The sequence below is a fragment of the Lepidochelys kempii genome, chromosome 9 (genome assembly GCF_965140285.1).
Source record: "Lepidochelys kempii isolate rLepKem1 chromosome 9, rLepKem1.hap1, whole genome shotgun sequence".
NCBI classification, from domain to species: Eukaryota; Metazoa; Chordata; order Testudines; family Cheloniidae; genus Lepidochelys; species Lepidochelys kempii.
In genome coordinates this window covers 62,447,931-62,585,729 of record NC_136388.1, presented here as the reverse complement: position 1 = coordinate 62,585,729, position 137,799 = coordinate 62,447,931, and the positions used below count along the sequence as shown (strand labels likewise).

Sequence of the window (137,799 nt, the reverse complement as noted above, 5' to 3'; positions counted from 1 at the left end):
CAGGGGAGTTTGAGTGGGAGTTGAAAGCGGAGTTTGTCTTGTGGTGCTTGTGTGGGGTTTGGTTTTGCTGTGGGTGGTGGTGTTTTGGTGTGGTTTGTGTTTCCCAGATTAACAGGATTTAGGTGGGAAGGCTATGACAGATTCAGAGGTGGCAGTGGGAGTGACCCATGCAGCAGATGACACAATGAAGATGACTGGATGTGGAAGCTGTGGTATGTACATGATCCTGGAGGGGGCACCTGGTAAGAGTTTTGTCTGCATGAAATGCCGTCTGATAGAGCTGATGGAGGAAAAGATCAGAGGTTTGGAGATGCAGGTGGAAAGTCTGGTAGAGTTTAGGAAGGGGTTTGAGCAGATTATGGAGCAAAGACATGAGGTATCTGAAGGGAAAAGCTCAGACTTGCAGATGGAAGCAGGACTAGGGAATTTTGAGGGGAGACTGGGTGAGGAAAGTGGTCAGTGGAAGCATGTGACTAAAAGAACTAGGCAGAGGAAAAGACGGGCTAGTGAAGGAGAAATAGAGCTTCAGAATAGGTTTGCAGAGTTGGAAAATGAAGAAGGGGCTCAGCAGGTAGTCACTGAAGGTGACAGGGCAAGGAAGAAGAGAAGAGCGGTTAGTCCTATAGGAAAAGGGGAAGAGTTAATGGAGATTACACCAAATATGAGCCCCAGGAGGATACAGGATGGGTTAAAAAGGATTACAAGGGAGAATGGGAATGGAAAAAACTTGCAGCCAGAGGGAACAGGGGATAGACTGGAGAATAGCACCGTCACTAGGAAAAGGCAGGTCTATGTGATTGGGGACTCTTTATTGAGAAGAATAGATAGGCCTGTAACCAGAGCTGATCCAGAAAATAGGAGGGTGTGCTGTCTTCCAGGTGCTAAGATACGGGATGTAGACCTGAGGTTAAAAAGGATTCTAAAGGGAGCGGGAAAGAATCCCCTAATTATCCTTCATGTGGGAACAAATGATACGGCTAGATTCTCACTGGAAAGTATTAAGGGAGACTATGTTAGGCTGGGGAGGACGCTTAAGGAAATTGAGGCTCAGGTGATCTTTAGTGGGATTTTGCCTGTTCCTAGAGAAGGGCAACAAAGGTGTGACAAGATTATGACTATCAATAGATGGCTTAGGCAGTGGTGCTATAAGGAGGGCTTTGGGATGTATGGCCATTGGGAGGCATTCATGGATAGAGGACAGTTCTCTCGGGATGGACTTCATCTGAGTAGGGAAGGAAATAGACTTCTAGGATGGAGGCTGGCACAACTGATTAAGAGAGCTTTAAACTAGGAATTTGGGGGAGATGGTTGGGAGATGTCCAGGTAATCTCCACGCCAGAATTTAGCATAGAGTGGAAAGAAAATGAAGTAAGAGTGGATACAGCTGTAGGTAGGAGGAAGGGCAGTGTAGATACAAGTCTAATAGGTTATACTGGTAGTAAAATAACCGTGCCTAATAGGGTACAGAATGTGAGTGAGGCCAAACAGCAAAAATTAAGATGTTTGTACACTAATGCAAGGAGCCTAGGTAACAAAATGGAGGAACTAGAGTTACTGGTGCAGGAAGTGAAACCAGATATTATAGGTATAACAGAGACCTGGTGGAATAGTAGTCATGATTGGGCTACAGGTATTGAAGGGTATGTGCTGTTTAGGAAAGACCGAAATAAAGGTAAAGGTGGTGGAGTAGCACTGTATATCAATGATGAGATAGAATGTAAAGAAATAAGAAGCGATGAAATGGATATGACTGAGTCTGTCTGGGCAATAATTAAATTGGGGAAGAAAACTATTAGAGCCTCCCCTAGGATAGTGCTTGGGGTGTGCTATAGACCACCGGGATCTAATTTGGATATGGATAGAGCCCTTTTTAATGTTTTTAATAAAGTAAATACTAATGGAAACTGTGTGATCATGGGAGACTTTAACTTCCCAGATATAGACTGGAGGATGAGTGCTAGTAATAATAATAGGGCTCAGATTTTCCTAGATGCGATAGCTGATGGATTCCTTCAACAAGTAGTTGCTGAACCGACTAGAGGGGATGCCATTTTAGATCTGGTCTTGGCGAGTAATGAGGATCTCATAGAGGAAATGGTTGTAGGGGATAATCTTGGCTCAAGTGATCATGAGCTAATTCAGTTCAAATTGAATGGAAGGATTAACAAAAATAAATCTGCAACTAGGGTTTTTGATTTCAAAAGGGCTGACTTTCAAAAATTAAGGAAATTAGTTAGGGAAGTGGATTGGACTGAAGAATTTATGGGTTTAAAGGTAGAGGAGGCCTGGGATTATTTTAAATTAAAGCTGCAGAAGCTATCGGAAGCCTGCATCCCAAGAAAGGGGAAAAAATTCATAGGCAGGAGTTGTAGACCAAGCTGGATGAGCAAGCATCTTAGAGAGGTAATTAAGAAAAAGCAGAAAGCATATAGGGAGTGGAAGAAGGGAGGGATCAGTAAGGAAAGCTACCTTATTGAGGTCAGAATATGTAGGGATAAAGTGAGACAGGCTAAAAGTCAAGTAGAGTTGGACCTTGCAAAGGGAATTAAAACCAATAGTAAAAGGTTCTATAGTCATATAAATAGGAAAAAAACAAAGAAAGAAGAAGTGGGACCGCTAAAAACTGAGGATGGAGTGGAGGTCAAGGATAATCTAGGCATGGCCCAATATCTAAACAAATACTTTGCCTCAGTCTTTAATAAGACTAAAGAGGATCTTAGGGATAATGGTAGCATGATAAATGGGAATGAGGATATGGAGGTAGACATCACCATATCTGAGGTAGAAGCGAAACTCAAACAGCTTAATGGGGCTAAATCGGGGGGCCCAGATAATCTTCATCCAAGAATATTAAAAGAATTGGCACAAGAAATTGCAAGCCCATTAGCAAGAATTTTTAATGAATCTGTAAATTCAGGGGTTGTACCATATGATTGGAGAATTGCTAACATAGTTCCTATTTTTAAGAAAGGGAAAAAAAGTGATCCAAGTAATTATAGGCCTGTTAGTTTGACATCTGTAGTATGCAAGGTCTTGGAAAAAATTTTGAAGGAGAAGGTAGTTAAGGACATTGAAGTCAATGGTAAATGGGACAAAATACAACATGGTTTTACAAAAGGTAGATCGTGCCAAACCAACCTGATTTCCTTCTTTGAGAGAGTAACAGATTTTTTAGATAAAGGAAACGCAGTGGATCTAATTTATTTAGATTTTAGTAAGGCGTTTGATACTGTGCCACATGGGGAATTATTAGTTAAATTGGATAAGATGGGCATCAATAGGAAAATTGAAAGGTGGATAGGGAATTGGTTAAAGGGGAGACTACAACGGGTCCTACTGAAAGGTGAACTGTCAAGTTGGAGGGAGGTTACCAGTGGAGTTCCTCAAGGATCAGTTTTGGGACCAATCTTATTTAATCTTTTTTACTGACCTGGGCACAAAAAGTGGGAGTGTGCTAATAAAGTTTGCAGATGATACAAAGCTGGGAGGTATTGCTAATTTAGAGAAGGACAGGGATACCCTACAGGAGGATCTGGATGACCTTGTAAACTGGAGTAATAGGAATAGGATGAAATTTAATAGTGAGAAGTGTAAGGTCATGCATTTAGGGATTAATAACAAGAATTTTAGTTATAAGCTAGGGACGCATCAACTAGAAGTAACGGAGGAGGAAAAGGACCTTGGAGTATTGGTTGATCATAGGTTGACTATGAGCTGCCAATGTGATATGGCTGTGAAAAAAGCTAATGTCGTCTTGGGATGCATCAGGAGAGGTATTTCCAGTAGGGATAAGGAGGTTTTAGTACCGTTATATAAGGCACTGGTGAGACCTCACCTGGAATACTGTGTGCAGTTCTGGTCTCCCATGTTTAAGAAGGATGAATTCAAACTGGAACAGGTACAGAGAAGGGCTACTAGGATGATCCGAGGAATGGAAAACTTGTCTTATGAAAGGAGACTCAGGGAGCTTGGCTTGTTTAGCCTAACTAAAAGAAGGTTGAGGGGAGATATGATTGCTCTCTATAAATATATCAGAGGGATAAATACCAGAGAGGGAGAGGAATTATTTAAACTCAATACCAATGTGGACACAAGAACAAATGGATATAAACTGGCCACTAGGAAATTTAGATTAGAAATTAGACGAAGGTTTCTAACCATCAGAGGAGTGAAGTTTTGGAATAGCCTTCCGAGGGAAGTAGTGGGGGCAAAAGATCTATCTTGCTTTAAGATTAAACTCGATAAGTTTATGGAGGAGATGGTATGATGGGATAACATGGTTTTGGTAATTAAATATTCATGGTAAATAGGCCCAATGGCCTGTGATGGGTTTTTAGATGGGGTAAGATCCAAGTTACCCGGGAAAGAATTTTCTGTAGTATCTGGCTGATGAATCTTGCCCATATGCTCAGGGTTTAGCTGATCGCCATATTTGGGGTCGGGAAGGAATTTTCCTCCAGGGCAGATTGGAAGGCCCTGGAGGTTTTTCGCCTTCCTCTGTAGCATGGGGCACGGGTCACTTGCTGGAGGATTCTCTGCTCCTTGAGGTCTTCAAACTACAATTTGAGGACTTCAATAGCACAGATATAGGTGTGAGGTCTTTTTTAGGAGTGGTGGGTGAAATTCTGTGGCCTGCATTGTGCAGGAGGTCAGACTAGATGATCATAATGGTCCCTTCTGACCTAAATATCTATGAATCTATGAATCTATGAACACTGATAGAGATATATGCACAACTGTTTGCTCCCCCAGGTATTAATCACTGACTCTGGTTTCGTTAATAAACAAAAGTGATTTTATTAAGTATAAAAAGTAGGATTTAAGTGGTTTCAAGTAATAACAGACAGAACAAAGTAAGTTACCAAGCAAAATAAAACAAAAACAAGCAAGTCTAAGCCTAATACGTTAAGAAACTGTTTACAGGTAAAATCTCACCCTCAGAGATTTTCCAATAAGTTTCTTTCACAGACTAGACTCCTTCCTAGTCTGGGCCCAATCCTTTCCCCTTGTACAGTCCTTGTTAGCAGATATCTTAGGTGGAAACTAGGGGTTTTCTCATGACTGGGAGCCGCTTTGTTCTGTTCCACCCCCTTTTACAGCTTTGGCACAAGGCAGGAATTTTTTGTCTCTCTGGATCCCTACCCCTCCTTCTAAATGGAAAAGCACCAGGTTTAAGATGGATTCCAGTATCAGATGACATGATCACATGTCCTGTGAGACCGCAGCCTCCATTCTTCCAGGGCTGACCGGCTCGCACCCAGGAAGGTTTGCAAGTAAACAGACCATTTACAACCGGTTGTCCTAGTCAATGGGCGCCATCAAGCTTCCAAACCGCCATTAATGGCCCACACTTTGCATAATTACAATAGGACCTCAGAGTTATACTTCATATTTCTAGCTTCAGATACAAGAATGATACATACATACAAATAGGAGGAGTAGATTCAGTAGATTATAAGCTTTGGAATGATACCTTAAAAGAGACCTTTTGCATAAAGTATATTCCAGTTACATCATATTCATACTTATAAGCATATTTCCATAAAACATATGGAGTGCAACGTCACAGTAGGTACCTAGGGAGATAGCCATTGCCATGCTGACCAGCTGTGACCATATTGCCATGCTGACCAGCTGTGACCACATCCCAAATGGGTAGGACTGGTTACAGAGGCTATACTAACTCCAAGCCCTACCTAACAGCACTCCCAGTCCCTCTGACAACAGGACCCTGGAGCAATGCAGCAGGTAAAACCATGCTGGATCTTCTGCAGGAGGAGACGACAAATGCAGTTGGTCGTGGAACATGGAATCAATATAATTGGATTTAAAAATACCCCTAATTATACAACAGGCTTCCACTGTGCAGCTGTGATTAAACTGGACGGGGAGACAGAAGTCACTTTTGGGAGATCAAGTCAATCTCTGCTGGGGATTCCCCCGAGCTAGGGGATTTTCCATCCCAGCGGCATTGGCTCAAGCAATGGCATCATTTTTAAAGCCTCTTCCAGATGCATGAAAAATACTGAAGTAGATTAGACAGAAATCATAGGGATGGAACCTCATCAGACCAATGCGGTCTGGTATCTAGTCAGACCAGGGGGCCATCCAATCTGGAATTCCACATCTCACAGTGGTGCTGATACCTTTGGCACAAAACCGCCCAAGTTCCCAACCAGGCCTCTGGGGTGCTGTGCACTGCTCTGCTGGGGGGACTGGCAAGGGGGTTGGACATTCCTTCCTGACCCCCACCCTCGAGTTGATCAGCTGATAATGCCCTGAAGCATCAGGCTCGTTCATCCCGTTCTTAACATGAATATCTACAATGTTCTTTTTTTTTAAAAAAAATCCAGACACAGTATATGGCTCTGTCACTTCCTCCGAATGAGCCAGATGCTCTTACTGCCTCTGGCCTTGTCTGTATTGGGAATTACCAGCAATCAATGGCCAGCGCTAATATAGCTACACCTGTGTCTCTCCAAGCACAGACAAAAAAAAACTGCGATTTGAACTGGCGGAGTTTCCTTCTGCTTGGAGCAGAAACAGTCTCTCACTATGAGTCTGTAGAGAGTCTCATGCAATGCAGCCCTAATGTCAGTTAATAAAAGGAGGATGCACTGATGCAGCTATGTCAGTTGCCGGTCACTGATTGCTGGACTCAGAGCAAGTTCCCAGTGTAGACAAGGCACCTGCTGAGTACGTTCTGCCTGTAGGAGCATGTCCTTGGATTTCTTCTTACTGGTGGTGGATTTTATTATGGGAAACCCTCTCCCTCCCCACCAGGCAGCTTGGCCAAGGATGCAGCAGAGAGAGCGTCCTGAGGGTGGCTTGTTCTTGGTAAGGACTGAACAGATTATTAAGCCAAAGGAAAGGCTGGAAAATTAGTTCTGAATTAAATGGTTACATGATGTTAAAAAAACAGACTCCACAAGGGGAGGGTTAAAGCAAAAACCCCAGTTGTGGGGCATATGTTTGACTGGGGCAGAAGGTAAACTGAGGCAGTATATGCTTCTGATGCCAAACTGAGTAAACAGTAATGCCCATAACACTCACTGAGGAGTCTGTTACGGAGACAGTACCCCCCACCCTTGGTGATGTACAAGTGAAGTCTGCACAGCCCAGTACAGATGGGCACGGCTGAATGTCTATTGGCACTAGATCAGCATGTCATCTAGAAGGCAAACAAGTCTTGTCTTGCATTAATCACTTTAAAGAAGACAACCTATGAGTGGGTTTGCTTATAGGGATAAAAGTAGGGACCTCTGGATCTAAAAGCATGACTCTATTTCTTGTGCTGAAAACTCAGACCCCTTAGCTTGGAGACAGACTTGGGGCTTGTCTAAATGGGACAGGAAAATTAATCTGAATTAAATTTTAAAGTGGATTAGTTAAATTGTATTAAACCACTGTGTGGACACTTTTATTCAGAATTTAAATGGCCATGATTCAGTTTAGCTGTATTCACTGAAATAAACTTATCTTGATAAGTTTATGGAGAAGATGGTATGATGGGATAATATGATTTTGGCAATTAATTGATCTTTAAATATTCATGGTAAATAAGCCCAATGGCCTGTGATGGGATGTTAGGTGGGGTGGAATCTGAGTTACTACAGAGAATTCTTTCCTGGGTATCTGGCTGGTGAATCTTGCCCATATGCCCAGGGTTCAGCTGATTGCCATATTTGGGGTCAGGAAGGAATTTTCCTCCAGGGCAGATAGAAAGAGGCCCTGGGGGTTTTTCGCCTTCCTTTGTAGCATGGGGCACGGGTCACTTGCTGGAGGATTCTCTGCTTCTTGAAGTCTTTAAACCATGATTTGAGGACTTCAATAGCTCAGACATAGGTGAGAGGTTTATCGCAGGAGAGGGTAGGTGAGATTCTGTGGCCTGCATTGTGCAGGAGGTCAGACTAGATGATCATAATGGTCCCTTCTGACCTTAATATCTATGAATCTATGAAAAAAGGCCACTTTAATTCTGAAAAAGAGTGTCCACACAGGTGTAATGTGATTTAACAAATCCACTTAAATTTACACCTTTAGTTAATTTGGATTAATTTTCCTGAGTATCTCTGTGTAGACAAGTGTTTATAAACCTCTTTATGAAGTCCAGCCACTAAAGTGGGACAAAGACCCACATTGGTGAACAGGGGTCAGATGCTGGAATGCAGAGTCTCCCAAGGACCCCCCCCAACACCCATACCTGCTGTCGTCTATGCATGGAGGAGCAAGTGTGCCTCTCAAAGCTCCCATGAGCAGCTTTAGCTGATTCCCTTTTCACACAGCTCTTGGAAGTGATCTACCAAGTAAGTTGTTTAGCTCTGACCATTTCTCCTTCCTGGGAACCCACTCCCACTTCTTGAATTGTGCCCCTGAAAGGTGAGCCAGCAAATGTCTCCCTCTTTGTTCCCCTGAGACAATGTAGTAGCAGCACTTTGGGTGTAACTTACACCCTGTTGAGATGATCAGAGGTACCCTTGTTTGTCCAGCATGCTCCAACAGGGTGTAGATGAGCTGTGTCAGATCCATCCATCCACCCAAGTAGCCCTTTGTGGCCAGCCCCACCCCCATCTCAAACACCAGCTTTTTCTTTTTGAAATCTCTAATTCTGAGTGGTTGCCGGTGATGACTGCAAATCTGTGTTGTCCGAGCTCAGCAGAATGTTCCCAGTAACGCTCAGTCTCTGGGCTCGCCATTGGAGGTCCAGCTCACACCACATGTTGGATGATGTCACTCCTTCCTCCACCATCCTAATTAAAATCACAATTCACAGAACAGAGGAAATGCCTGTCATAGCTGGTGGTGTGTGACATTTCCCTGACTGTTATCTGGAGCAGTGATCTGCTAGGTCACTCCAATCCTTGACTCTGGGAGCCAGCCTTACCCTGCTCTGCTGTGAGAACCCCCACTCCTGGGCTGTTCATTTACAGCCGCTGGAATGTAAGCTGCTTGGATTGTGCAACTGAATGACACTAGCCAATATCTCCGGTCCCAGACACAACCCTAGGAACCTCCGTCCTGCAGTGTCCAGTTATGACCGCTGGACTCTGCAAGCTTATATGAGTTTGTCAATTTAACAAAGAAATTGATATTCACCAGGCTTGTTATCCCAAGGGGAGTCTCTGAAACACTTCAAACCAAACGCACTGCTTCAGGTAGAATAAACAAACAAATTTATTAACTACAAAAGATAGATTTTAAGTGATTATAAGTCAAAGCACAACAAGTCGGATTTCATCAAATGAAGTAAAAGCAAAATGCATTCTAAGCTGATCTTAACGCTTTTAGTGCCCTTACAAACTTAGATGCTTCTCACCTCAGGCTGGCTGGTTGCCCTTCAGCCAGGCTCTCTCCTTCAATCAGCACTTCAGTCGCTTGGTGGTGATGTCTGTAGATGGAGGTGAAAGAGAGAGAGAGAGAGCCAGCATTGCAAACGTCTCCCTTTTATCATGTTCTTTCTTCCCTCTTGGCTTTGCGCCCCCCCCCCCCTTCAGGGTCAGGTGAGCATTACCTCATCGTAGTCCCTGTCTGACCAAGGGAAGGGGGGTGACTCACTTGAGAGTCCAACAGATCCTTTGTTGCTGTCTAGGCCAGTGTCCTTTGTTCCTGTGAGGCTGGGCTAGGTTTGTCCCATACATGCCCTGATGAGGTGTAAACTGTCCCTCTGTTCCTGGAGAGTTTTGCCTGGGCTTGTTTTAAGGCATGAGGACACATTTTCAGCCTCATGACTATATACATGAAATTACAACCTATAACATTACTATAACAACAATGCTCAGTGCATCATGCGCCTTCCGAAGACACCCGACATGACAAACTTTGCATTGGATACCACACAATCATATTATAAGGATGAACATGGGGGTTCAGGGGGTTCCCCCAAAATACAGAGTGTCACAGGGTGTATGCGTCCATGTGGGTACATTCAGGATATTCTGGGCACTGGGACTGTGACATTTGGCTCTGCCTGTGTTGTTGAAACAACGTTCTGACCTGGGGCTCTTCTCCGGTCCCTGCTTTCCTCACCCTTCCTCCTTTGCTTTTGGCCAATGAAGCCTGTACAGATGTGGTTGCTGCATCCTTCCTACCTGTTTGCTCTAGCACTGTCTCCTCTCCCCAAGGTATCGGTTGCCACCCTTACTGCCAATCCATATCGCGGGTCTGTGGGGAAACTATTTCTGCTCCAGCTGAAACATCCGTTACCAAGGAAACGACTTGCTCTGGGTGCTCCTTTCTCAGGAAATATATCCCCGCCAAGCTCTCTGGTTAATTATTGGCCTCAGGAAAAGAAATAGCATCTGCCCAGCTCCAGCTCAGATGCAGACCCTTAGAGAAGGGGTGCAATTCTGAATTCCTCTGGTACCTGCCCTGTTTGGGAGGCCATGTTGTCTACTGGTGGCAGCCAGGTGGCCAGCTATCAGGACTCCTGGGTTCCATTCCCACTGACTCACCAGGTGATTTTGGGCAAATCACTCCACCTCTCTGTACCTCAGTGAGCTCATTGGCAGAATTAATAATTTTATTAAGATGATTTTGAAGTAAAAAGAAAACGGTACAGAGTTTAAGCATAGAAGTTTCTGGTTATCAGGGAATAAGGTACAGATTATCAAGGGGTGCAAAATTCGGTTTAGGAACAGGTGGTGTAAGGAATACATAATCTGCAATCTCCCCAATTGGGGGTAAAAGGTTAACGGGTCAAAGTACAGACATTGAGATATGGGGGTATGTTGTTCATATAATGGCTATGTTCAGGTATGGAGTATAATGAGTGGATATGATGATGAGGATGGATTTACTCTCATTTGGTGAGATTTAATGTTCAGTGAGTTTATGGTTCCAGTTCACATGGTCCAATGGAAAAAGTCTCTCAGTCCCTTTCCCATAGTTGATGCACGATGTCGTTCCGGCTCACACCTCCTGGTACTGTCGGTGGCCGGTGAGGTGTTCGATGTAGATGTCCCTGGACCATCGGATGGTGGCCGAGACCATGAGGCGCCGCATGAGCCGTGCGTAGTGTCGACCGATCCCACAGGTCTGCAGCACACGCTCGTTGCAGGGGTCCCAAGCGCCCAGGGCTCCGACAATCAGGGCATCCATCTGCACCTTGTAGCCCTTCGCTCTCAGGGTATCGCCCATGGTGGCGTATTTTTCCAGCTTATGAGCTCGGGCTTCGCGGAAGGCCAGGGTCCTGTTCCCAAAGGAGACCGTGACATCGATGAGGATGATCTTTTTCTGGGCGTCATCGGTGACTACCACGTCAGGTTGCAACTGGCTGTCGGTACTGGGGATGGCGCAGTTCACGGTGACCTCCCCCAGGCGCGGTGCGATGGCTTTCACCAGGCGGTTCTGGATGGCATTGTGGCGCAGCTGCCAGGCTCTGGAGCGGGGCTTGCAGCTGCACAGGACGTGGGGCAGGGTCTCGTTGGAGTAGCCGCACTTCCTGCAATGCTTATCTTGGTTCCCGTGGCGGACGACTCCGTTGAGCGGAACGCAGTTGAGCCGGGCACGGTGGATGAACCGCCAGTCGGCGAAACGGGTGAAGCTGCCCCCAGCAAGGAAGTGGCTGCTGGCGTCCCACTTGCTGGTCAGTTTGAAGGCTTTACCCTGGTCCGGTTTACGCTTCAGGGTTTCCATGTACAGTCAGTGGATGGCTGCCTTCAGGGTCCTCTCCAGCATGCCGCTGGCGCTTGGGGTGACGATGGTGTTGTCGTCAGACCTGATCTGTGGCACCAGGACTCCCAGCTCATGCTGCTCCCCACACCACTCCCAGCGGCAGCCGATGCACTTCCCCAGGCAATGCATGGCATTGCGAGCGCAGGACCACAGTGAAGCGATGTCGTGCCCGTCCTGTCCGAATTCGCCATCCAGGGAACCGCTCAGGAAGCTGGCGATGTCTTGGTTGGAGAGGGCTCTGCCAATCTGCTTCTTTGTCGCGTCATGGAGGGCGTTTGCTGCGATGTTCCTTACCATGGCGTCGGGACGTGTCAGCAGGCGGAAGGTGTGAGTGATCACCACGATGTCACACAGGTCGCACATGCGGGAGACATTGGCACTGACATTGGTCTGTGGACGATGTAGACCAGCTCGTTGCTGGCTCTCTGGGGAAGGAACAGCCACTTCTTCACCAGCTGCCGGACGATCTTGTCTGCCTTGTTGAGGGGTACCTTCGCCACGGCGGAACCCCTTCGGATGAACAAGATGCGGGGGATCAGGAAGGTGTTCAGGATGTTTATCTTCTGCCACGGTGCTAGCAGGGAGGGGTCAATTTTGGCGGCGTACTGCAAGATCTCCTGGATGGTGTCCTCGGGTGTCTGCCGGACACAGAAACCCGTCGGCATGCCAAGGTGCTGGTACGCCTGCCCCTCTGCCAGGGGCATGACGGGCTCGCCCTGGATCTGGAACCCCGTCGTCTGCACCGAGTCCCTTTTGCTGCTGTCAATGTGAAAAGTTGCGCACTTCTTTGCATTGAAGCGGAGCCCCATCCAGTTAGCAGCTCGACTGGTGGCATCTAGCATACGTTGGAGGTTCTCTGGGTCGTCCGCGGTCAGGACCAGGTCATCCGCATGAGCCAGGATGCTCACCTCTCACCGTGGAGGTTGAAGCCATCTGTGCCATTGGAGATCGCTCGCAGCAACGACTCCATGGCGAGGTTAAAGGTGATGGGGCTGAGTAGCAATTGGACACACTCAATACAGTAATGCTAACACTGCAGAGGGAATTTAAACACCCACAGTCGCTTTTCAGCCTTATGGACAGTGGGATCTCCTCGCTAGCCCAGTGGCATCCTGGACTCCCTGATGTTCTGAACGACTCTGGTGCCCCCCTGAGAATGGGAGGGCATTGTCGGGGTGGTGGGGGATGCCCTTGTGGAATGCCCTGTTACCACTGATTCCAGGCCAGCATATGGCACATATCCTCCAGCAAGGGTGGACTGCTGGGATCTCCAAGCACAGTTCCAGGTGTATCATGGGCATTGGCATCGCCTCAGAAACATCCACTGTTGGAGACAGGAGACCAGACTAGAAGAACCACTGCCCTGCTCCAGAACAGCTGTGTGCCTATGCCCACCCTAGGTAAATCTATGTGGTTCAGATGCTAAAGCCAAGGAGGTAAGTCAGTAGCTGAGGACTGGGATACCCTATGTCATTGCATTGCACGTGGTCTCTGCTAGGCCTGAGGTTACTCTCCTGGGATACAGTGTCTGGGATATAGTTTCATGCACTTCTAAAGGTAAACTGAAACCCAAACACATGGTCTTACCCTGCCTGGGCCAGACTCCAGCTCTAGTGTAGGAGGTTGCTGAAAAGCTACACCAGGCTGGCTCTGTTCTTGAAGTTGTGCTGCTCTCTAGTGGCCATGAGCATTAACAGCAGCAGGAGACCTCCTCTGTGTGGAGATGGTTTGGTTAAGGAGAAGGAAAGAAGCTAAGGACGCGATGTGCCTTGGTCAGCCATTCCCAGCAGGCACAGGGCGTTGCCATGTCTAGCAGCAGAGCTTGCACATCGTGACCCATCACCATTCCTGGCGTAGGGAAGGGTCCAAACACCAGATTGCAATCCCCCTCCCCCGAATGTTGGGGAAATCCAGACCTGGATCCAGAACTAGATCTGACCTTTGCATTTCTGGCCATTTGAGCTCCGCCGGGTCCAGATCTGCACTCCTTGACTAAGGGACCATTGGTCCAAGCAAGCACGTCTTCAGGAGCTATTGCACAGAGGTGTGTGCAGGGCCTTTTCTAGGTAGAATATTCCTGCCCTCCCCTGGAACTGGCAGGTAGCCCAATGGAACCTGGGGTGAGCTCTGGGTGATGAAGGGTAGAACCCCTGACACCCAGTGCTGAATGGTTGTGCTGTTTTTGAGGAATAACACCCCCCCACCCCACTCATTGTGCTGTAGAATGCAAAGGGCCCGGGAGACAGGTTATAAACTTGCATGGCTAGATGCTTGGGCTCAGGTGTGCCACTGGTCACATGTGGCTCTCAGTCACTTCCTTTATCCTCACAGAACCACCCCCTAGTTTATCACAGCTGCTGCTCTGTGCTCTGGACAGGTTTGCTGGGGCAGCCAGGCAGAAGGCAAAGCCTGGAAGAGCAGGGTGGAGGCTCCCTCAGCCATTCAGCCGCAGAGCTGGGGCAGGCAGGAAACTGAGAAGGGGGAGGGGAGTGCAGGGGCGGCTCACCGCGGCACATGCAGCTTCTGAACTGCACCTGGGATATATGGGGATGGTGTGGCCTTCTAGGGGGAAGATAGCAGGGCAGAAGGTCTTAAAGGGGAGCCCAAGGGAGGAAGCTGGAGTTACCCTAGGAAGGGGCGTGAGTTTGGACTCTAGGTCAGGGTCTTGGCTCCGCTGAGGATGGGTAAGTACTCGGGCCCAAATCCTCAATGGTATTGAGGTGCTTAATTCCCCTTGATTTCAATCTTTGAGGAGCAGGGCCTCAGTTTGCTCTGCAGGCCATCAAGCTGCAAGATGGAGCCTTTCATGTGCTTGTGAGCTGCGTGTGAACCTCCGCCTTTGCTGCTTCCTAGTCCATGGCCCTCCACCCCCGGGATCCTGCAGTGAGGTGGCAGCGCTGAACTTGTAAGGGCACAACCATTTCCATGGCAACACCAGATACAATTGGAGCTCTCTGATTGGCTGTCAGTGACGTCACCTATGTGCAGTGCATGCATCTCCACGTTTAGAGGGAGGTTTTCCCAAGTTGGCGCAACACACCCGGCTTCTGCGTGGCACGCGCTGATCTGCCCGGGTGTCTGCAGCCCAGTGTGGGTCTCTGTCTCTGGGATGCACAGAGCAGAGGAGGGCATTAGGAGGTGGGAATAGAGACAGTGTGGCAGAAGGAGGCCACAGACCCCTGTACAGAGATGGGAATGAACCAGCACCCGGATCCAAACCCACTGGAACCTCAGGGAAATTCAGACCTGCATGCGAACTGGGCAGTTCTGATTTCTGGGGCTGCTGAAGTGGGTACCTGGGGTCTTGAGAAAAACTCCATGGGCTGAGCCCAACTCATGTACTGTGATGGGTAGGGATGGGTGAAATGGATCAGCAAAAATAGTGCATGCCCCAAAGGGGCCCCTTCTAGATAACAGAGCCTGCAAACACAGGGAGGGGGGCATGTGGCCTAAGAATTACACAGGGAGTTCCTGGGGGTTTGTTAGCCCTGAGCCATGGTTACCTTTATTCTCTCCTGGCTAATAACCACAGATGCATTCTCACATTCATTGAATCATAGAATCATAGAATATCATGGTTGGAAGGGACCTCAGGAGGTCATCTAGTCCAACCCCCTGCTCAAAACAGGACCAATCCCCAACTAAATCATTCAGGACTAGTTTCCTACAGGGCGGAGCATTAAAGGAGCTGATGTGCCGATCTGGTCCCCATCACAATAGCATGACTTCACAGTCACCAATGAATTTATCCTTGCAACACTCCCGCCCCATGCTGCGCTATTATCCCCATCTTACAGACGGGCAACAGAGAGACTAAGGGACTCATCAAGGGCAGAGTAGGGAATTGAACCCAGGTCAGCACCCAAACCACTCGGCCATCCTTCCTCTCTACCTCCCTGGCCAGGCGAGACCAGCATGCTGCTATACCCATGCAGAACCCACAGCTGCAGGGTGCAGAAAGACGGAGAGCCTCTGAAATTCCTGCAGGAAATATACAGTCTGTTTCCCAAGTATAAAGTGGGGAAATGGGACCTCAGCCCAGGGGTGCTGGAACAGGGAGCCAGGGGGCCATGCCTCCCACACTTTTTATGGGTGGAAGAGCAAGTGACGAGCAGAAAGGGGTGGAGAGGAGCAAGCAGAGGTGGGGTCTTGGGGGAAGAGGCAGTGAGGGAGCGGGTCCTTGGGGGAAGGGGTGGTGTGGGGACAGAGTCTTGGGGGAAGCGGTGGTGTGGGGGCTCAGGGAGAAGGCGTGGTGTGGAAGCAGGGGTGGGGCCGCGGTTCAGGCACCTGTGGGCCCCCCCACACACACACTTTTAGGGCGCTTCCGCCTCTCCTCCCTCAGCCCTTCCCCTGGGGATATTAAGAGGGCACAGGGACCGGCTCATCCTATATATCTGTGATGCCCTTAGAGTGGGGAAGGCACAATTGCTGAAACTGAATATTCCTGGCAAGACTATTGACTTTAAAATTGACTCAGGAGCTGAAGTCACAGGACCATCACCTTGAACCCCTCCCAGAGCTGAAGTCATGTGACCCAGCTCTGACGAGCCCTGGAAGTATTCTGAGCTGCTTGGGCCAGTGTGCCACAGAAACAACGTACAAACACTTTGCATTCAGCTGTGCATCCAGACTGCTGGAGGATGGAAAACTGGGTTTCTGGCAAAGGGTGGATTTTGACAGAAGGGGTCTGCTTGCCTGGAAACCTTCGGCCTTTTGAGGAAACCTTTCCAACAAAAAGCTGACAGTTTCCCCTGGTGAAACCCCCACATTTTCTGATCAGCCCTCTTTAGCAGTAATGAATTGCACGCTGATCTGATGGCATGGAGATGGGTGCTTTCGGGTTCCTGAGGGAGATCAGGGGCTGGCTCCTCGGCTGGTGTAAGACAGGGTAGCTCCATGGGCCCTCCATGGGTGGAATTCAACAGCACTTCTCTCTAGATCTGTTTTCCTCATCTGCTGAGCTGATTGGATTTCCCACCCGGTGCCCTCCCTGCAGAAGGCAGAGGCTAGGACTCTCCATGGGGGTTCCCTGAGGGCATGGAGGCTTGGTCACTTGTGCTAAAGCTTACTCACTCAAGCCTCCAGATCCCATCAACCCTGTCAGCTAAGGCAACTTTATGGGATCCCTGAGTCATCTCCATCAGGGTCCTGGGTGGAGATGATGCCCATCCAGCTCTGCTGTAGCACATCAGAAATGGAAAGAATCCCGGGGAGCCACCAGTGTTTCCCCTACTGGTCAGGCTTCTTAAGAGAAGAGATGAAGCATCTTCACCCAGCCCGGATACTGGAGTCCATTCTCCTTGTTTGCCTCTCCCCTCCATTTTGGATCCCGCCCCCGCCACTCCTCCTCCTTTGCCTCCTTGCTGTCCCACTCTTTGCCTTCAACCCAGAGCTCAACAGCCCCTGTGCTCCCTGGCCCTGGTGTAAATCAGGAGTGACTCCCGCTGGTGTAAATGGTAGAGTGAGAGCCCCTCAGCAGGGGAAGACTGTCTTGCAGTCCCACCTCTCTTCCCCATTTCCCATGTATTCAGATCGCCAGTAGATTTGTGCCCTTTACCTTTTAAACTCTCCTCCCTCACCCGGCCCCAGGGCATTTGCACACTACTGTGTTTCTCTTGCGCTATCAGATCATTAGCAAAAAGAATTTATAGCAACTGAGCAATGCCAGGTGCTCTCTCTGCCCCTCCCTGCCCCACCCTTGCCCTTTCTCCAACCCCACAGCACAGACTAATCTCCCCCTCACCCAGGACATGGCGAGCTTGCTAGATAGCACCAGCCCCCGGAGCTGCTGCACCAGACTCAAGGCTAAGCGGCTACAACAGGCTGGGCGTGGCATTGTCACAGCCACCAGGGGCATGGGGCTAGCATCAGAAGCCTGCCCTTCAAGGACAAATGGCAAACCAGGTGGTAAGGGGAGGAGACGGCAGTCAGAACAATTTTACCCCGCCCTAGGTGGCACAGGCGTGGACTTCTGTTTTTGCTGGTGGGTGCTCCTCTCTGCTGTCTCCCCCACCCATGTGAGTCAGGGGGGAGAGGCCAAGTTGGGGGGGGGCGCGGAGCAGAGCATGGGTGGAGCCTCAGGGAAAGAGGCTGAGTGGGGGGGGCCTTTGGGGGGAAGAGGCTGAGTGGGAGGCGGGGCAGGGCCTCGGGGGAAGAGGATGAGCGGGGGTGGGGTGGAGTGCGGGTGGCGCCTCGGGAGTAAGGTGGCCAGGTGTCCGGTTTTCGACCCGAACACCCGGTTGAAAAGGGACCCTGGCAGCTCCAGTCAACACTACTGATCGGGTCATTAAAAATCCAGTTGGCGGCGCAAGCAGGCTCCCTACCCAACTCCGCGTGACTCCTGGGAAACTGCCAGCATCACCCTTTGGCTCCTAGGCGGAGAGACGGCCACGGGAGCTCTGTGTGCTGCCCCAGCCCACAGCGCCAGCTCAACAGCTCCCATTGGCCAGGAACCACGGCCAATGGGAGCTGAGGGGCGGCGCCTGCAGGCATGGGCAGCGCACATAGCCATGTGGTCGCACCTCCGCCTAGGAGCCGGTGGGAGATGTCACTGCTTCCCAGGAGCCACATGACATAAGTGCTGCCTGGAGCCTGCACCCTTCACCCCCTCCTGCACCCCAGCTCCCTGCACCAGCCCAGATCCCTCTCCTGCACCCTGAACCCCTCATTTCTGACCCCACCCTGGAGCCCACACTCCCAGCCCAGAGCCCGTACTCCCTCCCGCACCTCAACTCCCTGCCTCAGCCCTGCCCCAGCCCGGCACCCCCTCCCACATCTGAATGTCTCATCTCCAGCCCCACCCAAGAGCCCGCACCCCCAAGCCAGAGCCCTCACCTCCTCCCGCACCCCGAACCCCTGCCCCAGCCTGGTGAAAATGAGTGAGTGAATGACGGTTGGGCAGAGTGAGCGACAGACGGAGGGGGGATGGAGTGAGCGGGGGGCGTGGCCTGTGAGAAGGGGCGGTGCAGGGAGCGGGACAAGGGTGTTCAGTTTTCTGCAATTAGAAAGTTGACAACCCTACTTGGGGGAAGAGGCTGAGTGGGGGCAGGGAAGAGCCTGGGTGGGGCCTCGGGGGGAAGATGTTGAGTGGGGGTGGGGCACAGCGCGAGCAGGGCCACGGAGGGGGTGTGGTGGGGGAAGATGCTGAACAGAGGCAGAGTATGGACAGGGCCTTGTGGGGAAGAGGCTGAGTGGAGGTGTAGGCTCAGGAGAGAACGTGGGCAGGGTCTCGGGGAGGAAGAGGCTGAGCAGGGCCGGGGCCTCAGGTCAGAGCTTGGGCGGGGGGGGGGGGGCAGAGCCATGGTCCATGTGCTGGGGCCCACAAAAGATTAATGCGGCCTTCCAGGTGCTGAGCACCCCCTAATCTTTTTCGGTGCGTGCATGAGCCCCAGGGCACTCATGGAGTCGGTGCCTATGCTAGGTGGTACATTCCAATAGGGTGGGGTAAGGGACCAATCTTACAACATTCCTCAGCAGATCAATGGTCCAATTCACCTGGTTTCCTGGCTCTGCCATTGAGCAGCATTGGAGGCTTCAGGGCCAGGTGTATTATTTGTATTTCCATAGCGCTGAGCAGCCCTAGTCATGGAGCAAGATTCCCTTGCGTTAGGCGCTGTACAGACATAGAACAAAAAGACAGTCCCTGCCCCCAAAGAGCTTCTAAGCTGTGTATAAGATAAGCGGCAACAGATGGATCCAGACAGACAGACTGGAGAGTACAAGGGAACCCTGAGACAAACTTGGTCAGCATGACAGGCAGTGAGCTCAGCACGTCTGCAGCCTTGCTGTTGTCAAGCTTTCTCTAGGCGTCACAGCAAAGACAAGTTCTAAGGAGGGGCTTGAAGGGATGATGAGGCAGCTTTGCAGAAGCGTATGAGGCGCTCCTCCCACACACAAAGGGACCTGTTTGGAAATTTAACAAGCAGGCAATGGAGGCTGCCATCAGGGCCCATTGGAGGTAAGCGCTGAGTGCACGAAGCCCTCTTCCCACTGCACCTGAGTGCAAAGCTGTCCCCAGGGGTGCCTCCCTCCTGAGCCATGGCTGAGATTGATACCATTGGCTCCTGCCCTGGAGCACGAGGAGTGGGTCTCTGAGCCCAGCTGACCATGAATGCAGAAGCTGCTCTTGTGAGTGACAGGTTCTTTCCAGAATAAGCCCAAGCTATTGGTATCAATGACTCCCTGCAGCAGGCAGTGCCCCAGGTGAATGCCATGCTCCTGAACATGTGGAGGGGTGTGGGTCTCTTCACATCCTCACTGAACAACCCCTCCCCAATGTCCACAGCCCCTGTTGTTGGGACATGGAGAGACCTGCAGTGAAGCGCTGGTCCCCTGCAAAGTGGTTCTGAGCACACAGTTACACAGTTCCTGGGGACTTTCACAGGCCATGATGTTGAAGATACGGTGTCCTAGGCTTTGTGGGAACTCCACAAATCTGTGACTTGAGTCGTGAGCTTTATTAATCATGGCTATCCCCACAGCATGGACCCCCCAAATCCCATATCAGCCTACACGAGGCTCAGTGTAAAACCTGGGATGGCTTCACTAAGGGCCAAGATCTTCTTCGGTTGTTCCCAGTCAGGAATCTGGATGTGACATCTCCTGCTGCTAGGATGCTTCCCTCATAAACACGGCTGGATCAGCAGGCCAAGAACACATGATAGATGAGGTCTGGAGGGACAGGCTGGAAGGAAAGGGGAGTCTCTCACTCCAGACCCATGTTTGATCAACCTGCAAATATCATGCACTTGCCTTTCTGTTATGGCTGCATGGGGGGATTTGGAAGGTAGCACAGATTACAGAGGCCCACCCAAGAGCATCAGAGGAACTTTCCTCCTTCAGAGCCGCCTGCTGCAGGCCTCTGTAGGCCCATCCTGAGCTGGCCTGCCTTTGTCAAACACACATGCCCAAAGAGGGGAGCCATCGGATTAGCAGGCAACAGATGAACACAGGACCCCACAATCAGGGAGTCGGGAGGCATGGGAGGCAAGCAGGGAGTGCACTAAATGGAACCTCCCAACTAAAGCCTTCAGCCATGCCCCCTGTGACTGTCATCTCAATAGACCCCAGGGCACTTTTCATAAGCCTGTGGTGTAGCTAATCCCATTGTCCTGCCTGGACTCTCTGTATGATTATTACTTCTGTTGAGCGGAGATTCCCCCTTCAGTTTTACCTGGAGGACTTTTTATTTACTTCCCTTCCTGAAAATCATGGCGTGTCATTGCTGTGCTGCTATGCTCCACCCCCAGAAGTGGCTGCAGTTCAGTGGTTCATGCCTCAAGTGACTCCCTTTTGCACACTGAAGGGGAGATCTTCTGGCCAGTTATTGCTCAGTCTTATTGTCCTGACAGACAAAGTCCGCATCAGTGGAGATCTGGGTGAATGGCCTGTAAATTACCCCAGGCAGGGGAATTTTGCCATGTTAAATGAAACCAAAGTTTCAACGGAGTCCAAGGGCAATATGCTGCATTAAGCATCCAGTCCCCTTAACAATAGTGCAGTGTTGGTGCCAATGCTTCCACCCTGTGTCCGTGGCCCATTCACTCCTTGGCCTCTCTACTGGAGCACCAAGAGAACTCCTTAGTGCCAATAGTTTTGTTATGGAGTCACCTGTCCCAGATCATTTCACGTGAACTCTGAGCCACTGCTAGATGGTCACGTCTCTAGGTCTCCGCTCTGTATTGCCCAGGGCAGCAGCTGAACCAGCGATCTGGAGGTGAAAGGTTCTGTGTCCTATGGCCAATGACTGACTCCATAGTACAGGGCCACTGAATGCAAATCTTTATATGAAAGGCTTGATAGAGGAATGACTGCGTCAAGTTCTCTGGCCCTTGTTATGCAGGAGGTCGGACTAGATGATCAGCATGATTTCTTCCCATCTGAAATTCTATGAATCTATGAAATTACAAGGAAAATTACAACAGTTTGCGGGGTTAAAAACATGTCCTCCTGCAGTGTCATGAACCCAGACAACACAGCCTGTTAGAGCTTGGGCACAATAAAGTGAGATGAGTTCCCGGCGTGACCTGGGGAGAATCGCTTGCCTGCTCCTCTGAGCCTGAGTTTCCCCACTGACCACACCAAGAGAAAGGGGGAGCTGAGTTCCCACAGGTCTGTAAGGTTCTGAGTTCACCAGAGGGTGAAACTGGAAGTGAAACTGACCGTACAGCCCCCATCTGGCTTCCGCATCTGCATCCCAGCCGAGCAGCTACAAAGAGTAAACTCATGGCAGGAGTGAGGAGAGCGAGCTAGAGGAGTTTAAAGGGTGTTAGGCTTAATTACTAGCAGTGACTGGTCCTGACATAGCCTGCTCCTACTTCCGAGTGCTTTGCACACAGCACCATGATTGACAGCAGTGCGGAGCACAGACAGATCTATATGCTGTTCAGCCTGACAGTGCCCCTTTAAGCCCTCACCACTCTTGCAAACTTCCTTAGAAAAGCAACTGAACAAGCACATCTCCAAAGGTCCAGGGTGTTTGCTCGCCAGGCTGGTTCCTCGAGCTCTCCCTGCTTCTCTTAGTGTGAGTTTCAGATGCTGGAAACACCCTTTGTAATGAAATGTGACTTGAGAGACGTATCCATGGCAACAATGAGCCCCCCCTCTCACCCCACCCAGGGGCTCAAGGTCCCCAGCTGCCTCCCCTCCCAGCCATGAGAAAGAACTGTTCCCACGGGTGAGGCCAGCTTCCCCTCCCAGCCCCAGGAGCCAGAAACTGCACTGTCAGCAGCCACATCTGTTGCACCAGTGGGACAGGGTGAGAACACCTCCCCCGCCTCCTCCACTCAGGAGCCAGATGCCGGGAGGACAGGGGAAGCAACCCAGCTGAGCCCCCACCTGTTTACCCAGGATCCAGACACCAATGAGACAGAGAGAGAACACTCCACCCTTCCACCCAGTATCCAGGCACCAGTGGGTCAGGGGAGGGGGGCAGGAAGCTGGGGCTTGGACCAGTCGGACATTCCTGGGCCCTGCAGTTTCATCCCTGGACACCTCCCCAAAAGGACAGAGGTGGTCACAGAGCAGAAGGGGCAGATAGGTCCCCTCTCCTGCCACTTCCTGTGGGCAGCCTCCTCCTCAGAGCCATTGACAGCTGTCTGTCCATGCAGGCAAGCCAGCTGGCTGGGGAAGGAGAGCATCCTTCAGAGCCCTGGGAACCTGTGACATCAGGGGCGATGGAGGGTGGAGGGGCTAGATCCAGAGGGGGGTGTGGAGAGGTCACTGGATGACTTGCAGGGGTGGCCATGTGGAGGAAGGACTATCCCACCCAAGATGGAAATAAGTGCCCCCCACTTACCCTTTGTCGAAAGGTAATGCCATGCCCCAAGAGGACCTGTCTCATCTGATCTGGGTGGACATTCCCTGTATGTTCTACCTCAAAGGCATGAAGCCATGCCAGCAGGGCTGGGGTAAGCCCTCCTCTTGGCTAGATGGGAGACTTCTGAGGGAAACTCCCCTAGTCTATTACCCCTTACCAGGCAGTTCCCTAAACCACTGCCCCTGAGGCGGAGACCGTGTGCGCTAGTCTCCTGGCCAGAGCCCTAGACTGGGATCCAGGAACCCTGGGTTCTAGTCCTGACCCTGCCATCATCTCACTATTTGACCTCAGGACTAAGTCATTCCAGCCCAGATCCTAGAAGTTAGGAGCCTCAAGGATGTTGGCCTTCCCCTTTCTGTGGTTCAGCTCCCATCTGTGAAAGGAGACTAATCCACCTCCAGGGGGGTTGGGAGGATAAAATCCATTGACTATGCATGGCTCAGATACTATGAGGATGATGCCAATGTCTGGCTAATGGTGTCAGGGGGGTGGTGCTGCTTCCACCTTTTTGAGATGTAGAATTGAGGTGTCCTCAGTAGCTATTAATGATCCCTGGGCAATTAGCACCCAGATCCTCCATTGTGTGCTAGATGGATTCCAGTTTAGGCAGTTACATGCCACTTGAGTCCAGTGCCACCTGCTGTTTCAGGGGCTCGGTTGTCTCCTGCCCGAGAGCACAGTTTTGCACTGAGCTTGCTTTCAAAGAGCCACCACAGTTGCACCCCAGAGGCAGGTGAAAGAGACACCCCTTCTGGAACACCTGTAAAGTGCCCTCTGTTGAAAGGGGCTACCATGGAAATCAAAGAGCTGCAGGAGAAGCCTTAGTCTTCATGCCTCTTTAACTAGAAACCCAGCTTTTAGCCCACAGGGCATTAATTCCCTCTGTCCTTCATATGGGAGATAGATCGAGGTGCTTGGAGCAACTGTCCTTATTATTCCTCTGCGGATCTGATGGCAGGTGAATTGTCTGCCAGGGATGTCTAAGTTGAACTGGCTGCTCCAGCAGAAAGACTCATAAAAAACCATATATGCCTAGCTTGGTCAAGAACAGTAGCATCTATAAGGGCACAAGTGCACTCAGGGGAGGCAAAGCAATGTTTACATGGGGGCGGGAGGGGACGGACATAAAAAACCCATCTGATCTAGGCAATTTATTTAGCTAGCCTGAGGGCAGGAGGTTGCATGGGCCATGCCGCACCAACCCACTGGGCTGGGGGGAGCCCTGGGGAACCGCTGCCATCCAGCCTCTCTGCAGAGAGCAGCTCCCAGGCTAGCAAGGTGTGAGCGAGCAGCCGGGCTGTTCGAGCGCAGGAGAAGCAGATGGAGCTAAAGGGCTGGAAAACAACGGCCCCTCCCTGGAGTTTGCAGACACCACCCCTGAGCTGGGCACCGACCAGCTTCCTGCTCCTCCCACACCCAGCCCGGGCTTTGCTCCATTGCACATGCCCCCTCCCCCCTCGAAAAGTGAGCTCTAACGACCCAGATCTCGGGGGGTTGGGGGAGACGCCCCTCCTTGGACACCCTGTTCCCCAAAGGGCGTGGGAGCAGAGTTCATTGTCCTGATCTAGGCTCAGCGGTGGAAAGTCTCTGGACTCAGAAATGGGTGTGGGGGCAGGAGGAGGGTGTAGCCTTGGGGACACACCCACCCCCCCCCAAATTCAGTGGGAGCGGCGTTCTCCAGCCCGATGAAACTGAAAGGGGCCGAGCAAGGAGAACTAGCTGCTAGGGTGTCGCCGAGCCGCTCAGTCCGTCTTATGCACAGGAGGTAGGTGGAGTCAGGCAGGGAGTAGCAGCTCCATCCATGCAGCTCCCCCACCCCAAGGAATCACCCCCTACAGAGGCGATCAGGGGAAGGGGGGGGCTCCTTCTACCCTCCTCGGAAGGGTCCTGCAGCCTATGCGGACAGCGCTGGGCACTGGCCGTGGGGGCGGCCAAATGAGCCCAGGAGGGAGCCCAAGTTGTGCATTGCAGCTTTAAAGGGGCTGGTGATTGACAGGGCATGTAGCAGTGGATGGGGTGGAGCCGCTGGGTGGGGTCAGGGACAGGCAGCTGGTGAAAACGAAAAGAGAGAGAGGGGGGAAAACACAACATTACCCCCCACCCCCGCCCCTGCCATCAGCAAACCCAAGGCGAGGAAGAGGAGAGGGGGAAGAGGAGGAAGGCTGGGTGGGAGCAGAGCCTTTCTAAGAAGCCCAGAGCCTCCTCCACCCACCGACTCCACCCTCCCCTCCCTCCAGCACAGCTAAGCACCCAGAGCTCGCCCCGTGCCTGCCCGAGCCCAGGGGGAGGCAGAGGGAGGACCCCCCCCCCCCCGTGAGCGAGCCCAGGGGGAGCAGGAGGAGATGCACTCCGAGGAGCAGAAAGAGAAAGTAAGTCCCTTTCATTTTGTCTGTGGTCCCCCCCCCCTGCCCCCATGTGGTCACAGGGTGGAGGGGGAGGATCCACCTTAAGAAACAGCCTCTTTCTTGCAGATCAGCGGGAGTGGGGCCTGCTTGCAAGCCTCAGTGTCCCCTGGGGGGCGGGGGAGGGCTGTGCACACCCAGCCAGGGCACGGGAGCCTCTGCTGCCCCGCGCTGCGGATCGGGGCGCTGTGAAGGGGGTCAGGTTTGGGGATTTTTTTTTTTAATGCAGTGGACAAGGCAAGGGCTCCATCTTGCCTGGCCTCTTAAAGGGGCAGTGCACCGCTTGGGAGGGAAGGAGGGAGAAGTAGGTTGCGCTGGTTGGAAAGTCATTCCAGAAGCAGGGCAGAAGGAGTGGAAGCTCCCTTGGTGCCGAGTGAGATCTTTCCTTGCAGTCAGTGACATTGCTGGGCCTGCCCTGCACGGTAGAGTCTCCCTCTGCCCCCAGGGTGATCTGGGGTTCAGTGTGTGTGTGTGTGGGGGGGTGCCCCTGCCACGTTCCCTGCCCTCCCATCGTTTGAGCTGCAGATTTAGGAGACAGATTAACCGTGCGTCGCGTGGTTTAACAGCTTCCTGAGCGTGTAGCAGTGACTGCTAGACACCTATGTGTCTGACAATTGTTTGCTTTTGGAGTGCAATGCAGTAAAGCGTGTGCGTGTGTCTCTTATTGATCTGGGCAAGTGGCCTGGCGCGAGTCAATCTGGCTAGGATGTCTGGGCACAGAATTTCAGGGGCACAGGGTAGTTGCCACTTGCCCTCTTGGTGTAGATGGCTATTGCATGAGTTAGCTTTCAGGCTGGGTCCTTGCAGAGTGTGGCAGAGATGCTGGCAAAGCCAGGTGCCCTGGCTTTGGAGCTGGAGCCAAGCTCAGGTGAGGGAGAGTGGTGCATATGGAACAGGTGCATCTCAATGGTATATCTTTCAGAGAGCTGGCTGTCTGCATCATCTGAATTGAGGCCTGGGGATAGCCGTTTAAAGGACCTCAGCTGAAAAATGAAGGAAAAAAATGACATGCATGTATGAATAAATGTGGACTCTAGGCATGTCTCTCTTGGCTAAACACTGGTGGGAAAACTACTGAGACATATTAGTAGAGAACATATTATGTTTTCATGCTGCCAATCAGTGCCTGGTCCATGTTCTGAATAGCTTAGGTCCAGATTTTCAAAAGTGACCAGTGGTTTTTGGGTCACCAACTTGAGACTCTTGGAAAATGCTGAGCCACCTGCCCTCTGAAAATCAGTCCCCTTCCAGCTGGGCACCCAAAATCACTTGTCACTTTTGGAAGCCTTGATTTACAGTCTTTGTTCCACACCCTGAAATTCAGAAAACTGGAGACTCATACAGCCATGTGTGTGCCAGTACTTGCAATGTTGTATAGTTCTACAGCTGGGGTCCATGTGAATTCAGACCTTCTTAACTAGAAGTGTGGTCCAGTGGCTGGACTGAGAGCTGGGAGCAAGTCACATATCCTCTCTGTACCACAGTTGCTCTATCCATAAAATAGGGATAATTGTTACCTTCTTGCCAGGGGGCTGATTGGGCAACTTAATTTAATTAGTGTGTTGTTGTGTAAGCACATTATAGACAGTGCTGAAACTTTAGTTTTAGGGTTAACTTCTTGGAATTCTTCCATCACCTGGGTGGGGAGAGGGAGTTTGTACACAGAAGATTTGAATGGGATCAGAGGTGGGAAGCCTTCTACCTCAGAAGAAGAGCATGGTGCCTGTTCTCGACCCTTGCATCTGAAGATGATCATTGGTGTTCCATCCTAGTTCTGACAGTGTGTTGAAAGAGAAGTCTAAACTCCTGATGCAGCCTTTACGATCTCACGAACTTCTGCTCCTGGACAGTAGAGTTATTTTCTCAGCCCGTGATTTTAGAAGTGTAAGGATCTCCTGTAGTGATTCCCTGATGAATCTCGCATTGCAGAGTTCCTAAAGCACCATTTCAGCAGAGAAGCTGGAGGCATTTACAGAGCAATCTGTATCACAAAGCATTGTAGAAAGGAGAGCAAATATCATTATCTCCATTTCACAGAGGAGTAGAGCCCTGCGCTGGGATTCAGGAGATCTCGGGTCCATTCCCAGCTCTGCCACTGACTCTCTGTGTGACCTTGGGCAAGTCAGTCTCCATGTGCCTCAGGTCCCTGTGGATGGTAACACTGCAGGGGGTGCTGAGGATCACCTTTTGGTACTGTTTTTGTCTGGGTGCTTCACCACAGCTGTATAAGTAAGTGCAGGCAGAGAGATTGTGATTTTGCTTTAGGTTGCACAGAGTCTCAGACTTCTGCTGTCCTTTTGGTCCACAGTGCTTCAGCTCCCAGTTAGGGACAGGTGGAACTAGTGTAAACAGGAACCAAAGAAAAATATATACAGAGTAGTCTTAATCACCGAAGAGCATAAAACTGGAATCCGGAGTGCTGACCTGCTTGCTAGTATATCGGATACTTGATGGCGTCTTTTTGTGATCACTATGGATGTGTGTTCTGTTTGTACCAGTCGCCCAAGCCCAGTCACACCTGTCATCCCACCCTTTGTAATTCACATATACATCTCTGAAGACAATCCACTGTAGCATCCTGGGATCTGAATGAGGGACTTGCTACTAGGGTTTAGATGGATGTTACCAGAGGCCCAGTTTCAGTGACCCAGATTCCCTGGTTTGACTGGAACAGGTACATTTCTGTGCCTAGTTGGCTCTTGGTGTATAGCTCTGTATTTGTTTGGTTAATTAAAAGGTGACTTGTAAATGATTATGACAAAAATAAAATATTGCGCTCATGCCTTTTTGTTGTTGTGGTTTTTTTTTTGTTTGGGTTTTTTTTGCAGCTTTTTTGATGGAAGAAGGTCAGCAAGCTGTATGCCTTTTAAATCCTGTTCATTTTATTTTTACCTGTACGGATATCAGGAAAATTAAGGCTGGCTTCCCTGGGTTTGCTGGAGGACTTGTTGGGAGATCTCAGAGAGGAGTTTTATTCTACCTTCGTTGAACAGACTGGGGATGTTTAATCTTCACAAATACTTTTTCTCTAGAATGTTAATTGGGCATAGAAGTTTAACGGGAGTCAACAAAAGCCAAGGTTGTAAAACCTCTGCTGATCCCCTCCCCTCAGTTACTTGCCTTTCACACTCATGTGAGGTTGTCACTGCCCTGGTTCTCTCCAATCCTTGACGAATCTGCTCTAGACAGCGATAGGTGCTGTGCTGGTAGCAAGGAGGTGGCTGGTCTATACTAGTGTTCCCACAGTTGCTACTGTCAGTGGAGCTGTGCTAGGATGGTTACAGATGAACTGCTCTCCAGTCATGTTATCTGCCTGGACATTTCCCAGTGGCACAGTCTCCTGTAACCTCCGTTGGTTTAACCCTCCTCCTTTCCTTGGTCATGCCAATCTGGTCAGGTGTCTTATCCATTCTTTTTCTACTCTAATCCTTCCATGTTTTACACTGTCTGTTTCCCCCAATATGACTGTCAAGCATCCTTCCAGCTGCTATGCTGGAGTGGACATGTGTCTCCCAGTCTGGTTGGTGGGTACTGGCCTCCTGCATTCTGAATCCCACTCTCTAAAGATACATTTATTAGTTTTCACTGTCAGCTGCAGAGACTCAGAGTCTAGCTCTCTGACTTCTAAGCGTTATGAAGCGTGGTTGCAAGAGGATGTGGCTTGCTTAATGAAATACCCTCCATAGGAATTTGATTCTAATTCCCGGAATGCCATTGGCAAACAGGGTGGAACTGAGGCTTTTAATTTAGTGTTTTGTGGAGCTAGGTTAGCTTTAAAATGAGTGCCCGGTTTTATTTACCTTGACAATGTTCCTATCTGTGAAAGGGCTCATTTGGGAGATAGTATGGTCTAGTGGTTGGGGTAGTGGACTAGAACTTGACCTGGGTTCTATTACCAAATCTGCCACTGACCTGCGGTGTGGCCTTGGGCAAGTCACCTTCCCTCTCTGTGCTTTTGGGGCAAAACTGTCTCTCACTGTGTCTGTACAGTGGATTGGGGGGCAGTTGGGTGCTGCTCAGATACAAGTAATGGGGCCTCATTTAGCAGGGCTGCCCAGTCATTTCCCCCAGTGACAGAAACCCAAGGAAAGCCTCTCAGTTAATAGAAATAGAGCCAATTCCAGCTCCCTGGGTTTTTCAGAGGTTTTCTTCAAAGATAGATTGGGTGCCCTTTTTTAATCTCTCTCTCTCTCTGAAGAAGTCCTAAAAGGTACTGTGACAGAGAGCGAAATGTCCTTGAAAAACCGTACTGAATTAAATTAAAGTATCTGTGAAGTCCAGTATATTAAATACAGAGTTGATGTATGAATGTGGGCTGGAATTGTATGTAACCTCTTGAGGGGGCAGATGGGATGTGAGCCCTGGGAAGCGTTACGAACATCAAAGGACTATACTGAGCTATGGGCCAGACAAGAATGGACTTTTGGACAGTGTCAAGTGGTTTGCCTGGGAATCTCTAGTGGGAGGAGAAGCGAATGTGAATTTTCACATCTTTTGAAGCTAATTCCTGAGGAGGGGTCCACTGCCTGTTGATTACCTGGCCCTGGAATCTGAAGATCGAAGGCCAAAGCTGTATGAAGGAAAGATTCATGGGAGTGCTAGTTCTGAGCTAAAACCATTCTGAACTTGTAACCGCAGGGCAAACTCCTTGGTGGGGTTTGAAGGACCCATGTTAGAGTTAACATGAATGTAGATTCTTTTACTGTTTTTAATATATTATCTCTGTAATGCTTTCACCTTAAGAATAAACGTGCTCAGTTAGAAAGAGCTGTATAGTAACACATAACCGAGGGCAATTACACTGTTCATAGCCTCTGCAGAGAAAGCAAAGTGCGGACGCTGGCCTGATTAGGCAGTTTGGCTTGCTGGGAATAACACAGTGTAGGCAGGGAACTGTGCAACCTGGAAAAACTCCAGTCCGGAGGGGAGAGACATACTTCTCTGCCTAAGAGAGGTGATGCCTGGGGGGCCAGGAACCTAGAGTGGGTGCCCTCAAGGGATCATGAAGGGGGGGCACAGATGTAGTTGCTCTGAATTGTGACAGGTATGTATATTCTAATATTTAAAAATGTTTGGAATATTGAGGCTGTCAAATCTAGGTTCTCCTAGCTTTTCTGGAGGACTCATGGCGGGGGAGGGGAATAGTTGGCTTGGCGATGACTAGTTTGAGTTCAGAGGAGCTGAATCTTTTCTTCCACACGTGTGTTAGGCATTGGAGTTAAACAGGTAGTAAAAAGAAACCAACAACCAAAAATCCTGAGATTTCAACATTGCTCAGTCTCTTCCTCTCTGTTGCTCAACTTTCACGTTGTGGACTCTTGTGATGGGACTGTTTTTGTGTTTCTCCATCACAGAGGCTTCCTGGGATAGACAAGACCTGAATGTCTAATATCTACCCTTCTCCGTTCTAAAGACGCAAAACAAGGGCATAAGCCCAATTTTCCCAGGTCTCATCAGTAGCATTGCAAACTCTGGAGACTACACGTTCCAACAAGCAGTGCTCCCTCTCAATCTGTGCTGCCAGGGGCTGGGGACATGCTTTATCTGGCACATGCTTGCAGCAGATAAATCCTGTGCCCAAGCCCCATACCCATGGATTCGTTCCTGGCTCGTGTAAATGCACGTGGAAGTTGTCATTGGCGTGAATGGATTTAAATTAAGGCGATCATCCCAAATGGGACCACTCTCAAGGCTGAACTACTTGTTTAAGAATTAGATGGCTAGACGCAGTCTTGCCTAGCCTCATGTAGGCAGGAGAGGGAAGCTGGGATGAGAACCTTTGCTGAGCTTCTGGCTACTCCTCCCAAGGCAGGTACCTCCTAGCCATCTGGATCTGTGGCTGCATGAACTGGAGCTGATATTTGCTACAACATCTGGACTATAATTCTTCCTCTGAGGTATGCCTTCTGGGACACGCCCAGCCTCTGTAGGCTTTAGGAACTGAGATCCTGAGCTTGCATTTTTTTTTAACTCCTTCTCTGCATGGCTCCTTTGCAATCTGTGGATGTCAAGCTATACCTGCTACGTACCATGGCACCAGAAACGTTGCCACGTCTTCCTAAAGAATGTCACGCTCGTTATGTCCAAGAATTGCTTTGTACCTCGCTGTAGTGCAGCCGCTGCTTGGGACTAGAATGGGGTGGGCAAACTATTTGGGCCGAGGGCCACATCTGGGTGGGGAAATTGTATGCAGGGGGTTGGGGTGCGGGAGGGAGTGTGGGGTGTGGGAGAGGGTGTGGTGTGCAGGAATGGGCTCAGGGCAGGGGATTGGGGCAGAGGAGGGGTGCAGGGTATATGAGGGGACTCAAGGAAGGGGTGCAGACTGCAGGAGGGAGTTCAGGGCAGGAGGTTGGGGTGCAGGACAGGTGTGGCAGGGGGCTTAGGGCAGGGAGTTGAGGGGTGGGATGCAGGAGGGGTTCGGGCTCCGGCCTGGCGCCTCTTACCTAAAGCGGCTCCAGGGTGGCAGCGGCACGCACCGGGGCCAGGGCAGGCTCCCTGTATGCCTGCACTGGCCCCATGCCGTGCCGCTCCGGGAAGCGCCCAGAACCACGACCCTGCGTGGCCCCGGGGAGGCGGCACAAGGCTCCCATTGGCCGCGGTTCCCCGTTCCCGGCCAATGGGAGCTGCGGGGGGGCGGTGCCTGGAGGCAAGGGCAATGCACAGAGCCCTCTGCCCTCCCCTTCCCCCCGGGAGCTGCAGGGACGTGGTGCTGGCCGCTTCTGAGAGCGGCACGGGGCCTGCGGCACCATGGGGGGCAATCCTGCGGGCCAGATCCAAAGCCCTGACGGGCTGGATCCAGCCCGCGGGCCGTAGTTTGCCACCCCTGGTCTAGAACCTGTGGCTCCTGGGAGTCTCTACATGCCATGCCTTAAGCTTGGGTCATTTAAAGCTTGCCTGTGCTATGGATTTTTGCACCAATGTAACTGCTGCAGGTCAAACCCTTAGTGAAAACACTGCATTGGTGATATATAGGTCTTGCTCTGGTGTGGCTTATGCAGGTTTAAAACAGGTGCAAAACTCCCCGGTGCAGGCCAAATCCAAACTGCCTCCTCCTGGAGGAGGTAATCTGGCATGGGTCCCAGGCCATGGCCAAAGTGAACAAACAGGAAGCTTGTGTCTGACCCATGTGATGCTATGTTCTACCTGACAGTCCTTGACCAAAGACGGCTGGTCTTCGCCAGTGCAGCCTCCATGGGAGACCTAGGGATTTCCAGCTGTTTCTTTTAAGCTTGTTGGCCCTTTCCTCCCATCGGGCTCCCCTAGGGTGACCAGATGTCCCGATTTTTGGGTCTTTTCTTATATAGGCTCCTATTACCCCCCCCCCCCCCCCACCCCCTGTCCTGATTCTTCACATTTGCTGTTTGGTCCCCCTAGGCTCCCCACATGAGCCTCGATTCTCTTTGCAGCATTGCCCTTCACCGGCTGGAGCAGCCCACCTCGGACACTGCTCTCCGGCTCCCCACAGTGTGTCCTTGTCGGTGTGGGCTGGAGTTCACAACCTCGGGATCCCTTGCTGGCATGCAGGGTGACATAGAACATGCCGTCCTGGGAAATCCGATCTCTGCTCTAAGCCTGCTGCCCTGCTTGCTCCGGGTCTTTTTTTTCTTTTTTAAAGGGAGCTGAATGGAATTAGCCTCAGCCCCTCAACAAAAGGGCTCTTGTTGAGACGTACCAGTGTGCGTCCGTAGGGCCCAGTGCGTGCTGACTGGGGCTGGAGCGAAGGGAGCACCTTGGCTTTGCCAGAGATCACCAAAGGAGAATGGGGCTCTGCGACTGGGTTTTCTCTCTGTGCTGCCCTGTCTCGTTCTCGGGGATTCCCTGCTCCTTCCAGCCATTCCTAGCTGGCGCATGCTCCCATTTTATTTTAAATTGAGGCAAATATATTTGAACTCCCCAGTCCCTGTGCATCAGTCTTGTCTGCAGGACCAGGGTCCTGGCCATTAGTTCGGTGCAACCCAGCAGTGGTTGCATGTGCTTTTTTGCTATGTCACCCCGAAATGGTGCCTCCTTTTTAAAAATCTGTTTTGGAGACAGACTGATATATAAATACATAGCTCTGGTGTGATCTTGGGTAAATCACTTAATCTCGTCGTGCCTCTGGTCCCCGTCTTCTGCTTGTGGTTGTATCCCTTTCTCCCGTTCTGTCTTGTCGTCTTTTAGATTCTGTTCTGTATAGGCTTTTGTGCTGCGTTCATCACTGTAGTGTCTGAGTATTGGGATTGTCAGCTCTTTGAGGCAGGGACTGCCTGTTGCTAGGTTTGTACAGCACCTAGCACAATGAGGCACTGATATTGGTTGGGTTTACTAGACTAATATTATTATTTTTGGTTTTCTGTAGTGCCTAGGAGCCCCAGTCATGGATATGGAACAAAAGACAGTCCCTTTCCCCCGAAGAACTCAGTCTAAGTTTTACCAACACTGTAATGCAGAATGCTCAGGTTAGAGAGGTGTAACCATTTGAAGGCAAATCAGATGAGGAGCTGGCAGGTCCTGCTGGAGATATTCTGTCTCCTTAGATATGAGAAGAAGTTCTTGGGGTCCTGGAGAGCAGAGTGGCTTCAATACTGCTGAATTGCCCTCTCATTCATTCTTAGCAGCATGGGGGGTTTTCCTCTGCGGGGGAGGGGAGGACAGGCCCCAAATGGAAAGGGAAACTTAGACGTGTTGTGAACATTTTGATTTGTTGGCAAATCCCCTGAACGAAATGAAAACTTTCCCATTTCTTTGTCCGTGTTCTGTGGCAAATCCTGACCCAGCTCTAGTCGAGGCTCTGTCTCTGAGCTGTGGCTGTAGGACATCGCTCTGCAGGACAGTTGGTCTCTGCCCACCATTCCCACTCTCCAATAGACTGGCACTCCAGAAAGAAATTAGGTTGAGCTTAAGCTTCAGCACAGGTGCTGCTTGGTTTCTTAGGGATGTCTTCATTACCATAAAAGCGGCAAAGAGTCCTGTGTCACCTTGTAGACTAACAGACGTACTGGAGCATAAGCTTTCGTGGGTGAATACCCACTTCTTCAGATGCGTCCGTGTAGGACTCTTAGTTTGGATCTGTAAAAGCGGCAAACACGGCTACCCCTCTGATACTTCATTATCCTACTTAACCTGGATTTTAGGTCAAACCCTCTCCCTCCACTACAGTCCACGTAGAAAACCTTTGACGTGGGTGTGGCGATGCTTTAAGCCCCGGTTTGCTGATCTAGCTGGGGGATAGAACCTGGGTCCAGTTTAACTTGGGCCGGACCCTGCCCTCTTTGCAGTAAGGAGACAGGCAAAAATCACTTGGGTGCTGGTACAGTCCTCCCCGGAGGATGGACAAAGTCTCCAACAATTGCCTGGGAAAGAATCCTGGAGTGTCTCAGCACAGAGCACCATGGTCCATGCCCCAAGACTCACGTGGGTGAGTGCAGGAACAGGGAGGCCATGGGACGTGGGTGGGCCTTTGCTCTGGAGGGGCTCGCACCATTGCTGGGCTAACTTGGCTGTGGATCAGCTGGGTTACATGTGCGGTAAAGACTTGCCCTTAGGCCTTGTCTAGGCTAGGATTGGAAAGGTGTTAGCCAGCATGTGTAGACAAGGCGATGTAAAGGTAAACACCTATAACGCCTCCCAAACCGTAGTCTTGGCAAGGCCTCGCTGAGCAGAAGGACGGTCGCCATGGACAAGCTGTCACATTTCAAAGACGACTGGGTAACCTCTGCTTTGTCTGTACCTGAGGCGTAGGCGGATGTTCCCTAGCAGAATGGTCCCTTCCCCGGCAGTAGCTGGAAACAAGGGAATGCTCGTGGGAGGGCGCTTTGCAGAGCGGTGAGCATTAACCCCAGGTTTGGCCTGGTGTATTTTTCCTCCTGCCATCAAATGAAACCCACAGGACTTGGTAACTGTCCAGCACTGGATGGCGTGACTGTGCCTGTGCCCTGTGTACTGAGGCACTGGGCAAAGGCCACCTAGCTCCAGAACGGGGGAAGGTGGGGTGGATTGGTTGGAGTCCAAATGTTCCTGCCACATCGCTTCACACCCAGACTGAACCCAATTCAAACCTGAGGGGGATAAATAAACTCCATGAACTTCTCTGTTCATGAACTTTGCCTGCCTTCATTTTGGGATCGCAAAGCACATTCCAAAACATGACTATTCCCATGTTACAGATGAGGAAACTGAGGCACAATGAGGGGAAGAAACTTGTCCCAGGCTGCAGAGCGAGTACTTGGCAGAACCAGGCCTGCTAACTTCCAAACCCAGTAGGCGAGAGGGTCCCATAGTGTTAGTTTCTGCTGCTTGGTGTTTGGCTGGGCTTGGAAATGCTTCTGCTCCCAAGACAGCAGCTCTTGGAGCCTGGTCAGAAGCAGGAAGCAGTATAAAAGATTCACTTTCCAAAGCAAACTTTCCTCTGAACCAAGAGCTGGTGTGGCCCAGTGGCTAGGGGATATGGCGGAGATTCAGAAGACATGGGTTCTTACCCCAGCTCTGCCTGCTGGGTGACTTTAGGCAAGTAACGTCACCTCTCTGTGCCTCAGTTTCTCCTCCCGTGCCCTGTCTGTATGGACTGAAGCTCTATGGGGTGGGGACGTCTCATACACTGCAAGCAGATGCAGTGTTCTGCACAATGGGGCCCTGATCTTAGCTGGGAGTTTCTAGGTGCGTCTGCAACAAGAGTAAATAACAATGATTAATGTCCCAACCCTGTGACGCCTTTCTGAAAGGAGGCCAAACTCTGTCCCCGGTACCAAGTGTACATGATTCCTATGCTGCACACCCCTGACTGTCTCTGGGCCTGTCAGCAACGGACTACTCCAGGGTCTTTGCCAGCCTCTTTCGGAGCCGTTTATAGGCGTATGCAGCCTGTGTGACATTGAGACCTTGCAGCAGGCCCCCGTGGGGCTCGCAGATGTCCTTGGCGAAGGGGAGCCCCAGCAGGGAGGCTGCGCTCTGGCTCTTGCCACCGTGCCTGCCCCTTTGAAACAAAGCACTTCGTGCTGCAGGAGCTTTGGCATGGGGTGAAGAGGTGCTTCCTGCTGGGCAGCAGGGGGCAGTAGAGGTCCCAGTGCCACTCTTGGGCAGGCCTGGGTGTACCAGTCCAGCTGGTTTCGTTGCCTCGGTGGAATATTGGGGCCAGGCTCTCAGAGGATCTGACTCTTTGAACAGAGGGGTGTGTGTGTGTGTGTGTGTGTGACCGTGACCTAGATCCCAGCCTTGCAGTTCGGGTCATCTCCAAAATCCACCCATGTTGGTGTGAGATCTCAGCCCAACATAGTGGCCTCAGCTGGGTTTCTGGAGTCGTTTGATCCAGGAGCGAAAGACCCAGGGGATTAGAAAAGGGACAGAGGGGTCATTCAAGTCTAGGCCGTGCCAGCCCGAGCCCACCAAGTTGCCGTGGCTGGGGGCGTGAGGAAGGATATGGTGGCCTCCCCTCAGTCTGCTGCGGAGAGGTGTCTGCTTCGTGGTTAACCCCTTTCTGGCTGTCTTGGCAATGGGGCCAAGGAGCTGGGTCTTGCATGGGGATGTGTACTCTGCCAGCCGTGCTGTATGATGATGTAGGGTCTCCTAGGCTCTTCACTGAGGACCTCTCACTAGGGCTCCGCTCACTTCAACCTGGCCTCTTCCCAACTCTTGTGCTTCAGGGCACATGCTGCCGGCTCAGGGAGGGATTTGACACCTGGTGGGCTGGAGGCTGCCCCTTCCTCTGGTCAGAGTCAGTGGGGCTGGGGGAGGGAGGGCAGCTGCTCTGATCCGATTGGGCCAAGTGGGCTTAGTCTCCTGCTTCTTATAGGTATAAACTGGGGGCTTCCCCTCTGTTGCTTCCCACTCAACCCCAGGCCCTGCACCGGGGGTGAGCGCCCCTCTCTGCTTCTGCAGCCACACTAGGTTAGGCTTTGGGGTCTGTCAGGCAGACGCCATGTGAGCTGCTGCTTATCCTGCCAGCCCTGGGTCTGTGTCCACTGTACCATCCTCCCCACCCCCTCTCCAGCTGTCAGCAGTGAGCCCGGGCTGCTTTCTCCCCTCCAGCTCCTCCCCAGCTGTCTTTTTGGGACCCCAAAAAAGGGCAGATTTTCTGTGGCTCTGGAGCCAAAAGAAACCGTCCCCAGGAGAGCACCTGCCTGGGCCCCATGCTCCCGCCCTCCCCTCTCAGCCTGGGATTAGCAGGGCTGGGCTGCTGCGGGGTGTGGTAACCTGCTAACCACACCCAGCTGCGTCTCTGTGCCGCAGCCCAGTGCAGGCCCCCAGCCAGCATTGCACAACGGTCCCAGGTTCAGGAGGTGTAGCAGCCGATGGGTCAGAGGATTAGGCTAAACAAACATAAAATCCGCCCCCCCACCCCCACCCCCACCCCAGCAACAGCTGCTTGTTGCACAGCCCTGCAGCATGTTTGCCTTCCCCTCGCCTGCCTGCAGGCCGGGCTCTGTGCACAACAACCGCTCAGCTTCCGCAAAAGGCTGCCTGGCTTCCTCCCCTCCCCCTCCTCCCTGCCCCGCCTGAATTCTGGGAACAGGGGAGCAACTCATGGCCTTGTTCTCTTCCCCCTCCATCCCCGGTCTCAGACAGAAGTCATGCAGGGCTGTGGGGCGGCTGTGCTTTGCTTCTGTGTGTGGCCTTGCATCAAGGTACCTAGTGCTGTTTCCTAGCTAAAATTGTCCCTTCCTGGTACCACCATTGCTGGGCCAATGCCCGCCCCCAGTCACTGACCCGGAGCGTTCTTAGTGTGTGGTTTCCTTCTGCAAGGTCACCTGGAAGTGGTGAGACTCTGTTTACTGGCGCTGTACAAATCCTGATCAGATCTGCTCCGATCACATGTAACTCCTGCTGGCCTCTCTGTGCCTCATACTTTACCAAAGTGCTTGCCAGCTGGGTTCTGCTGAAAGCTTGCTGTGTGAGTCACTTCCCTTCCCTGCACCTCAGTTTACCTACCAGTAAAATGGAGATGGTAATGCTGGCCTGGAATTGTACAGTGCTGGACTAGAGATACCATAGAGTGCATGACTACCTGAGAATAAAACCGACTGGTCTGGTCCCAAGTAGAGCACTAGTAGAAAATCAACAGTGGAAGAAGGAAGCGTTGTGTGAGGGTTTAACGACTGCACTGGCAAATGCAAGTTCTAATTTCAGATTCCCTGAGTGACCCGGGACAAGTCACTTAGTATCTGTGCCTCAGTCTACCCATCTGTAAAATGGGGATAATACTTCCTTTGGCTTGTCTGTTTAGATTGTAAACTCTCTGGGGTGGGGACTCTCTCATACAATGGGGCCCTGATCTGAACTGGGGACTTCTGTGATGCAATGAATGATTTAATTTGTAACCTAGGCCTTTTTACCAGGGTAATCTAGGCAGTGTCTAGACTAGGATTTGCAGATGTGACATTAACATGTGTTTAAATTAGTCTAGTCAGATTTTAGGGAAAGAAAGGTTCAGTATGTTGCTAATTTGTTTTCTGTAGGCAGTTCTTCAGAGCCCTGTATTAGCCATGTCACGTGTAGTATACTCACACAATCGATTCCAGTAAAATCGTCCATACCTCAATAGCCCATAATCTTAACTCCCTCCAGGAGCGCATTCCCTGGGATCACCTCCCTGCCCTGCCTTTGTTCCTTTTGTACTGCATGTGGTCTTACTAGGCCCCATTCCTTTTCACAGGCCTCCATCTCCCCTTATCTCTGCCCCAGATCAGCCCTCATCCCTATATGAATCCGGCCTCTTAAGCACTCCCTTGTCTGTAATGCCCTCTCTGCTCAGTTGATCATGCTTTTAATTGCTGCTCCTAGGGTGTAACCTCTCCTGAGTGCATAGCCCTCCAGTTGCAGCAGCTATCCCTCACCTTTGGCCTGTGTGGACCGTACACTCTGAGCACGTGAATATTGGGTCCTATCCCGGGAGCTGAATGACTGAGGTCTCCTCCCTCTGTGGAGCCTGTAACCTTCCCGTCTGCTTTGCCACCCTGCGCCATGAGCCAGTATTCTGTGACCTCTTTGTCTCCTTGGAACCTGCCTGTCCCCTCCCTCCTTTCAGTGCTGCTGCAGCTTCCCTTGGAAAGGAATCCTGGCACCAAACCACAAGTGCTGAGCCCATGGTAGTCCCTGCTGATCCCCCTCCTCCTTCACTTCCCTTAGTCACCCCCATCATGTCCACTCCTCCTTACTCCAATGCCCCCCTGCTCTTTTCTGCTCTGGCCATATTGTATGTGTCTGTCCCCATCACTGGCCCAAACCATCTGTGTGCCGTCTCCCCATCCCCACCTGCTGCTCCTTCCAGCTGGCCCCCTCAGCCACCTGCTCTGCCATCCCTGAGCCCCTCCTGCTGCTCGCTATCCCCAGTACAGCCTGCGCTTTGGCCTTCATAGCTCTGCCTGTGAGGAAACCTGGTTCTCGTGTCCCTCTTCCCCAGGGTCCTCCCTTGCTGCTCTGCACCGGGCACCATCTCTAATGCCTCTGTTGGGCAGCAACCTCCTCCTCAAACCACATCCCAAACCTTTCCTGCCTCCTCTCTGCTCCTGTCTGTCCCCCTCCCCTTCCAGCGACCAGGGGGTGTTAACTGGGAGCCTGAACCCCAGGCTCTGCTCTTCAGTGAAAATGACCAGAGGATAGCTAATGGGATGCCAATTTTTTAAAAAAAAGGCTCCAGAGAGATTCCCAGCAATTACAGGCTGGTAAGCCTAACTTCAGTACCAGGCAATTTGGTTGAAACTACAGTAAAGAACTTCATCAGATACATAGATGAACACTATTTCTTGGGGAAGAGTCAACGTGGCTTTTGTAAAGGGGAAATCATGCCTCACCAATCTACTAGAATTCTTTGAGGGAGTCAACAAGCATGTGGACAAGGGTGATCCAGTGGATAGAATGTACTTAGACTTTCAAAAAGCCATTGACAAGGTCCCTCACCAAAGGCTCTTAAGCAAAATAAGATGTCATGGGATAAGAGGGAAGGTCCTCTCGTGGATCAGTAACTGGTTTAAAGATAGGAAATAAAAGGGTAGGAATAAATGGTCAGTATTCAGAATGGAGAGAGGTAAATAGTGGTGTCCCTCAGGGGTCTGGACAAGTGCTGTTCAACATAGTCATAAATGATCTGGAAAAGGGGTAAACAGTGAAGTGGCAAAATTTGCAGATGATAACAAAACTATTCAAGATAGTTACATCCAAAGCAGACTGTGAAGAGCTACAAAGGGATCTCACAAAACTGGGTGACTGGGCATCAAAGATGGCAGACAAAATTCAATGTTGTTAAATGCAAAGTAGTGCACATTGGAAAACATAATCCCAACTATACATACAAAATGATGGTCTCAATTAGCTGTTACCACTCAAGAAAGAGATCTTGGAGTCATTGAATGGATGTTTTCAGAGAACTATCCACAATGTGCAGCAGCAGTCAAAAAAGCGAACAGAATGTTGGGAATCCTTAAGAAAGGGATAGATAATAAAATAGGAAATATCCTATTGCTTCTATATAAGTCCATGGTATGCCCACATCTTGAATACTGCGTGCGGATGTGGTCGCCCCGTCTCTAAAAAGGTATATTGGAATTGGAAAAGAGCAACCATATGAGGAGAGATGAATGAGGCTGGGACTTTTTCACCTTGGAAAAGAGACGACTAAGGGGGAATATGATAGAGGTCTATAAAATCATGACAGGTGTGGAGACAGTAAATAAGGAAGTATTATTTACTTCTCATAACACAAGAATTAGGGGTCACCACATGAAATTAATAGGCAGCAGGTTTAAAACGAGCAAAAGGAAGTATTTTTACACACAACACACTATCAACTTGTGGAACTCCTTGCCAGAGGATGTTGTGCAGGCCAAGACTGTAACAGGGTTCAAAAAAGAACTAGATAAATTCACGGGGGATAGGTCCATCAACGGCTATTAGCCAGGATGGGCAGGGATGGTGTCCCTAGCCTCTGTTTGCCAAGGGCTGGGAGTGGGCACAGAGAATGGATCACTGGATGATTACCTGTTCTGTTCATTCCCTCTAGGGCACCTGGCATTGGCCACTGTCGGAAGACAGGATACTGGGATTGATGGACCTTTGGTCTGTCCTTTATGGCCGTTCTTATGATGTGATCAGACACATCAGCTGCAGCAGGTCCCGCCTTGTACTAGCCATGATGGTGCCAACCCTGCTGGGCACTCCCTTTATTTCACCTCTAGTTCCTTTCAGTCTGTCACTTCCCCACCCACAGACACTGCTGAGCCTGGGATTTGATCTTCTCCTCCAGGATCCAGGGCTCAGACCTCTTATTCAGTGGCTGGCCTGACTCCGGATTGGGAAGGAGCCATCCCTGATAGCAAACTACTGCCAGATGAGCTGGGCAGCTTCCCCACTGGCCTCTCCCATTGCCAGAAGAGCAGGGACACTCGTTCCTCCATCGCCAGTGGGGCAAGTATTCTCCAGCTTCACCTCCGATTCCTGGTGGGACTTGGGTGTTCCTTGCCTCCCAGGTCTCCCACTACGTTGATGCTGAAGGGGATTCAGTTCTCCAGACCCAGCATGCACTGGGCTGAGCCATTCCACGCTGTGGCCAGGTCCATTGTCCTCGCTGCTGAGGTCATGTGGAGCAGTTGTCCTAAGGCCGTAGAGATCCCAGCTCCTCTAAGTCTGCCTCCCTCTGGGTCTGGAGGTGGTTTTCGACGCTGCTCCCTGGTGTTCAGGTTTCACATCCTGCACAGGGTGAGGAAGTCCCCGCAAATGCATCCTGCCTTGAGTGTGTGAGGTGGGGGTGGGAGCATGGGGTGAGAGACAGCATCCTGCGGTTTGCAGGTGTGTACGGCTGTGTAACACACATGTGCTCATGGGGGAGGGCGGTCTCGCTTTCTGTTTTGGATAATCAGCTGTTCTGGTGTATATCGTGCCTCTCCTCGACACCCCTGCCTCCCAGGCACCTGCTGCTGGGGTGGCTCTTCCACCATGCCCACATTTGGGTCAAGGAAACCAGGGCAAATCTACCCTGCTGTGAAAAGGCCTTTGGGTCGCTAATGCCCTTGCCGTGGTGAGGACCTTGGTTTAAAAGCTCTCACCTCCCCAGTCTCACCCACCCAACCTCATGCAAATAGCCTGGATCTTGGGGGATGTCTATCTGGGGAGGAGCAAGGATGGAGTCTCCCCATTCAAATCTGAACCTGTGGGTCCCAGGAGCTGAGATATTTGGAACCCGATGCACTTGGGGATTATGTATCTTCGGGCCTTGCTCAGCACTGGGGGGGAAAAAACAGCATCTGTTGGGTGCATCCAGTCAGGCTGTAGGTCTGCAGAGAAGTAACCAAACATCCTTGGTGCTTTGTCACAGCCCGTGTCTAGACAAAGGTGATCTTTCAAGCTAACTAATAGGAAGGGAGATTAAAGAGACACTGGAATTTGAACTTCCCTGTTATAGAAAAGACAGTGAGTATAGTGGTTAGAGCAGGCATCAGGCGAACTGGGTTCTAATCTAAACCTCTCTTGCTGATGGTTCAATGCATGTGACCTTGGGCAAGTCATTTCCCTTCTCTGTGCCTCAGTTTTCCCCATCTATGAAAGGTCATCCCTGTGTTACAAAGTGCTTTGAGATCCTCAGGTGAAAAGCTCTGTGTGAATTCACAAGACTGTTACAATATAAGTTTTATATTTTATAGCATGTCTTGTGCAAATTCTGTCTCAATCACTGGGTGATATATCCGTCTCATAAATCTCCAGCCCACCGGGTGGCCCATCAGAAATCCTTATGACCTATGTCTGAACCTGTCAGACACCAGTTGCAAGCTCATGGTCTGTTCATAGAGGCTTTGGTTTTCTATGTTTTCTCATTGATGACTTGTTGCCATGAGTGAGAGGAGTGGTCCTGTGGGTTTCTGACTGGGCTGGCAGTGAGTTTATTTCACAACTCACCTGGGCCCACCTTTCCTTAGCACAGTCATCAATGGTAGCAGATCCTGTGGATGGAGTATGAGGAGAGATGAATGAGGCTTGGACTTTTTCACCTTGGAAAAGAGACGACTAAGGGGGGATATGATAGAGGTCTATAAAATCATGACAGGTGTGGAGATAGTAAATAAGGAAGTATTATTTTACTTCTCATAACACAAGAATTAGGGGTCACCACATGAAATTAATAGGCAGCAGGTTTAAAACGAGCAAAAGGAAGTATTTTTACACACAACACACTATCAACTTGTGGAACTCCTTGCCAGAGGATGTTGTGCAGGCCAAGACTGTAACAGGGTTCAAAAAAGAACTAGATAAATTCACGGGGGATAGGTCCATCAACGGCTATTAGCCAGGATGGGCAGGGATGGTGTCTCATCTTTCTCACCACCAGTACATGTGAGTGAGGAATAATGACTCTCCTGGGGTCCAAAGAGGTGGAATTAAAGGCATGAAAACACCACACAGCCTGGTTACTGGAATGTAGGAAGAGACATGGAACAGCTGCGAGCCTTGACTCATTACTGATCGCTTTGCCCCCTTCATGGGACAAGCCCTTAGATCACATGGCCATATAGTAGAGAACAGAGGTGCTGAGACATTTGGAGGCCTTCAGATTCAAGTCCAAGGGCATCTGGTTTTATTCCAGTGGAGTCTGCCCCAATTTTTGCCGTGAATTGCATCCCTCCTTTACAGTGCTGTTGGTGCCTCTGCATCGCTGGCCGTAGCCACCTAACTAGGAAACTTTTTTTCTGCAGTTGTGGGAAGAGCTGTAAATATGAAGAGTGGATCCTGGGTATGACTGTGAAGCAAACAACCTCCTTCTGAGCCTAAACTCTCTTCCTCCCCCCTCCTCCAACCCTGAGCCCTCTCTGCCAGCACAGGTGATTTTACAGTAGTTCCTCTTGGTTTTTTGGTACCTGTGTGTGTGTTGGGGGGAGGGGAGACGTGGGGCTGGTCCAGTGAAGAAATCCTGTTATGGAGAAATCGCATTGGATCCCAGCTGGAGCTTTGTGTGGAGAAAGGATGAGTCACAGCTTGGGGACAGCTCTTAGATGGGCTAATGCTTTAGTGCAAACAGGATACGTTTCCTCTAGGGAAATTCCAACTTGGGTCTGGGGTGGGGACTGTGCATAAATCGGAGAGGAGGGTCACGAGACCTGTTCCTAGGTCTTGTCATGGGCTCAGTGTGACCTTGGGCAAGTCATTTAAGTTCTGTGCCTCAGTTTCCCCATTTACAAAGAGGTGATACCCACGCCACAGGGGGGTTGTGAGGATTTGTGGGTGCCTGTTATCACACTGTCTGGAATGGCTCACGACCGTGAGAGTCTGCTGGGAGGTAGGCAATCAGAAATGGGGCAGTCACCCCAAACTGATGGTATGTTCTATAATTAGATTTCACCAAGCCAATAACAAATGGGAACTCCTGGATCACTATATCAGTCATACTATGGAGTCACAAACAGTCCCCTCAGACTCTCCAATCTGTTGTGCCACCCAGACAAACTGAATTTTGTGATAATGGTCATTTAAACCAAAAATCGCATCACATCAGGTTGCTCCCAGTCCCAAGAGACTAGTCACTTACCCCAGATCAGTTGGTACTCTGGATCTTACACCAAAGACAGTGCTGACAGCCAGTTTTATAGTAAACTAACTAAAGATTTATTAGCTAAGAAAAGGAGGTGAGATATTGAGAGATTAAAGCAGGTCAAATATATGTACAGGTAAGTCACACTTTGTAATTCCAAATGGTGGCAGTGATGTAATAAACTTTCAGTTTCCCAAACATCTCCCAGATTGTCTCTGGAGATCTCCACTTTGCATCTGGTACCCTTCCCTGTAAGAGTCCAAGCAGCTCAGAGATAAAGGGTCTTTCTCTGAATCCATATTTAGAGTTTCTTCACCCACAAAGCAAGCTGACAGTATCTCTACGCACCCGGGCTTTTCCTTTGATGACGGTGAGTGAGGAATGCATTTAGTCTTTTCACCTGCAACCATCATACATAATGGCCCCTTGCTTGGAAATTAGCATTTTCTATTAAAGTTCTTAAGTCCTTTCTTAGCATTTCCCAAGATTTCTTTGATGGGTTATTTAGTTACAGGGGTATAGCAAACATTTACATTATGTATTACATTATAACAGAAACAGATGAGTGAAAACAATGTAAGTAACATTCCACTAGCTTTCATGAAGTTTAAACATCTGAATACACTTTGACATTTCGACTCATTTGGATCTATACTAATACACAAGTGAACTGACCTGAATACTCTCCAGCGTGATCTGGTCTGCCAGCATCACACCTGTATCCGCTGTAATGGGAGGGGCTATAGCAGGGCGCAGAGTCATTACTAGACCTTGCTCCTGTTGCTGGCATGGAAGTCCCTGAGATGACTCTGTAGGTATGTCTACGCTACCAAAAAACAAAAAAAACCCCCACAAAACAAAACCCCATGGCAGCGAGTCGGAGTCTGGGTCGACTCACTTTGGCTCATAGGGTCAGCGTAGGTGTAAGCATTCCGGTTGGAGCCTGGGCTCTGAAACCTGGCGATGGGGAGGGTCTCAGGGCCAGGGCTCCAGCCTGAGCCAGAACATCTACCCTGCTATTTTAGCCCTGCAGCATGAGCCTGAGTCCATTGACCTGTTCTCGGAGAGTCATTCCTGTGGGCGTTCTTTTCAGTGTATGCATACCCTATGTGGCCTGTCTCCACAAACTTCCTATGGGTGTCAGCCAAGGTCTGGCCAGCCCTGCTGGGGGGTTTATGTTGGGCATTCCTGCCCCACATTGGATGGATGATGGTGTGTGGGGTATGTGCAACACCATGCGCACATCTGTAGGGTGTGTGAAGATAGGGAGGTTCCAGGCTGAGTCGCAAACACAGCGACTCAACCCTTACAGACCCATTCCTGGCCCTGGGGGATGGTGTAGTGGTCTAAGCAGCAGGTTTGGAATTTGCTGGTGTTGCAGGGTCTGAGCCCAGCAGGGCTGTCTCTTCCTTCTCAGGCCGATAAACTGGACTACATGTGGCTGACTCTGAGTCTTTAGTGATTCCTGATAAACAAAAGTCCCTGGGTAGATATTTAAGCTCCCAGGACACACTTCCGAGGGCCACGTCCGTTCAAAGACCTCTTTAATTCCCATGCTGCAAACCTTTCTGTGGACGCTCTTTGCTTATGTCAGTAAACCCCCGTCCTAAAGAAGAGCTCTGTGTAAGCTCAAAAGCTTGTCTCTCTCACCAACCGAAGTTGGTCCAATAAAAGATATTACCTCCCCCTCCTTGTCTCTCTTATGCAATTTAGCTTTGAGATCAATTTAGTTTAGAAGCCAGATTTAAAGCAATATAGGTGTCCATACAAGGGCTTGTGCCAGTTTAGAATCAGACCTGTTAGTTAAACTGGTTTGGTGCTGTGTTTCGACTAGGCCTAAGAAGGTTGGGCGAAGGGTATGGAACATCTGCTGCAGCTCAGTCCAGATCAATCCAGTTTCTTTTGAGCCTTTAAGCTTTCTAATGTGTCCAGTGAAGTCTCCCTGCAACGGCTTGCGTCTAGCAGGTGCATCACTGCTCTCTAGAGCCTGTGGGACAGCGGGTCCTGTAGTGGTGTTACTGACACAATGCTCCATGGCACTGGAGTCGCCCTTTGTGCCGGCGACTGTCCCCATGCATGCTGCTATGCTGTCAGCCCCAAGGACGTTCATGGGCTCTCCTGCAGAGGTGGCTGGTGGGACACGGGCTGATCTAGCTGTTGGGGGTTGCCAAGGGAGCTCCCTGGGCAGGAGCCCTGTGGTTTTGTGCTGTGGGACATCTGCTGGTGTCTGGATTGTGTTATATTAGGTGAATTAAGGGCGGGGCGGGGGGGGGCAGTAAATGAACAAAGCTGCTTTCAATTTCTAAAGTGCGCACCTTGGATCCATAGATCAAGATTAATCAAGGGCGGTTCGCTAACAAAATAACAAGTAACCAATTGACCAGTGTCAGTCAATGGCCCTACCCCGAGACTCGAGGGAAAACTTGGCATCTATCTAACGATGCTCCTATTCTAGCCATTCATCCTGAGGGGTCCTTGGGAGGCGCCCATCCCGAAGCTATTAATGACCCTGTTTAGGGAGCCCTAGAAGGGATCTCTGCTCTCTAAGCTTTTGCCGCTCCCCTCATCATAATCTTTGGTCTCTTTCCTCTGGTTCCTTGTCATCTCTGACTCTTGTTTCGGCCTCTTCCTCTCCACCCGCTCTGGTCCCAGGAAAAAGAGTCTCGACACCTCCCCCTCCTCCCAGTGGACAGCTGCCCGAAGAGGGACCTGAGCTGGGAAGCTGTGCTGATGCCGTTGCGGTTGTGACCACACACTGCTTCTCGCAGAGAGGATTCCACACTGGGGGTCTCCACGTCAGCCTGGACACTGAAAGCTTGAGATTGGTGTGGGTGGCTGATGATTTTGGGGGGGCCCAGCTTGAGACACCTGGGCAGGGGGGCTGATTTTTCAGACCGTGCTGCGCACCCACCCTCTGGGAATCGGGCCTCTTTGAGGTGTCTCGAGTTGGGCTCCCAAGACTGAGACCCCCCAAAACTACGGGTCACTTTTGGGAACTCTCAGCCAGACGTTTGTCCCCCAAGTATTATTTTGGGGGCACATAAGAGCTCCCTCCATCTCGCCCATCTCACTCCTATAACGGCAGTGCAGCGTGCTCTCGCTGTGCGAGGGCTGCCAACTTTCTAATTGAAGAAAACCCAACCCCTTGCTCCACCCCCTGCCCCACCCCTTTCCCCAAGGCCCCCTCCTGCTCACTCCATCCCCCCTTCCCTCTGTTGCTCGCTCTCCCCCACCCTCACTCACTTGCTCATTTTCACTGGGCTGGGACAGGGGGTTGCAGTGCAGGAAGGGGTGAGGGCTCTGGCTGGGAGTGCAGGCTCCAGGATGGGGCCAGAAATTAGGGGTTTGGGGTGTAGGAGGGGGCTCGGCTGGGGGTGGAGCCAAGGGGTTTGGAGTGTGGGAGGGGGCTCTGGGCTGAGGCAGGGGGGTTGGGGTGTGGGAGGGAGTGAGGCTCCCGCTGGGGGTGTGGGCTCTGGGGTGGGGCCAGGGATGAGGGGTTTGGGGTGCAGGAGGGGGCTCAGGGCTGATGCAGGGGGTTGAGGTGTGGGGTGCAGGCTCTAGGAAGGGGGTTGGGGCACGGAAACAGGTGTGGGGTTCGGGCGGTGCTGACCTCAGAGTGGTCCCAGCATTTCCCAGGGACAGAAGTCCGTACAACTCCTAGGAAGTGGCGGCATGTCCTTCTGTTCCTAGGCAGAGGGGCGGCCAGGGTGGCTTCATGCACCGCCCCCAGGCGCCGCCCCGATCGGCTGCTCTGCAGCTCCCACTGGCCATGGCGTTCCCAGCCAAAATTGGGAACGCATTCAGGCTGCTAGCTCCCCGTTGTCAGGTAGGCAAAGATTGTTGTGCTCACTTTACAGATGGGGCAAGTGACCGGGATCAAGTGACTTGCCCAAGGCTGCAGGAGTCAGTAGCAGGGCTGGAATTAGTACCCAGGAGTTGCTGGCTCACATGGCTATGCTTGGTCCTTTGGACTGTTCCCTCCCACGTGCCCTGGCTTGGGGTTGGAGAGAGAAGCACGGCCAGGAGGGCTCACGGGGCAGAGATCTGCTCAATTCTTCTAAGGGGTCATTTCCGTCTTGCATGTGAATTCCGGCCTTGAGTTGGTGGCTGAGGGGAGCTGCCACTCAGCCTCCAGAGCGTGACTGCGTGTGCTGGGAATGGAAAGTTGCCCTGTCTCTCTCGCTCTAGAGGCTGCCTGCTCCTCTGCAGGTGGGTGTGTTGGCCAGGGGCGTTCCTACCCCATTGGGATGGAGGGGGAACTGGCCTACAGCCCTGGTAGTTCCAAGAAACTGCCTGGGAATTCTCTTTGCCCCACCCATGCATAAAGCACCTGCTGTCAACGCCGGGAGGGAGCGTAACGCCAGGGTGGGGTGGTATTTCAGTCACCGCTGAACCAGGCAAACTCCTGTCTCTTCTCTCCCTGAAATTCCTCTTGAGCTGGGTCTGTCCCCCACCACCCGGCTGCTCTGGGCATCTCAGCAGCTCTCTGTCCCCTTCCCTGCCTCCTTTCTGGAGTCCCAAACATGAGCTGGGCTGCTTTCTTCCATAGGCGCTGCTCCTTTGTTCCGCTCTGGAGTGGCTAAGTGCCAAATGGTCCCCGCTGGCCCACCTGGTTCGCCTTTGCTTTGCCCTTCCCCCTGCCCCGAAGGGGATCAGCCCCCTGGCATGGAGTGTTTCCCCAGTGGTGACAAGGGAGCGACTCTCCCCATGTGTGTCTCCCTCTGGCCCTCCGGGCTCGTGCTGCGGAAGGATCGTGTGCCTCACTGGGCACTGTCCTCTGCAGGATTCCTGCCCATGACAGCACAGCCACTGGGTGCTCATTGGGTTGCTGAGCTGCACTGTCCTCACTCTGGGGCCGTGGGATGTTAATGTGGGTCATGGGCAGGCCTCTCCTGGTGAACCCCAGCACCCACCAGCTGCTGGGGGCAAAGGGCCATCCCGTGTCACTGGTGAGAAATTCCATTCTTCTCCTTCCCCCTTCCTGCAGGCCGTCTGGCCTGTTCCCCTCTGTGATTGAGGCTGAGCGCCCCGGTCTTTTCCTTCTTGAAAGATCTGTTTGTTTACAACCATTTACAGACCCAGCCCAGGGCTAGCCCTGTGACTGCTGCTCTGGGGAACGTGGCCATGTCAGCCACTTCTGCCAGGGGCTGCCTTGTACCCTGGCTCTGCAGAAATTCTTGCTGGCTCTGGAGTCTGGGATGGGCCATGCATCAGCAAGGAATAGCCAGGCCTGGCACTCTCATCCCAGCCCACATGGGGCTGGTGGGCACGAAGGCTGAGCTCCTTTCCATGATGGTGATCTGGCGTGAGGTTCCAGACAGCCAAAGGCCCTTGCTGACGTGCCTCAGCTCTTCTCTGGGGGGTTCAGACGCAGGCCGCCATTGGAGGGGACAGTGGGTTATAGATACCTGCCCACTAAGAACTGGACTGAGATCCCTCCCACACCTCTCTCTGAGTTTCAGGCCACTCAGTAAACCACAGACGGCGACAGTTCTTGGCCTGGGCTGTCTTCGAAACCATGACCTGCTGGTGATGAGCTCTGAGCCTTCTGATCCCTCCCCCTCATCTGTTTTGGTGTTTAACCAACCCCCCATACCGAACCCCATTTTCCTGCTGCTAGTGAGTTGGGCACGGGCAACTCTCCCATACTTATTTGTATTGCTATCCTGCCTAGGAGCCCCAGTGCATGGACCAGGACCCCATTGTGCTAGGCGCTGTACAGACATATCATCAGCACAGATAGCACATTCCTGATTCATTGCAGCACATTACAGCATGCGGCCGCATTGCAGCCATCTTTTGCTCTGTGACCGCCTCCTGTGGCCCCCCCAGCCCCCTCCCCACCCGGCCGGCTAACCTGGGTTAAGGAAATGGGGGCCCTATGCCTTTAATAATAGGGTTAGTTTCCCATGGAGCAGGAGGCGGGCTCTTGGGACAGGCTTGGAAGGTCACAGCTGTGAGCTGGGTGGATGGGGGGGGAACTAGGGGGGATCCTGACTGCAGTGTTGCTGTGCTTCTGCCTGAGACCTGCCAGTCTGTCCCGCCCAGTGCAGGGCTGGGATCTCTCCTCCCCAATGCATTCGCAGGGTGGGCACCAATCCAGCTCTTAAAGCACCAGGTGTGGCCGTGGGAGGCAGTCTCACAGGGGCCAGGCCTGCGGAGGCGGCAGTTGCTGCTGGCCCTTTAAAACTCTCCGCCTGCTGGTGGACAGCTCTGTCACTGGGAATCTCATGCCTGGAGTTTCTATAGTGCCGCTGTCTAAGCAGGGGTGGGGTGGACCGGGAGAGAGGCACTCTCCATAGCCAGGCCCATCCAGGACCTGGTGCAGGAGAGTACAGCAAGGGGGAGCTGCACGTCCTAGTGATGCTTCTTACCGAAGAGATGCGGTCAAGTTCCTTTGCCTGAAAATGGGCAGGAGATCATGGGCACTTCCCAGGCAGCATCCAGCCCAGCATCCCCTCCCAAATGCCTCATTAAAAATGGATTCCTACCTATTGGCTGGCTAGCTCATTGTCCCCTCTGTACGGGGGGAAACTGAGGCACAGAGATGTGCCGTGACTTACCCAAGGGTGCCCAGAGAGTCAGTGCCAGAGCTAGGAATCAAAGCCAGGAATCCTGACCCCACCCCCAATTCCAATCACCAGATTTCCCCCCCCCCATACCTTTTTAATGTCTGGCCTTGAAGAAACACCCTTTGCTCACACCACAGGGTCACCCTCTACCCCGAGGCTCAGGGGGATATCTGAGCATGGAGGCTTTGGCAAATGCTTGTTTTTGTTTTCCTGGGGACCATTATTCTGTTCTCTATGCCAACCATCCTTTTTCAGATTTAAACTGGAAGTGCCCCTCTCTTTCCCTTCCAGTGGACCGTGTGTCCATGTGAACAGCCGGAAACCGTACCTTACTGCCTGGGGTTTGTTTACGTGAGACATGCAGGAAATGGGGGGCCTTTCCCTCTTGTGTGTAGGGCTGCAGCAGGGGCAGCTGGAATCCCTGGGCCAGTCCTACAGTATGGGGTGGGTTAATAGGACGCCTGGGTTCTGTTTCTTGCTTGGAGCAGGCGTCTGAGGCAGGGCACCTGGATTCTGTTCCTAGCTCTGCCACTGGATCACTTAGGCCAAAACTTTCAAAAGTGGCTGCTAATTCTGTGCAGAGGTTGGCTTGGGGCATCCCACCCTAAGCTCCCAGCAGCCTGATTCTTCCACAGTGTTGAGCACCTGACGTCGGATGGACATTCAGGGGCTAAGTACCCCTGCAAATTGATCCCTGGTGCCTTCCCCCAAAGAACGGGGACACTGAATGAGTAGGCACAAAAATGGGGACCTTGACCTCCTTGCCTCAGTTTCCCCCATCTCAATAACAAAAATTGCTAACACGATGCACAGGGCGGGGAAGGTGTGGTAAGGACTTAATTCATGTGCTTAAAGTGCTTTGGGGGGGCTAGAGAATGGGGCACAGTGTTAGGTTAATTTGAAGGAGAGATCACCCAGGAGGGTTTGGTTTTTGGTAAATTCCCTTCCTCTGCCTTAAAACAGGTAAGACTTCCAGGGTCGCCCGTGGTGCATCTTGACGTATGGGCCAGTGCCAATTGGCTGTGCTCCATTGGCAGTCGATGGAGCTACTGGCTTACACCAACTGAGGATCTCGCACAAGTTTTATGACCAGCAGACCATCTGGATCTGAGCTGAAGTCCATGAAGTTGTGTTGCCACCTTGCAGTTGGAGGGCTTGTCTTTTAGGGAGGGATGCAGGTTCTGTGCTTGGTGAGGGCAGAGCTCCCCCCCCCCCATCCTCCCTGGAGCCATTTGCTTTGACCTCTGGGCGCATTTGGGCTCTTTGGGCACATGGATTGGGGGTGGAGAAACCTGTGGTGGGTTTTGTCAGGACGGGCAGAGCCACCTCCCCTCAGACCTGCGGGACACTTGGCTCAGCTCCTGCGTGTTTGATACCTGGTGTTATTGCAGAACGCCAGGGCAGCCTGCAGCAGTATCAAGTCTTGAACACACGCTACTGGGTGCCGTCACCTTTAGGCAGGGTGCCTCTGATCTGTAGCCCCCCTGCTATCCTAGGCCTGACACCCTGCACAGCACAGTCCTTCGAGAGCCCTGCTATTCTACTCCACCACTGTGGCCTGCAGGATCTCTGTCCCACATGCAGCTGGTATATAAAAGCCAACAGATCCCTTTCAGCCATGAATATTTCAGGAGGGCGGGGTGTTCGCAGCGGGTAGGGAGGTGTGTTGCAGGGGGATGAGTGGCTGTTCTAGCCATGTGCACGAAGCCCCATGTTTCTAACGCTGGTCTGTTCCTGGGCTTGTCTCTGCAGGGAGCTCGGATACCTGCCGGCCTCCTGCTGCATGCAGCTGGCATGCGCTCCAGGTATTCTGTGGCCATTTCTACGTGCACCGCTGCTGGCAGATGGAAACCCTATTAAATAGCTGTGTGTCTCTGAGCCCTGTAATTACCCAATTGGTCGTTCGTGGCATAGCTGGGAAGGGCCATGTGCTGATGGAGCTGGGAGTGGGGAGGGACTGACTGTGGGGTGAAGTGCAAGGTACCTCTGTGAGGTGGCACTCCCAGTGAACATAGGCTAGTGATCTGAGCAGGGGACCAGGGCTCCTGGTCTGTCCCTGTTGGGTCAGTGGATTACGAGTTGGGAGATCTGGGTTTGTTCCTGCCATTGACTTGCACTGTGACCTTGGAAGAGTCCCATACCCTCTCTGTGCCTCAGTTTCCTTGCTGGCACTGTGGCAGTAGGGATGATTTGGGGCCAAGTGCTCCAGCTGGGCCTTGCCCTCCATGCTCTGGGTTAGGGCCTGGTGGGAGAGGCAGGGCAGTGCTCTGTCTGGGGGCAAGATGTTGGCAAAGCTGGCATCTCCTGAGTTGTGCTCCTCTCCAGCTTGTGCTCTGGAGTTTCAGGAGTCAGGGCTGCTGGGAGTGTCGCGTGCAGGGCGTCTGCTGGGCTCGGCGTAGTGCTGGAGGGGCATGTTTGGGCAGGCGGAGAGTTGGGCATAGTTGGCAGGCTTGAGAAGCGCCAGGGCTGGAATAGCAGGAGTGGCTGCAGGCCAGGACTGAGGAGCATCGCCAGGGCTGGGGGGAGGGGGAGCCCAAGGCTGGGCTAGCAGGCCAGGTTGCAGTGGGTCGTTGGCAGAGCTGTGTGGCTGGGGAGGAAAAGAGCCCAGGAGCAGAACAGCAGAGGAGCTGTGGCTCAGAATTGCGGGGCATTGGTAGCCCTGCGGGGGAGCCCATGACTGGAGTAGCAGAGGAGGCTGCAGGTCAGGATGGAGGCGCATGGGCTGAATGCCCTACAGAACTCACACCACACCCAGCAGCAGAGCAGGTTGAGTTTTAATGAGGTCTAATGTTTCCCGACTTGCGTTCTGCAGTGACATCTGGTATCAAATATGCAAGGGCTGAGCCAACCAGAATAGAAAATAAAGTGTCTGCAGGCTTGGGGGGAGCTGGAATAGTGAAGGATTGGGGGGGCTGTAGGTCAGTAGTGAGGGGCATCAGCAGAGCTGCGGGTGTTGGGAGAGCCGGGGAGGGGGGCTTCAGGTTGGGATTAAGAGACATCAGCAGAGCTCGGTGGGGAAGCACACATGGCACCTCAGAAGGGACTTCCTATAAGCACATGCCGAAACACCGATTTCCCCAAAACCTCCCTGCATTACCAGTCAGTCCCCTTGGCCTGTCAGTCACTGCATCTGACTGACTGGCTCCCCCCTGCTTTAGCCCCCATGCCCATTAGCCCTGGATCCGGGCATGCTGGCAGGGCCAAGCACCTCCTGTTCTGTATAACTGCCCTGAACTGGGTGTTTCCAGCACCCGTCTTCCTGCTGTAGGGTCCTTTTGGAAATCCTGCAGCTGTGGGGCCCAGTGTCAAGGGCCATCCTGCTGTAGCAGCGGGTTTGCCCCCAGGAGGAACCTTCCTACCTGAACTCTAGGTACTTGGCTCAGTCCTTTCCCTGTGCAGTGTCCTGGCGCGATCTTCCAGGGACGGTCACATGCCTCTATGGCACTGTTTGCCCGGCACATCGGCCAGCGCGGAGGTGGCTCAATGCAGCAGTTCTTGTGGCACTGGGGAAGGAAATCCATCCAGTCAGGCCTTACTCCCCTCTCTAATCAGTGATGGGGCCCGAGCCAGTGAGTCAGGACTTGAATCCAGGGCTAGTTCTGGTCATGCTGCCATCTAGCCACACATCCACCCCCAGTGCCAGATGGGCTGCATAAACCCCAAGGTGGGAGAGCACCTGCCTTTGTTGCTCTGGCCCTTTGATCAAACTAGAGAGCTCACCTTTGAGGGTCAGTGCGGGTCAGAGGGCGACCCCAGTGCTCCTCAGTTACAGGGGCGAAATGAATGAGGGGAGGGGAAGAGAGACACTGCTAGGTTTGATTCTCTGCTTCCCCATTCCTGTGCATGGGGTGGTAACAGTGAGGAGTTACAGTGGCTGTAGGGTGACCAGATGTCCTGATTTTTGGGTCTTTTTCTTATATAGGTTCCTATTATCCCCCACCCCCGTCCCGATTTTTCACATTTGCTGTCTGGTCGCCCTAAGTGGCTGTAAGCCACCTTGCTGCTCCCTGTATTCAGAGCTGAATTGCTAACGTACATTGTGGGCCATAAAGTCAGAGCAGCCTCAAAGCTGCTCTAACTTCTGCTCTGCTCCCTGTGGTCCGTGGGAAGCAGAGGTACTCTAGCCACACCAGGGCCTGGGAGCTGGGGCCTATTGCCGCCACCACCACACTATTTGGGGAGGCCGCACACACCGGGCCGGGGGGGCGGGGGTCTCAGCAGGTTGTTTCCACCCCCTTCTTCTGACATAGAGGGGCCTGAATGTCGCTGGGAATCAGCCCCCGCACGTGCACGGAAGGAGATGACAACATTGCTTTGCCGCAGAGGCAGAGGAGGGAATATTCCCGTACGTGGGAGAAGTTCTCCTAGGATGGCTGGACAGACAGACAGATACGGGAGTCCCAGAGATGCCGAGGGAGGAGCAGATATCCCCTCCCCGGGTTCGGGTCAGTGGAGTCGTTAATCTGCCCCACCCAGCCTGATATCTGAAAGCCCCAGGTCTGGGCAGGCCTGCCGCTCCCAGGGGACTTTCCTCTGCTTATAATGAGGAGAAGCAGGTGCTGCCTGGAGCCTCGGGCCCTGGCAGGTTGAGCTGCTGGGGTGGGAGCTGCCAGTGGCAGGAGGATGGAGGGAAAGGGTGGCTTTTCCCTTTCTGTCTAGAGCCCAGCTGGAAAATGCCATCTGGAGGGCACTTGCCTCTTCACACCCCCCAGATGGGGAGCATCCCCCGAGTCACTGAGACTTGGTTGTGATGCCAGGCCCCAGGAAGAGGTATGGCTTTTTGAACCACTTCCCATCCCCTCAATGAGATGGGCTGTCAGGGTGCATGCATCTCCCTCACCCCCTAAATCAGGGGTTCTTGGCCCCCAACACTTGGATCTGAAATACCACAGCTGGCGTATGGGCTAATTCTCAGGGTTGCTCCTCCCATCCTCCATGTTCCCTGCTCCAGGAGCCTTCCTGGTTGAGACGTCCCATGGGTGAACTTGGAGATGATGCCGTTGTGTGGATTGCTGTGTCCTTAACCCCTCCGTGCAGGGGCTGGGCCGACGGCGTAGACCCTGCTTTGATCCCGAGGTCTGTGTTCGTGGATCCCTCTGACAGACGCCCAACCTCTCCATAAACGGACGTGTCGGGCGATCATTCTTGGAGCCTGCATTCCTGAACATCCCGTTGTTGTGTACCTGTTCTCTGTACCCTTGCTTGAAAGTGGGCTAAGACCTGCACTGGAAGAGTCAGTCGGGCCTTTGCCTGTCTATGCTGGGGGGTTGCAGCAGCAGAGCTGCCCTGCGGGCTGCAGTGGGAGAACGTGGCATTGTGAGATGGCACTGAACCCTGGTGTAGACACCATGGAAAGCAGAGCTGGGAAGGGTTGTGCCCTGCAGCCTGTTCTCCTGGCCAATGTCAGCAACTCAAGGGAGCCCCATCCAGTGGGAGACTGTCACGCCCTGTGAGGGATCTCTGGGTCCTTCCATCCAAAGTGACCCTTGTCCTCTCCCTATCCCTGAGCCCTGGCAAGCTGGTATGGTTCCTGGAGCTGCTCCATGTTGGAGACACTCTGTGGGGAGGAGCTCTGAGACGAAGGATGCTGAGGGGTTGTAGACAGGTCCACTGGTGCAGGACTGAGCTGGCTTCTACTGTCCAGGGCCTAAACCAGGCTTTCCAGCGGATATGGCTGTGCCAGCCGGAGGGGTTGGCAGATGCCTTGGAGCCAGGAGTCTTCACTATGCCAAGTTGCTAGCTTTGGGGGCTATGTCCTCTGCACTAGACTGGGCTCCACCTGTTCTGCTCAGCCCTGGCCCTGGAGCCACCCGGCATGTGGCTGGAGGGATGGATGGGGGATCCTTGAACTTTGCTCCAGGCGGTGTTGGCATGGAGGGAGCAGTGCTGGGCAAGGTGCCCATGCTTCTGCTTCCCACAGTCCCCTCTGTGTCTTCCCTTAACCCTTTCTGGGCTGATGCATTAGTGGCTGAGATCAAACAGGAAGGACACTCGGCATCAGGCATGGGAGCCACCAGGGGCAGCTGGGGGATTGGCCCGTGGCAAATGATCTCTTGGCTCCTCCCCCTTCGAGTTCTGGGGTCACGTGCATCCCTGGGGGCCCCCCATCCATTGCTGCTATGCCTCGGCTGGCACCTTGGTCAAGGGCAGCTGGGATTTCCCTTTGGGGCCAGGATTCAAGGGCCTGCTGTTGAGTAGTCTGAGTTGCTCCCCCTGCCCTGAGTGCAGCCCCAGGGATGCAGAGGTCCCTACGCCCTACCTCCACATTTCCCCCCCCCCTTCCCTGAGCCACCCTCTCAGAGCCTAGGACCAGTCCATTGAGCGCGGCTCCGAAAACAGGCTGCCATGTACTTACAATCGAGTCAGGCTGAGCTTGCCCCCGATTCCCCTTGCTGAGCATTCCAGAGAACCTGTCTCCAGCTGGCCCAGGGAGCCATCCCCAGGCAGATTCTCCTGCCACCTTGTGCATGGTTCTAGCCTCTGACAGTCTGGGCATCTGGGGGTTAAGGCGGCAGCCCAGCACAGATGTCAGGCTGCAGGGAAGGAAGGGATGCTGGAGTAATCAGGGCCTCCCAGAAATAAAGCTGGGGGGAAGGGGCCAGAACTCCGTCTGCCATGAGTGCTCCTGGAAGCCAGAGCCCCAGGGCTTGGAGCTGGCCCTGGCTACAGGGAGGGGAGGAGGAGAGAGGGGTGGCCTCGGAGGCCTGTGCAGCGCTGTAGAAATGCATGGTTGAAATCCACCAAGGGAGGTATCCCCTCCGCCTCCTGCTGACTGCACTGCCTGTGCCCCAGGCTCCGGGGACCCTAGGGGGCTGGGTGGTACAAGGGGGGGAGGGGGGCTTTGGAGACCCTGGGTTTAAATTCAGATCAGGTTGCAGGTGGCACAAGTTTTGTTGGCTGCATTTTTGTCTCTTTTGGCAGATTGTCTGCGTCATAAAATAACCCTGGGGCACCTCAGGCTGGGATACAGGGGGGCTGCGGGTGAAAGGCAAGGCACCGGCAGCAGTGCAGGGGGGAAGCTGGCCTCTGCTTAGTCTCTCTGCTCCCCCAGTTTTAAAATCAAAGAGACATCTACAGTCACCTGAGCCGTCCTGGCACCTGCTCGGATCCCATTGTGGGGGTGGGTCCCAGGGCTCCTGGCCTCTGGGAGCTGAGCTTTTACCCAGGAGCCTGTGTGGTGGGAGGGGGGAGGCTGCCTCCAGCAAGCCAGTCCTGGGGGAGATGAGTGAGGCACCAGAGCAGCCTCCCCCATGGAGAGCTGGAGGGAGGCCAGCCCGGGTGGCTGCTGATTCAAGGGGTGCAGGGGCAGGGTGGGTCCTGAGGATCTCAGCTCTGGTGCTGGTCTGTCTCCAGGGGCAGCTGGAACGTGGACCACCAGTGTGGCCATCAGGAAACCCCTGCCTCAGCCACAGTCCCTTCCTCTCCTCCCCCACCCCGCCAAGGCACCTTGGGCACTTTGTCTCCAGCCTACACGTCTTGCTGCCCCCAAAGTGGTAACGCCTGAGCCTTGTGACTTCGTCTCTCCTTCGACTCCTGTTGTCCTGGTGACATCCCCCTCCCCCCCACATCACACACATGCCCCCCCATCTGCGCCCATAGTCGCGCGTACAGGGGGCCCCAATCTCTTCCCTTCCCGACAGACAGACAGACACACGTGCTCCCCCCACACCGTCCACCCTCTTCTCCCTGGCTGCTGTTATGTTGAGTCCAGTCGTTGTCCTCCAAATTAAAAAAAAAAAAAAAAGGTGGGGGAGGAGCTGTAAAATGAATGGCAGGTAAGGCCTCCCCTTCCCCCCCCTTTCCCCAGGAGATTTCAGAGTGAGAGCCCAGCGGAAGGAGTGGGGTCTCGTGGGGAGATCCTGTGCGTTAGTTCTGGGGGGGAGAATGTTAGCTAGCAGGGTAGAGCAAGGATTCAGAGCCCCTGGATTCTGTTACTAGCTCTGGGAGGGAATATCGGCTAGTGGTTAGAGCCAGGAGACCTGGCATCGGTTCACTTTTCTGGGAGGGAGCATGTCTGCTAGCTGGAGGAGAGGGCAAGGAGTTGGGACCCCTGTGTTCTATTCCCATCTCTGCTACTGGCCTGCTGGGTGACATTAGGCAAAACACCGCCCCGTTCCGTGCCTCAGTTGCCCCATCTGTATCCCAGGGATACCATTTGATCTGGGTTACCAGCTGTTTGTTTGTAAAGCACCAAGAGGGTGGGATAAAAGGAGCCCCATGCCAGCTGCTCTGCGTGGCTGGGAGCTTGCACTGCAGCTTGGCTCAGCCACGCCAGGGCTGTGAGGGAGCCAGGGTGCAGCTGGCAGCCTGAAACGGGCACGCCTGCTGGCTGATCCCTCGATCCCTACCCCCGTTCAAGCACTTACAGCTGCCTATTTTGCGACCACCGCCCCGTGCCATGGTGACAAATGCCACTGTGTTGTGGTGAAGCCCCGGAGAGGTGCCCCTCATCCTGCTCCCTGGTGACACCATGTCACCGCCCCGTGATGCCACCCGTGGATAATGCACCAGCTGGTCATTAGAGGTTACCCACAAATGAGAACCCGTGTAGGGTGCTGCTCCGTCCGAGTCCCCTCAGCTCCTTAAACCCAGGGACATGGGTGCCCAGCACCTCTGGATCAGGCCATGGGGCAGGTAATGGGTCGAGATGCAGCACAGCTAGGACCTCTGAGGAAGACTGAACAGTAGTGCAGGAAAAAGACAGTGGGTCTGTCTTCGGCAGGTACAACCGCCCCTCACCCCCTTCCCGAGAGGGGGTTATGCTGAGTTTGGGCTTGAGCCCATGCCCCTCGGGCAAGTGGCTCTAGCCCGATGCCACATCTGTCAGCATGGCTTTTTGATCGCTGCGCTCTGCTAAGCTGTCTCTGGCTGATCCCTGGTAGTTTGAGGGAATTGCTGTCTCGTATTGGGGATGCTGGAACAGAAAGTGTTTGTGGCTATGTCTACACTAGCACTTTTGTCGGTCAGGGGTGTGAAAAAACACCCCCCTGATGCTCTCCCGCTGACATAGCTACTGTTGAGGGTTTGGGGGAGATGGAGAAGCAGCCCTGCTAGGGGAGATCTAGAGAGGGCGCGAGGGTCGGTTCGCAAAGGGCGCGGCACCAGAAATATGAGAAGCGGCATGTCATGTAGCGGGGGCTACCCCAGGGGATGGGCTGTGGGCACCAGGTACGCTGTAATGCTATATACACTAAGCCAGCTCTGGTGCCACTCCTTACTTGGCTGGAGAGGATCACTTGACCCTCCCAGGGTCTCCCCCCCCCCCCCCGCCCATCCATGGAGGAGCAAGGTAAGACGTGGGCTTGCTTTGATGAGCCCATCGTTTTGGGGGGAGCAAAGTGTCCACTTGTTGTGCTTCTTAATATCACTTGGTTTGTGCCTGAGTGGCTTTATCTTGAACAGACCTATTGTGACGGGCTCTGATCTCCCTCAGTGGTCCTGTGTACCCATGTGTAGGTCACATAATAGTGGCTCACTGGAAGTGGGGGAAGGGAGAGGGAAACTTAAATGCAAAGCATTTTGCAGGGCAGGGAGCAAAAGCCCAGGTTTTCCTTTTCCTTGCAGTGTTGAAAGGCGACAACATTGGGGGTGTCTGTTTTTTTTCTTGCTTGCTTTTTTTTTCCCCTTCAGAACAATCAGGAATATCAGTTATGGTCTCGGGTGATGTGTTGGAGTGGCCTCAGGGATATTTATTGTTCGATCGCTTTCTCTCCCGTCCCCTTTGAAAAGACAGAGGGGTTAGATATTTAACAAAGACTACTTTTCTCCACAGTGTTCATTAGGCATTGGAGTTAAATAGAAGCCAAGACAGAGTTTTAAACAGTCTGGCCAACAATCCCATCTTCTTAATTGGTCATGGCTTTTGTGATGTCATTGCTTCACTAGATCTCCAGACTCCACAGAGTCTCTGAGGGTAGGCGGGACCAGAATTTCAAATGGAAACACTTTTAATGCCCTTCCCCCACCACCCAAAAGGAGCAGAAAAGGGCAGGTCCTCTTTAAGATGTCTGATCCAGAGACCGGAATCCCTCTGATAGTTCAAAGATCTCTTTCCTTCCCACTCCCTCGTGCCCCCCATCTCTGTTCCTGTTTCCCCTGCCTCTTTCCCCGATTGATTGCAAGCACCAGCTGGAAGGCTCTGCCCCCGCAGGCAACCGCGTGCAGGCGCGACTCCTTTGCAAGGCCTGGCATGCAGAGGCAGCCCTGGATAGTGCTCGCAGCCTGGAGCAGCCGGGCTGGGTTGGGAAGCAGCAACTTGGTGTGTTTTTCCACTGCTGGCAGGTTGTGTCCAGGGTTATGGAGAGGTTGTGAGGCGGGTGTGTCCATAAGGCGGGGTGGCTTCACACCCCACATTTACCTCTTGCCCGATTTAGCCTAATCTGCCTCTGCGTGCATTCCCGAACCCCTCCCCTGGAGCGAGTGCACCCCACTGGGCCAGTGACGGGGCAGCTGCTGGATGGATGGGACTTTGGGGGGAGAAGGGTGGTCTGGATGTTCGAGGGCAGGGTGAAGAGTCTGTGTGTCTGGGTTCAATTCCTGGCTCTGGTGTGTAACAGTCTCTGCTCTGTGCCTCAGTTTCCCCCTTGGTGGAACTGGGACAGTGGTGCTTGCCCACAGTGCAGGGGTTTGTAAGGCTGAATTAACACTTGTGCAGAACCTTGAGGTGCTGGGATGGGAGTGGCTGGGGGAGAGGTGGGGTGTTGTTTCAGCCAGACCTGGGTGAGCGGGAAACTGTCCTGGCGAGGTGCTCCAGAGCTGGTGAGCGTCCTGATGTTTGGGTTTCCATGTGTGCTGACGCAGCATCGTGATGCTGACTAGGCCCTGGAGGGCAACGTTTAAACAGGCACTCATGCTAGTTTGGGGCTGGGGTGGGGGCTGGCCAGTCTTGTACCTTCCAGGGGATGGTAATCTGAAATCCCAAGACTTCCTCTGCTATCAAGCTGGTTGTAGCAGGCTGACAGCCCCTCACTTTGTTAGCAGGTGTGAATTCTGAGGGAAGTACCTCATGAACCCCCTCCCACTCTGGGTTACCATGGGAGAGAAGATCTAGGGGTGGGCTGAGCAGCCCTGAGAGAGGAAGCCTTGCAGCTGTGTCTGGGGAGCAGGCTAGAGCCACGTGCTGGTATCTTACTGTTGCTTTGACAAAGCCAAGCCCAGCAGGGGGCAGTGTGGACTCCACGCATGGCGTGCGCTGTGTTTGAGAGCAGGCTGGGAGAGGGAACGGGGCATAGACTGTCTCTGGTGGCTGTGTCCCATTCTCTGACTCTCTTTTCCCAGCATGCTCTTGGGGACCTTGCCGTGTGAATCATTACCTTGCCCTTGAAGTCTCTTGTGCCCCAGGGACTGGGGGGGGGGGCGGGGCGGGGCTCTTGTGACAGTAGCTGAGCTGCCCAGCTGGGCAAGGATTGTGGCTGCTGTTTGCCTCCCACAGCGTGGGGTGGTGGGGGGCGATGGGTTCTCAGCCCTGCCTCAAGAACCCTCCCCACTTTAATTCACACTGATCCCCACCCTTTATTCCCCTCCCTCCGGCCCTGTCAGCCCACCTAACATGCATTGCCTGGCTGGGGATCTTCAGGGCCATGGCTCCTTTATCTCCTTGGGCAGCTGCCCTAGGAGTAGAGATAGCACCTCTCAGGGCTTGGGGATCGACCCCTGAGCTGTGTCTACATGGTGCTGTGTAGGCCCCGGGCTCATCCAGAAAGGAGTGTGGGTGTGGGTGAGGTGTCGGCATTTATCAAGCCCTAAACTGTAGGGGAAAATGACAGGAGTTTCAAGCCAAATTACCCATCCCTCTTCTAATCTAATGGGAAGGGCAGGCGCGGCTGGTGGGGGTGGGCGGTGGCTGGGTGGAGTGGCCTGTATGTAGATGAGTTAAGATGTGCTGCCATGACACCAACGCCAGTCCCCCCTCCCTCCTGCCTGCCTGCGGAAAAAGCTATAAAAAGAATGTATTTAAAGTGATACCATCATGATAAAAATTGGAGAGAGGGATTTTAAAACCTCCACCATGCCGTTCCCTCCATCTGCAGGAGCGCAGGGCAGGCTGGCCAGCTTGTGTGCGGATCCCCAGCTTGCTCTATGCTGGGGTGGGAGTGAGAAGCCAGGCTGGTCAGTTTCACTCTCTGCTCCCTGGTCTGTAGGTGATTTGGTTGTATGCAGATTGCCAGCATTGTAGGGGTTTCCCCCCCCCCCCCCGCACTTTAATTCTCATGGCTGCGAGGATGTCTCGGTGTCCCAGAACGCCAGCCAGTTTGGGGATAGTCAATGTGGGACTAGGGGGAGCATTGTCCTACTGCATACAGGTCCCCCTGCCCTCTTTGGGCCTTCCCTCCTCTCAGGGCTAGGCTGCGCTTGGCCCCCAGTCTATCTCTCTGGAACACCCCATGCTGCTGTCCCTGGGGTTGGAGAGGGGCAGGGCAACACGAGCCATGGCAGCCTCCAACCACAGTGGGGATAAAACGCCTTCCTCTTTCCCTGTCTGCCCCTGAGGCCTGGCCCGGCTCCAGCTCCCAGCCCAGGCGCAGAAGGTGCTCGCTCCTGAGGGATTCTAGCCCCTTCCGGAGTTGCCATCTCAGCAGAGGCGGTATGAACAACCCCCCGTGAGGGAGTGAGGCATGGATGGGGTGGGCCTGGGCCCCCTGAAGATGGGGGTTCCTAATAGCAGGGTCAGCCAGGTGGCTGGTTAGTGTGGCCCCTTATAGCGGGATGCTGGGAGGTGCATTGCAGCATGGTTTGGTGCCGGGGCAGGTGGAGAGAGGAGAGGCTGGGAAGGGTATGATGAGGCACAGCCCCTGCCTGCTCAGTGTGGCACTCTGTCCCTCTCCGGCTGGTGGCTGGGCCACATACAGAGGGTGATGAGCCAACTGCAGTGTGGGTAGCAGAGCTGGGCCTTTTAGCTCAGGCAGTTGAGGCTCGTGCTGTAAGATGCAGAGGTGTCAGGTCTGGTCCCGGCTGCCAACAGCCCATCGAGTGGTACCGCACTGCGCTGGCATAGCTGGGCAGGCGGCACACTCTTTCTCACCCTGCTTTGCCATCCAGGTATTGAGCTCCCCCGTTTATTTGGGCACATTCTTTGTCTCCGTTTCCTGGCTCCCCACAGCCTCCATTAACCCTTTGTACTGAGGATCAGGCTTTCCCAGCGCCCTGCAGGATTTTGTCTGAGCACCAGGTTCACTTGATCAGCAGTCCAAAAGGACAAAGCCTGCCTGTTCAGATTGGCTGCAGCCCTCCTTCCCAGCTGGATCCAGAGTAGCTAGGGCCAAAGTTCGGCTGGAACTGACTGACTTAATGCTGCTCTGATCTGAGCCTTGGGAAGGGAAACCTTGGGGCCAGATTGCAACTCTGTAGGCCCATTCCCAGGTCTATCAGACAGTCTGGTCAGAACCCTAGCTTTCTTTTTTTTTAATTGTTTTCTAGCTCTCCTATTTGCAAAGTGAATCTTTAAAACCTGACCCTAGTGCAGAGGTGGGCAAACTTTTTGGCCCAAGGGCCGCATCTGGGTGGGGAAATAGCACGCAGGGCTATGAATGTAGGGCTGGGGCAGGGGGTTGGGGTATGGGAAGGGGTGTGGTGTGCAGGAAGGGGCTCAGGGAAAGGGGTTGGGGCAGAGGAGGGGTGCAGGTGTATGATGGGGCTCAGGGAAGGGGGTTGGGGTACAGGAGGAGGTGCACAGTGTGGGAGGGGGCTCAGGGCAGTGGGAAGGGGTGTGATGGAGCTCAGGGTAGGGGGTTGGGGTGCAGGGTGTGGCAGGGGGCTCAGGGCAGGGGTGCAGGGTGCAGGAGGGGTGCGGGGTATGTCAGGGGGTTGGGGTGCAGGAGGGTGTGGGGTGCGGCAGGGGGCTCGGGGCAGGGGGTTGGGGTGCAGGTAGGGGGGTCAAGGCAGGAAGTTGGGGTGTGGGGTGCAGGAGGGGTTCGGGCTCCAGCCCGGCGCCGCTTACCTGGAGCGGCACCGGGGCCAGGGCAGACTCCCTGTCTGCTGGCCCAGAACCCCGCGCCACTCCAGGAAGCAGCCGGCACTTTGTCCCTGTGACCCCTGGGGAAAGGGGGGCAGAGAGCTCCACACACTGCCCTTGCCTGTGGGTACCTCCCTCCACAGCTCTCATTGGCCACGGTTCCCCATTCCCGGCCAATGGGAGCTTTGCGGAGCCCTCTGGCCCCCTCCCCCAGGGGCTGCAGGGCCATGGTGCCCACCGCTTCTGGGAGCAGCTTGGGGCCCGCAGCATCACAGGGGTGGCAATCCCATGGGCCGATCCAAAGCCCTGAGGGCCAGATACAGCCTGTGGGCTGTAGTTTGCCCACCCCTGCCCTAGTGTAATTGGCACAGTGATGTCTGCCTGAATCTGCAGAGAGTCTGGCACAATTACTCTTGCCGTTGGGGGGGAGAAAGTAACGGAGGCACTGACCTCTGCCTGAACCTGCAGACAGCCTCCAACTGAGGGTGGAGGCGCAGTCCCTAGAACCAGGGAAGAAGCCATCTGGGCGCCTGCCATCAGAGGCGCCATCTTTCTAAGTTGCAAGGGGGTGCTTGACCCCCCCGCTCCACCCCTGTCCCCAACCTCCCCACCTTGCCTCTCCCCGCCCTTGCTCCTCCTCCCCCACCCAGTGCTTCCTGCATGCCGCAGAACAGCTGATCACGGCCGAGGGGAGGCATTGAGGGAGGGGCTGCCAGTGGGTGCCTGCCATTCTCTGAGATTTAAGCGAAACGCTGTTAAGCAAATCCAATTTCCCCATAAGAATTAATGTAAATAGAGGGGGTTAAGTTCCTGGGAATTTTTTTTTTTTTTTGGCCAGACAAAAGACATGATCTACATATACAGTACAGAGTAGCAGCCATGTTAGTCTGTATCCGCAAAAAGAAAAGGAGTACTTGTGGCACCTCGATGAAGTGAGCTGTAGCTCACGAAAGCTTATGTTCAAATAAATTTGTTAGTCTCTAAGGTGCCACGAGTACTGCTTTTCTATATACAGTACAAGTTTTAAATAATTTTAAACAAGCAGTTTAATACTGTACTCACCAATGATGATTGTGACGCTTGGTTGAGGCAGGGCCTTAGCGGCGTCGGGGTGCAGGGGCTTGCCCCGCTTCACCTGCTGGGCGTTTCAGCCAGGGAGCGGGGTCGAGGTATGGGGGCTTGCCCCTTCCACCCGCCCGGCGCTCCTGCCGGGAAGCAGGCTTGGGAGCTTGCCCGCTCTCCGGCCGGAATGCCAGGTGGGTGGAGTGGGGCAAGCCCCCTCGCCCCAACCCCGCTCCCCAGCAGGAGTGCCGGGTGGGCAGGCGGAGCAAGGCCAGCCAAAAAAACCTTATAATGGAACATTGCGCGACTTTAAACGAGTATGTTCTCTAATAGATCAGCAACCTAATAACAAAACAATGTTAACCGGGACGACTTTAAGTGAGGAGTTACTGTAGAATCTTCTAAATGTGAAAGCAAGTGTAAACTGATGGCAGTGGTGTCTTCCTGAGTCTGCAGACAGCCTGAAGCAGTAACCCAGAGGGGAGAATTCCCCTGCCTCCAGTAATTGTAGTTGGGATGTTAACTCTGGAACCTAATTATGTAAATTTAGTGCACACATTAATTGCTGATCATTTTAGCAATGGACAGGAGTGGGCGTGGAGCCTGGAATGGAGTAGGGGAGGAGATGGAATTGGGAGTAGCTGCAGGGAGGGAAATGAAGAGGGAAGAACCAAGGTGATCAAAAGATGGGGAAAAGGGAGAGAAACAGAGAAAGGAGCATGGGGATGGGGGGAAGAAAAGGAACTCAGGGCAGAAACAGCAGTTCTCTTAAAGTGGGGGGCTGATTCGTACTGAGTGTACTGACTGAGAATAAATTATTGAACAAATAATAACACTAAGAGCTAAAGGTTTGGTTACTACATGGAGGTGTATTCTTCTCTTGATCTTTGAGCAAACCTCCCCCAGACATCAGTGATTTCTAAGGGTTTATCTATAGGAGGAAACTGACCAGAATACCTCTTCTGGAATAGCTCCCCATGGGGACAGTCTGTTCTGGTATAAATGACTGTATCCAGAATAATTACTCTGCTTTGGAAGTGTACGAACTATATTCTGGAATAAAGTGACTCCCTTGAGAACTATTCCACAATAACTCTTCAGGTCAATTCCCCCATGCCCTCAGGTGTTTAGGGCAGGATTTGGAAGGGGGATTAGCCAGCACATGTTAACAGCCCAAATGCAACCCCAAAGTTAGGTCTTGTAAAAACAAGTTGTTTCAGTACTGACCATCACTAGAAATTTCTCTGTGACTTAGTTTCTAAACATTCAGATGGCCACTTATTGAAAACAATAAAAATTGAGGTCTTGCAGCAGTCTAGTGTGTAGCAAGGTGAAACTGACTAGTTTATTTTCATTGCCGGGGCTGCTTGAACTGCAAGACTTAAACCAACTGTCTAAATATTGGAGCCACAAGGTGGGGGAGGCAATATCTTCAGCTGGACCAATTTCTGTTGGTGAGAGAGACAGATGTTGGTCCAGTCAAAGATATTACCTCTCCCACCTTGTCTCTCTAATATCCTGGGACAAACATGGCTACACCAATGCTACAAAGTAGACTCCTTAGTTTGCTATAATCTAAAGTGGCATTAATTCCACATATAAGGAGATGTTTTAATAAAATAAGTCACCAAATTCAGCCTTCTGTTACTTCTTCGCAGCCTGGTTCTGGCAGGATCGAGGACGGAGTCTCTTTGTTTTGTTGGATGATGATCTTATTTTTGTAACTGTGGCCCAGATGCTCAGCTACTGTAAATTGGTGCTAGCTGACTTCAAGGGCACAATGCTCCTTTACCCCAGGGGAGGATCTGGCCTAATGAAGGCTCTGTTGGGGTGTGCTGGGGGATGTTAGTTGTGCCAAGGTTGCCTCTTACACCTATCTTCTTCCCTCCCTGGCACTAACTAAAATCGAAGATATAAAGGGCATCCCTTGGTGGTGTGTGAGGGGGGTTTTGCTTGGGGAGGAGGGAGGGAGAGGCTGAGCTGGGAGGAAATTCCTGCAGAAGGTGTGGACGTGTAAGAGGCAGGGTGTGTCTCCTTTCTGCAGAGCACAGCCCAGCCCGGCTCTCATGAAATCTGTGAGGGCTGCCCAGATATCTGCAGCTCCCAGCTGTGCCCGGGAATAGAGGCGAGGCCCCAATGGAGCCAGGAGGGGAGTCAGATGGCTGCTTTCCCACGGCTCGGTCCCCTGTGCTGGAATGGTTTGAGACTGGCGCCCGCCCCTCCACACAGGGAGCCTTTGACTCTTTTGGGGGAGAGGGAGGGGCCGTCGCCGCAGGCATTGGAGCAGCTTCGTTGCCCGATTTCCCCACCTCCTCCCAGGGAGGGGATGGGCGGGGGTGGGCAGGGAGGAAGCCAGGGAGCGGCTCTGCAGAGCAGGCAGGGCGGTTACAGCCCAACAATCTGATTACTAGACTGTATCCAATTAATTCTCAGCCATTTACAGACATTTTTACCCAGCGCCCCCCTCTAATCCAATTAGATTTTGCCAATTACTGGAGGTGTTTGGCCTGGAGCTAATCAAGAGCCTCCCTCTAACGTGAAGGCTAATGGAGGGGTGCTGGGGCGAACCTCAGGGGCCCAGATCCTCAGTCTGGGCATCTGACTTTGAAGTTAGGTGCTTAAATACCTGAGGATCTGGGCCTGGCTCCCAAAGGCTGTAGTTAGATGGGGTTCTTGTTACAGTTGTTCATATCCCAGGTGCCCCCTTGACTGGCCCTGCCCTGTGACCCAGCTGCACTGAATCCTGGTTGCCGCTGGCATCTCTGGTTCCTGCTCCATTTTCCCCTGCATCTCTAGCTCTTGCTCTATGTTTCTGTGACTCAGCTGCCCGCTCCCCCTGTGCCCGTGAGGCCTGACCCCACTCCATTCCCCTGTGATGGCTCCGCTCCGTTTCTGAAGGCTGGGGGCTGCTGGTTCTCCAGGGAGTGAATTTCCTACCCTCTCAGCTCAGTCTCATTTCATTTAAGTCACGGCAGTTTCTGGCCTCCACAGGATGAGGGGGGCCCACCCCAGGCAGGGAGCCAGGGCAGAACAGCCATGTTCTGCTGCTTTCCTTGGCTGCAGGGGCCCCGCAGCAGGGTGTGCGTTGGGGTGGGAGGCATAGGGCAATAGGCCGGATCCAGCTTGCGAGCAGCGCGACCCACCCACGCCCTGGGCTGTGCGGATGGTGTTGTGGGGGACGACCCAGGGGCCTCTCCAAAGAAGTATTCGGTTTGGGGATGCAGAGCTGAAACTACAGCCAGGATGAAGGGAAAAGCATTCATTTACTGTACTAAAGACAGCCAGTAATGGAGGGCAGGCGGGCACCTTTCCATTGTGTGGCTCCCTTTTACCTCTAATAAATACAGTGCCCCAATGCTCCAGACTCGATCCTGATCCCCTCCAGCCCCGCAGCAAGGGGCAGGAACCCCGCTGGCAATGGAGGTAAGGCAGCATGTGACTAGACCTGGGCCCTAGGTCTCACCACCTGTCTGGGGCCATTACTCTTTCTAAGGAGAAGCTGCGTTTGTCTTCTCTGATATAGGCCCACCAGGATGTGCTACAAGGGAGGTGGCTGCTGGCTACAGCCGTGAAAACATCAGTTCCTGCTGGGGCTCTAGGAGCGCCAGCATGGGCAAGCCCAGTCTGTGCTCAAAGGCCACTGTAGAATAGAGTCTGGCAGCTCAGACATGGCTCTCGCAGCCCGTGCTGGAGGAAATCACGTTTGAAGCCTTCTGGTGCCAAGGAGGCTCCTTCCTGTGCCGATCTTGGTCCTTTCCTCCTAGGCTTTCACCATGCTTTAGTGAGGCATGTTAGTGTTGTTGGTTTTTTGTTTTTTTTTTGTCCTGATGTTCTAGATTTGCGGAGTGGGGGTGGGGGAGACGCTGGGACTGAGGGGGGAAGTGACTTGCCTGAGGTCACACTGAGAGTTGTTTGCAGAGCAGGAAGTAGGACCCAGGTGTCCTGGATCCCGGTGCCTGGCTCTAACAAGCTTGGTTTTGGCTGTAGGATGGTCATGGCCTGGGGAGTCCTGGCAGATGACGGCTTACCTGAAATCTACCTGTGCTGAAGTTGTGCTTGATGGTGAAAAGTGGCCTTTTGGCTTCCTTGAACAGACCCTTTGTGCTAATGGGGCATACAAAAGCCGTGGGAGACTGTGGCAGATTGGCGTCAGTAAGGCGGGCAGAGCTTAGCGCTTGGTCTAGCTGCCGTGAAGTGGGGTTATTTCCTGCCCGCACCTCTGTGTCTGGATTACCCCTTCCAACTAGGAACGCAGTCACCAGCAGTGCAGAGGGATAAGAGGTGGGGGTGGGGAAGATTTACTGATCCTCCAGTGAAAATGGGGATTTTGGAAAGCAGGAGTTTTTCATTGCGAAGACCCTTCCAGGCCTCCTCCATCATCAAACAGCAAAAGACGCAGGGGGTTGGTCTCCAGTGTTGTCCTGTGTCTTTTGGAGGCCATTGGGGGGTTTGCAGTACCACCGTGAGCCATTTTAAAAAAAAAAAAGAAGTCCATGCCCTTTTTGAGAAGCTTGATAGAAATAACCGTCTTTGCCCCACTGCCACCTGGGGTAGCTAACAGCTGAACAGCCCTGGCTGAGCTGAGCATGGGGGAGCTGGCTACACCAGCCACGGGATAAAGGATCTGGATGCCGACTAGCTTAGCCAGTGACTGCTTAGCCATATTCTCTCCTTCCAGCCCGCTCTCCTCCTGGACCTGCCAGTGGAAACTGCCTGGGATCCAGGCTCGACAGACTTTTCTGTTAGCAGCGAGTCAGGCTGGGCCCGAGCTGGCTCAGCCGAGTGCGATGGGGTGGGGGCGGGCGTTTGGCTGCAGGAGAGGTTCCCCACTGAAGGGGTGGGTAGTGGTGGTGCGGGGGGTTGCTGATGGAAACTTAGCCTTTTGAGAGGCAGCACAGATGCCCAGCAAAGAGAGGGAGGAAGGGGTTGGTTTTGACTGCCACTGAACCCTGGAGAAAATGAGTCTTTTGTTTGCTGTTGCTGTAACTGCTGAGTGCTCACCCGATCCCCACTCTCTGCTGGAGTCACAAGAGCAACTCCGCAGTCTTAGAGCAGGAGTCAGAGGAAGTTCAACCGGATTTCATCCCTGAGCGGAAATGCAGCCAGCGAGGCGCCCAGAGCCCTGCGTGATGGCCCTAGTGCCATGGTGTTTGTAAGGTCTGCGCTTCAGGGGGCAGGGATTCTAGGGGAGGGATAGCTCAGTGGTTTGAGCATTGGCCTGCTAAACCCAGGGTTGTGAGTTCAATCCTTGAGGGGGCCATTCAGGGATCTGGGGCAAAAATTGGGGATTGACCCTGCTTTGAGCAGGGGGTTGGACTAGATGATCTCCTGAGGTCCCTTCCAACCCTGATATTCTATGTGCGGCAGCAGGGGCTGGCACCCCCCCAGCGGCTGGAGGCCCTCCAGGGTAATGCTGCCCTGGGAGGTGCAGGGAGCTCAGCTTGGCTCGTCAGTGTAAGAAGTTACAGAGCAGCATCTCTGACGTAGGCTGAACAAATAAAGGGGGTCTAATGCCTGCCCTCTGCCTCCATGGGGGAAACCTGCTTGGAGCCTCTGTCCGGCTCGCTATCCATTCTCCCCGCGGTCAGGAACAGGGCAGCCATGAAGGCAGCTGTTCCCCGATCCTTGCGCGCTGCCATGGCTTAGCCTCCATCTCTCCAGCTCTGCACTGAGCTGGGCAAAAGGAACAGAACAGCCCTCTTTCCATCCAGTGGGAGGGCCTGGCTCTCCTCCCTGGTCCCCTGTGTAAATCAGGAGTGACTCCACTGTTTACCAGTGCAGTTTTAGTACAGGTGTAAACTCCCCAGGAGATCAATATCAGGCCTCTGCACAAAAGCCCAGGCAGAGGCTGTGCTGCACATTAACCCTAGTGCCGCCCTCACTCCCTGCTCCAAACTGCTAGTCCCCTCCCCCTACACCCATCCTGCCTCGTGCTGTTTAACCCTTTCTCTTCTCTCTGGACAATAGCCCCAGCCCCTTGGACTGGACCAGGCCAGCCCCGCCCCTCCTCACAATTGTAGGTTCTCCCCCACTGTCCCTCGCCAGACCATCCCCCGCAGCCATTCAGTTCCCTAGCTGCCAGGCCCTCCTTACAGCCCCCTGGGTAAAAGCCTGAGCAGCCCCTTCCCCCAGGCCTGACAAAAATGCTGCCAGGTGGGGCCCAGCTGGAAATCCAGCAGCAGGGGGAGGGATCCTAGATGAGAGATAAAGCACCTCAACGGGTGGCTGTCAATGAGGACAAGGCTGGTGGTGGAGGGGGGCGAAAGGGGGATGTGCTGAGACTCTCCCCTTCTGGAGGAAGAGCCCACAGGTGCTGGGAGGGGAGGGGCAGGGAGTCTGAGATCGCGGGAAAAGACTGGGCTGTGGAGGAGATGAAGAACAGCCTGTCCTCCTGGCAATAAGCAAAGGGGGGATGAGAGGGGCTGCCGCATAAGAAGTGATGCCTTGGCAGGGCACTGCTGCTCCCATGGCAGTGTGCTTCCCCCACCCCCATTGGTTTTATAGTTCATGTGCTATTAAGGCACCCCATGGTGTCTTGGAGCCTGTCTCTGCAGCCTCTTCCTGCAAGGCGGGTTTAAGGACAGGAGTGTTTCACTCTCCCCTCTGAAGTTTGCCCTGGAAACAGGAGCGGAATGTAGGCTGTCCCTTAGGGCTTGTCCACATGGGATGTTATAGTGGTGTGAGGTAAGGTGTGAATTTCAACTCCTGTAGTCACACCAGTCTAACCCCTGTGTGGACACTCTCATTATCAGGGTCACCTTTTTCTGGTTTCACTTAAACCCTTCCAAAGCAACAGAGGCTAACCTGGAAAAAGGCCCCTCTGATACCACCTGGTATCCACAAGGGGGTGGGGGGTGTCATGCTGGTGTATAACTAGTACGGTCTACTTAGACTGGTATAACTCCTGCAGACAAACCTGTACGCTAGCAAGTTGTATAGCTTTAACTATCCTGGGGTATAGTGCACTCAAGGAGCTGAGAGCCCACTTGGCCTGGCCTCTTGGGGTGGGGCAATAGATGTTGAGTAATCCTACACACAACCTTAAGGCCTGGCCTACACTTAACCCCCCTTCCCCCCCCCAAATAGAAGAATGCTACCATTGTTCAGGGAGGTGTTGTTCCTACAGCAGTGCAAACACCCTATCTGGTGTTGGAAGCATCTACACTGAATGAGGGAGGCAACCTAGTGACAGAGGATGTGGAAAAAACTAATATACTCGATGCTTTTTTTGCCTCTGTCTTCACGAACAATGTCAGATCCCAGACTACTGCACTGGGCAGCACAGCATGGGGAGGAGGTGACCAGCCCTCTGTGGAGAAAGAAGTGGTTCGGGACTATTTAGAAAAGCTGGACGAGCACAAGTCCATGGGGCTGGATGTGCTGCATCCGAGAGTGCTAAAGGAGTTGGTGGATGTGATTGCAGAGCCATTGGCCGTTATCTTATCATGGCGATCGGGGGAAGTCCTGGATGACTGGAAAAAGGCTAATGTTGTGCCCATATTTTAAAAAGGGAAGAAGGAGGATCCTGGGAACTACAGGCCAGTCAGCCTCACCTCAGTCCCTGGAAAAATCATGGAGCAGGTCCTCAAGGAATCAATTCTGAAGCACTTAGAGGAGAGGAAAGTGATCAGGAACAGTCAGCATGGATTCACCAAGGGCAAGTCATGCCTGACTAATCTAATTGCCTTCTATGACGAGATAACTGGCTCTGTGGATGAGGGGAAAGCAGTGGACGTGTTGTTCCTTGACTTTAGCAAAGCTTTTGGCACGGTCTCCCACAGTATTCTTGCCAGCAAGTTAAAGAAGTATGGGCTGGATGAATGGACTATAAGGTGGATAAAAAGTTGGCTAGATTGTCAGGCTCAACGGGTAGTGATCAATGGTTCCATGTCTAGTTGGCAGCCGGTTTCAAGTGGAGTGCCCCAAAGGTCGGTCCTAAGGCCGGTTTTGTTCAATATCTTCATAAATGATCTGGAGGATGGTGTGGATTGCACCCTCAGCAAGTTTGCAGATGACACTAAACTGGGAGGAGAGGTAGAAATGCTGGAGGGTAGGGATAGAATACAGAGAGCCCTAGACAAATTAAAGGATTGGGCCAAAAGAAATCTGATGAGGTTCAACAAGGACAAGTGCAGAGTCCTGCACTTAGGATGGAAGAATCCCATGCACCGCTACAGACCAGGGACCGAATGGCTCGGCAGCAGTTCTGCAGAAAAGGACCTAGGGGTTACAGTGGACGAGAAGCTGGATATGAGTCAACAGTGTGCCCTTGTTGCCAAGAAGGCCAATGGCATTTTGGGATGTATAAGTAGGAGCATTGCCAGCAGATCGAGGGACGTGATTGTTCCCCTCTATTCAACATTGGTGAGGCCTCATCTGGAGTACTGTGTCCAGTTTTGGGCCCCACACTACAAGAAGGATGTGGAAAAATTGGAAAGAGTCCAGCGGAGGGCAACAAAAATGATTAGGGGACTGGAACACATGACTTATGAGGAGAGGCTGAGGGAACTGGGATTGTTTAGTCTGCGGAAGAGAAGAATGAGGGGGGATTTGATAGCTGCTTTCAACTACCTGAAAGGGGGTTCCAAAGAGGATGGATCTAGACTATTCTCAGTGGTAGCAGATGACAGAACAAGGAGTAATGGTCTCAAGTTGCAGTTGGGGAGGTTTAGGTTGGATATTAGGAAAAACTTTTTCACTAGGAGGGTGGTGAAACACTGGAATGGGTTACCTAGGGTGGTGGTGGAATCTCCTTCCTTTGAAGTTTTTAAGGTCAGGCTTGACAAAGCCCTGGCGGGAATGATTTAGTTGGGGATTGGTCCTGCTTTGAGCAGGGGCTTGGACTAGATGACCTTCTGGGGTCCCTTCCAACCCTGATATTCTATGATTCTATTATTCTATACATGCTATGGGGTTATGCAGGTGTAGCTATGCCTACGTAGCTCTGCTGGTATAGTCTCCGTAGCGTAGACCATATCCTGAAATATAGGGCAGGCATCTCCCATTGCTCTGGAGTAATAAGTGAGGTGTAAGGTCACTGTAATGACCAGAGCCGTGACTCACTGCTCAGCAATAGCACCCACATGGTTCTGGTCTTGAGCACTGAGGGATGATTACCCCATCCCATTCAGAAGGGCCTTTCCTGTTGGACATCAGCCACCTGGGCAGACAGAAAAGCCCTTGGATTAACATCTAGATAGGTAGGTTACGTGTCACACCCTTAGCATTCTAAGCGGTCTGATTTGCAGGATCACATGACTGCAAGTTGTTTTGCCTTGTTCCCTTACTTTAATTGATCATAATCCTTTGAGCTATTGACTAGGTGGCAATCGAGGAGGACAATGGAGGTGCCTCCCTATGGGGTAATACCCATTTTGCATCCCATGATGCAGCACCTTTGGCAAAGAAATCCACGCTGCTGGGGTGCAGGGGGTCGGGGTCTGTGTCAGGCAGCATGTAGGGCTGGCCCATGCTGAGTTAAAGCAGGGGTCACCCCTGTAATGCTACAGCCAGTGTGGACCCGAGGACAGATACAACCTCTGTGGGCCTGTGCCCTTGTGTAAGGTTATCCTAGAGGGTGTGGTTGGCAGTGTTTTTCCTGTGGGCTGTTTTTTCCTTTGGGTACAGGATGCCGCTCTGAGGCGGTGGGGAGTGGCTGGCAGAAGGGTGGGCAGTGATGTCCCTGGCTTGTTGGCTGAAAATTGCTCAGGGGGCTGAGCAGTGTTGGGGGTGGTGGTGGTGGAAAACAGAGGCAACAAAGGCAGGCCACCCAAAGGAGGCACATGGGTGCTGGAGGTGCAGGCCAGTGTCTCTGGGGGGGCGGGATGTGGTTGAGTGTGTCCGGCTGTTTTGCATACTGCCGGGGATGCTCCCCGTGGCACTGCCAGGCTTACGCTGTCTATCAGCAGCGGGCTCCTCTCTAGCTAGCCTTATCGGGCCCAGTTGGCTGGAAGGCTCTAATGGCCCAGAGCAAAAGGGTGTGTTAAAGGGGATGTTTTCACCAGTGCAGCCCTGCATGGGGTAGGGGGTGATGGGCTGGATTAGGACTGTGTGCGCTGGCCTAGAAAGAGAGTTCTAAACATGGCGCCACCAGCTAAGGATGCCGTACGCATCATGAAGTAGGGGGCTAAACTGGATCTAAAAGTGGGGTCATCAACAGGCAGACTGCTGGCTAAATCCAGACTGCCAGATGCTTTTGAACGTACCCTGAAATCTATTTACTACTTACTATCATTATTTCTATATTGTTATTGTTTTCTCTGGAGTCTGGACCTTGACAAAAAATAATTGACTACCCCTGATCTAAAACCACTACTCTAGCTTAGGCCCTTTGTATGGGTTTGATGCCATTTGGGCTCCTGGGCTAGCGGCAGGTGAGCAGGGGATCCCTGATGCCGCTGTAGATGGGGAGTGCATGCAGGCATGGCTGCCTTGGAAAGCTGTTTGTAACACTAATGAACACAGCCTCAGGGAGGATTCCCCACAAAGGCCCTTTGCCTGGCTGGTGGGATGTATGGATGTTATAGGCTCCCCTCATTAAGTGACCAGGCCTCCTCCCTTTAGTCCCCATAGACGGGCACACAAAGCCCAGCATGAAGCTAATGAACCTCCCCCAAAAGAGGAATGTGCTTTCATCCCTTTCAGCGCTCTCCCCACCCCTACCCCCGCCTAGGGGACAGGAGACCAGGAGGGATGGGGCTTGGCAAGGAGCGGATTGGCTGGGGCTGGGGGGGTGCAGGAAGTGGGTGTGCCTGTGGCTCAGCGGGAGCAGGATGGAAATTGGCCACTGACCTCAAGCAAAGGTGAGGGTGGGGAGCTCCTGCTGCCAGGGCCCGTCCCCCTCCCCCGCTGTGTGGAGGGGCAAGAGAGCAACTGGAATGTGCCCTGCTCTGTACAGTGGGAGATGCTGCTGCAGAGGGGTGGGAGGACCTCTGCTTGGGCAGAGCAGATATTGGAAAGTTCACACAAGCCTGCTCCATGCCAGAGTCCTTGGGGAGCACTCGGCCCAGCACAGACGAGGCCCAGGCATCTTTACCCTTAGATCCACTGCCAGCAATTGGCGTGGTGGTACCGATGCCCTATCTCTGCTAGAGCTTCCTGCTGGGCGAGCTGCAGTCCTGGGAAGCTTCACTACAGCCTGAGAACACATGTCGGAGGGGAAGTTACCCTGATGATGTGCTCCGAGGGTCCCAGCCATATGAGGGTCTCAAAGCACGTTGCTAAGGAAGGGTCCACAAGTGTCACTGTCCCATTTTACAGATGAGGGAAGCTGAGACATGGGGAGGGCCTGGGGTTAGAACCCCAGTGATTCTGCTTCTTTATTAAGAGTGATATGGAGCCCGTCAAGATGATGTCTTAATGGGCCAGCTGTTATAGGATCAGACTCCCTTGGGGTGTTTCCTATTGATTGATGTGATTTTAGTCTCTGCACAGGAGTATTTACTTACTCCTATTTATTTAAAACATGCCACTCCGTGGCTCTCAGTGCATGTCCAGGCATATTTCCCAGCCTGAGTGGGATGCATTGCAGCTTGTGGTTCGAGCTGTGGCTCCCCAGAGCTGAGATAGCAGGGAGGGTGCAGGTCAGGAGTGAGGGCCAGGAGCAGAGCTGTGTAAGGGCACAGTGCTGGGATAGCAGTAGCTGCAGGATGCCAGTTACTCGGCTGATGGCCCCACTTCAGCAATGGGTTAGGGCTAAGATGGCAGGAGAGTTTGCTGGGGATCCCGCTCTGTAGCCTTAAGCCCCTCTTGGATGTGTTTGGGGCTCCTGCAGGAGACGTAGATGAAGCAGCCTCGACCTGGCAGGGAACCCCAGCCACAGACATGTCAGCACTTCATGGGCCAAGACTATAATGCAGGACAGGGATTCGGCCCCAAGCCCTTCCTTGGGTGTGGGCTGTTTAAGGGTCACGGCAGCTGGTGTCAGTGACTCTTCATCTCAGCTTAGTCTGGTCTTGCGCCCCTTGCTTGCGGTTGTGGGGGAGGGAATGGTGTGTAGGAAATGAGCTCCACTTGTGGTTGCGTGTGAGATGTGCCTGTGTCCATTCCCAGGAGGGTGTGGCAGGGCAGGGAGGGGAATACGCTCAGTCGCGGGTGTGGATGAGGACATGCCTAGAGCTTTCAATGTGCCCACACCCATTTACGGGGCGGGACGGGGTCAGAGAGTGCCCATTCAAGGAGGGATGGGAGCTCTGCAGAGCAGAGAAGCTGACCGCACCCATTTGCTGGGGAAGAGGGTGGGGCTACGGGCATGCTAGGAGTTCCCTCATGATTAGTCTGGAGACCCTCAGAAGGGCTCTGTTTGTGTGCAGGTGAATTCCCTCCCCTGTGTCTCTCCAGGGACTCTGATGGGCTCTCGCAGGAATGAAGTGGGCCCAATCATGGGAAAGTGCTGGGGCATAGATGGCTCATGGTAGCTGTGCCTGACCTAAACTCAGCTGAGCCACGTCAAGGCTTTTTGTCTTTAGGAAACTGGATAGCTTTCAATCTAGGATCAGTCCGCTTACCTGTGGCTGAGGGAAGGAGGCATCCGTGATCTAAATAGCCTGATCCTACATAAACCAGAGCAAATCTGCTTTCCCTGCATATCGAGGCAGCTCCCAGCCTTTGGGTTGGGTTCCTAGTGCCCCCCAAAATCATGGAGATGATCACGTGTCTAAAGCCTGAAGTGGCCAAGGTCTCCCAGCCCTTTTCAGGGCTCCCCCGTGGCAGCCTGTGGACAGTAGGACTTTGGGGCAGTCTGATGAGAGCCCTGGTCCATGATGACCACTGACCTACTTGGCTGCCTTGGCCATCAGGGCTGGTGGATAGGGGCACCCAGTGAGTCTCGAGTGCAGGGTTCCAGGAGTAGAATTTGGAGTGGGGATTTTCACACACCCATCAGAAGCTTTGGAATTCCCCCTTAGCCCAGCCTCGCCATGGTACAGGAGGTGGGGTTGCTGCCCGAACCAGTTTCTCCCTGCCAGCTCGGCTGGCAAGACATTGAAATAGATCCGAAATACGTCTGAGGACAGAATGCAGTCATTGTGCTGGCCTCGGAGGCAATTGGTGCTCTTGGCATTGGTGGAATGATGTCATTGGTTGCCTGGTAACCTGGGGTGGCACTGTCTGCATGGCGATGCTGTCTTTGCCCGTTCAAGTCGCCTGCTCTAGAAGGTTTCACCTCCAGGGCGGAGCCATCGCTAAGCGTCGTCCCCGGGAGCGCATGGCAGCGGGCTGGTGACATGGAGCGGTCGTTGGTTTGGGAATGGGCATTGCCACATGGGCCAGCATTTTGTAGTTAAAGGGATCACAAGGGAACAGAGTGACCTGTCAGTGGGAGGTGGTGCCCACTGCATCCTTGGATCTGATTTTATCCCTCGCAGCTCAATGCCTCCTGAGACTGCCCGCTTCTACTCCCCATATGGCTGGCCCTGGCTGTCTGCCAAGAGAAGCAGACAGAGGTGTGTTGTGTGGCCTCTCTATTGGAGCCCTAGTTGCCCAGCTGGCAGAATAAGCAAGGAATGGAGCTTCAGCCCCCCTTTCCCCCCCCCCCCCACCTCTCATGTCAGCAGCTATGGGATTTATTTCTCTTTGTCACTAGAGATGGGCCCCCAACCAAACCCGCTGCTTCCAAAGGCCCCAGGCTTCTCAGCTGGCCCTTCGCCCTTCAGCAGCCTGGCCCTGGATCGGGGAGGCCAGGACCATAAGGCTGGTTTGGATACTGCTGCAGCCGTTGCCAATCGCATAGCTCCAGCCCCGTGCTGTGCCTTTTGTGGGCCCAGTGCGGCCCTGGCCCAGCCCAGTGGTGCCTGGTTCCGCAGGAGGCGGCTGCCGGGGCTGCGGTGGCGTTCCAGGCTGGAGCCGCTGCGCCAGCCCTGGTGACGTGGGTGAATAGCGGTGCCGGGGGAACACAGGCTCCTCTCTATTCTGCCTTCCCCCACCCCAAGCCTCCTGCCCAGCTGGAGCTCCAGAGGGTTTTGTTTGTTCAGCTTGGGAGCAGGGAGGGTGGAGTCAGGGAGGCCTTTCGTTCCCCTGCCTCTCCCACCCCACAGCCAGGGCAGGGCTAGGCTGGAGCTAGCCTGGGCTGGAGAAATAGCCCTGTCAGCAGCAGCAGCCAGGGCCCCCCAGTGCCGTGTCTGGCTCCACACCTCTCAGCTGCTCTGCGTTAGGCCACGCTTGGTTTAACCCTTGCCTACCAGCCCCAACTGCCTCTCTCAGCCCTGCGGGAGGGGCAGATGCTGCCTTTGGAACCAAGTACCTGAGCCGGCCTCTGGCCAGGGTGGCATGGCAGGGGTTAAAACTAGGTAGCAGCGGGGGCGCTGGAGCCTCGGCGAGTGGGGGTGGAGCAGGGTGGGAGCGTTATGAGGGTATGTGCTTTGGGGAGAGGTCGGTGTATGCAGGTGATAAGCGGGGGAATAGTCCCGCTATTGTGGGGAACTTTCCTGGCTTCGGCACTACCCTGGTGAAGTGGGCTAGCGAAAGGATCTGAGTCCTTGCTCCCACTTCCTTTACCCAGTGGCCTCCCTGCCCTTGAGGACTCCCCTTCCACTCTCCTGCCTGGAAGAGTCCTCGTAACCCCGACAAGGCTGGGCCCAGGATTCCTGGGGGGCTTGACCCCCAACCCTGCTGTGGTCACCTAGGACACCTAGGGTGTCCCCACTCTGGGGTACTCTCTCTGCACTGGGCACTTCTCTGACCCACTGACCATTACATACAAGTTAAAGCAAATGCAAGTTATTTAATCAACAATTAATTTTAAAAAGAATAAGGAATAATGAGAAAGGCTAAAGGAAACACATCAACCCGCTCTGTGGCAGGGAACATCACAAACAGTGTCTCTGCAATGTCAGGGCAGTTCAGTGTCTGTTCCTTGTAATTCCCAGGCCACCTTCTCAGGCCCTGGCTGTGCTGCAGGGATGCTGTGGGTTGGACACTTGCTCTGGTGGTGGTCACGTGCTCTCAGGCTCTAAGTGGTAGGACCCTTCTTCCCAGTGTCGCCCCCACCCTGTCGGGGTTACGATCCAAGCCTGGCCTGCAGAGCCTCGTGGCTGAGGCGTCTCCCTGTGCTGGGCCCGCTGCCCAGGGTCCCCCTCGCTCTCCCCAGCTGCTCACCGCACCCAGCTCTGGACTGCTCCAGCCCCAGCTCCACCACTCTGTCTCTGCACTGCGGCTGCTGCTCTGCCTCCAGCTCCCTGGGCTGCTTCTTTGGCCCCTCTGGCTCTGGTTGCTGCAGCTCTGCTCCCAGGACAGGTCTGCTCTGCAGGCTGCTTCTGGAACTCTGCTCCCAGCACTGACCTGCTTCCTGGGCTGCTTTTTTTGCCCCTCTGGCTCTGGTTGCTGCAGCTCTGCTCCTAGGACAGAGTCTGCTCTCTCTGGGCTGCTTTTCTGGTCCCTCTGGATCTGGCACAGCTCTGCTCCCCAGCTTAGCTTGGGCCTCTGCTTTCTCCTTGGCTCAGCCCCACTCTGTCTGACCCAGGCAAATCCAGCTCACATGGAGGACGGGGCCTCCCTGGCCTCCTGACTCCCTGATTAGCCTGCCCACCCTGTCATTCAGGCTGACCTGGAGCTTTGGCCTCTCCCCATTGTTCCTGGGGGCCATTGTTCCTGGGGGCTGTCAGTCTCAGGGTCCTGATTCCCCATCGACCCTTCCCCCTTTTTAGTAGTGGGAGCTAGCAACTAAAACACCCCCACTGAATGTTAGTAAGGGGGCAACAGTCCCCTTACACAGGTGCAGTGAGAGAATGTGGAATAGAAGTGCAGTGAAGTGCCAGGGGAATATCAGCATGGGGGTAGGTGTAGGGGGTGGGTCAGTGCAATGCGGGATGTTGAAGGGAGGTGCAATGGGGTGTCGGGGGTTTAGCATGGTGCTGTGGTAGGCGGGGTGTCGGTGCAGTGGGGGGTTTGTAGGGAGATGCAATGGGGTGTCTCGGCGGGTTCAGTGTGGTGCTGTTGTAGGGGGTGTGTCAGTGGAGTGGGGGGGTGTTGGTGTTGGGGGTTCAGAATGGTGCTGTTGTGGGGGTGTAGTGGGGGTGTCAGTGCAAAGAGGGCATTGCAAGTAGGTGGAATGGGGAGTCGAGAGTTCAGAGTGGTGGGGTGGGGGTGCGTCAGTGCATTGAGGGGGTTGTAGTTAGGTGCAGTGGGGTGTCTCAGGAGCGTTCGGCCTAGGGAGGTGTGTGGGGCGGGGGGGGGGCATTGTCTTTTCTACAGCTTCCGAGCTTGTATCTGTTTTGGGGTGTGATCACTTCCAGATGTAGCTTGTGTCCACACACGTACTTGCTGTCCCAGTTTCCAACCAATCCCTTATCCCCCTTGTCAGCTGCCTCAGCTTGGCGTGTCCTTGGCTTCCAGCTTGGCCCACTGTCCATTTGTGCTGGGGACAGAACCCTCTAACGGGTACCTGTGCCAGCAGCTCGGCTCTTCCTCCCTCCCTGCTGTGTGCACTAGGCACCCCAGGGGTGCTCTGCGGGCGTGGGGAGAGAGCGGCCCAGACTTTCCCAGCATGCCCTGTTGTCCGCACAGCTCAGCCATGGGTGCCAGGCAGAAGGAGCTCTCTCAAGTGGTGCGTGTCACAGTTGGGTCGAAGGAGCGTTGCCAGCTGGCTGCTGAAACGCTGTTGTGCTTGCAGCATGGGCAGGCCCGAAAATCTGGCTGATTTGGGTGGTCTGGGCAGTAGCCTGGGGCAGCTGACTCTCGGGTGGGAGGCAGGCTGCATGCCCAATGGGTTGGCATAAACTGTCTGCTCCGCTGAGGCCGGCAGCCCCAGCTGTTTGATTTTAAGACACTCTGCAGTCCTGCCTCTTAGAAGCTTCCTTGGTGTAAGTCCATTAGAAATGGTGCTGGCTCAGTGATGTCTGCTATTGGGCCCTCTCCCCTGCCCCAGACTTCAGGGAAGGGTGGACTGGGGGGAGTTCCCTCATCACCCCATCCCACAAGGAGCCCTGAAGGGTCCTGCCTTTTGGGGTCTTACCCAGGGCACAGTTAAAGGGGAGAGTGCGCATGTGTGAATCTCTCTCTTGCCCTGTTCAGGCCTGGTGTGCATGTCCTGCATGTGGCTGGAAGGAAGGTTTGGGGGGTGTCACAGGCCACTACCCCCCCCCGCCTTAGCACAAGCCCTATCAGGAATCTCCTAGCCAGACGTGCATTGGGCTGCCTTTCTGCTGGGAGGGGAGGCTGCAGACCTACAGGTTCCTTCCCTTCCCTGCGGGAGAGCGTGCAGCCCAGATCTATCTCTTTTAAGGGGAGCCTCTGATTAGCCCCCCCGTCAGTCCCCTCCCCCGTCTGTCCCCTTGCGGGGAGCACACCGTGACCTCCCCGTCCTTGCTGGATCTCGTGTGCTCGCCGTTGCCATGGCGAGCATTGTGTCTAAATATTGCAACCAGTTGTCAGGCTGCCTTTCCCTGCCTGCCCCTTCCTGGCTTCCAAAGCGCCGGGCGCTCGCTGGCGCAACGACCCACTTTGCTGCGGCTTCTGCGTGGGTGCCAAGGGATGGAGGCTGGGGGAAGGAGCCGAACGCTGCCCGGCGAGGCGTCCCCACCTGGGGACAGGCGAACTGGCACGCTTTGGCGGCAGGGGAGGAGCCGGCAGCCGCAGGCTTGGCTTGGCACTCAGCCCCTCCCTTCCCTCCCCTCTCTGCAGCCCGTCCCTTTTAAGGAGCTCCACCCAGGGTCAGGCCAGGGTGGAGCTGTCAGACTATTCACACCTCACAGCCCAGGGCTGGCAGGCTAGACACACCAGCAGCAGGCAGCTCTTTATTCAGAGAGAGACTCCTCTGTGGAGGAGCAGAGCTCTCTGACTGCTTCGCGGTTGTGCATCTCCATGGAAGGCTGAAGGCTTGGGCCTGTGCAGACCCCAACGTGAACGTATATCAATAATAAGGTGCCGCCATTGGCCACATCTCTCCCTTTTTTGTTTTGTTCTTTTTTAATTCCCCTTCCGCGTTCTTCTGTTCACCCGAGAGGCGTGTGGGGAAGAAACTTGGCTGAGGATCTAGGGACCTCGACAGCGTGCTAAGTTGCCAGGTGTACAGGCCGGAGGAGGTGAGGGAGAACGGTGGACCCACCCTGACCGCCAGCCGGCAGAGCCCTGGGTTTTGCAGGGGGACCCCGACTGCACCCACACGGGCTGGTATCCCACCTCCTTTGCCTGCTCCCGGCCGCCAGGAATAGGAGCGTCGTGCAGACCTCGCGCGTGGTGAGGGGCAGCTGTTCGGAGCCCGGCTCAGGAGCATGATCCTCCCCGCAGACAGCATGAGCGCCGTGCAGTACCGGAGGAGCCCACCGCGTGCCGGCTGGGCGGTAAGTGGCTGGCTGCTTCTCTGGTGGGGAGCTGGGATGCTCCCCTTGGGGCAGGCTGCAATGCTGGGGTGGCATTTTCCACTCTTGTACTCCAGGGCTGCATGGCGTAGGCGAGCTACTTTCTGGGGGGGTCAGGATATCTCCCCAAGCCCTCACGGGGTACATCCCCGATCCTGCCCTTCTCCTTTTTAACAGCCGTTCTCACCCCCCAATTCACACATGCACCAGTCCTGGGCATGGCCCCAGTTCCCCCTCCCCCACTCTGCCATAGCAGCCCTGGAGAGGAGGGGGCACCCACTGGGCCTTAAAGCCATGGGATGGTTGCTCAGCCCTGGAGGGCTCTGAGTCCCCGGTCCCCTTTGGACTCCGAGGGCGGGCGGGTGTGTGCAGAGAGGGGGATGGGTGTGTGCCTGTCTCCTCCCCCAAAGCCGGTGCATGGGAGGCCAAAGCAGAAAGAGCTCCAGCGGGCTGCAAGGCCAGAGGCAGCAGGGTGCACTGCCCCTTTAAGAGGGGGCTGGGACATGGGGGACCTTTAAGGAGCAGATGGGAGAACAATTTGTGGCGTGTGCACTGCCCCTTTAAGGAGGGGAGGAGGAGGAGGAAGGTGTGCCGCACCCACTCGCCTCCCCTGCTCTTTAAGAGCCTGATGCCCTCAGCCGACACTGGGTGGCAGCAGCAGGAGGGAGGACTGGCGGGGAGAAGGGGTGTTTGGGCTGTATTCCAGGTTTTGTTATGGTCCAGGATATGCACACACCTCCCTCTGCGGGGGTCCCCCAGTGTGGATGGGAGGTTTGCCTCACGTGGTTATTGTTGCATTCAACATCATGCAGTGGGGGATCTGCTCCCCCTCAGGGTGCTGCCAGTGCCCCTTTGTCTCTTTTCCTTTCCCTTGCCCTCTCCTCTGTTTTCCCCTCTGCATTTTCTTCCCTGCAGCAGCTTCCAGCTCCCACCTCTGGAGGGCACCATTCCCCCCACCCCCATTTTCTGTTCCATCTGGCAGTGGAATAGTGAATATTAATGTAGAAGTGTTGTCATTAGGCCTTAAAGATGACACCCCAGTGAGATTAGTAGGGCAGGGCTGTTCACCCCTTGGAGTTATTGTTTAAGGCTGTCTGCAGACTCAGGCAGACCTTGTGCCTTTACTTTACATTTGGGCCCCATTTTATTTCTGCAGCCAGGAGGGCTAGAAACATACTTTAAATGAATGCCACAATTCTGCACAGCCTGAATATGCGTCATGCGGGCCACACCAATACTTCATGAGGGCTGGATCTAGCCTGCGGGGCTGCATGTTGGTTGCCCCTGGTGTAGAAAGAGTCAGGGACCTCCCTGCTGCTAAAGCCCTTGGGAAGGAGGGGATAAAAGAGTGTTTCTTTCTCCTGAGTGATGCCTCTAACTGCTCCCAAGAAGTCCTTCTCCGTGCTGCCCCCCAGCTAGACAGGCCAGTCTGGGGATCCCTGGGAAGGGCCCCACTGGGAGGATACACAAGCAATGCTGGGCTGTTATGTCCCGTCTGTTCTCACTTGTGAGATCATTGAGGATGAGGACAAGGCGAGTGGGATGATCTGGGGTGCCCCTCTGGGACTGGCCATGTGTGAAGTCTTCCGACTTCAGATCTCTCCTCCGCACCAGAGCCCTTCTGGGCTCCCCACTGAGTCCCCAGCTCCCCCAGAAGCCATCCCCAGCTGCTTTGAGTCCCAAAGAAAGTGTGTCCTTGGCTATGATTTGGTCCAGGATGGGACTGGCGTCTCTCTCCCCATGGTCACTTGAGTTTGTCCTGTTCTGGTTAGGAGGGATGGAGATCCATCACCAGCTGGTGGGAAATGGGGCCAGGTGTTCCCAGCTGGCAGCAGTGGTGGAGCCCAGGTGGCTGCAGGTGGAATTCTGCCTGCCCCTGGGGCAGTGCTGTCTCTCTAGGTCAGAACTTCAGCCAGGGTTGGTATATGGGAAGGCTGAACTGTCTGTGTGCTGGGGAGACATGGAGGGCTCAAGGCTCCAGCGTTGTCACTGAAAGCCTGCCAGGCCTTTCCCATGCCCTCTCCCCAGTTTATCACCTGGCGATCGCCAGGAAAGCTGAGCCTGCTGTGGAGCCGAATGGTTGGTCAGTGCAAAGTTGTTCCCCAAGGCAGAATCCTGAGCCCTTTGCAGTCTCGGAGCTACTCCTAATGCTGAATGTCATCCCAATGTGGCCTCCACAGCTTCTCCACCAGAACTCGGCCAGCACCTGATTACATGGAAAGGCAATGTCAGGACAGTGCTAAGAGGACAGGATGGAAAATAAACTCGCCTTAAAGCAGTGGGTGCAGCTGTTTGGATACGTTTCTCCCTGCCCCCCCTTTGTGTTCATCTCTTCTCTGGGGGCCGGGAGCTTTGCATTCATTAGTAACCAAATCTCCCCATGTTGCCTGCAACTCCTGCTGTTCCAATCTCTCCAGGTTCCCATATGCACTTCCCCCTCCACTTGTGGTGTCCTCTGCAAATCTGGTTATGGCTGAGTCAAGGAAAACCAGACAAAGAAATCCATAGGGATCTTGGGGCTCTGAATTCAGCTGATCCGGGACCCCTCAAGTGTCTTTGGCTGAGCTACTAAGAACTAGCAGGAAGCTTCAGGGCTTGAGGACGGAGAAGCTTCCTCTGTAGCTAACAGTGCTGCCCTTTAAATGATCATTCCTGGGCCCTCCGAATTCCAAGGCCATTGAGGGGAATGGGGCAGTTCACAGCTCTCAGAGCTATTGTATCAGGCTCTCAGCAGACATAGGGCATGTCCACACTTAAACCACTGCGCTGCTGTAGACACTCCCAGCAGGAAAGATGGCGGTGGCCTAGTGCTGTCTACACTGGGGTAACTGTGGTGTGGATTTTACACACTCCTGAGTGATGTAGTTGTGCCCACCCAATTTTCTAGTGTAGACCAGGCCTGTGCTAACTCGACTCAAACCAGGTGTAAACTGATTGAACTGTGCCCACATTAGGCGGATGCCATGGTTAGGCTACACTTGATTAATCAAAAGGAGTACTTGTGGCACCTTAGAGATTAACCAATTTATTTGAGCATAAGCTTTTGTGAGCTACAGCTCACTTCATCGGATGCATAAAGTGGAAAAAGCAGTGAGGATGTTTTATACATACAGTCCATGAAAAAATGGGTGTTTATCACTTCAAACCCCCCACCCCACTCTCCTGCTGGTAAAAGCCATTTTTTCATGGTCTGTGTGTATAAAACATCCTCACTGCTTTTTCCACTTTATGCATCCGATGAAGTGAGCTATAGCTCATGAAAGCTTATGCTCAAATAAATTGGTTAGTCTCTAAGATGCCACAAGTACTCCTTTTCTTTTTGCGAATACAGACTAACACGGGTGCTACTCTGAAACTTGATTAATCAGTGCAGCCTTTGCTGTCTAGACAAGGCCTTACTTTTGTGCAAACTGAAATTCTGGAACATCAGATGAAAACTTGGCAGAGATACTGGGATGGTCAGTCCAACCCCAGAGTTACAAATCCCATCATACTAACCCTAATATGGGGATTTATTCCAGTTTTGCTAACCATAGCTACATAGTGTCTCCCTACATTTCCCCTGCAGTTTCAATTGGATATGGGATTGTAGGGTAATTGCTAGGATCATCTGGGTAGGTTTTACTTAACTCCCTGCCATTGCAGGGGCCTTGGCATTGGTGCACATTGGTCCCTCCTGTTTTCTGCCCATGGGCTGCAGTACTTCGGCTGAATTCTGGGTGTTGGGCTTGACGTGATATACAGTGGGTCAGACTGGATGATCTGACGCGCTCTGTTCTGGCACTTCCTGTCCTGAACTCTTGTGGAATGTTGCTGTTGAACAGTGGCCACGTTTCACTCCAGTGGTGGCTGCATCTCTGTGTGGAAGGGCCCTTGGGGATGAGCACTATAGAAATGTAAGCTTCTGTGGCTTTGAGTGTGATTCCTGAATCTCTGCTGGATACCAGCGAGAGGGAACGTGGGGAATGAGGCTGTTGCAGGCGGTGCGAATCCTATGTCTGATAGGGTCTTTTGGGGTGCAGTATGTTTGTTTGTTTTTTCCCGCTTGGTGCTGTCTGTGTGTGGGGGTTTGTGAGGGAGGAGAAAGGTGATGCTGAAGCAGACTGGAGAGACAATTCCATTCCATGGGCCTCATCTCTTGCTTTAGGAAGGAGCCAGGGCTTTGAAGTGCATGGGTGTGGGACAGTAGGTTTGGCTCTGTGTCAGGTCTGGTGTAGTCTTCTCTGCTGTGCATGGATCCGCCTCCTGTGTCCCTGAGGAAATAGCGAGAACGAGCTAGGAAACTCTCACCTGGGCTGAGCTCGGATACCCCAGCAATGAGCGTGTTATAAATACGCTGCTAGGGTTCTGCAGACTGGATTTCAAGCCCCGTGTTGATGCTCAGGAGCTGTGGTGTGTTTATGCCGAGCCTGTGGAATACTTTGGTGTGAAATGCTGGTCCTCCCAGTGCTGTTAGCCTCCAATATAAAGAGCTTTGCTGTATCTTGGCTTGTAGTTTCCTGGCATCTCCATCTCTGCTGATCCCTGGGATCTGAGAGCGCTCGCAATGTTTCCTCCTTTGGAGCCACTTCTGAATGCAACCCTTCGCTTGGTCCCCATGACCTTTGACCCTTGGTGCTGGGAGTCTGGGATCTCCTTGCTGTGAGGCCCCATTGCCCATCTTGGAAGCTGGGGTGACAGTTAGCCCCACGGTAAGGTCACTGAAGCTGGTTGGAAGGCTGGACTGGGCTGCTAGTTTGCTACCAACTGTTGTAGCACGTCTTGTGGGGACCCTTCTAGATGGGTTTTCTATGGGGTCTCTGTATCTTGCCCGTGGGATCAATGTGCTCTGTTGGCTTTGTCCACACTAAGCGTCTGTGCTCCGAATGTTTGTTGGCTGCTGCATGATATAGTGCGCTGTGAGGCACTGCTGAAAGGGACAGCTGGAGCCCGGCCCCCTGGAATCACAGGGCCACATGGCAATGCACTGAGGCAGCACTTCAGCAGGATGGCATGGTGTTGACCACACAGGGATTTCCAGACCCTCTTCTTGCCGGGTGAACTCCTGCTCGCAGGACACAAGCCTGGCTGGCAGCCCTTTGCATCGCCCCCCTCTGTACCTCCCGGCTTCTCCATGAGGGAGCGGGTCTGGGGTCTGTTGCTGTTCATTTGCGACTCTGATCGAACATTAAAAGCAGCTCCCCCTCTCACTCATTTGAGGGGCATTGGGCTCCCCGTTCACACTGTCCCGGGGAGGTTGAGGCAGGTTTGTAGGTACTCCTGGAGGTCACCTCCTTCAAAGGAGCCTGCTGGGTTCCTAACCTGGGGCTCGAGGACAGGTTCCCAATCCTCCATTTCTGGGGCTGTGGGGACACAGCTTGCTCAGTAGTGGGCAGAGGACTGTTATAATAAGCCTGTGTTGTCTAGGAATTCATAGTTCTGTTCCACAGCCTCCCAGGGCCACATGCTGTGACTAATTGGTAGCAACTGTGATGCTCCAACAGCACAGACTACTACCCGTTGAGCTCATGGAGAATCTCCTTTTGCTGATAATATATAGGGACTATGACACACACTCAGGCAGTTCTGACTGCACCAAACACAGCCTGGCAATTTGGGTCAATAACCAGGGAATGGTATTCCTAAATCAGAGGCCCCCAGGGGAGGGCTGCAGGATTCCTATGCTGCTTTGGAGTCCCCTAGAGGTTAAAGACTGATGATCTCTGGCACATGCATCCCACTTACTGGTTGAAAGCTACAGCTCCTTGTAGCCCATGGCAACTTCCTGTCTAACCCCTCTCCTGCTGCGCTGAGCCGCAGGAGGGGATGGTGCTCGTGGCTAATGATTTCAGAGCTAGCTGACAGAGGCTGCTGTTCCCCGGCTATGCATGCACAGCCATTCTGGCTGGATTTCCAGGTGATTACAAGGAAATGCCAAACCAGCATATCTTGGTTCTTGAACATCCCTTAATCCCCACAGGGATCTGTGCACCATGAGGCAGTGAATAGCTCTGCCTTAACTGGAGAGCACATGCTCTTTTGGGGGCTCAATTCAGCTTCCTTTGACATCCGTGCCCAATCTCCTGTTGACTCAAGTGGTAGCCGGTTGGGGCCCTCACTCCTTTTTTTTTTCTTTTTTTCTTCCCCTTCTTAAGGTATGTGGTTTAAAAAGAAATAAAAAAATCTTCCTTCAATAAACTCCAAAGTGGGGTCTGAACCCTCCTGCTTCAAAGCATAACCTTGGGGGCTGGGAGGAAATATGTAGGGGCATGTTCTCCCATAACTGTCTCTTGTGGGGGTATCTTGCACATCTCTCTGAAGCATCCATTGGAATGCGTCCGATGAAGTGAGCTGCAGCTCACAAAAGCTTATGCTCAAATACCTTTGTTAGTCTCTAAGGTGCCACAAGTACTCCCGTTCTTTTTGCAAATACAGACTAACACAGCTGCTACTCTGAAACCTGTCAGAGACAGGATACGGGGCTGGGTGGACTCACTGGTCTGATCCAGTCTGGTGCTTCCTATGCTCCTGGTATTCCTGCTAACAGATTAGATGATTTGTAACAAAATAGCTTTAACCATGGATTTCCTTTTAATGGCTGAGGCAGCTGGCTTCAATTTCAACCCATCAGGCACTTTGGAACAGGGCTGGTCAGTTTCACGTTTCGTCTCCAGTCTGTTTCCCTCTGACCGTAGCCCAAAGCTTCGATATTTGGAATCCCAGCCAGGGAATTTTTAAATTCACTCACTGCTCAAGGGGAAAGAAATACCCTTAGAACTGAAACTCACAAAATCCTATCCACATATGTTTGTGTTAAGTAAGCTTCCTAAGCGTTAACAGCTCATGCGTACGGGGCCTTGAAAGGCTCTGCTCCTGCCAACTTCCTTTGGCGTAGGTAGGTTTCCTCTGTGCTTAGATTCTGCCTGGGTCGAACAGAACCAGCCTGCCTCTGCCCGTTTTTGCCCAAGACTCAATCCGTAAATCCTCACACACACACCCCTTGTCCCCACTACTCTTTGTATATTTCATGCTGCTTCCTCCCAGCCCCTGACCATGCAGAAATACCACAAGGCAGGCTGGGCTTGTGAGACTTCCAGCCTGGCTCTGCAGGCCCAAATCATTGGGGGCGTCTCTGGATCCTTTCAATGGTGGCCCCTTGCTGTTCCCACTGAGAGTTGGCCTGCATTGGCCATGTGCTGTCCCTGGTGGCCCAGAGCAGTAATGCCTGATTGACCATAACAGCTTGCTTCCACTCTTGGACCCAGCCCCTGTTCTCTTTAGCTTGGAGGCTGGTGGGGGTGATGCACTGAGCCTCTGGCGGTAGAGGGGGCAGAGAGCAGCATGGGGCAGGTTGCTCAGTGATGTGCAGAGCAGCGTGGGCAGGAAGGAGTTAACAGGGAGGGGACAGGGGGTGCTCTGTGGAATCCTGCCTTGGTGTCTGGTTTTGGAGAAGGGTGTGAAGCAAAAGGCCTGACAGCAACTGTCGTGGATGGTTTTGTCAGAGACACCTGCACTGCACAGAGTGGGACTGACAGGAGAGGCAGGGCTGGCCAGGAGATAAAAGGCTTGGGGATAGGTGGGGGGCCTGGATCAAAGAGAAATCTGTGCTCTGCCTGGCTGGAGGGGCCTGGGTGTGGAAAACAGATGGGAAGGGAAGCAGAGGGATGGCTGAAGGAGGCCATAAATCTCAAGGGGTGTCGGATGGGCTGTGGTGGAGAAGGGCTCTGTGGGTGGATCAGCCAGGCTGTAGACTGTGGGGTGGGTGGCTTGCACCGGGAGGCTTCTAACCCCCCTGGGATTCAAGCCCAGCTCTGTCTATAACTGTTGGGGGGCAGGCAGGGCCTGCAGAGCGCAGCTAATCCCTGGCCTGGCTGACGCCCTGAGCAGAGCCTGGGGCTGCACATAGCCGGTGGGGCTAAGGTGGCTGCCACAGGGAGCGGGGAGGGGGAAGGAAGGCAGCCAGGCAGGCTCTCAACAGGATCTCTGTGTGGGTGGCTCCGCTCAGGGAGTGACAGCCGTGGGTTGGGCCTGTCTCGGCTTGCCTGCCAAGGGAAGGATTTGTTTTGTCACCAGGCTGGCTGCAAGGGCTTGGGCCGCAGCCAGGCAGCACATCAGAGCCACCTAGGACAGTGCACCTATCCAGAGCAGCGGCCTATATGGCGAGGGTCCTGGGAGCGCGGAGATGACTGGGGGAGGGCAATTCATGCACATGAGGTCAGGGCTGGGTTAGGGTGTGAGTCTGACCATCTCCTCCCAGCATGCCCCCACCCCCTGTTTGGGATCTGAGGAGAGGGTTGCGTCTGAGCCCCTGGCTTCCCCAGCCATGCCTCTCCCAGCCATGCCGGCAGCCTTTTGCAAGCATCCTGCAAAGGCTCCTGCTCCTCCCCCCACTTGGGCATCAGCCGCCAGCACTCCTGGGCTCCATGCCAGGTGGTGCCAACTTCTGCTGCCACTGAGTCCCTGCTGCTTCCTAGTGCTCAGCCAAGCTGGGGGTAAAACCGGCTCCATCCTGGGCTCCCAGTCCAGCCTCCTGGCTGCAGACCTCTTCTTCCCTGGGACAATGACCTCCCCTCACAACCCAGCCACCTTCTGGTGCAACTCACCCCTGTGCCTGAAGGGTTAATGTGCCTGAGGTTAACCCTCTCCCAGATCCCTGGCATCCTCTCCCAGTCCCCATCCTGCTGGCCAAGGGCTGGGTGGGATTCTCTTGTGTTCCTCAGCAGCCTGGAAAGCGATAGGGAATGCGCCCCCAAGGAGATGCTCGGCACAGCTTTGCCTAGATAGTGAACTCCTACCTCTGCCCATTCCCCTCTTGCCAACTGGACCCACTGGAGGACATCTCTGTGCCACGTAGCCAGGCTGTGGTGCCCCCTCACAGCCCCAGAGGAGCGCAGTGCTGACTTCCCCACTGAATCTTGTGGGGGAGAGGTATGGGCACCCCCTAGTGAGCAGGGAGGGGATATCGCTGCTCACCCCCTGCTCTTGTATCTCCTGTGGGAGGGGCAGCTGGTGCCCCCCTCACAGGAGTCCAATTGGCCAGGGCGGGAGCCCTCGTCCTCTCTCATAGCAGCACCCCCTCGCAGCCAGGGATGGGCAAATGTTCTGCAAGCTCCATGAGGGTCGTCTCCTCGGGGGCTGCGGGTTGACCCCCACCTGGCCCATCTCTTGGGCCTGCAGGGACAATAAACCGACCCAGCGCTCTCCCCAGCCGCCTCTCTTGGTCCATGCGCAGGCTGCAGGCCCCAGCTGGTTCGTCTTGTACTCGAAGCCAGTGTGCCCAGCCTGGGGCCGCTGTGGCTGCCTTGCTAACGATCAGAAGGGGGTGGCAACCCTGGTCTGTCGGGGGGCCCCTTTGGAAGCTGACAAGTAAATGTTTATGGGAGCCTCAGAATAGAGCCCAGGGTTCTGAGCCCAGCTCCACCTTGGTCCACCCAGGAACCCCCTGATTGCTGCCAGGGGGCAGCTGAGTACCCCACTACTTCACCCATGCTGCTCTGGGCTGTGATTGGCCGTGTCTTTTAACCTTTTGGCTGGGGACGGGATCTCCCCCCCCCCCCCCCCCCCGCGCAGCGCTAAGGTGTAACCACAGGGCCAAAAAGGTGGGTGGCTTGGCTGGGCTGGGAGGGAAGAGTTGGATCTGCCCCAGTGACCTCTGGCCATTCTGCAGGGGCATGGAGTTTGGACATATGAGCTGCTCCCTGGGCGCACAGCCGTGATCTAGTTCTCATAGCAACCCGCAGGCCTGTTCCATGCCTTGGGGGTGTGCTGGGGGGTGCTTTTTGTTCCTTCTCTCCCTCCCACTCCCTCCCCATCCCCCAGTGGAGGCTCAGCATGCGTGAGCTCCATCTGCTGCCTCTCCCCAGCCCAGGCCCTGCACTGGAGCACAGTGCCCTGGGCGGGCTGGCATCCAGAGCCAGTGGGGCAGGGGTCTGGCTGCATAGGAGTGGGGCTGGTGTTTGTATGATGCAGGACTCCCCCTGCCCGCCATTGCCCCGAAGGTGCACACACAGCCATCTCCCCCTTGCTCGAGACCTGCACTACAGTCTGAGGTGGTGGGTCAGTGCCCTGGCTTTCTGCCTTCAGAGATCAAGGCTCACATCCTCGCTGAGGTCCTGCATGAGATCCACCATGGTAGCCTCATCACAGTCCCTGCAAAGCCATTCTGCAGGCTGGCCCCCTTCCCCAGTTCTGATCCAGGGGCTTGGGTGTGGAATGGCAGTGGTGCTGGTCTGGAGTGAGCTGCGTAGGGGTCAGGACTGGACCTGCACTCATAACCAGCAAGTCTAGATCAAGTAGCAGCAAAGAGCGAGGTGTGGGGAGCCCAGGACTCCTAGATGCGGGGCTGTGGGTTGGTTGATGGGCAGCAGAGAGCTGTGTGCGGGGAGCCCAGGGCAACCGGGGTGAGATGGGAGTGGGGGCTGTGGGTTGGGATTGAGGGGCAGCGAACAGCAGTGTTAGGCGAAGAAGCACAGGACTGGACTAGTAAGGTGTGATACAGGTTAGGACTAAGGTTCATTAGGAGACCTTTCACATTCTTAAGGCCCAGCAATGCAAGTACCAGCCTGCAATGAGATGAACCACGCCAGCCGCACTCACGGCACAGAAATGCCCTGATCAGGATGCTTCTGGGGCTCTGCTAGCATCATACCATGTTAGCCGTGGAAATCTACTAGCAGGCCCTGGTCTTCAGTAGCCTCTTTCTGGCTCAGAGCCAGGGCACCCAGCTCTTCGGGCAAGCTTCCAGCACCTGGACTTGCAGCACCTGACCTGGGTCAGGCAGAGAATACGTTCCCCTGGCTACTGTCAGGGCTGGTTCAGACTGCACTCGGTTGGGGGGCATTGCTGGGCAAAGGGAAGGGGAGGGGCTGCTCTTTCAAAAGTGAATGCAGCAGTGCTGGTGAAAGGCCCCCGGCTGCCAGCGCTGGAGGCCTCTGTATCCCCAGAAGGGGGACAGGCTCGGGGATGCCGGCTCCTCCCTGCCCACCCTGATCTAGAGGGGAGCTCCATCTCCAGGGTGTCACCATGTCTCTGCTGAGGCTGCCAATAGATTGTGATGTTCAGGGGGAGGCGGGTTAGTACCAATTATTTAATGTTCCCTATGGCATCAAATCTCAGTGCCCCCTTCTTGAGTCACCTCCTCCAAGTCCCGGTGACTCCCTCGTGTCAAGCCATTCTGTGCCACCTCCCAGCTGAGCGGGGGTTGTCTCCATCTCCCTCCCCCTCCCAGCGTTTCCCTTTCCCGCTTCCCTCTGCTTCTTCCTCTGCCAAAGGGCTGGGAGTGAGTTGCTGGATGGAGGAGCCTTGATCTGTGCCCCACATTACTGCTGCTATCCCAAATCTGTCCATGCTTTGGGGAGGGAGTGTGTCCATCCATACAGAGGATTTACTGAGCGTAATCCCTCTGCCAAGCTTCCCCCCTCACCCCGCCCTGACCCACTCTTGCTGAACAGGACCAGACGGCACATCAGAAATCAAGGGGAAAGTGTCCTGAGGACTGTGCTTCTGGGATGTCTGCTGTTTTGGGCGGGGCGGGGCTGTGGTTAGGGCGGGGCGGGGCTGTGGTTAGGGCCCAGGCTGGAAGCGGGAAGGCCCGGACTGTATTCCCAGATCTGCCCTGGAGTCACTGTGTGACCTTGGCTGGTCAGTCACACCTCTGTGCCTTGGTAAACTATGTGTGTAAAAGCTGGATGGGGTGTGTCAGTGTGGAGAGGGGCGGGTCAATGAGCGCTTATGGGGAGAGCTCTCCTCCAATGGAAGTGCCGGGTATTTCCATGTCACTGCATAGGGAATCATGGGATTAGATTGCTCTGTGGAAACATTACCTGCATTTCTAGCCGAGGGCCTCAAAGCATTTCCCAAATGTTAATTAAACCTCATGCCACCTCCTGACAGGCAGCTGAGTATCACCTGACCCATGTTGGGGAAACTGAGGCACAGAGTGAGTCACACAGTGACTGAGGCAGGGATAGAACCCAGGAGTCCTGACTCCAAGCTCATCTGCACCAACCAGCAAGTAATACCACCTCCCTCTCCCCTGCTGGCTTGAACTGGGAGCAGTGTGACTCCACGGATGTGGTGGCTGGGCCTGGGAGCCCTCATCCATGGTGTTACACTCCTTCTTGAATGCTGTCAGTATGTTCCTGCATTCTTTACAGGCTGCCCCAGAGCCTCAGGGCTCTGCGGCCTGATCCTGGAAGGTGCTGAGTGTTTCTTCCTGCCATGCAAGCCAGTGGGAGTTGAGAGTGCTCAGCCCTTGAGAGACCAATAGCGAGGTGTCTACAATTTTGCATCCCGTTTTCTATCTTGGGCAGAAGCAGGTAGACCTGGGTGCCATGCCAGTGGGGCTCAGGAGAGTCCCATAGCACAAGATCCTTCATCCCCCTCATTAAAGAGGGTAGCTGGAGTCCAGTTCCCAGGCTACCCTTACCCATGGGCAGCCAGCACTGTAATGACCTAGTGCAATCCTTAGCCCGCACATGGCATGTTGGCATTGCACATTGGCCCCAAGCTGGTGTCAACGAATGCTCCAGTCAGAAGCGACATGTTACTCAGTGTCTCTGCTCCCCGGGTCTCTCTGTCGCTCCCTGTCCTCCCAAGGGGCTTCCCCATCAGCTTGGCATGGCAGGAGATGACATTTCTAACCACCAGGCCTGGGATCAGAAAATCCACTCAGCTTCTCCGCTGTACGGCGAGCTGGGAGCTGCGATCGGCTGCAATGGTGTTGATGATACACGAGGTTGACTAGAATGCAGGCCGCCGTCTTGGCTTTGCCGGGCGAACAGGAATAGCAACTTGTTTGTGTCAGAAGCAGATCTGACTCAAGGAGCGAATGATTCTCTGACGCGAGCTGCCCTTTAAACAAAATCCACACACGTGCTAGCCTTACTCCTGCAGCATTACATAACCCACAGGCTGATGGCTGAAGGTCACTGGGAGTGGAAGGTGTCCAAATAGCGCTCGGCAATCACACCTAGAGCGTTCCAGGGAGCAGCTTGTGGGGAACTGAAAAATCACCCTTTTCTTGTCCTACTCATCAAATAGCTAAGCACTAAGCTAGGCAGCCTCTTCTGGATGCTTACGACATAAGATGCCGCTATGTAGAGGTGTTCAGTGCAGCACTCAACCCAAGTCTAGCTTGTCCGTGTCAGTCACTCCAGTGGCTAACTCGGCACTGAAGGGATGACTTACTGATTGAACTGCTTTGTTTCCTTTCAAGGGTCGGTTCAGATCCAGGCAGAGTCAAGTCAGCCAAACTAAACTTCCCAGGTGCATCAGTGGCATTCCACCACATTTTGCTGGGTTGGGTGGAATTTTTTCAGATGAGACCTTTGTCACCCGGGTCCTTTCCGCTTTGCATGATATTCAGAATTCCCTGGCCCTTTGTGGTTGCCCCTATATCCTTTGTAACATACTCCTGTTCTCTCGTTTCATCTCTTTGTGCTGTGTTTTCATTGGCCGCTACTCTCAACCCCAGAAGTGGCTGCATTTGCTGCCTGTGTATAGTGGGGCCTTTTGGGATGAGAGGTTGTGACAGACATGGCGATTTCCTGTAGTATCCTTGGAAAAACCTTATTGAATTAAGTTTAAGTATCTTTGGAGTCTGTTCTAGTAGTTGTAACGGTTAAGTATTATTATGGGCCTGGATGATCCAAGGACTATACTGAACAATGTGGCAGACACAAATGGTCTTTTGGGACAATATATGTGAAGTGGTTTTGCTGGGAAATTTGTAGAGGGATATGAATGCAATTCCCTACTCCCAGTTATGCACAAACCCAGTCTTTTGCAGTGGGTGGACCTCTGTCTGCTGATCACCTGTTACATGAGGCCAAGATCAAAGGACAGACTGAACTGTTCTGATTCTGATTGAGGACTGTTGTACACTTGTAACCACAGGAAAGACCTTGTGGTGGGGGGTTTGGAGGGCTGATTCCTACCAGAGCCCTCCTTGGAGTTGGGAGTGAGCTCTGGTAAGCAGGTGTGTAAGTTTTTTTTACTGTTTTTAAGACATGGTCTCTGTGATGCTTTTACCTTAAGAATAAATGTGCTTGCTTAGAGCTGCATGGTAGCTTGTGATTGCTGGCAATTCCAGCTCTTCGGAGAGCAAGCACAGAGCAGACGCTGGCATGTTCAGGCAGTCTGGCTTGCTCAGAATATCCCAGTGCAGGCAGGGAGCTGTGCAGCCTGGAAAACCCTAGCCAGGAGGAAGCGAGATGCAGGTCTGTACCCAAGATTGGGGACGGCTGAGGAACTTAACAGGTGCAGTTGCCCTGGATTGTGACAGAAGCATTGTGTAAGATGAGCTGATTGCATGTTGCAGCATGTGGGAGTCTCCCTACTGGAGAGAGTCATGGAGCCATCCCCACGCCCTGCAGCAGGCCTAGCCGGGGAACCAGGCTGAACTGGTGGGTGGGCGGGGAGTCTCATTTTCTAATTGACTTTGGTCAGGGTGTCCAGCACATTGATTTCAAAGGCCAGGGCTTCGGAGCTGCCTGGAGCTGTGCTTCCTCCCTTCCCCACCCCACCCCTCCTCGTCTGCTCTAGAGTGGCAGGGGAGGGAGGGTTTGGCTGTGGATTGAAGTCATCCCTCTTCTCCTTCCCCCCTCTTTTCTCCACACACCAGGAAGCTCGGTAAAGTGGTACCCCGGGGCAGCATCCATGGGGTGTTTGTCGGGTGTTTTAGCAAGTGCCCCGCTTTGAAGCAATGGGAGCGAGAGAGAATCGTTGACTCAGACCAGGAGCCTAAAGCCTAGTGGCCCTCTGCCAGCTCTGTGTGGCTGCTCCACCCGGCTGGCTCCGGGTCCCGAAGCTTAGGTTCCAAATGGCTCATCCCATGACCCAGATTCACTCCTTGTCTCCCCTCCCACCGAATCTGGGCTCTCTTCCCTGCATGCACACAGGCACACATGCAGTGAATGACTCTTGCCTCCCATCCCCTGGCTGAGGGGATGCCAGACCGGCTGGGTGCATTGGAAGGATCATTCCATTGGAACTGGCGGGGCAGGAGTTCTTTCTTTTTAAAAACGAAATGCAGAAAAAGCCAGAATAGGAATTTCTCAAGCTTACCCCATGAACGCTGCTGTTTCTCATGCCGCGTTCCCGAGGGAGGATGTTGGTGGGCGTGCGGGTAATGCTAGCCTTCTGGAAGCGCAAGGGTTAATGCAAGGGTTCTTCCACGCACACCATGGTACGTCTGGGGCTACGGTGTAACACGGCAGGGTGAATGTCTCCGGCATCTGCTCTCCCTTCTAATCCAGTGTAGTGCTTAGCGGTGTGATGCCCATGCCCACAGCATGGTCTGAGCACAGGACTGGGAGCCAGGACTCCGGCGCTCCCTCCCAGCCTTACCAGTGATTCACTGTGAGCAGTGGGAAACCTGCTCTCCCCCTTTGTGCCTCAATTTCCTTATCTCGAAGACGGGAGTGATGGCCCCTGCCTCCCCAGGTGCTCCAATGCTGTGGAGAGCATGGCCATAGCAGTACCTGGACAGATGGGCGTTGAGAGGCTGAGCTCTGTTGTGCGTCTGATGGCTGCAGTCCAGCTCCCTCCTGTCCCCTGTGTAGTGAGTCTGTGCCGGGGGAGACGCTAGCAATCTGCCAGCAAAATGACCTGGAAGAAGTGGTTGGTTCCAGCTACCTCACCCTTCCCTCCCACACCACAGAGCCAGTACCCTGTGTGTCTCTATCCGTGACTAGCTACAGTGCTGGGATGCGTTTCTTGAGAGCCCATTTGACCCTGCTGCATGGAGCTTTTGTCATGCTGGGCAGTGTGGCCCAGTGGGTGGGGAACTAGGTTGGGAATCTGGACATTTGGGTTCAGTTCCTAGATCTGCTGGGTGATCTTGGGAAAGTCACTTCCCCCTTTCTGTGCCTCAATTTCCCCATGAGTAAAATGGGGGACACTGGTATTTCCCTCCCTCCCAGGGTGTGGGGCAGTTTCTCCCTTCCCAGTTGCTGCAGTGCCTCCCAGTGGAGGGCTTGGGAAGTGCCATGTGCTGGCCTCACTCAGTCCACGCCCCGGTGCCCTCATTGTTGATTTCTTGTCTCTCCCAGGCTGCAGGCTCAGTCCAGAGTAAGGTGCTGCCCAAGATGAGCTCCTCATCACTGCTGGAGGACAGCTCCATAGAGCCCCCGGTGCTGCTGACTGACATAAAGACGGAGCCTCCTGAAGAGCTGCTGGCCAGCGACTGCAACCAGCCCCAGGCCGAGCCCGTGGACCTGTCACTCAACAAGCCCAAGGTGTCTCTTCAGTCCTCCACCCTGCTGCCCTCCTCCATCAGGTCCTCGCCCATGCTGGTGGCACCACCCATCCAGGCCCCTGTGGTCTCCATGTCACCCACGGGGCTGGGCTCTTCGTCCGCCATCCCCGCCGTGCTGTCCCCTGGCTCCATCCTGGCCTCCACGCAGGGCAGCGGGGGCCAGCAGATCCTGCACGTCATCCACACAATCCCCTCGGTCAACCTGCCCAGCAAGATGGGCAATCTACAGACCATCCCAGTGGTGGTGCAGTCCCTGCCCGTGGTCTACACCACCATGCCCACAGACGGAGTCACCGCCGCCATCACCGTGCCCCTCATCGGCGGTGATGGCAAGAACGCCGGATCTGGTAAGGGCTCACTTCCCTTCCCCAGGGCTGTGGGTTGGGATTGAGGAGTGTTGGCAGGATTTGAGGAGCATCAGCAGAGATCAGTGGGTAGGGGAGCCCAGAGCAGGAACCACTGGGAGATGGGGGAGCGGGGTTGTGGGTCAGGCTTGGGGAGCCCAGGACTGGACTAGCAGAGTGAAGCAGTAGCTTGGGATTTGAGGGATATTGGCAGAGCCGTGGAGGGATCCCAGAACTGGCCCAGCCATGGACAGATTGGGCCATGGAGACTGGACCCCTGGAGATGGGATCCTTCCTGGTTAGGGCTTAAGCATGTCAGCTGGGGGCATCGTGGGGGAAGATTGCCCTGCCGCTGACCCACTTCCGTGGCAGAGCTGTCCATCTGGTACCTTTCACCAGGGCTAGCGTCATAAGGCAGCAGCCAAGCCAGGGCTTCATAAGGTCCTGTTGGCTCCGCTCCCAGAGCGTGATGAAGCCCATCTGTCTGGGTGTGGGAGGAAGCCTGGCGTGCCGGCACTGCTGCAATGGGCAGGCATCATGTGGTGCCCAGCGGGCAAATGCCTTGCCTCCTTCCTTCGCCTGTAGGTGCATGATGCTGCATGACGCTCCCCTGACCCCAAGTGGCCAGTTGTGGTAGGTGGGCGGTCCCTTCTCCACGGGCTCCGAGTTCAAACCCAGCAAGAGGGAGCAGGGCTAGGTGTCTAACTCCATGTTCCAGCCGGGCTTGCGTCAGCCCTGCCGTGTGCTCAGTCACTTCCCGGGAAATGCAGCATGTGCTTTGGAAGGCAAGGCCCGGCCTGGCGATCGGAAAGGCTGTTGGGTGTCCCAGCTGCACTAGCATAGTCGGGATCTGCTCTGCTGGCCCGTCTCTGACCAGAGCCCATGGTGTCTGTGAGAGTCCCATCGCTGATCCCCCCTGCCAGCAGGCCGCGGGCTCGGAGCCTGTGTCCCCCAGCTGCTCTCTCCAAGGCAGTTGGGATTTCCCCCAGTGTATTCTGGATCTCTTCTTCCCCTCCCCCTGCCATTCCTCTTTCCCAGCCTCATTCCCTCCACTGGCCCCGCAGCTCCCTCTCCATATGCCCTAGCCCTGCACCATGTGGGGTGCCAATGGTTCTGCACCGAATCTCCCCCACCCTTTGCACCATCGCCCTGCACCCACAGCATGTGTGCCCGGGAGCCCACCCCTGAGAAGGTGCAGCCACATCAGACCCTGCCTACTGATGTGGGGGTGGGAGGGGGTTTCTCCCTAAAGGCCTGGCTCAGCTGGCTTCCTCCCTGTTCTTTGGGAGCTCTGGCTGCCTGGGAGCTGCTCTCTGGGGGTATGGGGCGGCACTCAGCACCTGACGCTGGCAGTTCAGTGTGCCCGGGACTGATGGGACTGGTCAAGGGAGGCTCCAGGGGGGGCTCCCCAGTTGCAGGAGAGGGGTGGGTTTGTAGCCACGCTTTCACAGGTGGTCCCTGACTCTAGTTGCCTCAGTGCGTGGGAGCTTGGCTTGGGGCCCCTTAGCCTGTCCAACAGGGCCCTGTGAAACTGGATACCCAGAATTCAGGACCACCTGGGTAGGATGGAGGGGAGGTGCTGAATGGGCTATTTCTTGGCTAAGTGTGTTGGGGGCAGGGTGGTGGTCCTGTTTGGGGGAGATGGGGAGGGAGGGGAGTTTTCCCAGTTGGGAGATGAACATGATTCCTACTGGAGCTGGAGGAAGGGAGTTTCCCTGCTCTGTGTGTACGCTGGGGGTGGGGTTGGGCGGGGTCCCAGCTCTGTGTTTGGGGGATGGGTGCGATTCCTGTCAGAGGCTTGGGAGGGGTCCCTGCTCTCTGTGTGTTTGTGGGTGGGTTTGATTCTCAGCTGGCTGATCAGCACTGGTAGGCGCTGGGTGGTTCCCGGCTGTGGGGAGGGGATCAGCCACCCCTCACAACTGCCTGGCAGGCCCCACTCCACCCTATCTGTTCCAGTTCTCATGCTGCACCCATCACCTTGGGCTCAGTGCCTGTTTCTTTCCCACACTGCCCGGAGCTGCATGGCAGAGCTGGGATTCCTGCCCGGGGCAGGCGGGCCCCCCAGTGCTGGGGAGCTGCCTGGCTCCACAGTCGAGTGGCTGTGAGTCAGTCAGCCGTGGGAGGAGGCTGTCTGTCTGCCCTTCATCCTGGGGAGTGGGGTAAGGGGGGGTTTGGCAGGCTGCCTTCTCCCTCACCACAGGGTGGGGTCTTGACCTCCCCTCCCAGGCCCCCCCTGCGGCCGGCTCCAAGGCTGCTCTGGTTCCAGTTAGACTGGCTCCCCCCACTCCCAGCGCTTCCTGCCTCCCATCCGGTGAGCAGAGAACTCCCAGGCGCTTCCTGTCGGAGGCCCTGGCTGGTTCCCCTCTGGCCAGGGACACGTGTGGAAGTTGGGGGGCGGGAGTAGCTGAAATGAACCAGGAGCGGGGGGAGGGGGAGCTCTTTCTGATGGCTGCACCTATGCTCCAGTGCCTTGCCCAGGGGGTGGGGAGGGGACGAGGTGGTGGGGCTGGGCCTGGGTCTTGGGTCTGGATCCCATGGATGGGCCGGGGAACTGTTGGGCCCCATCCCTGCCCAGGCTGCCAACCCCCTCCCCCAACCCCATCAGCTGTACCAGGTGTCCTGCTCTGGGGTGCGAGCCGGTCCCTGTCCAGCTCTGTGACCGACTCCTGTGCTGGGCGTGTCGAAGGCCCCGCTGCCCCTCAGAGCACGGGTAGGCCTGTCTCAGCCCATTCTGAGTGACTGGTGGGGGCTGAGATGCTGCCAACCCCCTGCTGGCTTGGGGCGCTGCTTCCCGCTAGACAGATTAGCAGGTTTTTCCCCGGAGCTGGGCTCTGGGGCTGGGTGAAGTGTTGTGGGCTCAGGCTGGAAACCTTCCCCACCACTCCAATGCCCTGTCTGTCCAGTCCTCCGCACCCCATCCAGTGCCATCCCCCCGCTGTGCCAGGCAGCTCCCTTGTGCTGCTGGCTCATGTCCCTGTGACTGGGCAAGGGGCAGGAGAGATGGATTGAGAGGGGACTCAGGGCTCCAGTGCTGGGGCGGCCAATGTTACAGACAGCTCTGGGCAGGGGTGAGGTGACCAATCCCTGCAGCCCAGGAGGAGGACCCTGTGGGTTCTAGGTCAGCAGAGGGAGCGTTATCCCATGGTGCAGTGGCTTTGATTCCTGGTCAGAGCTGGGGACAGAGCAAGGGGATGTGGCTCTGGGGCTATCTCCGGTTTCAGTGGGTCTCTTTCCTCCCCAGTGAAAATTGACCCCAGCTCCATGTACCCCCTGGAGATGAACAGTGACAGCGAGGACAGCGTCACGGAGAGCAGCTCAGCCCCCTTCCAGGACCTGCAGAGAGAGTGAGTGCCATCCACACACTGCCCTGGTCTATGGCTGGGGTGGGCCCACTTCTTGGTGATAGAGCTGGGATTGGCACCTGCGTAGTACGGGGCTGGGGGCGGAGAAAGCAAGGCTTGCCTGTTGGGTCTGTCCAGCAGGGGAGGGAGTATCGGCTTCCCCTCCCCCACGTTGATGAGGCTGCACAAAGCTGCTTCATAAATGACTGCCCAGGGCACTGGCATGGTGCTACCCATTGTGGGGGTGGAATCCGGCTGTGGTAGGTAAGGCCATCCCTGGGGTGGAGCTATGGTTCCCTGGTTGCTGCAAGTCAGGCGTAGTCTGCTGCGAGGGGCTGTGCCAGCCCGGAGGGAGAGGGTGGGGCCCCCAGGAACCAGCGCTGTGTGACACTGCTGTCTCCCCCTGCCCAGGTCGCGGTCGCCGGTGGCCCGGATGCAGCGGGCCGAGTCCCCCGACTTGAAGAAGAGGCGGATTCACCAGTGTGACTTCGAGGGCTGCAACAAGGTGTACACGAAAAGCTCCCACCTCAAAGCACACAGGAGGATACATACAGGTAGGGCTCGGTGGGGCAGCCTGTGCCATGCTGCTGCCAGTCCAGGGTGGCTACGCCCCAGAGCCGTCCCACCGCCCAGCCGGGGGACCTCGGTGCTGCGGGGGGGAATCTCCCACGGGCCCATCGCCCCCCCACGGCCTTTCTGCTCACCATAGCAGAGACCAAGGCATGGCTGGGCCGTGGACACTGAGGTCCCCTTACTACTAGGGACAGGATAAGATCAGCAGGGCAGAACCTTGCCCTGCCAGGACCCGTGCTGATCTTGCTCTGTGGAGGGGCTGCTCCAGGGCTGACCTTGCACCAGCTCTGAACTGGCTCCAGTACAATCCGTGAGTGGCAGTGCCTGATGGATGAGATTCCCTGCCCCACCCGGGCAGGGGTTTCTGTGTACCAGCACGAAGGTAGCTGCACTGGGAGCTGGTGTGTCCCTTCCTACACAGTGCATTTGGGCTGAGATCCCCAGAGGAGGCAGAGGGCGGGCAGTGCTGTGGGGTAACAGGGAACACACAACCCAGTTTGGCTTAGTTTTGTTCACCTTGGTTTAACTCCAATGGCTAGTGAACCATTTTGTGAGCTCTCCAGCCTCAGAGACAGCACAGCTGAGATCCCCACCAAGTCCTCCCACAAAACCAGAGGTGCCCTAGTTCAGCATTCCTGGGACTCTGTGATCATGCCCTGCATCTCCAAGACCCTGTCCATCCTGTGGTCTGGCAGGAAGGGCCTCTGAGCTTATCTCCACCTTGGCTTCATGCCTCTCTGTGCCCAGCTCAGTGGGCGCAGGGCCGTGCCCTGCAGCCGGGAGAGCCCAAATGCCCAGTGACTCCAGTCCAGGGTTCTCAGTTTGGAAAGCTGTGAGCCATGTGCAACCTACTCCAGGCTGGGTTGAAGGGGGCTTTTTAATTAGAGGGAAATTCCAGCTGCCAGCCCTCAGGGTTAATTGCGAAGGGAGCCATGCTGCTCCGGGCTCACAACCTGCCCACAATCTGCACAGGCCCTGACTCTCTCTGCGTATGGTACTGTCCTTGCTCTGCTTGCATGGGTGTGTAGTTCTCAGATAACCACCCGGGGGCAGACGTCTGCCTTCTGGACACAGCTTCCAAGTGCTGGGTTGTCTGTGAAAGCCTTTACAATTGGATTTGAATGTGTGGCCTTGAGAGCTGGGGGGCCAGGGGAGGAGATTCATATCCCCTGGGGGCAAGAGGAGTTTTGTGACTGGGTGCCATGGGCTTCCAGATGAGCTGCTGGAGTGGGCTAGATGAGCTGCTGGAGTGGGCTAACTGGGACATATGGCATGTCATACTGGAGGGATATTGTCCTGGATCCTCTAAGGCATTTAGGCACCTAACTCCAATCGGAATCAATGCCTTTGAGGATCAGGACCATTAGCCCTTTGGGACTAAGAAGGGGATTTATTTTTGCTGACCATGATCCCCTAGGCTGTTCCGGGCTCTGCTTCATGGGGGAGGGCTTTTGTCCTCCTCTAACACACATGTGTTTGACTGAGAATGCAGTGCTGTCCCTCCTGGCTGCTGCGTCTGGCCCCACCCGGCGAGGCCGTAATGTATAGGCCTGCGTACAGTGCAGCACGAGGAGTCACGGCCTCTCCATCCCCTCCCCTTGAGGGGATCAGCTCAGGATGGAGGCTGTTAAATGCACTTCTCCCTGGGCTGCAGAAATCAGGGGGCTATTGAGCCATCCATCCATCTCTTTGCCTTGCCCCCATCTCAGGGCAGCGCCCCCCACAGTCCAGCAGCTGACCTCTGCAAACAGGAAAGCCTGCATACTCTCTGAAGGGGGGGGATGGATTTCCCCCCTCTGAATTAATTGTTCAGTAGGATCAAGGGGTCCCCCAAACTCTGAAGGGGGTTTTATGGGTGTAACTGAAGGCAGGATTGGGACCCTATCCCGTAATCCATGAGGTGCACGGATGAAAGATCCATTCCTTTAGAGAGTCATTGGGAACACTGCATTATAATAATAGAATCGTACAATATTAGGGTTGGAAGAGACCTCAGGAGGTCATCTAGTCCAATCCCCTGCTTAAAGCAGGACCAACCCCAACTAAATCATCCCAGCCAGGGCTTTGTCAAGCCAGGCCTTAAAAACCTCTAAGGATGGAAATTCCACCACCTCCCTAGGTAACCCATTCCAGTGCTTCACCACCCTCCTAGTGGAATAGTGTTTCCGAATATCCAACCTAGACCTCCCCCCACTGCAACTTGAGACCATTGCTGCTTGTTCTGTCATCTGCCACCACTGAGAACAGCCTAGCTCCATCCTCTTTGGAACCCCCCTTCAGGTAATTGAAGGCTGCTATCAAATCCCCCCCTCACTCTTCTCTTCTGCAGACTAAATAACCCCAGTTCCCTCAGCCTCTCCTCATAAGTCATGTGCTCTAGTCCCCTAATCATTTTCATTGCCCTCTGCTGGACTCTCTCCAATTTGTCCACGTCCCTTCTGTAGTGGGGGGACCAAAACTGGACGCAATACTCCAGGTGTCGCCTCACCAGTGCCGAATAAAGGGGAATAATCACTTCCCTCGATCTGCTGGCAATGCTCCTACTAGTACAGCCCAATATGCCATTGGCCTTCTTGGCAACCAGGGCACACTGCTGACTCATATCCAGCTTTTTGTCCACTGTAACCCCTAAGTCCTTTCCTGCAGAACTGCTGCTTAGCCAGCTGGTCCCCAGCCTGTAGCATGGGATTCTTCCGTCCTAAGTGCAGGACTCTGCACTTGTCCTTGTTGAACCTCATCAGATTTCTTTTGGCCCAATCCTCTAATTTGTCGAGGTCACTCTGGACCCTATCCCTACCCTTCAGCATATCTACTTCTCCCCCCATCTTAGTGTCATCTGTGAACTTGCTGAGGGTGCAATTAATCCCATCATCCAGATCATTGGTAAAGATGATGAACAAAATCGGCCCCAGGACCGACCCCTGGGGCACTCCACTTGATACCAGCTGCCAACTAGACATCGAGCCATTGATCACTACCTATTGAGCCCGACAATCTAGCCAGCTTTCTATCCACCTTATAGTCCATTCATCCAGTGCATACTTTTTTAACTTGCTGGCAACAATACTGTAGGAGACCGTATCAAAAGCTTTGCTAAAGTCAAGATATATCACGTCCACCGCTTTCACCATATCCACAGAGCCAGTTATCTCATCATAGAAGGCAATCAGGTTGGTCAGGCATGACTTGCTCTTGGTGAATCCATGTTGACTGTTCCTGATTTTCCTCTCCTCCAATAATCTGTCTGACCACGAGATGGCGCCATTACTCCACACAAATCCACCTGAAGCTGATGAGGCCGTTTGAGCCAAGACTTAGAAAGCCGGCCCGCTCCCAGTCAGACTGAGGCAGGGATTGCACTGCTTGATCCTTTCTGTCTTTGGTATTTCTCTGGTCCACATCACCGCAGCATCTGACCAGCTGACAGTCTTTTACAGCATCCGAGTGCTGTAGGGCAGTGTTGTTATCCCCATTGTACAGCTGGGGAAATTGAGGCACAGAGTGGCTAAGTGACTTACCCACGGTCACACAGGAAGTCAGTGGCAGAGCAGAGAATTGAATCTGGCTGGGCCACAGCCCAGGCTAGTGCCAATCTTCCTCTCCATCTTCTAATGACACTCTCTGCAGCCGCTCTCCGACTGAACCTACTTCAGCGAAGGCAGGCAGAATGCGAGTGTAGCTCTCCTAAAACCAACAGGGAGAGCTGTGGGATAGAGGGAAGGGATGGAGTCTAACCTGAATAGACAGTGCCATGGGGGGCGTGGAGTAGAGAACTTTCCTGCGCTGGCCAAGGAATGGCTAATCAGCAGGCCTCTTCTGTCACGGGTTTCTCTGGCCCTAATAAGCACATGGCTCTGCAGTATAGTTGCTAAAATGGCAAAACCTGACATTCCAGTTGCTCTGCTCCGTGCATTATCTTCCTAGTGAACTGAGTCCAGTTCTAGGTCTCTGTCCACACAGCCATAGCCACTTGGGTGCGATTACATCTATGGATCATGCCAAGTGTTTTAGCAAACAATGTATTTTGAACTTTGTGGGGAATTCTGAAAGCGTTCCTTGGCACTGTTTCTTTTTCATGTCCCCCTGCCTGAGAGCTGCTTTGTCTCAGTATTGTGAGCCCAGCTGGAGAGAGAGAAAACAAATTCCGTTATAAACCTCCGAAAATAATCAAAAATATCCATTTCTATACAAAAGGATGTCGCCCTGCTCTCCAGCCTACCCCCATTTCATATCATGGGAGAGGGGCTTTGAACAGCACTCGGATGCTCTGAAATGCTTGCGTGGCATGCGCATAACCCCTGCAGCCAAGGGGCATTTAACTATTGCTCCCACCTCTGCCCTGCCAGCCTAACAACACTCATAGCAGCATCCTCTTACCCACCCACACAGGTATCCTAGCAACCCAGGCCAGTATCCTAGCCACCCCTCCAGTATCCTAGCAACTCCTCCAGCCCCCAGTCTCATGGAGGCTCCTCCCCCTCTCCCTTATGCCAGCAATAATAACAACCCTCTGCAGGGGTACATGGCTCCTTCAAGCCAGGATTGCCTAGGTCTTGATAGAGCCTCCTGGTTTCTCAGATAGCTCTTCAGGTTTAGACTCGAGCTGGCAGACCTACAGCATGAGGTGATGGAAATGCCAGCCCAGAGGCGTTCCAAGAGGGTTATAGCAGTTTTTGTTGTGGATTGATTTTTATGTTGTTACATCTGCTTAGCGTCAATGACTAAATACCATTTTGGAGAAGGGAAGTTTTTGTTAAAGGTTCAACAGCCTCCCACCTTCCACCAAGCCACAGCATGCTCCGATTGCTTCTACCTCCCTGAGGTCTTCCAACAGAGCCAGGAGAGAGCAGACATTCCTAGTGCTTCCTGGGGGGGCGGGGGGAAAGAGGCAGGGCCTGTGTCCTCACCATGTGACTGTGCAGCAAGGATGGAGCCCTGATCTAGGTAAATGCTACTGTAATGCACCTAATAAATAACTGAGATCAGGCATTATTACTAATTAAGAGCCTACAGGCCTTAATATCTGATCTTGGTTAAGGCTTGTAGGTACTGCTGTGATGCCCCTTGTACGTAATAATGCCTGATCTCTGCTGACAGCCATAGGTGATACCATAATGCACCTAATAGATACTGCCTAATTTGGACGGAGGCCAGTGGGTGCTGCCATAATAGGTAGAAGTTTGATGTGTGCCCAAGCACTGAGCTGTCCCCTCTGCTCCCTGTGCAGGAGAGAAGCCGTACAAATGCACCTGGGAAGGCTGCACCTGGAAGTTTGCCCGCTCCGACGAGCTCACCCGGCATTTCCGCAAGCACACAGGCATCAAGCCCTTTCGCTGCTCGGACTGTGACCGCAGCTTCTCGCGCTCGGACCACCTGGCCCTGCACCGCCGGCGGCACATCATGATGTAAGGGGAGGGCCTCCGGTTCCTCCACTGCCCCCCCGCCTGCCCACCCCCGCCTCACCAGCCACAGCGGAGAGACTGCGAGACGGGAGGCACCGTCCCCAGCTTGATTCAGCCTGGCAGCAGGCTGGATGCCAGCTTGGCACCTGTGGCTGCCCACACCTGAGAAAGCAGACCTCCTACCACACACATGAGAGCTAGAATGAGGCTCTGGAGAGATGCCCTGCTCCTTCTCTTCTGTTCTCCTCCCCTTCCTTCAGTGGCTGGAAAGCCCCAGGATTCCTCGAAATGGCACCCAGCTCTTCATCTGGCTTTGATTTTTTTTTTTGCACATTACCTTCCCCTCCTGGGTCAGGAAACACCGTGGGTGTCCAGCACATGCGTGCACAGCCCCAGCACGACCCTGGCCTGGGGGAGTGAATCAGACTGGCCGGACGGCGTCGCTGCAGGCAGAAGGCTGCTGCTGGGGGTTGGATTGGGGGTTTGGCTCACGGCGAGGGGCTGGCCGTCTCCTACCCACGGGCTGATGCAATAGGGCTCCGTTCCTGTGAAGCTGGCACTGCCATCTCTCCTGTTCCACGACACATCAAACGTGGCTTGTCCTAGCTGATCCCTTGCACTCCCTGAGGTACTGCTGGCATTGGAGAGCGCGCCTGGCCTTGGCTTGATCTCTGTCTTTCATGAGCACATGGGCAACTGGCCGTTAGCGAAGAGGCCTCATTACTTGAGGACAAGGGGCTCGTGGTGTTACCTGAGGAGGGAGGGCCCGAGGAACAAAGAAAAGGGAAAACTTTGCGGAACACGGAACTGTGATGATTTTATCTGATTTTAGGGGGGGTGGGTTGGGGGACCCTGAATTCTGCCCACGCTGCAGAGCCAAGGAATAGGACAGTAGATATGTTTCTAACTTAAACCTAGCAGCCTGGACACGGACTGTTGCATTTTTCTATTGCTCGTCTGGCCTGCAGAGGCTGAGCCGGCCCCGTGCTGTGCGTGGACTCATGGGGCTCTGTACTGGATCGTTTTGGACTTGATCTTGGGGGGGCTGCGGGGCTGGAAATACACACGTCCGTGCACAGTTGATATATATATATATTTTTTTTTAAGAATTGCTTTTCCCCTTCCCTTCTGCAGGGGCGGAGCTAAGAACTTGCTGCTTTTCCAGATGCGCCTTTTTGTGTCTGCATCTTTCTCTCTGGTGGATTTGAGTTTGGCAAATGCAGGGATGGAGTGCGCCTGCCAGACAGCCTCTGTGCCGCCCACGGGAGAGGGGGCGAGTGCAGTGGCTGGAATTGGTGGGGGGAGGGAGACGGGAAGGAGAAGATCGTCAAGATGAGGCAAATCGGATCCTCGTCCTGCCACCAGCCTGGGCTAGGGATCTGGTGTTCCAGCTAAAGCGAAGAGTCTGCCAGCAATCCTGGTATTGACAGGATGTATATGCTGAAGGGGAGAGACTGGGGAGTCCCGTTAAATGTTTGGTGCTGCGTGTGGCTCTGCTTATCACATTGTTTCCCCTTTGCTCCCCAGTCCAGCTCAGCGCTGAGTTCATGTAGGCCCCGCAACTGCATTTCACTGTGCAGATTCTCTTTCTTACTCGCGTCCCTTTCATTTAAGAAGGCTCTTGATCCATAGGTGCCGACTCTGTGGGTGCTCCAGGGCTGAAGCACCCACTTAAAAAAATAGGGGTTGCCCAGCAGCTGCAGGGCCTGATTAATCTTTTGTGGGCCCTGGTGCCTGGACCATGGCCCCACCTGTGCTCCACCCCCTGCTCCACCCTGAGGCCCCACCGTCACTTGGCCTCTCTCCCTCCACCCCCCTCCGAAGCCCTGCCTGCTGCTCGCACGGGAGGCAGGGGGTGGAGAGGAGCACCCACCCGCAAAACCAAAAGTCAGTGCCTGTGTTTTGATCAACTCGCCACCCACTGCAGCTCCTTTGCGCCTCAGTGGAACCTGGAGCCAGTCCATAGCAGGGGAGGAAGAGGTGTGTGGCCACTATCCGCCTGCGGGTTATGCAGCGAGATCCCAAGCGCTGCCTCTGACGCAGGTCAGCCCTCCTCTGAAATGATCTCCCCAGGCATTGTCCCTTCCTCCAAGGGCGTGAACAAGTCTTTCTGCATGAGGGAAAATCCCACAGGGCCTGCTGCCCTTTCCAAAGCTTGAAGCTGCAGGACAATTGTTTAGGGTGAGGTTCCAGACAGGCTGGCATTTGAAATTCCATCTGGGTCACTTTGCAGCTGGCAGCTAGCTCCATGGGGAAGTAAACTTATTTCATCTGAACTTCAATCCTCAGCCTACCAGGAACACAGATCTGCCTAGACTTTTCCCATCCCCCACATTCCTGTTACCTGGCTGGCCTCAGTGTTGCCAACTCTGGCTGTATTTGGTGTTTTTCTTAAAGCTGCAGGTCCTGGACTCAGGTGACAATCTCAGCTTTCATTGAAGAGCAAAGTTTTTCCTATCTTCCTGGTTGTGGAGCAAACTTTGAACATGTGACCTCTAAAGGCTCCAAGTGAAAAAAGCCGCCCCCCCCCCCCCCAAATCGTGTTTTATAAAAACCTCATGATTTTTGAATGCTCGGGGTTGGCAATACTGAGATGAGATCTGGGAAGCTGACAGGCCATGTGTTTTGATTTTAATTTCTTCAGTCTGCTGTTTCCTGAGCATCCGTGCAAAACACACACGTACACACATGCAACAGAGCACAACAAGAAAACGAGGAGGGCAAGAGACGTCAAAGAGAACGGTAGCTCCCCTCTGTCTGAGCAGGGCAGGCTTTGCTTTGGGATTTTTACCATGAAATATTTTAAAATCTTGAGCTGTGAGATATTTGTACAAAACTGTTTGACGTTTTTCTACATGGGAATAATACGGAAAGTAGATGCATTTTATTGGTGTGTGTCTTGCTTTTAAAAAGAGGCTTTTTTGTCTTTTGGTTGGTGGGAGGGAAAAGGCCGTAGTTTCAATCCAGTAAAAACAGATCCCCCTTTCTTGGTTCTCGGCGTGATCTCTATAAAGGGAAGAAGTTGTCAAGCACTGTTTTGGGTTCCAAAATTTAGATTTCAACACCCCCCCACACAATAAATAAATAAAAAAGGCTTTTACAAAACTTAAGAGCAATAGATCTATTTCTATGGAGTTTTAACAATATAAATCTAAAGAAAATAGCATTTACATTTAGAATTTGGAAGTATTTTGGAAGTAGAATTTGGAAGTAGACATTTGAAAATTTCTTTAAACAAATAAATCCCTCCCTTGAAGTGTTTGCAGCCCAAACATTGCAGGGCTGGGAACCCAGAAGTGAAACTGACTTCCTGAGTTGGCAATGTTGAGACAGCGAGAACTGTAGACGGCCTACAGACTCAGATGATATGGGGAAGAATGGGATGCTTCAAATTGCCTTTGGATACCATGATCCGAGATGGTGTTAGTAGCCAAGATTACATTATTAATAGAGTTGGTTTTGTGAAAAAGTTTTGAAATTGTTTTCTTTTTGCAAGGCTCAAAATGAACCCATTTATTTTCACTATTCCTCTCCCAGGCCCCTCAATTTGTCTTTTTCAACAAACTCATTTTTTCCCATTCCCATTGAAAATGGCAGGGGGTGAGGAAAAGAAGGGGAACAAAAGAAAAGGAGAAAAGTAAAAGTAGGAAAATGATACATTTCAAATAAAACATCCATGAAAAGTTTCCAGAACATACAATTTTTGGACATGCACAAATTTTTGGGATGCAGAACAAATTGTGACTAGCTGTAATACACAAACATTGAAAGATGGTGTTATTGATGAGTTGGTTCTTAGCCTTGCTCAGTTGCTCTATTCCACCCTCCTCTCCTTAAACTACTAACCCGCTGCCTGCTGGATTCAGTAGCTAGGAGCATGCAAAGACAGACTGCTGGAGGCCTCACTGCCCCGTCTACACTACGAAAAATAAAATAATCAGGAGCCTGATTTTCAAAGTAGTCCCCAAGCCCACCCACACTCCCATGGATTCAGTTGAGTTGTGGGTGCTGAGAATCTCAGACAACTGGGCCCTACGGGCCAGGGCCCAGATCCTCTAAAGTCTTTAGATGCTTTTCTCTCATTGAAATCAATGGGTGTTAGGCCCCTAAATACCTTGGATAGTCTGGGCCCAGATCCTCAGCTGGTGTCAATGGTCATAGTTCCATGGAAGTCAATAGACCGCTGACAGTTTTACACCAGCAGAGGATTTGGCCCCTTGGGAATGTCTACACTGTGATTAAAAACCTGCAGCACCAAGTCTCAGAGCCCACCCCCTTCGCGGGGTCTCAGAGCTCGGGCTCCAGCCCTAATGTCTACACTGCAATTTTATAGTACTGCAGCCCGACCTCCATGAGCCTAAGTCAGCTGACCCAGGCCTGCTGCGGCCATGTCGTGGGCCTTTTATTGCAGTGTAGATAGACTCGGTGTGTTTAAACTGTTATGAAATATGATTTGTTTTAGTGCGGATTGGTTTTTTGCCTCTTTACACTGGGGTGGGGGGAAGGTTAAGGCCCCGGGTTCTTGTCTAGATATTTACCAGGGTTAGAACTGAGTTTCTTGCCCTGATTATAACTCTGGGGTTTTTCTGTGCCACGTGGGAATGAAAATACCAGTCAAGATTTTCAAAAGTCACTTTGGGTGCCTCAGTTTTTAGAATTGACCAGCTTTAGAGTCCTTTTAAAGGGGCCTGATTTCCAGAGGTGGGTTTTGAGCACTTCCAAGCCCCTTTAAGCTGTCTTGAATTGGAGACCCCCCAATCACCCTGTTTCCAACACACTTGGGCCCAAATCAGACTTACCAGCAGTGATTTGAAACTTTATGTCTGTAGACAGGGCTTGCTGCACCCCGTCTGCGCCAAGGCAGAGTAGATGTGTGCTGTTTAGGGTATCGTCTGTTGGCATGCCTGAACAATCAGACCGTGCTTTCTCCCAATTTGAAGCCAGCTGGGGTACTTAACTTCTGCTTCCGCTTGCACATGGCTCAAAAGGGAAAATGCAATGGAGGGGGATGAGGCAAACCTGGCGCTTTCTCAGTGGCTGTGTGAGCTGGGGTTGAGCAGGTCTCCTGCATCTTCTGATCCAGTATTGCGTCTCTGACTCAATAGATACATGACCGGGAAATTAGAGCTTGCAGAGGTGTGAACTGCCTCATCCATCCATGGGCCATTAACTCTGAAGTAAAAAGAAAAGGAGTACTTGTGGCACCTTAGAGACTAACAAATTTATTTGAGCATAAGCATCTGATGAAGTGAGCTGTAGCTCACGAAAGCTTATGCTCAAATAAATTGGTTAGTCTCTAAGGTGCCACAAGTCCTCCTTTTCTTTTTGCGAATACAGACTAAGACGGCTGCTACTCTGAAACCTGTAACTCTGAAGTGATGACATTCAGCGTAAGCATCAGTGAACAATGTCAGTGCTGGTTACTTGAGCTGCAGGAACATCCAGCCACAATGGGGTTGTGGGTGCAGTCTGAGCAAAGCCCCCACCACTCCTATCCTACCCCTGTCCCACCACAGAAATTGGGTGAGGGCTGGAGCTTTTGGGGATCACACTCTTCACATGTTGTGGTCCAAATGTGAGTTGCATGCGATGGGACTTGAACAGGGGCAGATCCCCTTGGGCCCAGATTCTCCCAGGCATTTAGTATCAATGGAAGTTAGGCGCCTAAACATGTGTGAGGATCTGGGCCTTTCTCCAACTTTCACTTGGTAAGACCATTCTCTCTAGTGCTTAGAGCAGAAATGCAGGGCTCAGGACTCCTGGTTCTATTCCCAGCTCTGCCGCAGACGTGCGGTGTGACCTTGGGCAAGTCATTTTTTCTCTGTGCCTCAGTTTTCCCCATCTGTCAAATGGGGATAATAATACTTAACCTACCTCACAGGGGTGTTGTGAGGCTTCCTTCGATATTTGCAAAGTGCTTTGAGATCCTTGGATGAAAGGTGCTATGAAGTGAAAAGTATTATTATTTTATTTTTAATATTAAATAACTTATAACGAAGTGCGCGCGTGCCGTGGGCTTGTGTGGGCTGCAGGCGATGTGAAGGCTGCAATGATGGACGCTTAGTGCAAGTGGCATGTGACGCCATTCAAAACCCTCGCCTTTCCAGCTGTGCATCATACTGGCTTCCTGGGTCTGGTGCTTCCCAGACAGCTGAGAAGCTGCAATGGGACCGCCACCCCCAGCAGCTCAGACCTGATTCCCCAGCCCTGCCCCACTAGCTGCCTCTGGCATCATCCGCCCTGAGAGAAGCACCTCACTGAGCTTGCCTTCAGCGGGGGGGTGCTTCGTGTAAATCTGGCCCCTCACTGTTCTCTGTCAAGGACCCTTTATGCCCTAGTTGTTGGCATCAGGGGAGGGGGCGGGTATGTAAATCAGCTCCCCAAATTCTTGGGTTTTGCTCTTATTTTTGGATCAAACCAAAACCGCTCTTCCACCACCTCCAATTGGGTTGTGTTCCCAGCCCCGCCTGGGAGATCCTCTTGGCCCTACTGGTGTGGCATTTAATGTGTGTTTTTACTAACTGGTGATCAGAGAGTTAATGGCACCAGTGAAACATGCTGGGAACGCAGATTTGGCTGGCTCTGTGTTGTCGCGACTCTGGTTGAGTTTTCTGTTCATGGTTAGTTCTTTCCCTGCGCGCTGTGGATTTGTTTTAGCCGATCTCTATCTCTGCATCCTTTCTGCTGCTGCTCCTTACCTTTCCCTGGGTCCATTATTTTAGTGATGTGTCATATGGAACACAAGCCCACCCTGCAAACGGTAAGTTCAGTAGTGGCTCTGAGCCAGATCCTAGCCCTACAGAAAGACTGATTGGAAGAGTAAAAGCCTGCAGTAGGTTTGCATGACCAAGCAATCGCTCCTTCCCCCGCCCTCAACCCTCTTTTGGGGCCTTGCTCTCCTACAGCCCAGAGAAGATGAAGTGGTTTGGATGGGATGGTTGTTGTGACCCTGTGTATTGAGTGATCTTATCCAGTTTGATTGTTGTACTGTTTTTTTGTTTTTTTTTTTAATTAATAAAATGGTATTTTAAACTTGGGAACGTTGTTTTATTTTTCCTTCCAATGGGATCTTAGCCCTCTTATATCCCCAGCTACTGGGATCTACTTCTACAGACATATTGGGACTCCAAACTTAAGGGCACATTGATCACAGCTGCACTGCCTGAGTATCCTCCCAGCATGGACTAAGCTCCCGAAGTCCTGTCCTAGTATGCCGTGGGCACATCTCAAACCCTGGGAAAGAGGCCCTGGGAGCTGGCTGCCCCTTTGATAGTTTCAAAGGATGTTGGAATACTGCTTCCTACCCCCCAGCCAGGCTGCTGATGGCTTCATTTTCCATAGAGGGCAGGAATTTCATTTCCAAATGTCTTTCTGGCTTCATACCTTGATCCTGAGATGCACTGAACATCTGTTCGTTATTGTACAGTAGTTTTCTAGAGGCTCCCTCCAGGACTTTGCTGTAGGTGCTGAACATACACATGGCGAGCAAGTCCCTGCTCCAAAGGGCTTACAGGCTAACTAGGCAAGACAGGTGCAGGCTAGGAAGGGAAACTAAGGCACAGAGTAGGGAAGGTCACACAGTAGGTCAGCGGCAGAGCTCTCCTGAGTCCCAGGCCAGGACTCTACCAAGCGGCTCATGCTGCTTCTCCCAGTAACATCAGTGGAAGCTGAGGGCACTCCACGCTGGGTCGGGCTTGGGCCTGCTGTTGCCGACACTAGGATATCAGCTCATTCAGAGGAGCCCCCAGGACTGAGCACCTGCAACTCCCCTGGATGTCCATGATAGTGCAGCCTGAGCAGAGACGTGGGGATTTGGCTGCTTCCCCTTTGGGGATGATCTAGGCCAAGCCCAACCTCCATCCCTTTACAGAGACCTACCCGCTGTCTGAACCCCCATCCCCCACATGACTGCCTATAATTCCCCCTCCTCTGCTCCCGCTGGGGTATTCTAGCGGTGATTGGGGTGGAGACTGGGCCTCCCCATCCTGTAGTGTCAGGAGCCCCATTCGCTCCAGCTGCTTTTCCCTGTCTCCTCCCGCCCCATCAGGCAGGCTGCGCCATGGCAGGGCAATCCAGCCTAACGCAGGACTTGCTGCTCTTCACGGCTGGGGACCGACTCTGGCAACGTCTTCGTTCCTGCAGGAAGTCAAGGTGAAGTAGCATTCACAGCACCTTCCGGCTCTTTGCAGGGCTGAGAGACACTTGGCTGCTGGGGACTCTGGGACACCACTAGTCTCTGCTCTGAGGGTCTGTCGGCACCACAGCTACAGCCAGGGCTGGAGACCGGCTTGCGGCACGGTTGTCTGCTGTCCTGATTCCAACACTGCCCCGTCCTCTAGCAAGGCTGGAGTGTACAGGCTGGGTCACCACCAAGATTTTGAAAAAGAGTCCCCCCCACTGCTACTGCTGGGGCAGCTTCAGCAGTGCTCCGGCCAGTGGGCGTGGGGTAGGGGGCTAGGGGCCGTTTGCTCACCATGCTGTCTGATCTTAGGCTCAGGGCCGGCTCTAGGATTTTTGCCGCCCCAAGCAAAAAGAATTTTGGCTGCCCCTGCTTTTTTTTCGTGCCCCCCCCCGGCTCCGCCCTGACTCCGCCCCTTCCCCAATCCATGGCCCCGCCTCCTCCCCCGGGCGTGCCGCATTCCCCCCTCCCCCATTGCTTCCTGCGGCTCCCCCACCGCAACCCAACGACCCGCCCTAGCTCGTCTCCACTCCACCACCACCTCCTCTCCCGAGCGCGCTGCCGCTCGGCTTTTCCTCCCTCCCAGGCTTGCCGCGCCGAACAGTGGCAAGCCTGGGAGGGAGGGACGGGGCAGAAGCCGAGCGGTGGCGGCACGCTCAGGGGAGCGGGCGGAGGCGGAGCGGAGGCGAGCTGAGGGCACGTTTCTAGGGGCGGCATTGCCGGCGCCAAAAGGCCGTCCCTAGAAATGTGCCGCCCCAAGCACCTGCTTGTTTTGCTGGTGCCGAGAGCCGGCCCTGCTTATGCAGAGCAGGCTTAGATGGTACGGTGGTACCTGGGAGGCACAGGGACTTTCCACCCTTCCAGCTATGGCTGGTGCTGAGCTGCCGGGAGCCACACCGGTAAACTTGCAGGGTGGGGGGAAATCTAAGAGTAGGCAAGGCCAAAGTGTCCTTGAACTTCAGACAGGCCATCCTGCGGGGACATGGTTAATATCCCCTCTGTGCTATGAAAGGGGGCAGGGGACGTCACTGACTGTCACAGAGATGGAGCCAGTTGTTTTCCACTGTCCTCTCCCATGAACCAAGCCAGATGGAGAGGAAATATGCAGCCTTAAAAATGATTAATAAGGCTAGTCCCACTCTCTGCAGATCTCTCTCCCTTCCTTCCAGTCGAGCCCTGAGTCCAGGGCATCTGGTTTCACTAGGCACGTCCCATCCCATATGCCCTGGGGATGAAACCCAGTTTGGCAGAATTAGCTTAAAAGCTGAGATAGACCCGAACCCTCAAAGCGTGGATCTGAATGTGGTAAACTTTGAATTCAAGAGCCCATCTTTTATTTAAATGTGGGTTAGGCCAACCTCCATCAAACCAGGCTTTGGCCTGTGCCTGTCGAGCACAGGCTAGACAAAGCATCAAAGGAGTGAAGGACTGGAACAGCCTTCCAAAGGAGGGCAAAAACCCTAACTGGCTTCAGGACTGTGTGTGATAAGTTTATGGAGGGGATGGTAGGACTAGACTGCCTACAATGGCATGTAGCCCATCTGCGACTGCCAGCAGCAAATATCTCCAACAGCTGGTGCTGGGACACGAGATGGGGAGGACTTTGTCTTACTATAGAGAATTTGTTCCCAGGGAGCTGCCTGGTGGGTCTTGCCCACATGCTCTGGGTCTAACTGATCACCATATTTGGAATTTTCCCTCGGGTCAGCTTGGCAGAGACCCGGGAGTGGGGGAGGGGTTCACCTTCCTCTGTAGCATGGGGGCACGGGTCACTTGCAAGTTTGAACTAGAGTAAATGGTGGATTCTCTGTAACTTGAAGTCTTTAAACGATGATTTGAGGACTTCGGTAACTCAGCCAGACGTTAGGGGTCTATTTCAGGAGTGGGACGTTCTGTGCCTGTGATGTGCAGGAGGTCAGATTAGATGCTCATGATGGTCCCTTCTGACAAAGTCTATGAGATTCTAAACAATTCAGTCCCACGTGCTCTGGCTATGGGAGAAGAAATATAACCCCAGGCCTGCTCCTGCGGCTCTGTCTCAGCGCAGAAGGGACCGAACGGTCTGAATGTTGCAGAAGTTTTTGCCATAAATATCCTATGAAATGGGTGGGTTCTTTTAAACGCTTTTGATCTCTGTGCCCAACACTGTAATAATTAATGATCATTCTTTGCCCGTCTCTAAGGGCTTTTCATCAGTGGATCTCAAAGCACTTCACAGATTAAACAATAACTTCAGGATTCAGTAGTCCACTATGGGGGACTCTGGCAGATCTTTAACCTCACATGCAGCACTGGCTACCGGGGATGCAATGTTATCCCTATTTTATGGAGAGGGAAGCTGAGGCAGGGGGAGCTCAAGCCACTTTCCCCAGGACCTAGAGGGAATCAGTGTCACAGCTGGGATTAGAACACGGGGCCTCCTTGTAGCCCACTAGACAACATTTCTGTGCAGCATTCTGGCCGCTCAGGTGCTGGGTTGGCTTCAGCATCCCACTCCCAGCCCCTTCCCCAGGAACCTGCCAGCTGAGTGCTTATGAGGCTGAAGTTGCTGGTAGCTGATGCTAGGGTGACTGGAAAGACCCCATCCCTGCAAGGGCAGAGCCAGCTGCCTTGGCACAAGTGGGTGGGAGGGGCCAGGTGAGGGAACTGAAGGCAGAGCACTTACCACTAGGCAAACTGTCCAGCCTGAGACCCAACTGAAATGAGGCTAATAGGGGCAGGGCAGGCCTGGCTCCAGCTGCAAGAGGTTTACACCCAAAGTCTCAGTCATGGCCAGTGATTTGTGGGTACATCAATTCCGGAGGGGGAAGGGAGGGTGACTTTCAGAAGTACCATGCAACCCCCATGCCCAGTGACTACAACTGGATCCAGGGTTTCTCCATGCCTTTTAAAATCCAGCTCTAGGTGGCTTGTAGCATTGCTCTCAAACCTCTGGCCACAGGTAACCGTGCTGGCTTTAAGGTGTGACTGATGGCGGTAGCAGCGGGGGAGGGTATGCGACCAGCGAGATGTGTCTGGCAGATCCTCAGTGATTCTGGGAAAAGCTCCTCCGCCCCAGAGGATTGGGGGTGTTTGTGCTGGGCTGCTCGGTTAGGAATGTCTGTGCTTGTTTATACAGTGGAGCTCCTTTGTGTGTGTTTCATAGCAAGGGGTCCAGTGCCCACTGGGGACACTGCCATGGGCCTCCCTTGAAACCGCTTCAGCCTGGCGATGCGAGGAGCTGGGGCTGGGGTCAGGTCCGGACCCAGAAACAAACTAAATATTCAAGATTCCAAAGAAGTCCTTGAAAGCCCTTACAGATAAGAGAAAAGGGTCGTTCCAGCCGCCAGCCAAGTGCAGCAGACACACGGCTATTGCTGTGGCTGCAGCCAGAAGCTTGGCAGGGGATGCAAAGTGGCAGGAGAGGCCTTGCTGTTGAGCTGGCTGGCTGGCTGTGTCAGATCCTTGCTCCAGCTGCCAGTGGTTGCAAAAGGCTGATACAGCAGCCCAGGACCAGCCAGGCACAAAGCCCCCACCGGCTGTGTGTGTTGGAGCTAAAGGCAAAGGGAATTTTAAAAATCAGCTTTTATGGAGAGCTTGGGATTTGTTTCCCACTCGGCATCTATGAATTGCCCTCTTACGCTGCCAACCCACTGCCAGGTAGCCAGGGGGAATCACAGCACAACAGACTTGTCGAATCCTTGTGTTTTGTAAGCTCTCTAGCACCTCCACCCAAACTACATTGTACCTGCCTATGGCGTCTTAAATATCGGACCCTTTGGCCAATGGCTCCTATTTCTCTGTGGCTACATTTATTTGCAGGAATGTGTGTGCATGTGTATGTTTTAGGATTCCTACACAAAACTAGCGAAATAGAGCCATTTGTTGTGGGTGGGTGGTGTGGTTATTGGCCTGGGCTTGGGAGCACAGCATTCCCCGCCGGCGATGAACCCAGAAAAGCTAAGTGGAGAATGCCCAACAAAGCATGGTGGTGATGAATTTCACCTGTGAGCAACTCCTTGGCTTGTTCCTCAGCAGAGAGCCACTTCCTCTGATGTGCTGGCTATCCGAACGCACTTGCCAAATAGCTCTTGGCCTGTAGCTTGCCCATGAGCGAGTATTCAGTATTTCAAATCTGAGCTGCTTTGATTGGACACACAGCTCCCTCGATAAGTTTCTACTCCCTGACTGGCTATAGGTACCCATTAGGATCAGGTTTCCACTGTGAATGCTCACAATTACACATTTGAAATTTGCTTTCTCTGACTATTCACCAAGAGCTGCTTAAAACAGGCTGTTTCCACAGGCCCTCTAGCCAGGAACCACATTTGCTTGAGGCATGGTGTTGAGGCCCCTCCCCATTGACTGGGTCTGGCCAGCTTAAGGTCTTGATCTAGCCCCAAGACACATCCAGGATCTGCAGAATGCACACTTTTGCTTAAACCCCCCCAGCTACATTTCCATGCAAACTGAAGCCAAGTGTAACCGATACAGCGATGTGGGCTGACAGCCTGAAACAAGAGCTCAGAGAAATACATACTTTCCTCTTTCAGCTTGGTTAGGGTGCTAATTCTTAAGCTTAGCAGTGACACTTTAAGCACCAGGTTTTCAAACACTTTAGGTGAACAGCAGTGCATTCAAAATGCACAGCTACCACAAGACTGTGTGCAAAATGGGTAGTTGCAAAGGGTAAATGATCAAACCAAACACAGGGATAACTATAGTCCTAAAAATGCCCTGCATCATTTTTCCCTCTGAACGATGCTGACTCCAACAGTAACTTTGCTAACTGCAAGGTCAGTTTCTCTATGCTCTGGCTCTGTCTGCAGACTGCACTCTTGGGTAAGGTACAGATCTCTCATCTCAATTATTATTTCCAAGGAAGAATCTGAACTCATCACCCTTCCCTCGAATAACCATCAATTTGTTTCCCTTTGGTGACCCCTGGTTTGTTCTAAGGCCATAACGCAACTCCTCCAGTCTCTTTCTTCAGCTCAGCTGCTCTGGCCCCAGAACTAGCGGGGGGCAGGAGGGGGGTGTCCGTGTGTGCATGTGTGTCCATGCATGCTGGCAGGACAGTCACTCCAGCGTGATGTCAGGCAGTGGGATGCAGTTTGGGGCAGTTGCTGAGCTGCTGGAGAGGCCAGTTCCAGTTGGCGAAGACAATGGCAACCCTTTCCTCAGAGATACCAGCAGGGAACCCAATTGGGTTGATCCAGTAGATCGCCTGAGTTGACTTCTCTCCCAGTGGGTAGAGTCCATGACCTCCTTTTTGGGGTCAGTTCCTCTGGAAACAGGTTCTTTGTGTCCAGCTTTGCTCCCTGTTGACATTATGGAACAGAATCGCTCTAGCTGGGACACAAGATCTGCTCCCACCCCAGGCAGACAGGGCCGCCGCAGGAAGCACTGACTGTTAGCAGCCCAGGCCTAACAAATGCTGAATCTCCTGACATATCCCTGATCATGACTAGCTCCTTGGTGTGTCTCCTGGACCATCTTTCCCATCATGTACCTCAAAGCGCTTTACCATCTGTTCAGTGGGTGTGATTGGGACACCATTTGCAGTGCGCCAAAACTGAGAGAACTTTATTGGGCCTAGAAAATTTATGAACAATGTTGCACGCTCTGCACCAGCAGATGGCGCTCTTTACCTTAACTAAGCTCTTTGGGTTAGGGACTGTCCTGTTCTGGCTGTGCAGTCGCAGGCACAATGCACACTCCTGGAGCAATGTAATAGAGCTATTACATCAGAACACGCTCCCACTCACAGCTCTGCCTGGGCTAGAGCTGGTTGGGAAAAGGGGAAATATATTGTGTGAAAAAAAAATTACAATCATTTTTTCTGTTTCGTTTGAAATTTTATTTCTTGTTTTTGAGGGGAAAAGTTTGAAATGAATGTTCCCCAACTTTCTCGTGCCTTTTAACTTTTCTCCCCCCTGCACTGGGATAAAGAGGCGTGTTCATTAAAATTTTTGAAAAAGTGACATTTGTTTTCCTTCCACCGAAACAAAATAATTTTTTTCCCTGAAAATTCTTCCTTTAGAAAGTCCAGGTTTTCTTTATTTCTTTTTTTTTTTTTTACCAAAATGAAGGAAACTTTTATGAAAATGTTCACTTTGATCCAAAAAGCATTTGCTGTCAAAAAAAAAAAAAAAGAAAAAAAAAGTTCAGAGGGAAAATTTCTTTTATACATAACTCCCATCCCATTGTGTACTTCAGTTATCACCGTGGCATCTGAGTTCGCCCACCGGTGGAGGTGTCATACCAAAAAGCACAGGGCTCTGGTCACAACTCTCTGTGAAGCAAAACCTTCTGCAATGGCCACCTAGCCAGAGGAGGAAGAGCTAGGCAGTATAAGGAGCTCAGCTGCGGAGAGGAGTTAGGAGGAGTTTCCTCTTCCGGGGAAGGGCCTGAAGAAAGGTTCAGGAATTGGGATTGGTGGTGGCGGGGTTAACTCCTGTGGCGGGGAGGGTCCTAAGAGAGGAGCCCCAAGCTGGTCTGTGTAGAAGACCCATTCATCCAAGGTAAGCATAAATAGCAGCTGATCTTCTTTACAGAACCACGGAGCTGAAACAATAGGAGCATCACCAAGCACAGGTAGATCGCAAGGCTTGAGTAGAAATTGAACTAAGTAGCTCAAGGGGTTTTCCTGGGGACTGACATGGAGGCTGGGGCATCATGTGAAAGAAGCAGAAGAAAGCCAAGGCCACAGCCACAGAAACACTGGTAGCACTGTCTCAGGGTCCCACTAAAGAGAGTTTTGGGGCAGAGTGTTGGCTGGAAATAAGCTTGGAGCTGTGAGTCGTATGGTCATTCTTTTTGTTTCCTTGAACAGCGCACTTTATATGTTCTTTATAAATAAACAAGATGGTGTCAAAGAAATACTTGATTCCATCACCAGCTTCTCCTCTCAACCACAGGACCTTGAAAATCAGCCAACTGCTTGGGTCAAAAAAGGTAAGGCTTTGTGTGCTGGAAGCTGGTCAGATGGCAGCAGCTCAGGACATGTCAGAACTGCCCCTAGAGGACTGCTGGCCTGCAAGAGAACTGGCTTGAGCAGTGGCGGCCCCCCAGGCCATTTTCTCCCCAAGGTCATAGGGGTTTTTGCTTCCAGAGCAGCATTTCCTTTGTCAGACGCACTAGCCCCTTCCCTGCCCCCACCCTTTAATAGCATTTCCAGCCTCTTTGCCTCTTCTTTTGCTTTCTTACCCTGATGAAACTTAACACTATGTACATGGTTGTCAGGACAACTGGTAAACAGCGTGCTGGATGGACTGGGAGGAGACAGGGCTCTGACGAGAGGCTTGTGTTCTCCATGGGAACCAATATTAGATAATGGGCTCTTCAGTCTAACAGACAAAGGTATAATAAGATCCAATGGTTGGAACTTGAAGCTAGACACATTGAGATTGAAATGAGGTGTACACTTTTAACAGCAAGAGGAACTGATCATAGGAAAATTTACAAAGGGTTGTGGTGGATTCTCCAGCGCTGAAAATGGAAAAGTCCAGATCTGATCTTCAAACAGGAGTTTACTCCTGAGGACATTCTGCACCAAAAAATTAAAAATTCTTCACACAATATTTTAAAATTCTGCAAATTTAATTTGTCAGATAAATGTGGAGGCTCCAGCATGGCATTAGGGAGCAGAGGGCACTGGCTGCACAGAGGTTGGAGATCACTGTGCAGCTCCCCCCATCCCAGACACAATGCTGCACCCAACCCAGACACAGCGCAAGGACTGGGTCTGCCCCAGAAATACCCCAGGGCCCTGCCCCTCCGTGGCAGGTGCATCAGGTGTGGGCAGGCTGGCTCAGCAAGGCAGGATCAGAGTGTGGAGGGCCTTAGTGTGAGTTGAGAGGGTTCTGTGTGGGGCAATCTGGGTGTGGCAACTCAGTGGGGGATCCGGATATGTGGGGGGATAGAGCTTGGCAGGGAGGTCCGGATGGGAGGTCCAGATGCTGGGGAAGTGGGGCTCAGTGGGCTGGGGATCCAGGTGCAGCTGATTGGGGCTCAGTGGGGATCTGGGTGTGGGTGGCTCATCGGGGTGGTCCAGGTGCAGGGGGGTGAGGATTGGTGGGTGTGTCTGGGTATGAGGGGGTCTGGATGCATGGGGGTTGGGTGGATGTACAAAGATCCCTCGCCCTCCAGCTGAGGAGCGATGGGTGCAGGAACTGCAAGTGGGGTCAGGGGGAGTTTGCAGGGCTTCCTGCAGCTGGGGGAGAAATCGGGGCAGGGGGGTGGGTCTGACCCAGCCCCGGATGCCGGGCAGGGGAAGAGGAAGTCCCATCCTGCTCAGCCAGGACTAGCAGCTGAGCCCAGTGCAGGGTAGGGAGTTGGGTCTTCCCCAGTCCCACCCCCTGCCCCACAGTGATTTACCTCTCTGACGGCTGCCCTGGGCACCCGAAACACACTGCTGGAGAGGGTCGCATGACCGCTCTTGTCTTGTGGCTTCCCCTTGCTTCCCTGTCAGAAAGCCATGATAAAGAGAATGCACTACAGTACTTGGATGAGGTGAAATGAAAAACACTATTTCTTTTATCATTTTTACAGTGCAAACATTTCTAAAAAAAAAGAATATAAAGTGAGAACTGCACACTTTGTATGCTGTGTTGTGATTGAAATCAATATATTTGAAAATGTAGAAAAACATCCAAAAATAGTTAATACATTTTGATTGGTATTCTATTCTTTAACAGTGTGATCAAGCTGAGATTAATCAAAATTAATTTTTTTGAGTGAATTGTGCCAATTAACTGTGATTAATCAACAGCCCTAATTCATGCTATAATAAACTGAGGAATAATGAAGATCAGAAGGCTAAGGGTGACTTGATCTTCCTGGAGGATTTAGAACAGGGATTCCTGCTGGGAAGGTGAGATACATGACCCTTTTCAGACCCCACTAAGCTCCTTCCAGCTGGCTGCTGAGAGCTCTCCATCCGCTTTCTTTGGGATGCTGGCTCAGCCAGCACTTCAGCCCCTCAGTTCACCAACGTATTCCAGACCTGCTTTGTACCTTGGACGTTGGCAGCTGCTCTGAAAAGAGAAAATACAACCCGTTGCGTAGCAGAGGCAGCCACCCCATGCTCTGCTTCATCATTCAGAGACAGGCTGCCGCCAAGGCCCAGAGCTGGAGTGAAGTAGCTACCCTCTTGGTCAGTGCACATTGTGTGTCCCCTCAGTACCTGCTCCATAGAGGATATGGTCCTGTGACAACTCTCAATGTGAGAGGAAGGAAGGGCCAATGGTTAGGGCAGTAGTCTAGCAGTTGGGAGACCTGGGTTTAAGTCCTTGATCTGTACAGACTTCCCTTGTGACCGTGGGCAAGTCACTAAGCTTCTCTGTGCCTCAGTTGGGAATAGCACTGTCCTACTTCACAGGGGGTGGTGAAGCTAAATGCAGTAAAGATTGAGAGGAGATTGGATGTTACGGCGGGTGGGGTGGCAGACATAAATACCTAAGATGCTGAGTCTCTTTAGCTCAAGCAGTGGAGACTCATGGTCTCAGCTTTGAAGCTTTGAAGTTCCTGCTTCAGGCCCTGGTGTGTCAACCAAGATGGTGCCTCTCACAAAGTCCCTAGCAGCAGAGTGGTTTAAGGCAGTGAGCAGTAGAGGTGAAGGGAGCAAGGTTGTCCACTTACTCATTAGCACTGGAGTCCTGTAGGGAGGGACAGTCCCTGGCCATTGAAGGCCTGAGGGACGATGACATTTCTTTGGATTGCTGATGTTGTAATGCTCCTGGAGAGAAGACACAGGACTTGGCTGCAATGAATAGGGGTGGTGGTTCTTAATTCTGGCAACTGGAGATACAGACCCCTGTCACCCCAGCTCCATGACTGCCCTTTCTCATAACAGCTATATTCCACCAGAGCAAGTAAACCCCAGGCTAGTAAGGGACGCTCATGAATGCAGGAGACAGAAGTTTCATGAGAAATGGAGCTAGACTGTGGAACTCTCTGCCACAAGGAAGAAGAATGATCATGGACCTCTTCATGTTAAGAACTAAATACAGACCATATGTCTGTGACTTTCCCTCAATTTCTTCTCACACATCCTCACAGATATAAACACACTCATTCACATGCACAAACACACACAGATATGCAGTGCACCCACCCACTCACACACAGGTAAGTAACATAACCGCCAAGTCACATACACACATGCAATCCATACATGCTAGCAAAAAAGAATCCTATCAAGTGATTTCTCTGACAAGATGGGAAGGAAGAAAGACACAGAGAAAGATGATTATGGTTATTGTTAAATGCTTGGGAAGTACTCATGATACTACAATGCTGGGAATAGATCAGATTTGATAGGAATTGTTACCAGATGTGCCCGTTACTTTGGGGTATGTTCATTTATTAGGGTTACTTTTCTGTGGGGGGGTTCTGTAATTCTATCAATGTACTGCTTGTGTCACTTGTATTTTCATAGGGAGCTCCATTTCTCCCTTCTGCAAATCCTCTCCCAGTGGAGGTATTCTGCAGGACCTAGGTTCCCCAGGGCTGGGTTCCTCCAGCCCCAGAACCGGATGAATACACACACACACACACACACACATTAACAGAGCAAATCTGAGTGGACCGGATCAATCAGCACTTTCAAGCTGACCCCTTATATATCCCTGGGCTCAATAGGCTGGGCCAGGCAGCACTTTCAAGCTGCCACCCGTATGTGCCACAGCTACCGCACCAGAACAGAGTAAGCCTGAGCAGGCTGGGTCGAAGAGCACTTCCAGGCTGTCACCCTTATGTGCCCCTGGACTCAGTGGACGGGGTCGAGCAGCATTTCCAAGCTGCCACCCTCATATGTCCCAGGTTCAGCACATCCCTATCCCCACTTTCATGTCACAATTGTTCTGGTAGTAACCCACTTGATGAGCAAACCACACAGGAGTTTTGGGCACTACAGGGATCTTTAGCTTAGGTAAAAGAAGCGTTGCTGCAGAGTAAATGGGGAAGCTAAAAACACAAGAGAGTAAAGTTCAGAGGGAGACAGAGAAGCAACCAGCTTAACCATAAAAGTTATTTATTGAATAATAGTGATAACTACACAAGGAGAGCCTGAACCAACATAACAGTTACCTTATTAAAGGTTAATACCTGAGGTAGAAAGGTAAACAGAGAGAGAGAGAGGGAAGGATCTCATCGCTCCATGAAGCTTGAACTGGTCGGGGTTTCCAGGTGATGGTGGTAGCTCAGGGCCCTGAGTGCTGGAGACAGGCAGAGCCCCCAGCACACTCAGTTAGGAGCAGATGAAATCCCAGTGAAACTTAGACGGAGTTTGGGTCCATGCATCAGAACACTTACTTGAACATAGGTAGGGGTTTTGTAGGGAAACAACAATGGTTCAAGGGAGAACACTAGATTTGTTTATCGGTAAACTGATGATTCAAGGGTTTTCTTTAGGCTAGACAATAGGAGCTGATCACTCTTGGCTATGGATGAGTTCCTTCCAGGGAGCTCACAATGCAATTAGGCTGCTTCAGTATTTTGGATATCAATCAATGATTCATTACTAGAATTGGTCTAATAGCTGCTGAGCTGGGTGTGTGCAGGCGTAGGTTCATTAACATCTGGAGCAGAGATTCCCCCATCATGCTGTGCTTCCCTGCTTTTCTGGTCCCAGAGTTCCATGTGGTTCTTGCCTTGGAATCTCTGTTCTCCATTCTGTATGCTAATGGAGATGCCTCCCTGTCCCATCTTTGATGCAGATGAGGCTAGGGGAGTTGTCTTTAATCTTGCCCCCCCCCCCCCCCCGCCCCGGTCAGAAGCGGTCTAGGCGTGTCTCCCACTGCCCTTCACTGCTCTCTGCAAGTCTTTTCTCCGATCGGTTTTGGCTCAAGCAGAGGCTGGTGGTGGGGTGTCTTTCATGAGTCAGACAGGGTGGATACTGCGCCCTGGTTCCCCAAGAACACAGAGCTGACAGGTATCAGAATATTCAAGCAAGATTCATTGCAGCCTGCATCCAGCTGTAACAGGGACACATCACCTTAAGAACTGCCTGCCCCAAGGCAACAAAAAACAAAGATTTCTCTCTTAATGGGCAGCTGGCTGGATGGCAAAGGGTGACATCAGATTCATTCATAACATTTGCCTTTTCTTTTTTAATCTCTGGTGCATATTTCCCTGTGGTTCCACCCTAATCACTTGGATACTGGGGCAGTACATCCTCACATGACACTTAGTTGGTTTGCATAATTCAGAGCTAGTGTCACATCTTCCCATGAGGCAAAGGCAAGAAACTTTTATTATAATTGATCATCTTTATTACGGTTGTGCTTAAGGGCCAACCAAGAATGGGGGCCCCATTGCGCGTGGTGCTGTACAAACACCAAGTAGTAGGTGGTAGTGCTCCAAAGGGCTTGCAATTTAAGTGGACCAGTGTGATGGGATGTTCATCCCACACAGGCCTGGAAGGAGAGGTGGCCAGGTAGGCCTATTAACTGCTCAGGTTGCACCTGAAGGAGAAGCCAGGGAGGGCTGTAACTTAACTGTTGAGAAGGAACAGGTGGGGCCTTTATAAGCCAGGAAGCTGGCACCAGAGAGGGGGCAGCAGTCACTCACTGGGAAGGGTTTGGAGCTGGTACTCCCAGAGCCAGGAGGGGAACCAGGAGTGGTAGGAAGCAGTCCTGGGAAGGAGCAGTGAGGGCTGGGAGAAGAAAGCCCAGAATGGCTGAGTTGAGAGTCCCTGGAACCTGGAGTCATGGGCAGGCCCGGGTTCCCCACTGTGGAAGTGGCACCATCAGGGCAGTGCTGGAGAAGATGGTCTAAGCCAGTTTGTACAGAAGGATTTTGGGTAACCCCCAGGAGGGGAAACCATGTACTAACCCGGCCAGAGGGGGCTGAGTCATAAAGGTAAGATGGCAAGAGGAAGAGCTGCGGAGTGAAGCTGAGATGGAGATTGTGAGGGAGGGGGATAGGGAGGGTTTCTCTCTTGATTTGAAATGGAGTGGATGGAGTGGCAGCAAGGATTTTAGTCTCGGCCAAGGGCAACAAAGGGTTAATCCATTCCTGCTGCACTAAGAGCAGGCTGGAGATGGCTGACATGACTAAATGGGGTGTGCATCAGAAGCTGTGTGGTGCAGGGCGCTCCTTAGCCAGGTGGCACCTGTGCCCTCGTGCTGTTCTTGCCGGACTGACTCTGGCACTGCTTGCTCAGCCTGACGGGCCCATCCAGTTAGCGGCAGCGAACGGGAAGGAATGCTAATGCAGTTAGCCAGGCAACAGCCAAACCCCGCCAGAGCTCCCCGCTTGCATGCTGCCCTCGGCTCCGTGCACAGCCGGCTGTAGCCGCTCGGCACAGCAGAGGAGTGCGTGTGCATACAAGGCCAGGGATGAGGCAATGCAGGGAGGCGGCCTAGCACGCTCCATGAGAAGACAAGTTCACTGTATCTCGCACACACACAAATGGGAACAAGAACAGCCGCAGGGCTTGTCTATGTCATGTCAACTTTTTTTCCATTAAAACCTGGCACTCCCTTGTATTTGAACACCTGTCACTGAGCTGGCCCACCACAGAGGAATCTACTCGCCTTCCTTGTATTTTGTGACCCACCATGACCTGTAAATCCTTCCTCACCCACAGAATCGGGGGTGAAGGCCTGCTAATCCTTCCCCCTGGGACATGGTGTCCCCTCCATCCCAGCCTACAGGAATCTAGGGCCAGGTATTCAGCACGGCTTCTGACCCCACTCTGTGATGTGGGAACCTGCCATTCTGCCCCGCCAGCGTGCCAAAGGGTGACTGAGCCCCTTTAAGAAAGAGGGTCCCAGTGAATGAACAGGCCTGGCGGGGGACTGGGTAAGCACTTGGGGGGGTGGGTAGGGAGGGGGGGAAGGGCAGGAGAGTCTCAGGCATGGGAACTAGGAAGGGAGGAAATGAGTGACTCTGCCTACACTGAGAAACTGAGTAGGAGGTAGGTTGCCAGGGAGGGACTTAAAAGGAAGAGCCGGGCTCAGTTGGAGGGAGACCTGAGGAGAGTGGGGAGTTGTGCAGGGAGGAATTGTCTGGAGGGAGCTGCCCGGGAGGGCTGAGGATAGGAGACCAGCATGGGGGAAGGGGAGTCCTCGTCTGTTGACCTTCCAGAGCAGGAGAGGCTGGTGAGCCAGGGCTGGGTGGCTGGCAAGGACTGAGGGGGAGGAGACCAGCAGAGAGGTAACTTGCTGTCTCGTTGGCCTGTGTTTGGGACAGTTGTGAACTACGGGCACTATGGGATAAATGGACAGTGGGCTTTGAGGGGCTGTCTTGCACTGTGAGGAGCAATAAACTGGCCCCAGTTGGGGGAATATTGGACACGAGAACGTGTGGTGGCTCCCAGGCAGCTGGTTAGTTTGGGACCTCAGCTCCCATGTAAAAATAAGTTGCTATCCTGCACAGGGAAAACCAAGTGTAATTGGTGCAGAGACTGAGTCTGCAGCCATCCTGCAACGACCGCTCTCAGAGGTGGGAACTGTCCTGTGCCTCTCATTGGCCGCTCCAAAGCGGGGGGGCTCCTCATGGTGTGGTGTGCCTATGGTCCTGGATTGCCTTGATCGCACAGCACGAAATTCACCTCTGGGCAGAGAGACAGCACAAAGCTTTCATCTGTGGCTGCAATATGGGGGGTGGAACTGGGGAAAGAGGTGCAGCTTTCCAGAGGGCCCTTTGGTGGTGTGGCACCAGAGGCTCAAAAGTGCAAGCTGGGCTCTGCTGCTACTGGTCAAACAGAACCTCAGCATTTACTCCTGGCCTCTCACCTTGCTCAGTCAAGATCTATTGCCTTCAACTCTGTCCACCTCCCACATTCGTTATTGCCAGAGGAACAAGCCTCAGCCTGGCGCACTGCTCAGGGAGAATTTCACCCAATTAAATTATCGCTTGATCTTTCCTAAGGGGGCTCATTTTAACAAGCAGGCTCTGCCCTAAACACAATAAAGCTTCCCAAAATAGACAAGATGGGCTATTCCAGGATTAAGAACCAGTGCCAAGAAGCCTCTGCAGCTATCTACAGCAAATCTGATTAAGAAAACCTGTTTTGAAGAGATCATATTTTCCCCAATCTAGTTATGAGCTGAATCTGTCTTGTTCTTTGGTTCATAAATTCTAACAGGCCTTATTTATGACCTGAAACATATTTGGCAAAGGGCAAGAAATAAAGAGAGGGCTAATATTGTATTGAGCCAAATGTGGTGATTAGAAGCAATAAAGGATTGAAAACAAGGTGGGCCAGCGCTTCAGCTAGTGTAGTTACGGGTGCCCAATAGCACATTTGATTGTGACCATGACCACTTAATTTAAGTCCTTGATTAAGCAAAATACTTAAGCACATGTTTATTTTTGAGCAAGGGATGCAGATTTTATGGGCATATTTTTGTATTGCCAGTACTCAAAACAAAGCTGTAAGTGCTTTGACTTGATATGGAACGAAAATTCTTATAACGTTCTCAGAGTCTGTTGGGCTATGTCCTCTATAGTACAACTATTTTAATTAAAAGAAAAAAACCACTGTTCTTTTGCTGTGATCAGTGTTTTGTGTAGGTCCTACATAAAAATATTGCTGTCCCCACCTGGTCTTAATTTTGCAACAGTAAGAGATGGTTTCTAAGGCTGCGCTGACATGAGTAATTACGCTGATCCAGATCAAGAAAGTAGCAAGTAAAAAAGAAAGGCTGTGTTAAGCTGGGGGACTGTTTCAAACAGATGGAATGTGTGTTCTTGCAGCCCCAAGAAGCCCTCTGTGAGACCCCTGTTATGCTAGGTGCTGTACAAACACCCACTAAGAGACAAAGAGCTTAGCGTCTAGATAGACAAGACAGCCACAGGGTGGGAGGGGAATCAACAGCAATAAGTGACTTGCCCTCACCAGTTGGAGCACACAGCAGCTCAGTGCCAGAGCCGGGAGCAAAAACACAGCCACTGGCCCTCAAGACCTCTCCAATAGGAGCTAGCATTAGGATGGGACAGGGCTTTGCTTTCTGTTAGTGCTGATTGTTCCCTCCTGCCCATTTTACAATGCGGCGCTTGGTCTGCTAAAAGTCCTAAACAAAGAGGCTTCCATCACTGCCTCTAGTGCAAAATCAATGGGCAGTCGGGGAATGAAACTCTGCTCTGCTGATGGCATGCAGTGGGTTATCTTCCATTTAACTAACCAGGATTGGCAATAGGGGGATGAGATCAAAGGCTGCCAAGTGAAAAAGGACCAAGTAAATGCAGGAATAAAGATATGGAGATTGTAGGAGGCTGTTACCAACCTGTGGGTATAAAATAGAAATGGTAAGGACCTCGCCTCCTCTAGATACGCCCTAGCTCAGCCAGGCGTTATGGATTTAAAGCAGTCTGTGACGTTCTATGGCTCGTAGAATGCAGGAAGTGAGATTAGATGATAATGGTCCCTTCTGGCCTTAAAAGCTATGGATGATTGTAATGGATGCATCTACCCTCCTGTCTGAGCCCAGCTGGGCTGGTTCGCTGAAGCAGGGTCTTGAAGGGTTTGTCTGCACTGTAGTCATGGGGCTGATTGCAGCTTAAGTAGACAGACCTGAGCTAGCTTTAATCTCTGTTGCCGAATTGGGTCCAGGGAGGTGTGGGGGTGGGTACAAGCCCACCTGGAACTCTGGGTAATTACCAGCACCACTAGCCTGCTCTGAAGCCCATGCTACTGCAGCTTCGCTGCTCCGGTACCTGAGCGAGCTGGATTAAAGCTAGCTCAGGTCTGTCTGCACGGGCTGTAATCACACCTGGTGACTGTGGTGTAGCCGTGTCCACAGAAGCACCACCAGAGGATACAGCCAACATGCATGGTGTGCTGTCCCATTGGTGGGAACCAGGAGAAACAAAGCCACGTCAGGCTGGAGAGCGCTCAACGTCTGCAAGTCAGATCAGGCCTCAGACACCATCCAAACCTGTTCCTTCTGCTCTGAGAAGGCATTTTTGTTGCTTTAAAAAAAGAAGAAAATACAAAGCCAGGTATTTAATTGCCCATTAATCAACACAGCTGACGTGGGAAGGCCTGGCAGGCAGCAGATGCTGGCAAGGGGACCCAGAGGGCATTTGAGTTGAGCCTGTTTTTTAATTTCTCCAAGCATTTGGATGCATGTTCTATGCAAACAGGTGTTGTGGTGGGGTGGGGTTAACGGCACAGGGAGAGTAAGCTGGTGCTGCTGAGACCCAAAAGCAATACTCTCCTGCGCCAGACATCTGTGGTTGAGGGCTCTGATGGAGCAGAGGGATTTGGAGGACAGCAGAGAGTTTAAGACAACAGCGCGCTGCTTGTGTGGTCCAACAGAAATAAAATTATTACAACAGACAGCATGGCAGCTGAGTCTCCTGCTTTGAAAATAAACCCTAATTACACTTTGTCCATGCAGAGCTCTGTTGATTTCCGTGGTGCTCTTTACAGGCGCAGCAGAATTTACAGGATTGGGGTCTTTTTGTGTTTTATTAGCTAGGAACCTAAATTAGGGTTGCTAGGCATCCGGTTTTTGACCAGAACACCCAGCTGAAAAGGGACCCTAGCAGCTCCAGTCAGCACTGCTGACTGGGCCTTTAAAAGTCCAGTCGGCAGTGCAGCGGGGCTAAGGCAGGCATGCTGCCTGCCCTGGTTCTGCGCAGCTCCTGGGAGCAACCAGCATGTCCCTGTGGCCCCTAGGCACAGGGGAAGCCAAGGAAGCTCCGCGCACTGCCCGCTGCCTTGAGTGCCAGCTCCACAGCTCCCATTGGCTGGGAACTGCCTAGGGGCTGGACATGCCGGCCGCTTCCAGGAGCAGTGTGGAGCCAGGACAGGCAGGGAGCCTGCCTTAGCCCCACTGGACTGGAGCCACCTGAGGTAAGCGCCGCCCAGTCGGACCCCGCACCCTGACCCTTCTGCCCCAGGTCGGAACCCCCTCCCGCACCCTAACTCCCTCCCAGCCCCCGGACCCCCTCCTGCACTCCAACCCCCTGCTCTAGCCCAGTGAAAATGAGTGAAGGTGGGGGAGAATGAGCAAATGAGGGAACAGGGGCTGGAGTGAGTGGGAGGCGTGGCCTCAGAGAAGGTGTGGGGTAGGGGCAGGGCAGGGGGCGGGGCTAGGGTGTTCAGTTTTGTGCAATTAGAAAATTGGCAACCCTAGCCTAAATAGCTCTCAGGATTTGGGCCTAGGCATTTAGTATAGGCACAAGCAGATTCTGCTGGTATCTAATCTATAGTTAAAGTATAATAGTTCCTAACAATTGCACGTTTTATTTCTATGTCTGAAAATATTTACTATAATTCCTGTATAAGCTATACTTAAATTGCAAGGGGCAATTTAAATAGGTCCAAGTGCCTAAAAAAACCCATACAAGTTACCACAAACCTAATCAGAAAGGCAGTGTTAAACCTTGCAAGCAGGCAAGTTGCTGTAGACCTACCAGAAGACTGGCTGGAAAATGAGGGTTGGGGGGAGTTTTGCAGAAAACTTTGACTTATTGTTAAAATATCAAAACCCCCAAAATTCTTTTAAAAACCAAACAAACACTTTTTGGAAAATCTATTTATTTATTGGGGGAAAAATATATAAATCTTGGTTTTAGGCAACCAAACCAGAAAATCTATTGTCCAAAACCTGAAAAATTTCCAGCCCAAACTCCAGAATTTTTTTTTTTCAGATGAACATTTTTTTGTTTTTTTTATTCGATATTTTTGAAGAAAGTAGACAGTTTCTGCAAAAAAAATTAATGTATCTGAAAAACCAATCTTCCCTCAAAAAAGTTTTGAGGGAAAATTTTCACTAGCCAACCTGCTAGCATTTTAAAGAAAGACATTTGGAGAAAAAACTAGGGACATGCTTATAAAGGTAGCTGAACTTAAAGATGAGTATGAACCAGCACCCAAGATTCAAAATCCTTCCTGTTTCCAGCTAGTGAACAGTTTATACCCTGAAGCATGAGGATTGAAAAAAGTCTTTCTAATTGCTATTCCCGCTGGCTATAACTGCAGATGCTATATTTATTTCTGAGTGCCTAACCTTGGTTTTAAAAAAAT

At 53.0% G+C, this 137,799-nt stretch overlaps 1 protein-coding gene across 4 annotated transcripts; it reads left to right on the top strand.

Annotated features, from left to right (window-relative positions):
• Positions 1 to 24,655: 24,655 nt before the first annotated feature.
• KLF8 (KLF transcription factor 8) lies at positions 24,656 to 117,689 on the top strand. Of its 4 annotated transcripts, XM_073360691.2 has the most exons (6): positions 24,656 to 24,755; positions 25,228 to 25,359; positions 100,788 to 101,340; positions 104,579 to 104,681; positions 105,090 to 105,232; positions 110,479 to 117,689. In XM_073360691.2, exons 2-6 carry the CDS (start codon positions 25,333 to 25,335, stop codon positions 110,658 to 110,660), a joined length of 1,008 nt encoding a protein of 335 aa, XP_073216792.1. In that variant the 5' UTR covers positions 24,656 to 24,755; positions 25,228 to 25,332; the 3' UTR covers positions 110,661 to 117,689. The 4 variants fall into 4 exon arrangements, with proteins under 4 accessions (XP_073216792.1, XP_073216791.1, XP_078710354.1 ...); XM_073360690.2 differs by lacking the exon at positions 24,656 to 24,755 and having other exon boundaries at positions 24,817 to 25,359; XM_078854228.1 differs by lacking the exons at positions 24,656 to 24,755; positions 25,228 to 25,359 and adding an exon at positions 44,052 to 44,171.
• Positions 117,690 to 137,799: the final 20,110 nt, after the last annotated feature.

Coding starts and splice junctions, on each gene's coding strand:
- KLF8 (XM_073360689.2), top strand. CDS start 84,670: ATGATCCTCCCCGCAGACAGCATGAGCGCCGTGCAGTACCGGAGGAGC. Junction 101,341..104,578: donor TGGCAAGAACGCCGGATCTG/GTAAGGGCTCAC, acceptor TTTCCTCCCCAG/TGAAAATTGACCCCAGCTCC. Junction 105,233..110,478: donor ACACAGGAGGATACATACAG/GTAGGGCTCGGT, acceptor CTCCCTGTGCAG/GAGAGAAGCCGTACAAATGC.